This window comes from Ovis canadensis, chromosome X (assembly GCF_042477335.2).
Source record: "Ovis canadensis isolate MfBH-ARS-UI-01 breed Bighorn chromosome X, ARS-UI_OviCan_v2, whole genome shotgun sequence".
NCBI classification, from domain to species: domain Eukaryota; kingdom Metazoa; phylum Chordata; class Mammalia; order Artiodactyla; family Bovidae; genus Ovis; species Ovis canadensis.
Window position 1 is genome coordinate 60060968 of NC_091727.1, and position 144179 is coordinate 60205146.

A 144179-nucleotide genomic window follows, 5' to 3' on the forward strand; every position below is an offset into this window, starting at 1 on the left:
TCTTTCCTGAGTTATGTCTTAGAGAGGCAGCTGCGACATAGTGGGAAATGCTTGTGTCTCAGAGTCAGACAGACTTAGACTGGGATTCCAGCACATCATTTACTATTGCATCACCATAAAAAAAATCATTAAATATGGGAATTTGAGTTCCTTTCATAAAACGAAGGTTATAAAGAGTACCTACCACTTAGGGATATCATGAGCATTGAATGAGACAAAATATGAAAATGAGAGAGTACATGAGAGATAACCACTAAATATTGATTCTACTTTCCTCTTTTATTTCATTTTTGCACTATTCCTTAGAAAGGAGATGTGAAGGAAGGGAATATACTGGCACTAGAGACCACAAGGCAAACAAAAGCTTTGGAGATAATGATCATGTGACTAGGCAGCTGCTCTCACTGGAGATCTATTTTGTCCAGGCAGGCAGCATTTGAGACACACACACACACACACACACACACACGCACACACACATTAGAAGGTCTTAGAAAACTACCTGTTGGGTGTACAGAGACTTGCCAATCATGTTGTGAACATAAAGTGAAAGATCATGATATTAGTAGAAATATACAAGTGTTCCTAGTCCCTAATAAAAATCATCAAAGAATGCCTTATTTGAGAGTTTGATGACTTGCTTGCTGCTTTAATCCATCTGATTTCCCTATGTCCTTCTTGGGCAAGGAGTAGGAGTTCACGGCCCTATGACTTGTACAAGCATACACTGATATTGTCTACGACAAATAAATGCTAACCCTTCCTGTGCCTTAATCACCATCTATAAATTAGAGGGTTAAATATCTTCTCCTGTAGCAGAATTCAATTTTTTTGAGTAAGAATGGGGAAAATTTTTTTTGAGTCTGATTTGGGAAAAAGGTATTTTCTGACACAATAGCAGGACAGACTTAACAAAGGGCCTGGATTCTTACCTGCCAATTAATTCCCAGTTACTCTTCCTCATTCCATAGTGGTTCCCTCAAAAAACTGTAGCCTGTGACGGTATCTTCCAATATCTCTTTTCCTATACCCACCCTTGAAGCTATAGCAGTTTCCTTTGTTCTTTCTCCTTTGGTTTTGAATGATATTTCCTGTAAGTTTCTTCTTGATCATCCTTTCTCTTTCCTTCAGGCTAAGTAGAGAGCTCAAAATGAAGAGAAGCAAATAGGACTCTAGTTTTGTCTCTTTCTTTTGCCTTGAGTAATTGGGTCATGTTTGTGTGTGTGTGTGTGTGTGTGAGTGTGTCTGTCTGTCTACCTGAGAGAGGGTGAGGGAGAGAGAGGGAGAGAAAGGGAAAGAGAGAAATTGATATTATTTCTGTCAATGCAAGTATTTGGAAGGTAATCAAATTGTTAAATCAAACTCAAGTCTACTCAGATCAATGGTCACAGAATATTTTTAAAATGTATTATTGAAGGATATTTTACATATGACAAAATTCATCCATTTCAAGTGTGCTTTTCAGTAATTTTTATTAACTTTACTGAATGTTGCAGCAATCATCATAGCTCAATTTTAGAACATTTTCATCCCCAAATAAGATCCCTCATGCCTATTTACATTTATAGATTTTTCTTGACTTACAAGCAGGTTACATCCTGATAAATTCATCATAATTTGAAACTCAGTTCAGTTCAGTTCAGTTCAGTTGCTCAGTCGTGTCCGACTCTTTGCGGCCTCATGTATCGCAGCACGCCAAGTCCATCTAGTCAAGGCTATGGTTTTTCCAGTGGTCATGTATGGATGTGAGAGTTGGACTGTGAGGAAGGCTGAGAGCCAAAGAATTGATGCTTTTGAACTATGGTGTTGGAGAAGACTCTTGAGAGTCCCTTGGACTGCAAGGAGATCCAACCAGTCCATTCTGAAGGAGATCAGCCCTGGGATTTCTTTGGAAGGAATGATGCTAAAGCTGAAACTCCAGTACTTTGGCCACCACATGCGAAGAGTTGACTCTTTGGAAAAGACTTCGATGCTGGAAGGGATTGGGGGCAGGAGAAGAAGGGGACGACCGAGGATGAGATGGCTGGGTGGCATCACTGACTCGATGAATGCGAGTCTGAGTGAGCTCCAGGAGTTGGTGATGGACAGGGAGGCTTGGCGTGCTGCGATTCAATGCATTTAAAAAAATTTTGTTTTTACTTTATTTTGCTTTACAATACTGTATTGGTTTTGCCATACATTGACATGAATCAGCCACGGGTGTACATATGTTCCCAATCCTGAACCCCCCTCCCACCTTGCATTTAATACTCTTAACCTACCAATCATCACAGCTTAGTCCAGCCTGCCTTAAATGTGTTCAGAACAGTTATATTAGTCTACAGTTAGGAAAAATCATAAAACAAAGTTGATTTTTATAATAATGTCTTGAATATCTCATGTGATTTATTGAATAGTGCACTGAAAGTGAAAAACAGAATGGCTATATGGGTAGCGAATGGTTGTAAGTGCATCAATTGTTCACCTTTGTGATTTTATAGCTGACTAGGAGCTGTGACTCTCAGCATTGCAAAAGTAATTAGAGAGGGGTGGTCCTAAGATGGCAGAGGAATAGGATGGGGAGACCACTTTATCCCTTGCAAATTCATGGAAAGAACATTTGAATGCTGAGCAAATTCCACAAAACAACTTCTGAATGCTGGCAGAGGACATCAGGCACCCAGGAAGGCAGCCCATTGTCTTCAAAAGGAGGTAGGACAATAAAAGATAAAAAGAAAGACAAAAGAGGTAGGGACAGAGATCCATCCTGGGAAGGGAGTGTTAAAAGAGAAGTTTCCAAACACCAGGAAACACTCTCACCAGCAGGTCTGTGGGGAATCTTGGAATCTCAGAGGGCAACATAACCAGGAGGAAAAATAAATAAATAAATAAATAAATAAAACCCACAGATCACGTGCCAAACAGCAACTCCCAGCGCTTGCAGCTGCCATCAACAAGTGGAGGCTAAACAAGGAGGCACCAGCTGCATTGCTTAGGGTAAGGACCTGCTGGAGTGCCCTGAGGGCAATCTGAGGGAGCTAATGTGAGATAGCAACCTAAACTGTGGGATAGCCAGAGAGAGAGAGAGAGAGGAAAAAAAAAAGGAGGGGGGAGAGAGAAAACTATCCTGCAAAAAGCCCTAACCTGAGGCACTGCTAGGCACGCTCATAGAACAAAGGACTGAGGAGAGCTAGCAGGCTGTGAACTGGCCCATTCCCCACTGGAGACAAGCAGGCAGGGGAGTGGTGGGGATGCAGCCAGAGCTGGAAAGGGGCAATTGCGGCCCCAGAGAGGTATCCTCTAGCAAACTGCAAACAGGCTCTGTTGCTGATCAAGAGTGCTTGGGATTCTGGATGGTTGACATCCGCTGGGAGGGTTGCAGCCAGAGATCAGCTCCTCAGAAGAGACACACGGCACATCTGAGAAGGTGTGACCCTTGTACAGCAAGGAAATCAAGCGGCTGGAACGGGGGAGGCAATAAGATGCATCGCCCACCTGAGGAGAGTGCACTCACCAAGCACCTGGTCACCTGAGCTGCTCAGACCTGGGAAGGGCACAGGCTCAACCGAGTCTGCACCTTTGGGGAGTACTCGAGAACCTGAACCTGAGCAGCTTAGACCTGAGAAGTGCATGCAACCCAGGGCCTGCCTCAGACAGTTCCTGGCAGAGCAACCTGGAGCCTGAGCAGTATAGACTGGGAAACCACACATGCCGTGAGTGGGGGCAAACCCAGTGCGGTTGAAACACTGTGAGCACTCCCCACATATGCCAAGGATATTTGTTTGCAGTGTTCCTCCCTCCCCACAGAACAACTGAACAAGTGAGCATAAAAAAGTGACCACCTTCGCCCCCTTGTGTCAGGGCTGAAATTAAACACTGAAGAGACCAGCAAACAGAAGAAGCTAAAATAAACAGAGGGAACCACCTTGGAAGCGACAGGTGCAACAGATTAAAACCCTATAGTTAGCACTGACTACATGGAAGGGGCCTATAGATCTTGAGAAGTATAAGCTGGATCAAGGAACTATCTGAAACTGAACTAACCCCCCACTGTCCACAACAACTCCAGAGAAATCCCTAGATATATTTTTACTATTATCATTTTTTAAATTAAAAGTTTTTAAAATTTTTAAGTCCTCTATTACTCTTTTAATTTTCATTTTTATGATCAACTATTACCGTGCAAAAAAAGATCCTACTTTTAAAGCAAATTTCGTATATATATTTTATAATGTTTGTGACTCTGTTTTTTTTTTTAAATATTGTATTGTTGAGAGTCTAACCTCTACTCTAGATTTTTAAGCTTTGCTTTTTGGTATTTGTTATCAATTTTGTACAATTGATAATCCAGTCTTCAGTACCCATTTTTACTTGGGAGTGTGATTACTGGATTGATTGCTCTCTCCCTCCTTTTTCTCCACCAGGTCACCGCTATCTCCTCCCTCCCCCTTCTCTTCTCTATCCAACCATGTGAATCTCTTTGTGTGTTCCAGGCTGTGGAGAACACACAGGGAACTGATTATTGGCTGGATCTGTCACTCTCCTTTTGAGTCCCCATTTTATCCTTCTGGCCACTTCTGTCTCCTTCTTCCCTCTTCTCTTCTCTGTGTAACTCTGTGAACATCTCTGAGGGATCCAGACTGTGGAAAGCACATAGGGAAGTGATTACTGGTTAGCTTGCTCTCTCCCCTTTTGATGCCCCCTCTTCTTCTCCTGAACACATCTATCTCCCTCTTCCCTCTTCTCTTCTCCATGTAACTCTGTGAACCTCTCTGGGTGTCCCTCACGTGGAGAAACTTTTCATCATTAACCTAGATGTTTTATCATTGGTGTTGTATAGACGGAGAAGTTTGAGGCAATTGTAAGAATAAGACTGAAAACCAGAGGCAGGAGGCTTAAGTTCAAAACCTGAGAACATAAGAAAACTCCTGACTCCAGGGAACATTAATCAACGGGAGCTCATCCAAAAGCTTCCACACCTACACTGAAACCAAGCACCACCCAAGGGCCAACAAGTTCCAGAGAAAGACATACCATGCAAATTCTCCAGCAACACAGGAACATAGCCCTGAGCTTCAATATACAGGCTGCCCAAAGTCATACCAAACCCAGTGACATCTCAAAACTCATTACTGGACACTTCATTGCACTCCAGAGAGAAGAAATCCAGCTCCACCCATCAGAACACCAGCACAAGCTTCCCTAACTAGGAAACCTTGACAAGCCACCCGTCTAACCCTGCCCACAGTGAGGAAACTCCAAAATAAAGAGGAACCACAAACTGCCAGAACACAGAAAGGCCACCTCAAACACAGCAATACAAACAAGATGAAGAGACAGAGGAATACCCAGCAGGTAAAGGAACAGGATAAATGCCCACCAAACCAAACAAAAGAGAAAGAGATAGGGAATCTACCTGAAAAAAAAAAAATCAGAATACTGATAGTGAAAATCATCCAAAATCTTGAAAACAAAATGGAGTTACAGATAAATAGCCTGGAGACAAGGATTGAGAAGATGCAAGAAATGTTTAACAAGGGCCTCGAAGAAATAAAAAAGAGTCATATAATGAATAATGCAATAAATGAGATCAAAAACACTCTGGAGGGAACCAACAGTAGAATAATGGAGGCAGAAGATAGGATAAGTGAGGTAGAAGATAGAATGGCAGAAATCAGTGAAGCAGAGAGGAAAAAAGAAAAAAGAATGAAAAAAAATGAGGACAACCTCAGAGACTTCTGGGACAATGTTAATGCCTAAATATTCAAATCATAGGAGTCCCAGAAGAAGAAGACAAAAAGAAAGATGATGAGAAAATACTTGAGGAGATAATAGTTTAAAACTCCCCTAAAATGGGGAAGGAAATATTCACCCAAGTCCAAGAAACCCGGAGAGTCCCAAACAGGATAAACCCAAGGTGAAACACCAAAAGACACATATTAATCAAATTAACAAAGAGCAAACACAAAGAACAAATGTTAAAAGCAGCAAGGGAAGAACAACAAATAATACACAGGGGATTCCCATAAGGATAACAGCTGATCTTTCAATAGAAACTCTTCAGGCCAGAAGGGAATGGCAGGACATACTTAAAGTGATGAAAGAGAAAAACCTACAACCCAGATTACTGTACCCAGCAAGGATCTCATTCAAATATGAAGGAGAAATCAAAAGCTTTACAGACAAGCAAAAGCTGAGAGAATTCAGCACCAACAAACCAGCTCTCCAACAAATGCTAAAGGATCTTCTCTAGACAGGAAAGACAGAAAGGGTGTGTAAACTAGAATCTAAAACAACAAAGTAAGAGGCAATGGGATCATACTTATCAATAATTACCTTAAATGTACATGGGTTGAATGCCCCAACCAAAAGACAAAGACTGGCTGAATGAATACAAAAACAAGACCCCTGTATATGTTGTCTATAAGAGACCCACCTCGAAACAAGGGACACATACAGACTGAAAATGAAGGGCTGGAAAAAGATATTACATGCAAATAGAGACCTAAAGAAAGCAGGAGTGGCAATACTCATATCAGATAAAATAGACTTTGAAATAAAGGCAGTGAAAAGAGACAAAGTAGGACACTACATAATGATCAAAGGATCAATCCAAGAAGAAGATATAACAATTATAAATATATATGCACCCAACATAGGAGCACCACAATATGTAAGGCAAATACTAACAAGTATGGAACGGGAAATTAACAATAACATACCCCACTCACACCTATGGATGGATCAACTAAACAGAAAATTAACAAAGAAACACAAACTTTAAAGGGTACAATAGACCAGTTAGACCTAATTGATATCTATAGGATATTTCACCACAAAACAATGAATTTCACCTTTTTCTCAAGTGCACATGGATCTTTCTCCAGGATAGATCACATGCTGGGCCATAAATCTAGCCTTGGTAAATTCAAAAAAACTAAAATCATTCCAAGCATGTTCTCTGACCACAATGCAGTAAGATTATATGTCAATTACAGGAGAAAAAAGTATTAAAAATTCCAACATATGGAGGCTGAACAACACGCTGCTGAATAACCAACAAGTCACAGAAGAAATCAATAAAGAAATCAAAAAATGCATAGAAACAAGTGAAAATTAAAACACAACAACCCCAAACCTGTGGGACACTATAAAAGCAGTGCTAAGGGGAAGGTTCATAGCAATACAGGCTTACCTCAAGAAACAAGAAAAAAGTCAAATAAATAACCTAACTCTACACTTAAGGCAACTAGAAAAGGAAGAAATGAAGAACCCCAGGGCTAGAAGGAAAGAAATCTTAAAAATTAGGGAAGAAATAAATGCAGATAAAAGAGACCACAGCAAAAATCAACAAAGCGAAAAGTTAGTTCTTTGAGAAGATACATAAAATTGACAAACCATTAGCCATACTCATCAAGAAACAAAGGGAAAAGAATCAAACAAAATTAGAAATGAAAATGGAGAAATCACAACAGACAACACAGAAATACAAAGGATCATAAGAGACTACTATCAGCAACTATATGCCAATAAAATGGACAACTTGGAAGAAATGGACAAATTCTTAGAAAAGTACAACTTTCTAAAACTAAACCAGGAAAGATTAGAAAACCTTAACAGACCCATCACAAGCATGGAAACTGTAACTGTAATCAGAAATCTTCCAGCAAACAAAAGCCAAGAACCAGATGGCTTCACAGCTGAATTCTACCAAAAATTTAGACAAGAGCTAACATGTATCCTACTCAAACTCTTCCATAAAATTGCAGAGGAAGGTAAACTTCCAAACTCATTTTATGAGGCCACCATCACCCTAATACCAAAACCAGATAAATATGCTACAAAAAAGAAGACTACAGTCCAATATCACTGATGAACATAGATGCAAAAATCCTTAACAAAATTCTAGCAAACAGAATCCAGCAACATATTAAAATGATCATACATCATGACCAAATGGGCTTTATCCAAAGGAGTCAAGGATTCTTCAATATCTGCAAATCAATCAATGTAATATACCACATTAACAAATTGAAAGATAAAAACCATATGATTATCTCAATAGATGCAGAGAAAGCCTTTGATAAAATTCAACATTGATTTATGATAAGAAAGTGAGAATAGAAGGAACATACCTCAACATAATAAAAGCTTTATATGACAAACCCACAGCAAACATTATCCTCAATGGTGAAAAATTGAAAGCATGTCCCCTAAAGTCAGGAACAAGACAAGGTTGCCCACTCTCACCACTACTAAAAATATAGTTTTGGAAGTGTGGGCCACAACAATCAGAGCAGAAAAAGATATAAAAGTAATCCAGATTGAAAAAGAAGTAAAACTCTCACTGTTTGTGGATGACATGATGCTCTACATAGAAAACCCTAAAGACTCCACCAGAAAATCACTAGAGCTAATCAATGAATATAGTAAAGTTGCAGTATATAAAGTTAACACACAGAAATCCTTTGCATTCCTATACACTAACAATGAGAAAACAGAAAGAGAATATAAGGAAACAATTCCATTCACCATTGCAATGAAAAGAATAAAATACTTAGGAATATATCTACCGGTAGAAACAAAAGACCTATATGTAGAAAACTATAAAATACTGATGAAAGAAATCAAAGAGGACACAAATAGATGGAGAAATACACCAAGTTAATGGATTGGAAGAATCAATATAGTGAAAATGAGTATATTACCCAAAGCAATCTATACATTCAATGCAGTCCCTATCAAGTTACCACTGGTATTTTTCATAGAACTAGAAAAAACAATTTCACAATTTGTATGGAAATACAAAAAACCTCGAATAGCCAAAGCAATCTTGAGAAAGAAGAATGGAACTGGAGGAATCAACCTGCCTGACTTCAGGCTCTACTACAAAGCTACAGTCATCAAGACAGTATGGTACTGGCACAAAGACAGAAATATAGATCAATGGAACAAAATAGAAAGCCCAGAGATAAATCCATGCACCTATGGACACCTTATCTTTGACAAAGGAGGCAAGAATATACAATGGAAAAAAGACAATCTCTTTAATAAATGGTGCTGGGAAAACTGGTCAACCACTTGTAAAAGAAAGAAACTAGAACACTTTCTAACACCATACACAAAAATAAATTCAAAATGGATTAAATATATAAACGTAAGAGCAGGAACTATAAAACTCCTAGAGGAGAACACAGGCAAAACATTCTCTGACATAAATCACAGCAGGATCCTCTATGACCCACTTCCCAGAGTAATGGAAATAAAAGCAAAAATAAACAAATGGGACCTAATTAAACTTAAAAGCTTTTGCATAACAAAGGAAACTATAAGCAAGGTGAAAAGACAGCCTTTATAATGGGAGAAAATAATAGCAAACGAAGCAACTGACAAAGAATTAATCTCAAAAATATACAAGCAACTCCTAAAGCTCAATTCCAGAAAAATAAATGACCCAATCAAAAAATGAGCCAAAGAACTAAACAGACATTTCTCCAAAGAAGACATACAGATGGCTAACAAACACATGAAAAGATGCTCAATATCATTCATTATCAGAGAAGTGTAAATAAAAACCACAAGAGGTACCATTTCATGCCAGTCAGAATGGCTGCTATCCAAAAGTCTACAAACAGTAACTGCTGGAGAGGGTATGGAGAAAAGGGAGCCCTCTTACCATGTTGGTGGGAATGCAAACTAGTACAGCCACTATGGAGAACAGTGTGGAGATTCCTTAAAAAACTGGAAATAGAACTGCCATATGACCCAGCAATCCTACTGCTGGGCATACACACCGAGGAAACCAGAATTGAAAGAGACACATGTACCCCAATGTTCATCACAGCACTGTTTATAATAGCCAGGACACGGAAGCAACATAGATGTCCATCAGCAGACAAATGGATAAGAAAGCTGTGGTACATATACACAATGGAATATTACTCAGCCATTAAAAGGAATATTTGAATCAGTTCTAATAAGGTGGATGAAACTGGAGTGTATTATATACAGTGAAGTAAGCCAGAAAGAAAAACATCAAAACATCAGTATAGTATACAAACACATATATATGGAATTTAGAAAGATGGTAACAATGACCCTATATGCGAGACAGCAAAAGAGACAGCAATGTATAGAAGAGTCTTTTGGACTCTGTGGGAGAGGGTGAGGGTGGGATGATTTGGGACAATGGCATTGAAACATGTATATTATCATATGTGAATCGGATCGCCAGCCCAGGTTTGATGCACGGCCAGGGTGCTTGGGGCTGGTGCATTGGGATGACCCAGAGGGATGGGATGGGGAGGGAAGTAGGAGGGGGGTTCAGGATGGGGAACACATGTACACCCATCTCTGATTCATGGCAATGTATGGCAAAACCACTACAATATTGTAAAGTAATTAGCCTCCACTTTAAATGAATACATTTATAAAAAAAAGAAGTAAAAAAAAAGTAATTAGAGTACACACTGCTAGCTCAGGAAAATATCAAACCTCAAAATTTGAAGTATGGTTTCTATTGAATGTTTATCACTTTCACACCACCATAAAGTGAAAAGTTGTAAGTTGAACAACTTACTTATCATAAATTGGGGACTGATTATAATTCCTTTCCTCACTCCCAGCCACAGTCAACTTTAATCTAACTTCTGTCTCTATTAGCTTGCCTATGTGGACATTTTATACAAATGGATGCATACAATATTCAATCTCTTTTGTCTGGCTTTTTCACTTAGCTTGTTTGAGGTTCATTTATGACATATTATGTGTTAGTTCAATCTTCTTTATTACCGAACATTACATTATATGTATACTTGACAATTTGTTTATCTCACCAGTTGATAGACATTTAAGTTGTTTCTAATATTTGGATACTATAAATAATGTTTCTATGAATATTTGTGGAAAAGATTTTGTGCACATATATTTTTAATTATCTTGAGTTACATACATAGTGGAATTATTGGATCATATAGTAATTCTAACTTTAAATTTTGGAGGAATTGTTAGGCTGTTTTCAAAAGCTGGTGTACCATTTTACAATCCCAGTGACAACGTATGGGCTTTCCCATTTTCCACATCCTTGCCAACATGTGTTGTTAGCATATTAAATATGGGAGAAACTTAGATTACTCTAGGTCTTGAATAAGATTATAGTAAAACACAGAATTGAAAGTTAAATAGTATCTCTTTCAGTCAGTTCAGTTCAGTCTCTCAGTCGTGTCCAACTCTTTGCGAATCCATGAATCGCAGCATGCCAGGCCTCCCTGTCCATCACCAACTCCCGGAGTTCACTCAGACTCACGTCCATTGAGTCAGTGATGCCATCCAGCCATCTCATCCTCTGTTATCCCCTTCTCCTCCTGTTCCCAATCCCTCCCAGCATCAGAGTCTTTTTCAATGAGTCAACTCGTCTCATGAGGTGGAGTTTCAGCTTCAGCATCATTCCATTCAAAGAAATCCCAGGGCTGATCTCCTTCAGAATGGACTGGTTGGATCTCCTTTCAGTCCAAGGGACTCTCAACAGTCTTCTCCAACACCGCAGTTCAAAAGCATCAGTTCTTCAGTGCTCAGCCTTCTTCACAGTCCAACTCTCACATCCATACATGACCACAGGAAAAACCATAGCCTTGACTAGACGGATCTTAGTTGGCAAAGTAATGTATCTGCTTTTGAATATGCTATCTAGGTTGGTCATAACTTTCCTTCCAAGGAGTAAGTGTCTTTTAATTTCATGGCTGCAATCACCATCTGCAGTGATTTTGGAGCCCCCCAAAATAAAGTCTGATACTATTTCCACTGTTTCCCAATCTATTTCCCATGAAGTGATGGGACCAGATGCCATGATCTTCATTTTCTGAATGTTGAGCTTTAAGCCAACTTTTTCACTCATCTCTTTCACTTTCATCAAGAGGCTTTTTTAGTTCCTCTTCACTTTCTGCCATAAGGGTGGTGTCATCTGCGTATCTGAGATTATTGATATTTCTCATGGCAATCTTGATTCCAGCTTGTGCTTCTTCCAGCCCAGCATTTCTCATGATGTACTCTGCATATAAGTTAAATAAGCAGCATGACAATATACAGCCTTGATGTACTCCTTTTCTATTTGGAACCAGTCTGTTGTTCCATGTCCAGTTCTAACTGTTGCTTCCTGACCTGCATATAGGTGGTTATTTAAATTCATTGAGATTGTAAACAGACTCTAAAATTGCCAGGTAGTACTTCTAAGAGATAATAATCTGGATAGTCTAAAGATAATATGCTTCTATGCTTTAAAAAGTGCTATGATCAAAATGAAAAAAACATACAAACTCAGACATTTTGCAGACCTCACAAGACATGTGCATAGTCCTCTTAGAATGGAACCCTGTTTTAAGAAGTATTAGTTTAGCACACAAAAAATTTTAGTAGATCTGTAGCTTACAAAAAAGACAGATGCCATAAGCAATTCAGAAATATTGAAGGAAAACTTGGATTATCACCCAGATCTCTTGGGTGGCAACTCAGTGAATCCCACTACCCGTGATGCTGGATCCACTGATAAGAAATATGTTTCATTGCTATACTCACTGAGCAAAGACACACCAGCCAAGGTAGGCACCTTTGTTATTTGAAATTAGAGGAATAAACAAGGTTTTTGGATGCATTTTTCTTTATTGGCTAATATGAAATATCTCCAGAGCATCAGAAATAAAACATTCTGGCAATAGCTACCACATATATAAGGCTCAAGATTCAACAAAATGTCTCCAAATAACCAATTTAGGATAATAAAAGTAATTGAAATTTACCTACATTCAATGTAAAACACCAGAGACCTTGGTAGTGAGGTTAGCAGGGTGTTACATGCATAAAAAATTATCTTCCCAGTACAGTAGGGGTTTGTGTTTTGGAGAGGGTGCTACGGTATTGACACTCTTACTGAGCCTGAGTCTGAGAACTTGGAAGGAGAAAGCTGCTCTCCTAGGCTCCTCTCTGTCAAAATTCAAATCTAAGTATACAAAGAAGAAAATACTAAACCAAAAAAGTAAACTCATCCCCAGCAAATACCTCCCCTCCCTTACAAACAACAATTTTCTTTTGCTAGTTCAAATAGAGACAACTCAATTATTATCTAATCTTAGGGGCATGTTGAAAATGTTTCCGTCACATGTTTTTTGTGCTTCCGCTAACAAATATTACCCAAATAGAAAAGATATATGAAAGCAAGGCATTCAAAGATACCTGTACTTTAAGAGCAATGAAATCTTTAAAAGCACTCCCCAGGAACAAAAACTTGAGTGTGACATTTGCCATGGCCAAGCAGCAATTATGGAGAAGAAAATGGCAACCCCTTCCAGTATTCTTGCCTGGAAAACCCCATGGACTGGACGGAGGAGCCTGGTGTGCTGCAGTCCATGGGGTTGCAAGAAGTCAGACACGACTGAGTGACTTCACTATAAGCAGTAATTATAAAGAAGAAAAGCATCCTTCACCTCACCTCTACTCAAGATGTCTTAAAAAGCAAAGTAAAACATTTCCCTAGTTCAATTGCCAACTGCAAATTTTTAAAATTAACTTATTTAATTGGAGGATAATTACTTTATGATATTGTGATGTTTTTTGCCATACATCAACATGAATCAGCCACAGGCATACATGTGTCCTCATCCTGAACTCTCCTAGAACCAAGGTGATTCTGGGTATGACTTGGGATGATCACACAATGTTCATACCATGAGGACCTTACTCCTGATTGGCATACCCATGTACTGAGGTAAGCTTGGCAACAAAGGCTGGTGTCTTAATTGGTACAGAAAAGGCCATTGCTAAGAAGTTATTCTGGGTTGTGTATTCTAGCCAGAAAGTTTCTTGTATTGGATGGAGCTTACAATGAGCTTTGTAGTGGTTGTGTTTAAGGATATATCATTGGGCAATTTTGCTACATGGCTGCTGGTTTTTTTCCTGCAATGTTGCCCTCAGTGTCACTATGGTAACTGTACCATGTTAAAGCAATTGTTAAAGTGAAATTGTTAGGGGTAAACAGTGGAGAAAGCCCTGGTCTAGGGATCAAGAGACTTAGGTTAGACTGGCAAGCGACATATCTAATATAAGCTGTTTTTCTCTTCTTCAAAAGGAATATTATAACACCCTATTCATGGGATTGTGAGGATGAAATGAGATCATAAATATAAAAGAGCTTTGTCAATTATAGTCTAAAGCAGGCACAGTGAAGACAGCTGGCTGTAATATTTTATCATTATATTATTATTAATATAATTATGACACAATCACTACCTTTCCCATAGATGCAGCAATATTAGACTTGAACCATGGCAATACAAATGGTGACTTTTGAACACCTAAGACCTCCTCAAGCTGAATCATCTTCAATTTGGATACTGGTTCTTGCCTTGCCAGAAGTTCCAGACATGGCTAATTAGAGTCAGTGAGATAAGAATAAACTGTCCCAGAAAGAGAACAACAGAGAACTTAAAAGTCAAGACCTAAACCCTTGGCTCACACATATTTGCCAATACCTGTGCTAGGTCAGGCTGCTTGATGCAGGCTTGCAATTCAATTGCTTCTAATCCCCAGTGCAGTACAATGGGAACTTTTAATTTTTTCCTAGGTGCTTTTTAGAACCTTGACTAGTAGGTTGCCCTGGGAACCCTTAATCAGTGTTTGTAGATGAACTGTTCCCTACGATACATTTAATAAAACCTTGAAAGCAGAAGTCCTGTTGTAGAGAGCATTCATTTGCCAGTGCTAGGACCTATTGAAGTGCACATGCTGTTTAATGTATTTAATTAACCACCAAGTAATTGTGGGACAAGAATTAGCTGTACAGGACTCAAAACAAACAAACAAACAAACAAACATAATACAGAAGAATACAGCCTCCAAGTTACTTATTACATCATGGTCATGAGATATATAAGTTCAGTTCAGTTGCTCAGTCATGTCCTACTCTTTATGACCCCATGGACTGCAGCACACCAGGCTTTGCTGTCTATTACAAACTCCCAGAGCTTGCTCAAACTCATGTCTATCGAGTCGGTGATGCCATCCAACCATCTCATTCTCTGTCATCCCCTTCTCCTCCCACCTTCAATCTTTCTCAGGATCAGGGTCTTTTATAATGAGTCAGTTCTTCGCATCAGGTGGCCAAAGTATTGGAGCTTCAGCTTCAGCATCAGTCATTTCAATGAATATTCAGGATTGATTTCCCTCATAATTGAATGGTTTGATGTCCCTGATGCCCAAGGGACTCTCAAGAGTCTTCTCCAATACCACAGTTCAAAAGGATAAATTCTTTGGTGCTCAGCTTACTTTATGGTTCAACTCTCACATCCATACATAACTACTGGAAAAACCATAGCTTCGACTATAAGGACCTTTGTTGGCAAAGTAGTATCTCTGCTTTTTAATATGCTGTCTAAATTGGTCATAGTTTTTCTTCCAAGGAGCAAGCATCTCTTAATTTCATGGCTGCAGCCACCATCTGCAGTGATTTTTGAGCCCAAGAAAATAAAGTCTGTCATTGTTTCTATTGTTTCCCCATCAATTTTCCATGAAGTAATGGAACTGGATGCCATGATCTTCCTTTTTTGAATGTTGAGTTTTAAATCAGCTTTTTCACTCTCTTCTTTCACTTTCATCATGAGGCTCTTCAGTTTCTCTTTGCTTTCCACAATAAAGGTGGTGTCATCTGCATATCTGAGGTTATTGATATTTCTCCCATGAGATATATAGGTAGGAATTAAAGGAAAAGCATAATTCTGAAGGAATCAAACAGGAAGGAATGATGAGAAATCTGAGATCCAACTGACATGTCAATAAGAAGAGGCAGTAGGTCTTCTTTCCTCTCCCCACTCAGCTACCCCTAAGTATGTTGGAGGGTATCTTTGGAGGTCTGCTAGGGGGTACTTTGAGGAATTCAGGCCCAAGAGGGATGGTCACTTTGGCTCCTAAATGTTCTGTAAGGTTCCAAGAAGGCAAATTCCCACCATGCTCCCTGTTGGAGGCAGGGAGTTATAGGACTTCAAATAAAGGGTGAGGCTCGGGAGACTCACAAGGAAAATATTTGCCATGCCCTATGTTGCAACACAGGACCATCACTCTTCAAACATGCATAAGACAGTCCAGCTGACTCAAGGAGTGTGATGAGTCTAAAGTGACTTGGAAGAAGGGAGGGGAAAACTTGTAGGCCATAGGCGGTAAGAGCTATGCAGAGAGTAAAGCGAAAAAAAAAAAAAAAAAAAAGAAAGAAACCCTGTCCATCCTGGATGCAGATAAAGCCATGTGCTATTTTTCAATAGAAGACTATGCTGCTGCCTCCACAACTTAGATTATGGAGCCAGCTGCTTTTTCTGGTGGTGGAAATGAACTGCTTTACTCACCATCCAAAGTCTCTTCCCTATGGTCCTTAATGATCTTTTAAAGGTTATTTAGGCAATGTCTAGTGGATAGAAACAACCAGTGCCTTCCGACACCTCTGTCTGTCCTGCCATGGTGGTAGTGGTTTAGTCACTGAGTCATGTCTGACTCTTTGTGACCCCATGGCTTGCACCCCACCAGGCTCCTCTGTCCATGGGACTTCCCAGGCAAGAATACTGGAGTGCATTGCCATTTCCTTCTCCAGGATATCTTCCTGACCCAGGGATCAACCCTGGGTCTCCTGAATCTTAGGTGAATTCTTTATGGATTGAGCCACCAGGGAAGCCCTTCTGCCATAGTCAAGAGAAATTTCTGATTTACCTGACCTTCCCTGGGCTCTGTTCTCAGCCATGGAATCCATACTTTGGTCTGGGGATGGGAATGTGGAGCAGGCTGCCTTTCCCAAATATGAATTGCTTTGAGTAAGTTACTATTCCTGTCTTGAACTCAGGTTCCTCATCTTTAAGACAGGTATAATGTATGAAAGAACTTTTTTTCTTTTTTTACAATGTAAAGCACTAAAGCATTATAATAGACAGATTTTTTTTTCAAATATCTGCAATCTATCTGGGAGAGGCTTTTAAAGATGGGATATTTGCCCTCTCCCACCTTGAAATAAAGTTGAAGACTCAAGTCACTGCCAAAACTAAGATCTGAGACTCTTAAATTGAACACAGGACGGTAGGAAGGACAAGTAGGGTGTACGCTTCTACTGGTGTCAACCTTTCTCCTTTCTCTCTTATCCCCCAGGGGAAAATGAGGTAAGATAGACAGATGGAGTCTTGTCTGACCTTACAGCTCTTCTCACTTTTCAATCTCTTGAGAGATAGTGCTGATGGAAAGTCTCTTACCTTTCCACTGGCAGAGAATATACATCCAGGCTGGATATAGGGTGGGAGTAGGGGAGCTGATGGGAAGCAGAGAGAATAGGCCTAGTATTGTGGGCATGGATATTACCTTAATATATTCAGGCATAAGGGCCTTATTTGGCCCCCCACCCATTTTCCTTCCCCAAAGAGTTGTTTTCTGGAACAGATATGCCAGAAAACTACTACTGCAAACATTTCTACAAAATGAAAATTTCAAGATACTGGAGAGACCCCTGGCTTTAATAATTATGCTAAGGTCAGTCACCTTTCATCTCTGAGCCTCAGCTTCATCATATGCAAACTGGGGATGGTAATCTTGGCCTTCAGTTCAGTTCAGTCGCTCAGTCATGTCCAACTCTTTGAGACCCCATGAACTGCAGCACACCAGGCCTCCCTGTCCATAACCAACTTCTGGAGTTTACCCAAACTCATGTCCATTGAGTTGGTGATGCCATCCAATCATCTCATCCTCTGTCGTCCCCTTCTCTTCCTGCCCTCAATCTTCCCCATCATCAGGGTCTTTTCAAATGAGTCAACTCTTTGTATCAGGTGGCCAAAGTATTGGAGTCTCAGCTTCAACATCAGTCCTTCCAATGAACATCCAGGACTGATCTCCTTTAGGAAGGACTGGTTGGATCTCCTTGCAGTCCAAGGGACTCTCAAGAGTCTTCTCCAACACCACAGTTCAAAAGCATCCATTCTTCGGCGCTCAGCCTTCTTCACAGTCCAACTCTCACATCCATACATGACCAGTGGAAAAACCATAGCCTTGACTAGACGGACCTTTGCTGGCAAAGTAATGTCTCTGCTTTTTAATATGCTGTCTAAGTTGGTCATAACTTTCCTTCCAAGGAGTAAGTGTCTTTTAATTTCATGTCTGTGGTCACCATCTGCAGTGACTTTGAAGCCCCCCAAAATAAAGTCAGCCACTGTTTCCTGGCCTTGGGTCTGTATAAAGATCCAATGAGATGATTGCTCTGAATGCAAACTACAAAGTTTAGCGCATATATGTAGTAAATTCCAGCATTTGCATCCTAAGATAATTATGTCCAGTCTTGATTTTTACAAGTTAAATCACCTCCAACATTCTGGATTATGTTGATGTTCAGTCACCAAGTCATGTCCAACTCTTCACGACCCCATGGACTGCAGCATGCCAGGCTTCCTTGTCCCTCATCATCTCCTGGAGTTTTCTCAAGTTCATGTCCATTGCATTAGTGACACCATCCAAACATCTCATCCTCTGTCACCCTCTTCTCCTTCAATCTTTCCCAGCTTCATAGTCTTTTCTAATGAGTCGGCTATTTGCATCAGCTAGTCAAAGTATTGGAGCATCAGCTTCAGCATCAGTCCTTCCAATGAGTATTCAAGGTTAATCTGCCTTAAGGCTGACTGGTTTGATTTCCTTGCAGTACAAGGGACACTCAAGAGTCTTCCCTAGTACCACAGTTTCAAAGCATCAATTCTTCAGTGCTCTCCCTTCTTTATGATCCAGCTCTCACTACCATACATAACTACTGGAAAGACCATAGCCTTGACTCTATGGACCTTTGTCAGTAAAGTGAAGTCTTTGCTTTTTAACCCACTGTCTAGGTTTGTCATAGCTTTCCTGCCAAGAAGCAATCATCTTCTAATTTCATGGCTGTAGTCACCATCCACAGTGGTTTTAGACCCCAAGAAGAGGAAATCTGTCACTGCTTCCACCTTTTGCCCTTATATTTGCCATGAAGTGATGGAACTGGATGCCATGATCTTAGTTTTTTTAATATTGAATTTTAAGCTTTTTCACTCTCTTCCTTCACCCTCATCAAGAGGTTCTTTAGTTCCTCTTCACTTTTTGGCATCAGAGTGGTATCATCCACATACCTGAGGTTGTTGATATTTCTCCCAGAAATCTTGATTCCAGCTTATAACTCATCCAGCCTGGAATTTCGCATGATGTGCTCTGTGTATGAGTTAAATAAAAAGGATGACAATAAACAGCCTTGTTGTACTCCTTTCTTGTAATTCTGTGACCCTGAACCAGTCAGCTGTTCCATGTTGTTGTTGTCCAGTTACTCAGTCATGCCCGACTCTTTGCGACCCCATGGACTGCAGGACACCAGGCTTCCTTGTCCTTCACCATCTCCCGGAGCTTGCTCAAACTCATATCCATTGAGTCGGTGATGCCATCCAAAAATCTCATCCTCTATTGTACCCTTTTCCTCCTGCCTTCAATCTTTCCCAGCATCAGGGTCTTTTCCAGTGAGTCAGCTCTTTGCATCAGGTGGCCAAAGTATTGGAGCTTCAGCTTTAGCATCAGTCCTTCCAATGAATATTCAGTATTGATTTTCTTTAGTATTGATTGGTTTGATCTCCTTGTTGTCCAAAGGATTCTTAAGAGTCTTTTCCAACACCACAGTGCAGAAGCATCAAGTCTTTGGCTCTCAGCTTTCTTTACGGTCCAACTCTCACATTCATACATGATTAGGGGAAAAACCATAGCTTTGACTAGATGGCCCTTTGTTGGCAAAGTAATGTCTCTGCTTTTTAATATGCTGTCTAGGTTGGTCATAGCTATTCTTCAAAGGTGGAAGCATTTTTTAATGTCATGGCTACAGTCATCATCTGCAGGGATTTTGGAGTCCTAGAAAATAAAGTCTGTCACTGTTTTCATTGTTTCCCCATCTATTTGCCATGAAGTGCTGGGACCAGATGCCATGATCTTTGTTTTTTGAATGTTGAGTTTTAAGCTAGCCTTTTCACTCTCCTTTCGCCTTCATCAAGAGGCTCTTTAGTTTCTCTTTGTTTTCTGCCATAAGGATGGTGTTAAAGTGCTACACTCAATATCCCAGTAAATTTGGAAAACCCAGCAGTGGACACAGGACTGGAAAAGGTCAGTTTTCATTCCAATCCCAAAGAAAGGCAATGCGAAAGAATGTTCAAACTACTGCAAAATTGCACTCATTTCACATGCTAGCAGAGTAATGCTCAAAATTCTCTATGCTGGGCTTCAACAGTATGTGAACCAAGAACTCCCAGATGTTCAAGGTGGATTTAGAAAAGGCAGAAGAACCAGAGATCACATTGCCAACATCTGTTGGATCAAGAGAATTTCAGAAAAACATCTGCTTATGCTTCATTGACTACTCCAAAGCCTTTGTCTGTGTGAATCACAGGAAACTGTGGGGAATTCTTAAAGAAATGGGAATACCAGACCACATTACTTGCCTCCTAAGAAAGTCGTATGCAGGTCAAGAAGCAACAGTTAGAACTGAACATGGAACAATGGACTGATTCCAAATTGGGAAAAGAGTGCGTCAAGGTTGTATATTGTCATTCTGCTTATTTAACTTATATGCAGAGTACATCATGAGAAATGCCGGGCTGGATGAAGCACAAACTGGAATCAAGATTGCTGGGAAAAGTATCAATAACCTCAGATATGCAGATGACACCACCCTTATGGCAGTTGTTCCATATAAGGTTCTAACTGTTGCTTCTTAACTAGCATATACGTTTCTCAGAGACAGATAAGATCTCTCTAAGAGCTTTCCACAGTTTGTTATGCTCCACACAGTCAAAGGCTTTAGTGTAGTAGATGAAACAGAGGCAGATGTTTTTCTGGAATTACCTTGCTTTCTCTATGATCAGTGAATGTTGGCAATTTGGTCTCTGATTCCTCTGCCTTTTCTAAATGCAGCTTGGACATCTGGAAATTCTCAGTTAATGTAATGCTGAAGCCTAGCATGAAGGATTTTGAGCATAACCTTACTAGCATGGGAGATGAGTGCAACTGTCTGGTGGTTTTAACATTCTTTTGTACTGCCCTTCTTGAAAATTTGGATGAGGATTGACCTTTTCCAGTCCTGTGGCCACCGCTGGGTTTTCCAAATTTGCTGACGTATTGAGTGCAGCACTTTGATAGCATCAACTTTTAGGAATTTAAATAGCTCTGCTGGAATTCCATCACCTCCACTAGCTTTATTGACAGCAGTGTTTCCTAGGGCCCACTTAACTTCATACTCCATACTTCATACTGGCTCTGGGTGAGTGACCACACCATCGTGGTTATCCAGGTCACTAAGATATATTTTGTATAGCTCTCTTCTGGGTATGCTGGACTATATAGGCTGCTATTAATACCAAGCAAATAAAATAGTTTCTCTATTCATCTGGGCAATTTGACCTATGTGAGGGAGTAGATGTCAGCCTAATTGGCCTATTGTGGACATAAGGGAGACTTAAAAACAATACATGGTGCCTACACCTGAGCCTCGATGTTCCAACCTACCCTGTGGCATCAGCCATGAAGGGAGCAGTTTTGCTTTATTCTAAGAAGCATGTGAAACTGGTCGTAAAGGCTTAGAAATTGGTTGGTTTTCTCTAAACTAAGAAAGCACCAATGTTTCCTGAGAGGTCCTAGGGCAGGCTTTAATGAAAACCCAACATCTTAAGTGTCTCCCCTAGAGCTCAGGGACTTCACAGTCACCCTAAAGACCAATGCTCTGAGCTCTGAGTTTGGCCCTGGGAATGTAGAGACTCAGCCTTGGGCTTAAGAAGATCAGGCACCATGAAGGGACAAAAGAGGCAAGAAAAGAAGAGAAATAAGATAAAAGGAACTTTAGGAAGTACCATTTTAAAGGTAAAAAATAAACGGAGTTGGATCCCCACTAAAGAAGTTAAGAAACCTGTAGGTGGAAAGGAAAACCCCGGGGGGCAAAGGGATTAGCTCTGTGATTGTCACAGCCACAGCAGTCTAAGAGATGTGTGGGGAACTGAGGTTTCACACCCCTCCTAACATGTGTGTAGGTGTGTGTGTGTGTATGTGTGGGTGTGTGTGTGTGTACTGGGGAGGAGTGCAGTGCAGAGTAGCTGAAGAGGAAAAGTTTGATTTTGTCCCTAAAGTACAAGGCAAATGTATCAATAGGATACTGAGAGGCTCCTCCTTTAGGTTCACCTGACCAAAAAGGCAGGCAGTAAAACTCTACCCCATTCATTGCCATCTATTCTCCCCCTGTCTATAATCAAGATGAGCTAGGAACATGTCTGGTAGTCCCATGACTGGGTAATCTGGCTTTCTAGGCTACCTAGGATAGGAAAGCAAGAAATGCTGCTGGTCAGTCTTGGGAAAATGATGAAGAATCAATCCTTTGGTAGGATGAGATAGGATGTGCTCTGTCTGTAGAGTACAGGTTGTTGTAGATATCATATCCCATGCCCTTGCTGCTGTTGTGGTTTAAGAACAAGGCAGGAGAGTCCAGAGAGAATGATTGGGCCGCCAGGAGCCCAAGAGACCTAGGGAGGGAGTAGAGCAAGTTAGAAACCAATGGGGCAATCTCATTAGCTGCTTCTTCTCTCCATCCTTCAAAAAATAGTTTAGGCCAGTGGTTAGGGTACAATAGCAGAAAAATGTCACCTGTTTGAGGTGATGACTTGACAATTCTATCTTACTCTACATTGGTAAGACAATTTCACATGAAACTGGATTCAGTTTTAAGTACCCCATACTTTAAATGAATCAAAGTGGTACTTTCCAGACAGGAGAAGCTCTCTTTAGACTTCTTCAGGGCTATCTCATGACACAGGAAGCAGATGAAGTCTGTGTGGCCCAAGGAGAAGAGCAGGACCCAGGGTTGGCTACTGTAGAGAAAAAGAAAGTTTTTCTTTACATTGAGCTCAAATCCATCAGTCATAGCAACAATACACATTGATGAGTATAGCTTCCTGACATTGTAAGTATGTGAGCAAGGGTGACACCAACACTTTGTGAGGATATTATAAAAGGGACTCAAGCATGGATTGAAGGACTTGGAAGGGAGGTTGGACTATATGACCTTGAAGGTATCTAGACTGACCTTAGTAGCAGTCTTGGCTTTCACCTACATATTGTTTACATTTTCTTAGGTAAGATATAGGGAGGGGTAGTCAATGGGGAACCTGGACACCATCATAGCTTAGGAGAAATATTGAAATGGGTGGTGAAAGTAGTTGGTTAGTTGAAAAACAAGAGTCCACTCTCATGCTTCATATTGTCCCTTGTTACTTCCTTAAGCTTTTGAGAAAGCAACATTGGCCATGGAATAGTCACATTGATTGAATTGGACAAGCTCTGAATTGGAGCTTTAAAACCTAGGCTTCAGCTCAGTTCTGCCACTGAAATGCTCTGTGACTTTGAGCAAATCATTTCTCCTCTCTGTGTCTCAGGTCTTGCCTCTATAAAATGAGGCTAACAAACCTTGAACTGCTTACCACAAAGGGATGTTATGAAGACCAGGTGACTGTAGTGTATATGTAAGGATACATAAATTGTGACTGGGAGCAAGGAAGGGAAAGAAAAACTCACATGGTTTAAATACCTCTAATGAATTAGACACTGTAAAAGGCACTTGCACATGCCATTTCTCACTCACCTCTCACTATAAGGTGAATAGTATTTCTTATTTTTCACAGATTAAGGACCTGAGACTCAGAGAGGTGAAGGAATTTATACAAGGTTCACACAGCTATTAAAGAATAGAGGTAGATTTGAAATATAGGACTGACAGATACTGAGGTTTTTGTATTTTCCCACTGTACCTTGATGCTTGAACACATGATGGGAGATAACTGAATATAACTATTAGACAGTAGGGCCCCAAGAAAGCTTGCAAAAGGCCAGGATATCGAAATTGTTATTATGTCAATCTGGCCAGTTCCTTGAAAACTATAGGCCCAGATCTGTGATGTATGAATGACTGGCTCAAAATAATTAGCATTACCATTGTTGTCCCTCCATCCACCAGTGTTCTTAGCTTGCTGTTCCTCTACCCCTAGCCCTACTGAACTCCAGGGGATAATTCCTCTGGGGATGGTCCCCAGTTTCTGGCCTTTCTGTCTTACCTTTCCAGCTTACCTCAGTAGAGTTAAGGGCTGAGGACTTCAAAGAGCACAGTGAGCTCCGGCCTGTCTCCAGAGCTTTCAGCTGGATTTCCTTCTAAGGTCTCAGCTCTAGTATAGGAAGCAGAACTGGAAAACTTTCGCAGGTCCAGCTCTGTGCATTCAACGGGAGTGTGGACCCAGTGGGAGTGGCTCTCTGAGGCACAGGAGGCCAAGGTAAAAGATTCTTGTATGGGGAAGCCATGAGTTGAGCTGCCGTTGTCATCTAGGATGGAATTAAGTGGCTGGGTCTCAAATATGCTTTCACTCAGTGGGGACTCAGGGCTGGTCTTCTGGGCAGGTGGTATGGGGAAGAGAGATTCCTCCTCTGCTGTCTTGCCAGCCTCATACTGCAGTGAACCTCCTGCAACTTGAAACAGAAAGCCACTGGGTCAGAGGAAGCCAAAAGTAGGGGCTACCCTCAGTGGAGCAGCTGGTCCTGAGCACAAAATTGGGAAATATCTGGGAACTAGTGCACTCCTTCCCATCCCTGGGAATCAGAGCACATAGCACCAGGCTAAGATGACACAGTTGAGAAACACATTTACATTGGGGTATCAGATTGAGGCTACCTGGTGGTGGATCAGGGAAAAAGGAATTTCTCCAGAGAAAGAGAATCCTTTGTGGGAAGCAGGAGTTTAACAATCTCTGCTCTAGATCTGGCAATGAGCTTTATTTCCTGGTGCTATTGCTGTGTATATGTTGTGTTATACGGCAAAAGGCAATTTTCAGGTGGAATTAAGATTATGGACCTTAAACTAGGTAGATTATCCTGGATTTCCCAAGTGGGCCTAATGTAATCACATGTGTCCTTATGAAGGGAATATGTGAAATGAAAAGGACTTGACCACCATTGCTAGTTTTGAAAATGAGAAGGGGTCGTAAGCCAAAAAGCAGGTGGTATATAGAAACCAGGACTGGCCCTCAGCAAGGAAATGGGACCTCAGCCCTATAACTGCAAGGAACTGAATTTTTCTATCTTTCTGAATGATTCAGGAATTAGATTATCTTCTGAAGCCTCCAGAAAGGAATATAGCCTTGGCAACACCTTGATTTCAGCCTCGTTAGACTCTAAGTGGAGATCCAGCCAAGCTTACAAAGCTTCTGATCTATGGAAATGGTCAGATAATAAATTAAAAAAAAAATAAATGAGTGTTATTTTAAGCTATTAACTTTGCAATACTTTGGCCACCTCATGCGAAGAGGTGACTCATTGGAAAAGACTCTGATGCTGGGAGGGATTGGGGGCAGGAGGAGAAGGGGATGACAAAGGATGAGATGGCTGGATGGCATCACCGACTCGATGGACATGAGTTTGGGTAAACTCCGGGAGTAGGTGATGGACAGGGAGGCCTGGCGTGCTGTGACTCATGGGGTTGCAAACAGTCAGACAAGACCAAGCGACTAAACTGAACTGAATTTACTATAGAAGTGATAGAAAATTAATATGCCTTTCATGCATAAACCCGATTCAACATCAGGTTACCAACTAAGGGCCTATGGGATGTGTGTTTGTTTGACCCCTGCATTGTGGCTTTGGTTGCTTTTAATTACAACTCATTGCTAGAACTGAACACTGTTTCATACAAAAATTTAGATTCTTGGCTTCTCTTGAAAATTCAGGTTTTGAAACATTGAATATTCTTACATTGTAATAAACAGCTAAAGCTGGGTAGGTAGTAGATTCCCTTTAGACAGGGGATGAACTATTCAGTTTGTCACAATTCTTACTCCTCTCTATTGTACCTTATGTTGGATCCAATTCACATATTAATCTCACCTATACAAGTCCAGTATGCATAAAAGTCAGTGACTTCTTATAAGCACCTTCCCCAAATGAGAAAATGTCTTGCCCTATTTCCCCTATGGAGACCATGAAGGAGCTACCTGCCCTCATATTCTCAGAGAAGCATACTGCATTATTATTTTGAAGACAGAGAAGGTGCTGAGAAAGGTTATTTATTTCTCCTCTCCTAAGGCAGGGGGAGGGAAACAGGCAGCTCTCAAATGTTGCTTCATCTTCTTCCTTCTGGGCCCTGGAGCCAACATGTTTCATTGCCTATGCCCAGGGACTGGTCAACTGCTCTTATCTGAAAAACTGGCCCCCAAAGTCAGAGACAAGATGGTTCACCCTGAGCCACAATGTTCTGGGAGACATCAGAGAGTAGAGGTGAGGGAAGCAGAGTTTTAGAAGGGTCATAAAGGGATAATAAGGAAATGGCAACCCACTCCAGAATTGTTTCTTGGAGAATCCCATGGACAGAGGAATCTGGCAGGCTACAGTCCATGGGGTTGCAAGAGTTGGACACGACTTAGCGACTCAACCACAAAGGGATAATAGTGTTCCCCTTGTGCCCTGCATCCCTTGAAATTCTAGATTTATCTCCACTTAAATGGTAGAGTCAAACATATCTGCTAGTCTTTTTTAAAATCATGTAGCAGGCCCTAGATCTGAACCTGTTAAAGGCAGGTCTATATAAGCAGAATCTTTACACAGAGGTTGAAAAAAGTAGTGTTGCTTTGGATTCAATATCTAGTAGACTGATGAGGAGTCCTAAGCATCTGTATATCTATTAGAATATGTCTTCCCTTACTAAGTCAACTCCATTTACTAGCCTGGGTTCCTATTTTGGTGTTTCTGTTTAGCTCTCAGCTCCCTTGAGGGCACTGAAGATACACCAAGACTCAGTACTCTTGATTAAAAATTTAACCCCTTGTTTGGTTTTGGCCAGCCACCATCCCACCTCCCCCATATTTGCCCTCAGTGACCTGGACTTTCTGTCCCACATTCTTGGCTAATGGCTGGACTTGTGCTGAAAACAGATCATGATGTTATTCCTGACTTTAAATCTCCTATGGGCTGGGCCAGACCTCTTTGGGTATCATTAGTGTCTGAGAAAAAATGTCTAATTTTGTCAATTCCTCTGGACACTGAACTCTGTTACTCACATCTGGTATATCACTGTACTGACAACCATTGCCTGAGACCTCACTCACTTTAATTATAGTCACATCTCATTCCAGCCAGCCTTCCTCCTTTTCTGACATGCTGCAGAATCTGTACCTATTTGTATAAATGACTAGCTAGAAAAGAACTTAGAAATCAACTCTATCATTTTAAAGGTTAAGGAGAAAGATTTAAATATTAAGGAGAAAGAAGCTAGATGACTTATCTGGAATTACACAGTGATTCAGAGGTAGATTTAGAACCTAGGTCTCCAGATGCCTTTCTCAAGGGTTTTCCCATAATGTTGTAGTCCTTTATGAACTCCCGTACCTTAATGAACCAGGGCCCATAAACTCACAGGGTCACCTTCAATTATCTCTGAAGTCTTGTGCCCATTGCTACCCCCAGATAGTCTACCTTTGAGGCTTTTCATCACTGTAGGGAAAGTCTGTTAACTCTCAATCCCAGAAAATTCCTCTATTCAGCTAGTCAGAAACTTGCTCCTGATTCATGTAATATGTGAATCAGCTACCCTTACCACGCTGGCAATGTCTGTTGAAGAACTGCTTGCAGTAGAGGAAGAAGAGCCCCAGGAAGGCCAGGGTAAACACCACGAGCAGACTGCTCACCAGTGCAACAAGTGTGGCCTCCTTAGGGGATACTGTGGGTACATCTGCCTTCACTAAGCTCAGCTGGAAGGCACCTGTGAGACAAAAAAGTGGGGGAGGTCAGTCACAATAGGCAGTCAGTAGTCATCCTGACACTGGGTCTGGACATCCTCAAGCCAGCACCCTCTCCCTAGGGTCTTCCTCAATTAGGGCTGCTAAATTGGTTCTACTCCCTTGTAGAGCAAGGAAAAGTGTACAGAACAAAGTGGAGGAATTCAAATCTATTGCTGACATGGTATAAATTAGTATAGCTACTTGAAGATTCACATATCCTATGGTCTTTCCATGTCATATTTAGTTATATAACCTAGAAAAATAGAAACAAACTAAAATGTTCATCAGGGCACAGGATAAATAAATCATGATATAATTCTATAATGTAATATTATATAGCATTTGAAATAAAAGACCTATATGCTTCTGCTACTGCTGCTAAGTTGCTTAATAATCCAGAGAGGAAAAGTAAATTGGAGAGTATATAGTTTGATATCATTTATGCAAAATATTACAAAATTTTAAAAATAGCATATATTGGCTATGAATATATATATGTATTTACATGTATCAAAATATGGTTGGAGAGTATGGCAGAGTCATAATGCTCACCAGTTATCCACACGCTTCTCTACATATCCCATATACCCTTGTAGTAAGGCCATCAGAGTAATTTTGGCCAATGAACTGTGAGTGGGAGTAATATATGTTGCCTGCAGACTGAAACAGTTAACTGCTAATATGTCTGTCTCCTCTATCTTTTACCCTGTCCCACCAATCTGGAAGTCATATAATTTGATGGTATAGTCACAAGGTGGAAGAAGACCTTTGCATAGCAAAAAGCAAACTTTTATTATATTAAACCATTGAGATTTGGGAGTTTGTTACTGTAATATATCCTACCAACAAGATATATAAAATTCATGTTACTGGTTACTGGGGAGGTAAAGAGAGACTGAAACTCAGAAAGAACAGAAAAGTGAGCTCCGTTTAACCTGTGGAATCTTCGTTTTAAAACATATCTGAAGCAAATATGTATGATTTAAAGATTTATCAAAATAGACTGTGGAAAATTCTTAAAGAGATGGGAATACCAGACCACCTGACTTGTCTCTTGAGAAACCTGTGTGCAGGTCAGGAAGCAACAGTTAGAACTGGATATGGAACAACAGACTGGTTCCAAATAGGAAAAGGAGTACGTCAAGGCTGTATATTGTCACCCTGCCTATTTAACTTATATGCAGAGTAAGTCATGAATGCTGTGCTGGAGAAAGCACAAGCTGGAATCAAGATTGCCAGGAAAAATATCAATAACCTCAGATATGCAGATGACGCCACTCTTATGGCAGAAAGTGAAGAAGAACTAAAGAGCCTCTTGATGAAAGTGAAAGAGGAAAGCGAAAATGTTGGCTTAAAGCTCAACATTCAGATAACAAAGATCATGACATCTAGTCCCATCAGTTCATGGCAAATAGATGGGGAAACAGTGGCTACTTTATTTTTGGGGGCTCCAAAATCACTGCAGATGGTGATTGCAGCCATGAAATTAAAAGATGCTTTCTCCTTGGAAGGAAAATTATGACCAACCTAGCTAAGTCATTTCAGTCGTGTCCGACTCTGTGCGACCCTATAGACGGCAGCCCACCAGGCTCCCCTGTCCCTGGGATTCTCCAGGCAAGAACACTGGAGTGGGTTGCCATTTCCTTCTCCAATGCATGAAAGTGAAAAGTGAAAGTGAAGTTGCTCAGTCGTATCTGACTCTTAGCGACCCCATGAACTGCAGCCTACCAGGCTCCTCCATCCATGGGATTTTCCAGGCAAGTGTACTGGAGTGGGGTACCAACCTAGACAGCATATTAAAAAGCAGAGACATTACTTTGCCAACAAAGGTCTGTCTAGTCAAGGCTATGGTTTTTCCAGTGGTCATGTATGGATGTGAGAGTTGGACTATAAAGAAAGCTGACCATGGAAGAACTGATGCTTTTGAACTGTGGTGTTGGAGAAGACTCTTGAGAGTCCCTTGAACTGCAAGGAGATCCAACCAGTCCATCCTAAAGGAGATCAGTCCTGGGTGTTCATTGGAAGGACTGATGTTGAAGCTGAAACTCCAATACTTTGGCCACCTGATGCGAAGAGCTCACTCGTTGGAAAAGCCCCTGATACTGGGAAAGATTGAGGGCAGGAGAAGAAGGGGACGACAGAGGATGAGATGGTTGGATGGCATCACTAACTCGATGGACATGAATTTGGGTGGATCTGGAAGTTGGTGATGGACAGGGAGGCCTGGCATGCTGCAGTTCATGGGGTCTCAAAGAGTCGGACATGACTGAGTGACTGAACTGAACTGAACTGTATACTGATACTGTATAACTGAACATTTTTATTTTTTAGTATTTTTCTGCATTTAAAATATTTTTATTTTAAAATAAAATAACATTAAAATAGTTAATTCTTTAAAAAGATATCACTCAAAAAAATGTGAGTTGACATATAGACAGTAGATAGACACAAATGATAGACATATAAATGGATAGTGATATGGGTACAGACTAGATCCTAGTACTTCAGCCTGTTCCCATTCCTAATCATTAGGGACTTCTATAAACTTCAAATAAATAATCCACAAGTGTACAAATGTTATAATTTAAAAAGTGCTTCTAACCTATTATTTCATTAGAAATAGCATCCCACAAGGTATGAAGAACAACAGTTTTCATAACTTACATTTTTTTCAGATAAGGGAAATGAAGTTCAGTGAGTTCCAATGATTTTTAGAAGGTCACACAGAAAATATATTGTGAAACTATTATTCAAATGTAACAGATTCCCTTGACAATCTACCCTATAGGAAGGATTAGAAGAGGGTAGGGGAAGACTTTACTACCCCATTTTGCTGTCGTCCAATGGATTGGGGAAGAAAGGGGAGAAGAGAACTGGATACACACACTGAACTTCAGAGGTGGGTGTCTGTTTTGTGCACGGGATACATTCTTGATCTTGCAGGCCTCCAATACGTGTCTTTTGGTAGAATCTGTGGTCAGAACAATAAGAAATGGCAAGGTGATCAAACAAGCAATGTACTTGGATTGGTCTGTCTTGAACCATAGGCAGCTTCTAAGAGTCTCGTCTTCTAGGAAGCCATCTCTCATTCTGACTCCTCTTGAGTTCTCTGCCTCTGTGTCTATTTCTGACTTATAATTCTAGACTCCTCACCTCTTCCCCCATTCATCAAACCCTATAGCCAAAAGAGGAACTGGTCTCACAAGAGAAGGAAACATTGCTTTGATGCCAACTGTTCCTAATTTTTTAGATCTACAGTGAGATTTACCTTGAAACTTGGGTCTGAGCAAAGTATGCCAGCATGATAAAAAAAGCTGTTTACAACTCATCTATAACTGACTGTGTGCTAGGCACTTTATAGAAGGATCTTGAGAAGATACTGTTTTGCCCTCATGGGAGCTTAACCTCATCTTTATATGGACAGTTAGAATACTTCAACTAGGCTCTGAGAGGTAAGGGTCAGTGAGACCTCCAAGGGCTAGAGAAGGATCAGAGGAACTTGATCTCATACAGAAGGCTCACCTGGGCAGACAGTTCCCACAGATGGCATTAGAGGTGGCTGTACAATTGGCCTTCTGGATACGATTGATAACAGCACAGGTGATGCAAGTCTGACATCTATGGTGTCCCCAGCTGCTTTTGTATCTGCGGGGAGGGCAGGCTGTGCAGTATGCATCTCCACCCTCTCCATAACCACAATCCTGTAGAGAAATGTGAGTTACTAACATTACAGAAATTTTGAGAGAGGATTAGCTATGGGACTAGTGGACACTGCATAGAGCAACATTTTACAAACTGCAAGTTGCAACTCATTACTGAATCATGACATCAGTTTAAAGGTTTCAACCAGTATTGAAAGCTGAAATAAGATAAAATAAAATAATGACACCAAATATCAGAGTGAAGATCATGTATTAAGGCTAGGTATTTATATCAGTCATCATAAGCTAGGTCAGTTCAGTACAGTTCACTTGCTCAGTCATGTCCGACTCTTTGCCACCCCATGAACTGCAGCACGCCAGGTCTCCCTGTCCATCACCAACTCCCTGAGTTTACTCAAACTCATGTCCATTGAGTCTGTGGTGCCGTCCAACCATCTCTTCCTCTCTAGTTCCCTTCTCCTGCCTTCAATCTTTCCCAGCATCAGGGTCTTTTCCAATGAGTCAGCTCTTCACATCAGGTGGCCAAAGTATTGGAGCTTCAGCTTCAGCATCAGTCCTTCCAATGAATATTCAGGACTGATTTCCTTGAGGATGGACTGGTTGGATCTCCTTGCAGTCCAGGGGACTCTCAAGAGTCTTCTCCAACACCACAGTTCAAAAGCATCAATTCTTCTGCACTTAGCTTTTTTTATAGTCCAACTCTCACATTTATACATGACTATTGGAAAAACCATAGCTTTGACTAGATGGACCTTTGTTGGCAAAGTAATGTCTGCTTTTTAATATGCTGTCTAGGTTGGTCAAAACTTTTCTTCCAAGGAGTAAGCATCTTTTAATATCATGGCTGCAATCACCATCTGCAGTGATTTTGGAGCCCCAAAAAGATACAGTCTGTCACTGTTTCCACTGTTTCCCCATCTATTTGCCATGAAGTGATGGGACCAGATGCCATGATCTTCATTTTCTGAATGTTGAGCTTTAAGCCAACTTTTTCACTCATCTCTTTCACTTTCATCAAGAGGCTTTTTTAGTTCCTCTTCACTTTCTGCCATAAGGGTGGCATCATTTGCATATCAGAGGTTATTGATATTTCTCCCAGCAATCTTGATTCCAGCTTGTGCTTCATCCAGCCAGCGTTTCTCATGATGCACTCTGCATATCAGTTACAGAGTGAAGTAAGTCAGAAAGAAAAACATCCATACAGTATAGTAACACATACATATGGAATTTAGAAAGATGATAACAATGACCCTATATGTGAGACAGCAAAAGAGACACAGATGTATAGAAGAGTCTTTTGGACTCTGTGGGAGAAGGCGAGCATGGGATGATTTGAGAAAATAGCATTGAAACATGTATATTATCATATGTGAAACAGGCTGCCAGTCCAGGTTCGATGCATGAGACAGGGTGCTCAGGGCTGGTGCACTGGGATGACCCTGAGGGATGGGATGGGGAGGGAGGTGGGCAGGATGTTCAGGATGTGGAGCACATGTACACCCATGGCTGATTCATGTGAATATGTGGCAAAACCCACCACAATATTGTAAAATAATTAGCCTCCAATTAAAATACATAAATTTTAAAAAAGAACATTCTCAAACACAATACACAAAAAATAAACTCAAAATGGATTAAGGACTTAATTATAAGACTGCATGCCAGAAAACTCATAGAGGAAAACATAAGGAGAACACTCTATGATATAAATTACAGAAATATCCTTTTGGATTCACCTACAGAGTAATGAAAATAGAAATAACTATAAACAAATAGGACCTAATTAAACTTAAAAGGTTTTTCATGGCAGTAGAAACAATAAACAAATCAAAAAGGTAACCCATGGGATGGGATAAAATATTTCCAAACAATGCAACTGACAAAGGATTAATCTCCAAAATGTATAAACAGCTCAATATATATTAAAAAAGGCAAAGAACCTTGTCAAAAAAATGGGGAAATTATCTAAATAGATCTTTCTTCAAAGAGGAATAGCGGATGGCCAAAAAACACATGAAAAGGTGTTCAACATCACTTATTATTGGGCTTCCCAGGTGGCGCCAGCCATAAAGGATCCATCTGTCAATGCAGGAGACACAGGAAATGCGGGTTCAAACCCTGAGTCAAGTAGATCCTCTGGAGAAGGGAATGGCAACCCATTCCAGTGTTCTTGCCTGGAAAATCCTGTGGATAGAGGAGCCTGGTTGGCAACAGTCCATGGTGTCACAAAGAGCTGGACATGACTAAGTGACTGAGCATTTTTGGAATTAATAATAACTAATTATTAGAGAAATACAAATCAGAGCTGCAATGCAGTATCACCTTACACTGGTCAGAATGACCATCTTCAAAAAATCTATAGACAATAAATGCTGGAGAGGACGTGGAGAGAAAGGAACCCTTTTGCATTGTTGATGGGGATGTAAATTGATAAAGCTAATATAGAGAACAGTATGGAGGTTCTTTAGAAAATTAAAAATGAGTTACCAGAAGATCCAGCAATGCCACTCCTGGGCATATATATTGCAAAAACCATACTTCAGAAAGATACTTGAACTCAAATGTTCATTGAACACTATTTACAATAGTCAAGGCATGGAAATAACCTAAATGTCCATCTAAAGTGGAAGGTTAAAGAGATGTACATTTGCATAATGGAATATTATTTCGTCATAAAAATTGAGATAGTGCCCTTTGCCACAACACGAATGGAACTATAGATTATCATGCTAAGTGAAGTAAGTCAGACAGAAAAATACAAATACTATATCATTCATATGTGGAATCTAAAAAAATGATACAAATAAACTTATCAAGAAACAGAAAGGGACTCACAGACTTAGAAAATAAACTTATAGTTAACAAATGAAACGTTGAGTGGAGGGATAAATTAGGAGGTTGGTTTTAACAGATACACATTACTATATATAAAATAGATAATCAACAAGGATCTACTGTATAGCACAGAGAACTCGTCTCAGTATTCTCTGATAACCTATATGGAAAAAGGATTTGAAAAATAATATATTATGTATATATGTATAACAAAATCACTTTTCTGTATATCTGAAACAAACACAACATTGTAAAACAAGTATACATGTAAAATAAATATTAATAACAATGAAATGAATTTGGGTATATTATTATTAACTACAAGCTTACAGAAATTAAATAAAATTAGCAAAGAATATTTGAACAATTATATACCAACATATTAGATAATCTAGATGAAGGGGGTAAGTTCCTAGAAATCCACAAATTACCTAAGTTGAGTCAATAAGAAATAGATAATATCAACAGAGTTATAACAAGGAAAGAGCATGAATCAGTAATCATAAATCTCTCAATGTAGAAAAATCTAGGAAGAGATAGCTTCTCTACCGACTCTAACACACACTAAAGGAATTACTCCTAATCTTTTTCAAAATATACCAAAAAATTAAATGAAATTTAATACCTAACATATTATGAGGCCAGCAATAACCTGATAAAATACCAGATAAAAACACACCATAAAAAAAGAATATTATACACCAATATTCATCATGTATATTCACTTAAAAATTTCAAAAAATATAAGCATAATGAATCCTATGGCATATTAAAAGGATTACACACCAAGAGAATTTTATCATAAGCATACATGGATGATAAGAAAATCAGTGTTAACATCATTCACTAATAGAATAAAGAGGAAAAAAAAGACATGATCATCTCAATTGCTAAATTAAACTAGAAATAAAAGGAAACTTCCCCATTATGGTAAAAAACATACATGAAAAATCCAAAGTTTATATCAAACTCAATAGTAAAATACTGACACCTTCCCCCTATGACAAACCAAAAGAACGGCCACTTTTACTACTACAAGTCAGCATCTTAATAGAAGTTCTAGCCAAAGTTATTATAGAAGGAAAATATATAGAATGGATACAAATTGGAAATAAAGAAGTCCCTGGACCACTAGGGACTCCCCAGAGGTCCAGTGGTTAAGACTCTGCACTTACAATGTAGGGGGTGAAGGTTCAATCCCTGATTGTGGAATTAAGATCCCATGTGCTGTGCAGCATGGCCAAGGGAAAAAAAAAGTAAAACTATATTTGTAGATCACAAGATCCTATGTGTAGAAGAATCCAATTATTCCACACAAATACCTACTAGTAAATTTTTATAGGCTAAATTATGTGCTGTGCTATGCTTATTCACTTAGTCATGTCCAACTCTTTGTGACCCCATGTACTGTAGCCTGCCAGTCTCCTCTGTCCATGGAATTCTCCAGGCAAGAATACTAGAGTGAATAGCTGTTCCGTTCTCCAGGGGATCTTCCCAACCCAGGAATCGAACCCAGGTCTCCTGCATTGCAGATGGATTCTCTAACAGTTGAGCCACCAGGGAACCCCAAGAATACTGGAGTGGGTAGCCTATCCCTTCTCCAGTGGATCTTCCCAACCAAGGAATCAAACTATGGTCTCCTGCATTGCAGGTGGATTCTTCACCAGCTGAGCTAGCAGAGAAGACCACAGAATTACCTCCCACCCAACAAATCATATGTTGAAGCCATAACTGTTTTAAGAATGTGACTGTATTTCCAAGCTGGAACATTTACAGAGATAATTCAATCAAAATGGGATGGTAGGGTGTATCCTAATGCAATATGACTAATATCCTTACAAGAAGAGATTTTTTTTTGGGGGGGGGCAGTCCCAAGATGGAGGAGGAATATGATAGGAGGTTCACTTTCTCCTCCCAAAATACAACAAAAGATCATCTGCATGTGGAGCAACTCCCACAGAACAACTTCTGAACACTGGTGAAGGACACCAAATGCCCAGAAATGCAAACCAATCTCCTCAGAATGAGGATAAAGATGAAAAGAGAGACAAAGGGTTTTGGGACAGGGACTCTCTTTGGGGAGGGAGTCATGAAGGAGAAGAAGTTCACACACAATAGGAAACATTCTCAAAGGTAGGGTCAGTGGGAGCTTAGGAAACTCAGAGGGAAGAGCGAGAAAATTTCACCACAGAAATAGTACTGAGAAGAGGCTTACATGCTTGCATCCACAGACAGCGAGTGGGATCTGGGTGCAGAGGCATGGGCTGTGTCATTGGTTCTCAGGGAAAGGACCTGGGTTGAATGCTGTGAGGACACTCTGAGGGGGCTAATGTGACATAGCACAGACAGAATGGGGAAAACATGGGATTGCCAGAGAAACAAAGGACCATTCCCATGGGACAGCTCTAACGCCTCATTTTAATTCCTGGTGTGCTTGTACAATCAGAATATCAAAATAGGGTGAGCTTGCTGCCATTTACAGCCCAGGAAGCAGAGAGGCAGGTGTGCATCAGCCAGAGGCAAAAGGCAAAGGGCCGCTGCAATCTCAGCCCAAGACCACATCTGCTGCCAAGCTGTGAGCAGCCAGCCAGCCACTACCCATGTCTTCCTGGGATCCTGGAAAGCTCAGATCTACTGGAAGTGTCACAGCTTGAGACCAGCTCCTCTGAGGAGACTCATGGTACACCTGGGACTGTGACCTCACAACGCACCTGGGAGCCCAAATGGATTGGAGGTACACACCCATCGTGAGCTTTGGTAATCCCTGTGTGGTCCATCCATTCATACATGCCAGCAATATTCCTCCCTCTCCACAGCACAACTGAGCAACTGAGCCCAAATAAGTGGCCACTCTTGCCCCCTCGTGTCAGGGTGGAGATCAGACACTGAAGAGAGACTTGCAAGCAGAGGCAGCCAGCGAGAGCAAAGAAAGAAGGAGGAACCACACAGAAATGGCAGGTGCAACAGATTAAAATCCTGTAGGCCTTCCTAGATATATCAGAAGGCCTTCTGAGTGAGCAACTCAGCTGGAGCAGGAAAAGAAAACATTCATTTCAGTACCACCGGATACATACTTTCCATCTCCTATACATTTTTTATTATAATTTTATTTTAATTTTTTATTTTGTTATTTTAAAATTTTAATTCTTTTTTCTTTTTCCTCATTTTCCCCGTTTCTTTGCCCCCCTTTTTAATTTTTTCCCTTGTACTGTCCTATATGTTTCTTTATTATTCCTTTAACTTTCATTTTTACTCTTTTATTTTTCTAAAAAAACTTATTTTAAAATAAATTCTTTAAAAATGTGCTTGATTTTGTTTTTTATATTGTACTTTTGAGAGTCTAATTTTTATTCTAGGTTTTCAATTTTTGCATTTTGATCTTTTGTTATTAATTTTGTATCTTAAATTTCTAACTTTTTAGTATTCATTTTCACTTAGGGATTTGATTATTGGCTTGATTGCTCTCTTCCCTTTTGACCCTCCCTTTTTCTCCTCTTTGTCACCTCTTTCCCCCTCCTCCTTCTTCTCGATATAACTCTGTGAATCTCCTAGGATGTTCCTGGCTGTGGAGAGTTGTTTCAGCATTAACCTATGGGTTTTATCTTCAGTTCGGTGTGGACTGAGAAGTGAAAACCTGAGGCAAGAGGCTCAACTCCAGAACTTTGGGCCATCATAGAAATCCTGACCCCAGGAAACTTTAAGAGATGAGAGTCCGCCCAAAAGCCTCTATACCTCTACTGAAACCAAGCACCACCCAAGAGCCAAAGTTCCAGTGCAAGACTCCCCATGCTCATCCTTCAGCAAAGCAGGAAAATAACCCTGAACATTAACAGACAGGCCGTCCAAAGCCATGCCAAACCCAGAGACACACCAAAACTCACTACTGGACACTGTACTGGCCTTCAGAGAGATGAGATTCAGCTCCACCCACCAGAACACAGACAGAAGTTACCCCACCCAAGAAACCATCACAAGGTACTAGTCCAACCCAACCCAGAAGGAGCAGACTCCACAATTAAGAGAAACTACAACCTTCCAGTCTGCAGAAAGGAGACCCCAAACACAGAAAACTAAACAAAATGAAAAGATAGAGAAGTATCCAGCAGGTGAAGGAACAGGATAAAACCCTACCAAACCAAACAAAAGAGGAGGAGATAGTCTACCTGAAAAAGAATTCAGAATAATAATAGCAAAGATAATTCAAAATTTTGAAAACAAAAGGGAGATACAGATAACTAGACTAGAGACACGGATTGAGAAGGTGCAAGAAATGTTTAACAAGGGCCTAGAAGAATTAAAGAACAGCCAGTCAACAATAAAAAACACAATAACTGAGATTAAGAACACTCTAGAGGAAACCAAAAGTAGAATAACTGGTGGAAGAATGGATAAAAGCAGATGGTGGAAATAAATGAAGCAGAGTAGAATAAAGAAAAAAAGAATAAAAGGAAATGAGGACATCCTCAGAGAGTCTAACAGAGGCGACAATGTTAGGCACCCCAACTTTTGAATCATAGGTGTCCTAGAAGAAGAAGACAAAAGGAAAGTGTAAGAGAAAATACTTGAGAGATAATAGTCAAAAACTTCCCTAAAATGGGGAAGGGAATAGCCACCCAACTCCAAGAAGCTCAGAGAGTCCCATACAGGATTATCCCAAGGAGAAACACACCAAGATACATATTAATCAAACTAACAAAAATTAACCACAAAGAGCAAATATTAAATGCAGCAAGGAAAAAGCAACAAATAACATACAGGGTGATCCCCAAAAGGCTAACAACTGAACTTTACACTCTGCTGGCCATAAGGAAATGGCAGGATATACTTAAAGTGATGAAAGGGAAAAACCTACAAGCAAGATCACTCTATCCAGCAAGGGTCTCATTCAGATGTGAAGGAGAAATAAAAAACTTTACAGATAAGCAAAAACAAAGATGATTCAGCACCTCAAAGCTGGCTCTTCAACAAATGCTGAAGGGAAACACAGACAAAGTCAATAAAAGGGAATCCAAAACAATGAAGTAAATGGTAATGAGATCATACTTCTCGCTAGTTACATTAAAAGTAAATAGGTTAAGTGCTCCAAACGAAAGACACAAATTGGCTGAATAGATATAAAAATAAGACCCTATATATGCTGTCTACAAGAGACTCACTTCAAACTTAGGGGCACATACAGATTGAAAGTGAGGGGCTGGAAAATACTATTTCATGCAAACAGAGATGAAAAGAAAGTGGGAGTATCAATGCTCATATCAAATAAAATAGACTTTAAAATAAAGACTCTTATGAGAGACAATGAAGGACACTACATAATGCAGGGACCATTCCAAGAAGAAGACATAACAATTATTATTATATATGCACCCAACATAGTAGAACCAAAATACATAAGGTAAATGTTAAGAACTATTAAAGGGAAGTTCATCTTTTAGTATCATATCTTTTTGCCTTTTCATACTGTTCATGGGATTCTCAAGGAAAGAATACTGAAGTGGTTTGCCATTCCCTTCTCCAGTGGACCACATTTTGTCTGAACTCTCCACCATGACCCGTCCATCCTGGGTGACCCTACATGGCATGGCTCATATCTTCATTGAGTTAGACAAGGCTGTGATCCATGTGATCAGTTTGGTTAGTTTCCTGTGATTGTGGTTTTCATTCTGTCTCCCCTCTGATGGATGAGGATAACAGGCTTGTGGAAGCTTCCTGATGGGAGGGACTGGTTGTGGGGAGAACTGGGTCTTGCTCTAGTGGGCAAGGCTATGCTCAGTAAATATTTAATAAAATTTTCTGCTGATGGGTGGGGCTGTGTTCCCTCCCTGTAGTTTGGCGTAAGGCCAAACTATGGTAGGGGTAATGGTGACCTCCTCCAAAAGACTTATGCCATTATGATGCAAACAGTTGATCCATTGGAAAAGACTCTGATGATGGGAAAGATAGAAGGCAGAAGGGGGAGAGGACAACAGAGGACCAGATGGTTGGATGGCATCACTGACTCAATAGACATGAGTTTGAGCAAGCTCTGGGAGATGGTGAAGGATAGGCAAGCCTAGAGTGCTGCAGTCCATGGGGTTACAAAGAATCAGGCACAACTGAGTGACTGAACAACAACAAAAATAAAGGGGAAATTGACACTAATACAATAATGGGGGGTGAGGGGCTTTAATACTCCAGTCACACAATGAACATATCATCCAGACAGAACGTTAATAAGAAAACACAAGCTTTAAATGATACATTGGAACAGTTGGATATAATTGATATCTATAGGGCATTTCACACAAAAACAATGGATTTTACCTTTTTATCTCAAGTGCACATGGAATATTCTCTAGGCCAAATCATATCCTGGGCCACAAATCAAGTCTTGGTAAGTTTTTAAAAAACTGAAATCTTTTCAAACATTTTTTCGGATCACAGTGCTATAAGATTAGATATCAACAGTACAAAAATAACAAACACATGGAATTGTGTTCACTATTCAGAAAAACCACCCTTCTGAATAACCAACAGATCAGTGAAGAAATCAAAAAGGAAATCAATATCTGCATAGAAACAAATGAAAAAGAAAAAAAAAAAAAGACAAGTCAAACCTATGGGATCAGTAAAAGCAGTGCCAAGAGGGAAGTTTATAGTAATACAGTCTACCTCAAGAAACAAGAAAAACTTCAAATAAATAACCTGACATTATACATCAAGCAACTATAAAGAGAAGGAAAAAAAAAACCCACTACAGTTTAGTAGAAGGAAAGAAATCATAAAGATCAGAGCAGAAATAAATGAAAAGGAAATGAAGGAAAATATAGCAAAAAACAATAAAAGAAAAAATTGGTTCTTTGAGAAGATAAAATAGAAAAAACATTAGGCTAATTCATCAATAAAGAAGGGAGAAGACTAAAATCAATAAAATTACGAATGAAAAAGAAATTACAACAGACAGCACAGAAACAGAATCATTAGAAACTACTATGAGCAATGATATGCCAACAAAATGGACAACTTGGAAGAAATGGAAAATCCTTAGTAAAGTATAACCTTTCAAAACCGAATCAGGAAGAAATAGAAAACATGGACCAATCAATCACAAGCATGGAAATTGAAACTATGATAATAAGTTTATAAACAAAAGCCCAGGACTACATGGCTTCACAGGAGAGTTCTACCAAAAATTTAGAGAAGAGCTATCCTGCTCAAACTTTTCCAGAAAATTATAGAGGAAGGAAAACTCAAAAAATCATTTTACAAAGCCACCATCACCCTGATAGCAAAACCCAACAAAGATACCACAAAAAGAGAAAATTACAGGCCAATATTACTGATAAACACAGATGCAAAAATCATCAACCAAATCCCAGCAAACAGAAACCAACAACATATTAAAAACTTCAAGCATCATGATCAAGTGGGCTTTATCCCAGGGATGAAAGAATTCTTCAATATATGAAAATCAATCAATGTGATATACCATACTAAAAAACTGAAAGATAAAAGTCATACAATTATTTCAATAGATGCAGAGAAAGTCTTTGACAAAATTCAAAGCCCATTCATGATAAAAAAAAAAAAAACTCTCAAGAAAGTAGGTACTGAAAGGACAAACTCAATATAATAAAAGCCATATATACAAACCCACAGCAAACATTATCCTCAATGGTAAAAATTTGAAAGCATTTCCTCTAAAATCAAGAACACGACAAGGGTGCTTTCTCTCATCACCACTATTCACCATAGTTTTGGAAGTCCTAGCCATAGCAATCAGAGTAGAAAAAGAAATAAAAATAATTCAGATTGGAAAAGAAGTAAAACTCTCACTGTTTCCAGGTGACATGATTCTTTATGTAGAAAACCCTAAAGATGTCACCAGAAAATCACTAGAGGTAACCAATGAGTATACTAAATCACAGGGTATAAAATTAATACCAAGAAATCCTCTGCATTCCTATACACTAATAATGAAAAATCAGAAAGAAAAATTAAGAATCTCATTCACCACTGCAACAAAAAGAATAAAATACTTACAAATAAATTTAGCTAAAGAGAGAAAAGACCTGTATACAGAAAACTACAAAATGCTGATGAATGAAATAAAAGATGAGACAAATAGAAGGAGAAATATATCATGTTCTTGCATTGGAAGAATCAATATAGTGAAAATGACTATATTACCCAAAGCAATCTATAAATTGAATGCAATCCCTATCAAACTACCAATGGTACTGTTCCCAGAACTAGAACAAATCATTTCACAATTTGTATGGAAACACAAAAGATCTTGAATAACCAAAGCAATCGAGAAAGAATGGAAATGGATGAATCTATCTTCCTGACTTCAGACTATAGTACAAAGCAACAGTCATCAAGAGAGTATGGTACTGCCACAGAAACAAAAATATAGATCTGTGGAACAATGTAGAAAGCCCAGATATAAATCCAAACACCTATTGAAAACTTATCTTTGACCAAGGAGGCAGAAATATGCAAGAGAGTAAAGACAGTCTCTTCAACAAGTGGTGCTGGGAAAACTGGTCAATTATATATAAAAGAATGAAACTACAGCACTTTCTAACACCATACACAAAAATAAACTCAAAATGGATTAAATGCCTAAGTGTAAGACCAGAAACCATAAAACTCTTAGAGGAAAACATAGGCAGAGCACACTATTGACATAAATCACAGTAAGATTTTCTATGACCCACCTCCCAAAGTTATAGAATTAAAACCAAAAATAAACAGATAGAACTTAATTAAACTTAAAATCTTTTGCACAACGAAGGAAAGTATAAGCATGTGAAAAGACAACCCTCAGAATGGGAGAAAACTATAACAAATGAAACAGCTCACAGAGAATTAATCTCCAAAAAATAAAAGCAGCTCATGCAGCTCAATGCCAGAAAAACAGATAACCCAATCAAAAAGTAGCTGAAGACCTAAACAGACATTTCTCCAAAGAAGACATTCAGCTCAGTCACTCAGTCGTGTCCGACTCTTTGCGACTCCATGAACTGCAGCACGCCAGGCCTCCCTGTCCATCACCAACTCCTGGAGTCCACCCACCCAAACCCATGTCCATTGAGTTAGTGATGCCATCCAGCCATCTCATTCTCTGTCGTTCCCTTCTCCTCTTGCCCTGAATCTTTCCCAATATCAGGGTCTTTTCCAATGAATCAGCTCTTCGCATCAGGTGGTCAAAGTATTGGAATTTCAGCTTCAACATCAGTCCTTCCAATGAACACCCAGGACTGATCTCCTTTAGGATGGACTGGTTGGATCTCCATGCAGTTTAAGAGACTCTCAAGAGTCTTCTCCAATATCATAGTTGAAAAACATCAATTTTTCAGTGCTCAGCTTTCTTTATAGTCCAACTCTCACATCCATACATGACTACTGGAAAAACCACAGCCTTGACTAGATGGACCTTTGTTGGCAAAGTAATGTCTCTGCTTTTTAATATGCTGTCTAGGTTGGTCATAACTTTTCTTCCAAGGAGTAAGCGTCTTTTAATTTTATGGCTGTAATCACCATCTGCGGTGATTTTGGAGCCCCCCAAAATAAAGTCAGCCACTGTTTCCACTGTTTCCCCATTTATTTTCCATGAAGTGATGGGACCGGATGCCATTTTCTTAGTTTTCTAAATGTTGAGCTTTAAGCCAACTTTTTCACTCTCCTCTTTCACTTTCATCAAGAGGCTCTTTAGTTCTTCTTCACTTTCTGCCATAAGGGTGGTGTCATCTGCATATCTGAGGTTATTGATATTTCTCCCAGCAATCTTGATTCCAGCTTGTGTTTCTTCCACTCCAGCGTTTCTCATGATGTACTCTGCATAGAAGTTAAAGAAGCAGGGTGACAATATACAACCTTGACATACTCCTTTTCCTATTTGGAACCAGTCTGTTGTTCCATGCCCAGTTCTAACTGTTGCTTCCTGGCCTGCATATAGGTTTCTCAAGAGGCAGGTCAGGTGGTCTGGTATTCCCATCTCTTTCAGAATTTTCCACAGTTTATTGTGATCCACACAGTCAAAGGTGTTGGCATAGTCAATAAAGCAGAAATAGATGTTTTTCTGGAACTCTCTTGCTTTTTCCATGATCCAGCAGATGTTGGTAATTTGATCTCTGGTTCCTCTGCCTCTTCTAAAACCAGCTTGAACATCAGGAAGTTCATGGTTCACGTGTTGCTGAAGCCTGGCTTGGAGAATTTCAAGCATTGCTTTACTAGTGTGTGAGAGATGAGTGCAATTGTGTGATAGTTTGAGCATTCTTTGGCATTGCCTTTCTTTGGGATTGAAATGAACACTGACCTTTCCCAGTCCTGTGGCCACTGCTGAGTTTTCCAAATTTGCTGGCATATTGAGTGCAGCACTTTCACAGCATATTCTTTCAGGATTTGAAATTGCTCAACTGGTATTCCATCACCTCCACTAGCTTTGTTTATAGTAATGCTTTCTAAGGTCCATTTGACTTCACATTCCATGATGTCTGGCTATAAGTGAATGATCACACCATCGTGATACAGATGGCTAATAAGCCCATGCTCAGCATCACTCATATTACAGAAATTCAAATCTAAACTACAATGAGGTATCATCTCACACTGGTCAGCATGGTCATCGTCAAAATGTCTACAAACAATAAATGCTACACAGGGTGTGGAGAAAAGGGAATCCTCTTATGCTGTTCATGTGAATGCAAACTGATGCAAGTAGTATGGAAAACAATACGAAGATTCCTTAAAAAAATAGGAATAAAACTATCACATAACCCAGTAATACCACTATTGGGCATTGAAAAAGACACATGTACCCAGTATTCATTACAGCACTGTTGACAATTGCTAGGACTTAGAAGCAACCTAGATTTCCATCTATAGATAAATGGATAAGGAAGTTTTAGTATATATACATGATGGAATATTACTCAGCTATAAAAGCGAAAGCATCTGAGTCAGTTCTAATGAGGTGGAGAAACCTAGAGTCTATAATAGAATGAAGTAAGTCAGAAAGAGAAAGACAAATACCATATATTAACACATATATATGAAATCTAGAAAGATGGCATCAATGATCCTATGTATAGGGCAACAAAGGAGACACAGACATAAGGAACATATTTTGAACTCAGTGTGGAGGGGAAGGGTGGGACAGTTTGAGATATTAGCATTGAAATGTATACATTCAGTTCAGTTCAGTTCAGTCGCTCAGTCGTGTCCGACTGTTTGTGACCCCATGAATCGCAGCACGCCAGGCCTTCCTGTCCATCACCAACACAGACTCACGTCCATTGAGTCAGTGATGCAATCCAGCCATCTCATCCTCTGTCGTCCTCTTCTCCTCCTGCCCCCAGTCACTCCCAGCATCAGAGTCTTTTCCAATGAGTCAACTCTTTTCATGAGGTGGCCAAAGTACTGGAGTTTCAGCTTTAGCATCATTCCTTCCAAAGAAATCCCAGTGCTGATTTCCTTCAGAATGGACTGGTTGAATCTCCTTGCAGTCCAAGGGACTCTCAAGAGTCTTCTCCAACACCACAGTTCAAAAGCATCAATTCTTTGGTGCTCAGCTTTTTTCACAGTCCAACTCTCACATCCATACATGACCACTGGAAAACCCATAGCCTTGACTAGACGGACCTTAGTTGGCAATGTAATGTCTGCTTTTCAATATGCTATCTAGGTTGATCATAACTTTTCTTCCAAGGAGTAAGCGTCTTTTAATTTCATGGCTGCAATCGCCATCTGCAGTGATTTTGGAGCCCGAAAGAATAAAGTCTGACACTGTTTCCACTGTTTTCCCACCTATTTCCCATGAAGTGATGGGACCAGATGCCATGATCTTCGTTTTCTGAATGTTGAGATTTAAGCCAATTTTTTCAGTATCCTCTTTCACTTTCATCAAGAGGCTCTTTAGTTCCTCTTCACTTTCTGCCATAAGGGTGGTGTCATCTGCATTACCACATGTAAAATAGATAACCAGTCCAAGTTTGATTTATGAAGCAGGGCACCCAAAACAGGTGCTTTGTGACAACCTGGAGGAATACGGTGGGGAGTGTTGTGGGAGGGGATTCAGGAAAGAGGGGACACATGTATGCTTATGGCTGATTTGTACTGATGTATGGAAAAACTGTCACAATATTGGAAAGTAATTATCCTCCAAATAAATAGATAAATTAATTAGAAATAAGAAAGAGATTAGGGCATAGAGAAAGGGAGAAACCAAATTCTCACATATACATGCATAGAGGGGAAATAATGAAAACAAAGAGCAAGAAGAGAGATGTAAGCAAGGAGGGCCTCAGAATGAACAAAAACTAGTCCACACTTTGATTTCAGCATTCTAACCTCAAGAACTATGAGAAGTAAAACTTCACTGCATACACACACACACACACACACACACACACACATAATCAGTTCAGTTCAGTCACTCAGTCACGTCCTACTCTTTGTGACCCCATGAACCACAGCATGCCAGGCCTCCCTGTCCATCACCAGCTCCCAGAGTTTGCCCAAATTCATGTCCATTGAGAAGGTGATGCCATCCAACCATCTCCAGAAGTGGGTGTTGTTTTTTCTTTGGCTCCATCCCTTCATTCTTTCTGGAGTTATTTCTCCACTGATCTCCAGTAGCATATCGGGCACCTACCGACCTGGGGAGTTCATCTTTCAGTGTCCTATCTTTTTGCTTTTTCGTACTGTTCATGGGGTTCTCAAGGCAAGAATACTGAAGTGGTTTGCCATTCCCTTCTCCAGTGGATCACATTCTGTCAGACCTCTCCACCATGACCCGGCCATCTTGGGTGGCCCCACACGGCATGGCTTAGTTTCATTGAGTTATACATCTATACATACACACACACACACACATATTTATAACAACTGTTGATGTTGTTCAGTCACTAAGGCTTGTCTGACTCTTTGTGACCTCATGGACTGCAGCACACCAGAGTGCCTTGTCCTTCACCATCTCCTGGAGTTTGCTCAAACTCATATTCATTTAGTTGGTGATGCCCTGCAACCATCTCATCTTCTGTCGCCCACTTCTCCTGCCCTCAATCATTCCCAGCGTCAGGGTCTTTTCCAGTGAATCAGCTTTTTGCATTAGGTGGCCAAAGTAGTAGAGCTTCAGATTCAACATCAGTCCTTTCAATGAATATTCAGGGTTGATTTCCTTTCTGATTGACTGGTTTGATCTCCTTGCAGTCCAAGAGACTCTAAAGAGTCTTCTCAAGCAGCACAATTCAAAAGTGCTCAGCCTTCTTTAAGGCTCAACTACATGACAACTGGAAAAACGATTTTTCTTTGCCAATGGACCTTTGTCAGCAAAGTGATGTCTCTGCATTTTTGCTGTCTAGGTTTGTTATAGCTTTTCTTCCAAGTAACAGGCAACTTTCAGTTTCATGGCTGCAGTCACCATCTGCAGTGATTTTGGAACTCAAGAAAATGTCTGTCACTGTTTCCATGTTTTTCCCATCTTGAAATGATGGGACCAGATGCCATCTTTAGTTGGCATCTTAGTTTTTTGAATGTTGAATTTTAAGCCAAATTTTTCACTCTCTTTATTTATCTTAATCAAGAGACTCTTTAATTTCTCCTCACTTTCTGTCATTAGGGTGGTATTGCCTGCATATCTGAAGTTATTGATATTTCTCCTGGCAATCTTGATTCCAGCTTGTGATTCATTAAGCCCAGCATTTCCCATGATGTACTCTGCATAAAATTTAAATAAGCTGAGTGAAAATATACAGCCTTGACATACTCTTTTCACAATTTTCAACCAGTCCATTGTTCCATGTATGGTTGTAACTGTTGCTTCTTGTCCTGCATACAGGTTTCTCAGGAGGCAGGTAAGGTCGTCTGGTATTCCCAACTCTTTAATTGTTTTCCACAGTTTTTTGTGATACACATGGACAAAGGATTTAGAATAGTCAGTGAAACAGAAGTAGATGTTTTTCTGGACTTCTCTTGAAGTTTCTATGATACACGATTGTTGGCAATTTGATTTCAGGTTCCTCTGCCTTTTCTAAGTACAGCTTGTACGTCTTGAAGTTCTCAGTTCATGTACTGTTGAAGCCTAGCTTGAAGAATTTTGAGCATTACCTTGCTATTATGTGAAATTCAGACAATTGTACAGTAGTTTGTACAGTCTTAGGCATTGCTGTTCCTTAGGATTGGAATGAAAACTGACCTTTTCCAGTCCCATGTTCACTGCTGAGTTTTCCATTTTTGTTGGCAGATTGAGTGCAGAACTTTAATAGTATTATCGTTTAAGATTTTAAATGGCTCAGCTAGAATTCCATTATCCACACTAGCTTTGATTTTAGTAATACTTCCTAAAGCCCACTTGACTTCCCACTGTAGGATCTGTCTCTAGGTGAGTTATCACGCCATTGTGGTTTTCTGGGTCACTAAGGCCTTTTTTTGTGCAGTTCTTCTGTGTATTCTTGCCACCTCTTCTTAATCTCTTCTGCTTCTGTTAGGTCCTTGCCATCTTTGTCCTTATTTTGCCTATCTTTGCATGAAATTTCCCCTTGGTATCTCTAATTTTCTTACCTCTAGTCTTTCACATTCTATTGTTTTCCTCTATTTCTTTGCATTATTCATTTAACAAATTATATATACATAGATTCTAGACACATATATAGTTATAGTTCTATAGTTATAGTAGCCCAACAAAGTAATACATATATGAACTCAGAAAAGTAGCAGTATGTAACATAAACACACAAAAATGTGGTGTATTTCAATACCCCACAAGAAACAATCCAAAGAGGAAATTAAAAAGTAGTTACACTTCATGATATCTAAATAAGTAAAATATCTGGAAGTAAATTTAACTGAAGAGAGGAGTGTCCAAAATGGCACGATAGGAATATTCTGAGCTAATCCTCTGCCATCGGCATACAATTGCAATTATTTACAGAGGGACTATTGATAACAAAGCTTGGAAGATTAAAAAAAAGATCTTCCATAGCTCAAGGTAAAGAAAGAACTACAACAAAAATGTAGGAGGGACAAAAGTACGATATATTCAAGACCTACATCCCAATGTGGGTGATCCATAAGTGGAGGAAAACTACAATGGCAGAAGTTCTCCCCTAAGGAGTAAGGGGGAAGAGACCCACATTAGGGTCTACAGTCCAGAAGTCCTGAACTGGGAACACAAGTCCTCAGGATATTTGGCCATTTGGGTTTACTTACAGGAGAGCCAGAGGGTTGTGGGAAACAGAGACTCCATTCTTATTTTTTTTAATTTTATTTTAAAATTTATTTGGCTGCACAGGTCTTAGTTTTGTCATGGAAAATCCTCTAGGTACACCATATGAACTCTTAGTTGTGGCATGCTGGATCTAGTTCTCTGACCAGGGATCAAGCCCCAGGACCCTTGCTTTGGGAGTGTGGAATCTTAGCCACTGGAACACCAGGGAAGTCCCATAGAGACTCCATTCTTAGAGGATGGAGAAACTGGAGAGCAATTGTACCAAACAAAATTTCACACACTCCAGAACCCAGATCAGAAGCGGTAATCATATAGGATGCTGGGTCAGACCCACCTGTTGGTCTTGGATCGCCTCCTGGAGAGACAAGATGCAACTGGAGACAGCTCACCCTGGGGACATAGATACTTATTGCACTGATTTGTTTTTGTGAGCTGGTTCTACCATGAAGATGCTGGTGCTGGTAATTGCCTTCTAGTTTATTAGTGCAGGTAACCAGCCCTGCCTGAGTCAGCAACACCTACAGCCAAACAACTAGTCACCAAGCAAGGATGAAGACCCACTGATGAGAAGGAATGCTGCCTTAAGATCCCTTGAGCCTACAGCCAACCAGGAACACAACTCAGTCCACCAGAAGGCCTAAGACTTTGGCCTGCAACAAACCAGTTCACCAGCACTAGAGCTGGGAACACAAGGGCCTTGCAGCCACAGATGCTGAAATCTGACTATGTTCACTATTGGACCAGCATTAGCTGAGATCAGCTTCACCCACCAGTTGACAGAAACTATCTCCAGCTCCCAGTGAGTCCAATTCTGCTCACCAGTGACCTGAAACACCAACATTGGGATCCCCATGGTCCCATGACCCGGTTCTGCCAGCAATGATCTGGTACTAGCCCTGAGAAATCCTAGGCCTCAGTCCTACCCTCCAGTGGGCCAATACTAGCTCTGGGATGACCCAGTCCTGCAGCCAGAGGCCTCAAAACATAGTTCTGTCTACAAGTATGCCAGCACTAGCCCCAGGACATGGCTTCATTCACCAATAGGTGGAAAACTGCCCAGAGATACCTTGGACCCTAGCCAGGTGACCCATGATGTAGATCCATTCACCAAAAGGCCAGCGTCTATTTGAGACACCCTAGACCCAGTACCTAGTTATGTCAGGAAATGACCAAGCCCAGCAGCAGAACAAAAACAGATCTAGGAATACCAACCCTCAGCCGCCCAATGCAGAACATGGCTCCTCCCACCAGAGGGCCAGGACTAGCCCTGGGAAAACATGGGGTTCTGCAGCCAGCTACCTTGTGATCTGGCCCTGCCAATCTGTGGCAGATAGCCTCTTCACAATGAAGGGCCTAGCAACGAGCTTGACTGGGAGTGAGATACAACCTCCAGACCACACACAGTAGTTAGCCTGCCACTATAGGAGGACCCACACAACTCACATGGGGGATAACCCTATCCCTGATGACCAAAAAGGAGTGCAATGCCAAAGTGCATAGGACATTTCCCCCAAAAGGCCACTTATACAATGTAATCAATATACCAAATGCTCAGAAATGAAACGAGAATTAAGCAAAATTAGACAAAATCAATATGTTCCAAATGAAGGAATAAGATAAAACTACAGAAGAAATAGTGAAGTGGAGATAGACAACCTACCTGATAAAGAGTTCAAAGTTATGTTCATAAAGATGCTCAAAGAACTCATGAGAAGATGATATAAACAGAGCGAAATGTTTAAAGTTTTAAATAAACAATTAGAAACTATAAAGAACAATAAAAGAGCTAGGAAATGAAGTAAGCAAAATGAAACATACAATAAAAGGAATCAATAGTAGATTATATGACAATGATACAGAGGACCAGATCAGTGACTTGAAAAATAAAGTAGTGGAAATCACTGAAGTGGAACAGAAAAACAAAAACAAAAACAAAAACAAAACATAAAAAGTGAGGAAAGAAGCATAAGTTCAAGATGGCAGATTTAAAGGAAATGGGTTTAACCCTTTCTACAGAAACACCAAAATCACAACTAACTGCTGAAAAATCATTGACAGATAAACATTGGAACCTGCCAGAAAAGATACCCTAAAATCAAAGACAAAGAAGCCACAATGAGATGGTAGGAGGGGTGAAACTGATAAGATCAAATTCCATACCTGCTGGAAGTCTGACCCACAGACTAGAGAGCAATTGTATCACAGAGGCCCTCCCACAGGAATGAAAGTCCTGAGCTCATGTCAGGCTTCCCAGTTGGGGTTCTGGTAACGTGAGGTGGAGCTTGCAAAGAATCTGGCTTTAAAGCCAATGGTGTTAGATCACAGGAAATCAATGGACTGGAGGAAACAGAGACTCCACACTTGGAGGGTGCAACAAGGTCCAGTATGCACCAGATCTAAGGGGAAAAAAGCAGTGAATTTATAAGAAACTGAAACAGACATACCTGCTAGTACTGAACACTCTTCTGTAGAGCCAGGGTGGCTGCGGCTCACTGTAGAGACAAAGACAGTGGTGGTAGCAGCTCTGGGGAGTACTCATTAACATGAGCCTTCTGAGATGCTGCTATTAACCACACCCAACATCCTGTTGGCTCCAGAGCTGGGATGTCTTTGGCCAAAAGACCAACAAGGGGGGAAGACAGCCGCATCCATCAGCATAAGCTGGTTAAAGGTTTTCTGAGCATGGCCCTGCCCACCAGAGGGACAAGATCCAGCTCCACCTACCAGTAGAGTCCTTCCATCATGAAGCATGCACAAGCCTCTTAGACATCTTCATTCACCAGATGGCAGATAGCAAAAGCAAGAAGAACTACAATCTTGCAGCCTGCAGAACAGAAACTGCAATCACAGAAAGTTAGACAAGATGATATGGCAGAGCAATATGTTCTAGATGAACTAACTAGATAAATCCCAGAAGAACAATGAAGTGAAGTGAAAATAGACAACCTGCCAGAAAAAGAATTTAGAAAAATGTTAGTAAAAATGATCCAAGATCTTGGAAAAAGAATGTAGGCAAGGATTGAGAAGATGCAAGAGATGTTTAAGAAAGACCTAGAAGAAGTAAAGAACAAACAAACAGAAAAGAACAATACAATAACTGAAATAGAAAATATACTAGAAGGAATCAATAGCAGAATAACTGAGGCAGAAGGTGGAAATCACTGCCATGGAACAGAATTAAGAAAAAAGAATGAAAAAAAAATGAGGTCAGTTTAAGAGATCTCTAGGACAACATTAAACACACCAACATCCACATTATAAGGGTTTCAGAAGGAGAAGAGAAAAAGAGAAGGGACCTAAGAAAATATTTGAAGAGATAATATTAATAGCAGAAAACTTCCCTAACATGGGAAAGGAAATAGTCACCCATGTCCAGGAAGGGCAGAGAGTCCTAGGAAGGATAAACCCAACAAGGAACATACTGAGACACATAGTTATCAAATTATCAAATTGACAAAAATTAAAGATAAAGAAAAAATATTAAAAGCAACAATGTAAAAAAGGACAAATAACATAATTGGGAACTCTCAGAAGGTTATCAGCTGATTTCTCAGCAAAAACTCTGCAGGCCAGAGGGAGTGGCATGATATATTAAAGTGATGAAAGGAAGAACCTACAACCAAGAATACTCAGCAAGGCTCTCATTCAGAATCAATGGGGAAATCAAAATGTTTGTTGTTCAGTCACTCAATTGTGTCCAACTCTTTCAACCCAATGGACTGCAGCACACCAGGCTTCCCTGTCCTTCACCATCTCCTGGAGCTTGCTCAAACTCATGTCCATTGAGTTGGTGATGCCATTCAACCATTTGTTCTCTCGTCCCCTTCTCCTCCTGCCTTCAGTCTTTCACAGCATAAGGGTATTTTCGCATCAGGTGGCCAAAGTATTGGAGCTTCAGCCTCAGCATCAGTCCCTCCAATCAATATACAGAATTGATTTCCTTTAGGATTGACTGAGTTGATCTCCTTGGAGTCTAAGGGACTCAAGAGTCTTGAGACTCAAAAGATTTACAGACAAGCAAAAGCTAAGAGAATTTAGCACCACCAGTCTAGCTTTGCAACCAATGTTAAAGGAACTTCTATGGGTGGAAAAAGGAAAGGACATGTTAAAAACAAGAAAATTACAAATAGAAAAACTCACCAATTAAGGGAAAACATACAATAAATGTAGCAAATCATCTGTACACAAATATGATCTCAAAACCAGCAATTGTGAAGAGAGCACAAATGCAGGATATTGGAAATGCACTTGAAATCAAAAGACCAGCAACTTAAAACAATCTTTCATATATAGTCTGCTATATCAAAATCTCATAGTAATTGCAAACATACACAATAAAAGAGGGAAATCGACAGTAACACAGTAAGAGTAGGCCATGTTAACACACAACAAACATATATAGACTTATCATCCAGATAGAAAATCAATAGGATACACTGGCCTTAAATGACACATTGCACCAAATGAATGTAATAGATACATATAGAACATTCCATCCAAAAGCAGCAGAATATGCATTCATTTCAAGTACACATGGAACATTCTCCAGGGTTGATTGTATGCTAGGCCAGCAAACAAGCCTTGATGCTCATATCAAGCATCCTTTTCAACTATAACTATGAGACTAGAAATCAACTGCAAGGAAAAATTCCACAAAAACCATAAACACATGGAGGCTAAACAATATGCTACTATAAACCAATGGGTAACTGAAGAAATCAGAGGAAATAAAAAATACTTGGAGACAAATGTAAACAAAAACATGATCCAAAATCTAAAATTTATAGTGATAAAAGCTTGTTTCAGCAAACAAGAAAAATCTCAAGTAAACAATCTAATCTTATACTTAAAGGAACTAGAAAAAGAACAAACAAAACCCAATGTTAGTAGAAAAAATCATAAAAATCAGAGCAGAAATAAAAAAATGTAGAGACTAAAAAATAGACAAGATCAATGAAACTAAGATATAGTTATTTAAAAGATAAATAAAATTGATAAGCCTTTAGCCAGATTCATTAAGAATAAAAGAGAATGGACCCAAATTTTAAAAAAAATCAGAAATGAAAAAGGAGAAGTTCCAACAGACATTATAGAAATATAAAGACTCATAAGAGACTACTATGAAGAACTATATCTCGGTAAAATGGATGGCTTAGAATGGAAAAATTCTTGGAAATTTACAATTTCTCAAGAATGCATCAGAAAGAAATAGAAAATATGAGCAGATCACTTACCAGTAATGAAATGTAATCAAAAGTAAAAGGGAAAAATCCCAACAATCAAAAGTACAGAACCAGAAGCCTTCACAGGTAAATTCTACCAAACATTTAGAGTTAACACATATCTTTTTTTTCCTTTTTTTTTCAGTTTTTTATTTTTTAAATTTTAAAATCTTTAATTCTTACATGAGTTCCCAAACATGAACCCCCCTCCCACCTCCCTCCCCATAACATCTCTCTGGGTCATCCCCATGCACCAGCCCCAAGCATGCTGCATCCTGCGTCAGACATCCACTGGCGATTCAATTCACATGATAGTGGTAATTGCTTTAAAATTTTGTGTTAATTTCTGCTTTTCAACAATGTGAATTAACTGCAGAGAAAGGAATGCTGCCAAACTCACCCTGATACAAAAACCTGACAAAGATATCACACACAAAAAGGGAAATTACAGGTCAATATCACTAATGAACATAGATACAAAAATAAACAACAAAATATTAGCAAGCTGAATCCAATAATACATTCAAGAGATCATACGCCATGATAAAGTGGAATTTGTTCCAGGCTGCAAAGATTGTTCAATATCCATAAATCAATCAATGTGGTACAGCAATGTAATAAATTGAAGAATATAGATAATATGAACATTTCAACAGATACAGAAAAACCTTTTGACAAATTAAACATCCATTTATGGAAAAAGTTCAGTAAGGTGGATAGAGAGGGATCATATCTCAACACAACTGAGGTGATATATGATGAGCCCACAGCAAACATCATACTCAATGGTGAAAATGGAAAACTTTTCTACTAAGAGCAGGAACAACACAAGGATGCTCATTCTTTCTCCTTTTGTTCAACATAGTTTTGGAAGTCCTACACACAGCAATTAGAAAAAAAAAAAGTATCCAAACTAGGAAGGAAGAAGCAAAAATGTCACTGTATACAAATGACCTGTTAATATACATAGAACAAAAATTGTAAATATGCTACAAAAAAAACTACTAAAGCTCATCAACAAATTCAGTAAAGTGGCAGGATACAAAATTAATATACAAAAATATTTCTTGAAAGCTTTGATTTGTCTGTTAAGGACTTTGACCTTTCTGTTAGTACTTGTTGGGCACTTCAGCCTGACTCTGAAATGAGGCTGTCCCTACTGGAACTGTGCTAGCCTTTGCTCTAATTCCTTTTTGAAACTGGACTGTTCCTACTAGAACCATGTTGTTTAGGACTTTCCCCCTTTTACTCCAGAGAAAATATCTCTAGGAAATGGGATCCCAATTATATAAATGCTCTCAGTATGCCCCTACTTCAGGGATTCTGGCTAGTTTAATGTTTCAAAACTGCAGTTCCTCCTCACATGCCTTTTTAACTAAATGAATCAACTTAATTTAGAATACCAATGGCAATTATGGGGAATTTTTGAACTCTCCAAACATACTTTTCTTAAAACAGAATTGAATAGTCATGGCTCTAAAATTTTCAAAACTGAATAGCACACCTATTATAATTGGTATTTTGCAAGTTCCAAATGTGATCACACAAGTCTAAAATTGCCTCACTGTAAAATACAACTTTTAAAATAACAAAAGCAAACTATTGAAGAAAGACAAAATGTCTCCTGAGGCCTTTCCCCATCTCCATCTTCCATCTCTGGATGTGCAGCAGCCATGTTAATGCTAAGCTGTGCCTCTAGTGCTATCTTTTTTCCTTTCCTTATGGACTGCCTCTACATCTCAGATTCTCCTTTCTAATTCTCACATTGAACTTCCCATTTTTCTTAAATCTCTCCCTGCTCCTTCTTCCTCTGAACCTTTTAGAACCTGCTTCTTTAAAGTTAAGACCTATATAGAGAAAACTATAAAACACTGGTGAAAGAAATCAAAGAGGACACTAATAGATGGAGAAATATACCATGTTCATGGATCGGAAGAATCAATAAAGTGAAAATGAGTACACTACCCAAAGCAATCTACAGATTCAATGCAACCCCTATCAAGCTACCAATGGTATTTTTCACAGAGCTAGAACAAATAATTTCACAATTTGTATGGAAATATAAAAAACCTCGAATAGCCAAAGCAATCTTGAGAAAGAAGAATGGAATTGGAGGAATCAACCTGCCTGACTTCAGACTCTACTATAAAGCCACAGTCAACAGAGAGCCATACTTGAGAGCCATACTCAAGAGAGTATGGTACTGGCACAAAGACAGAAATATAGATCAATGGAACAAAATAGAAAGCCCAGAGATAAATCCACACACCTATGGACACCTTATCTTCGACAAAGGAGGCAAGAATATACAATGGATTAAAGACAATCTCTTTAAAAAGTGGTGCTGGGAAAACTGGTCAACCTCTTGTAAAAGAATGAAACTAGAACACTTTCTAACACCATTCACAAAAATAAACTCAAAATGGATTAAATGTCTAAACGTAAGACCAGAAACTATAAAACTCCTAGAGGAGAACATAGGCAAAAGACACTCTGATATAAATCTCAACAGGATCCTCTATGATCCACCTCCCAGAATACTGGAAATAAAAGCAAAAATAAAAAAATGGGATCTAATTAAACTTAAAAGCTTCTGCACAACAAAGGAAACTATAAGCAAGGTGAATAGACAGCCTTCAGAATGGGAGAAAATAATAGCAAATGAAGCAACTGACAAACAACTAATCTCAAAAATATACAAGCAACTCAATTCCAGAAAAATAAATGACCCAATCAAAAAATGGGCCAGAGAACTAAATAGACATTTGTCCAAAGAAGACATACAGATGGCTAACAAACACATGAAAAGATGCTCAACATCACTCATTCTCAGAGAAATGGGAATTGAAACCAAAATAAGGTACCATTTCACACCAGTCAGAATGGCTGTGATCCAAAAGTCTACAAGCAATAAATGCTGGAGAGGGTGTGGAGAAAAGGGAACCCTCTTACACTGTTGATGGGAATGCAAACTAGTACAGCCACTATGGAGAACAGTGTGGAGATTCCTTAAAAAATTGCAAATAGAACTGCCTTATGACCCAGCAATCCCACTGCTGGACATACACACCAAGGAAACGAGAATTGAAAGAGACACGTGTACCCCAATGTTCATCGCAGCACTGCTTATAATAGCCAGGACATGGAAGCAACCTAGATGTCCATCAGCAGATGAATGGATAAGAAAGCTGTGGTACATATACACAATGGAGTATTACTTGGCCATTAAAAAGAATACACTTGAATCAGTTCTAATGAGGTGCATGAAACTGGAACCAATTACACAGAGTTAAGTAAGCCAGAAAGAAAAAACACCAATACAGTATACTAACGCATATATATGGAATTTAGAAAGATGGTAATGATAACCCTTTATGTGAGATGGCAAAAGAGACACAGATGTATAGAACAGAATTTTGGGCTCTGTGGGAGAGGGAGAGGGTGGGGTGATTTGGGAGAATGGTATTGAAACATGTATAATATCATGTAAGAAATGAATCCCCAGTCTAGGTTTGATGCAGGATACAGGATGCTTGGGGCTGGTACACTGGGATGACCCAGGAGGATGGTGTAGGGAGGGAGGTGGGAGGGGGGTTCAGGATTGGGAACTCGTGTACACCCGTGGAGGATTCATGCTGATGTATGGCAAAACCAATACAGTATTGTAAAGTAAAATTAAAAAAAAAATAAAGTTAAGTCTTCTGAGGATCCAAACAAATTCCCAAGTTCATTTTGTTCCCTGGGCTAAGGACAAATTGTGAGCCATAGTTGAAGAATTTTATAAAGTAACTAAGGACCAGCCACCCAGGTTTGCTGATTAATTGAACATAGTTATTCAAACTTATTAACCTGGGTTTTCAGATCTGTATCAGTTAGTCCACATGCTTATTGGTGAGGGTCAAGTGAAACACAGGATAAACTTGCCCAATGGGAAAATCTTGAAAGAGATTTAGAAAAACAAATGCTAACTTTTGGCAAGAGGCTAAAACACTTGCTGGAGAACTCCAATGAGTAATTACAGTAGCTTTCCCTAAGCCTATTGATTGAAACAAAATTCAGGCTTGCACACAAAATCTAGTGTACCTATTAATGACTATTATAAGTTGTGTGTGTGTTAGTTGCTCATTTATGTCTGACTCTTTGTGACCTCATGGACTGTATCCCGCCAGGCTCCTCTGCCCATGAAATTCTCCAGGCAAGAATACTGGACTGTAGAAGATTCCCTTCTCCAGGGGATCTTCCCAATCCAGAGATCAAACCTGGGTCTCCTGCATTGCAGGCAGATTCTTTACCATCTGTGTCACCAAGGTTTACTTAAAACTATTTTCAAAGGGAATTCTTGGTTTCCTTCAGATGTTAAATACAACTGCTGCTGCTGCTGCTGCTAAGTTGCTTCAGTTGTGTTTGACTCTGTGTGACCCCATAGACAGCAGCCTACCAGGCTCCCTCATCCCTGGGATTCTTCAGGCAAGAACACAACTGGGTAGCCTTTAACTCTGTGTTTATGAATGGACTGAAACAGGATATTACTCTTTTAGTTAAAGGGGCCCAGATGGAATGGTAAACTATGTCCACCCTGGATTTAGTTAATTTGGCAAATCAGCTTGCCTGCACCATAGATTAGCCACCAAAGAGAAAAATGCTAAAATTCTTAATTTTCAACTCTGAAAACTGGAGGTCCCTAAACAAAACAACCTCTTAGTTTCAGCTATTACTGCAAAGAGCCAAGACACTGGAAAAAAAAAAAAAAAAGACTACACAACTTAAACACTTTAGGTGTCTTCAACCTTCTAATCAGATGTTTGAATTCCCTCCCATTTCTCAAAAACTGGGGCTCCAAGGATCTATGGGGACTCCTCCCAATCCTTCCTCTTAATCATCTCAGATAAATAACTCCCCACGTTGGCAATGAATATCTTACTGTCCTTATTGACACTGGAATCACACTGTCAGTGTTCAGCTCCACGGTTATAAAGCAACTCCTGTCTCAGGATCCTAGAATAGTTCAAATAATGGAGATTTCTAGTGAACCATAAAATGTTCCTGTCTCTGAACCTATGCCATCTTGATTTGGCCCTTTGAGAGATACCCAGTCTTTTCTTCTGATTTCCTCTACCCCTATCCACTTGGCTGAGACTTCTTGGATAAGTATCATGCCAGAATTTCTTTCTTCCGGAAGGGGGAAATAATTTTAGAATTTGACAGCAGCAATGAAAATAGCCAACCAGATTAAATAAATGATGCTTCAACATCTTTCCTTATCTCTGGTTGTACTTGAGCTGATTCTGGAGACACTGACCATTTGTCCTTATTGAGCCAACTCCCACCTGTCTTATGGGAAAAAGCTCCAACTGATATTGCCAAAATTCACAGTGAACCTCCCATCAATACTCAGATAGATCCTCAAAACCTCTCCCCAGAATTAACCAATGCCCTAAAAGTAAAGACGCCCTTCAAGGTATAAAGCCCATAAAAGAAGATTGCAAGGCACAGGGTCTCATTATCCCTTGCAGTAGTATCTGTAATACTCCTATTTTACCTTTGATAAAAACCCAAGGAGGTGTGTCCAGGATCTCTGAGCAATAAACAGTATTGTTTTCTCTCAATACCGTGTTGTTCCTAACCCCATACATTACTAACATCCATTCCTATAGAAAGTAAAAATTTCGCCATAACTGATCTATGCAGTACATTCTTCAGTATTCCAGTTGATAAGGGTAGCCAATATATGTTTGCTTTCACTTGGAAAGGACAGCAATACATCAAGACAGTAGTGCTGCAGTGTTTCCCAGAAAGCTCCCCCCCCCCTTTTTTTGGCTGTGTCACACAGCTTGTGAGATCTCAGTCCTCTGACCAGGGATAGAACCTCTGCAGTAAAAGTGCAGTTCTAACCATTGGATCACCATGGAACTTCCAGAAAGCCCCTCTTAACTTTCACAAATCTTTTTTTTTTTTAATTGGAAGATAATTTCTTTGCAATGTTGTGCTGGATTTCTGCTGTACAACAATGCGAATCAGCAACAAGTATACATATACCCCTTCCCACTTGAACGTCCCTCCCACCTGCCCCCATCCCACCCCTCTAGGTCATCACAGAGCATCAAGATGAGCTTCCTGTGCTTTATAGAAGCTTCCCACTAGCTGTCTATTTTTTACATGGTAGTGTATATATATATCAATGCTAATCTCTCAACTCGTCCCACCCTCTCTTACTCCCGCTGTGTCCACAACTCTGTTCTCTACATCTGCATCTATATTCCTTCCCAGAAAATAGGTTCAGCAGTGCCATTTTCTAGATTCCATATATATGTGATATTTTTTTTTCTCCCTCTGACTTACTTCACTGTATAACAGGGTCTAGGTTCATCCACCTAATTTCAACTGACTCAAATTTGTTCCTTTTTATGGCTGAGTAATATTCTATTGTGTATATGTACAACACTTTTTATCCATTCCTCTGTTGAACAATCTTACCACTGGGCATATACCCTGAGAAAGTGAGTGAGTGAAGTCTCTCAGTCGTGTCCGACTCTTTGCGACTCCATGGACTGTGGCCTACCAGGATTCTCCCTCCATGGGATTTTCCAGGCAAGAGTACTGGAGTGGGCTGCCATTTCCTTCTCCAGGGGATCTTCCCAACCCAGGGATCGAACCCAGGTCTCCCGCATTGTAGGCAGATGCTTTACCGTCTGAGCCACAAGAGAAAACCATAATTCAAAAAGACACATGTACCCCAATGTTCATAGCAACACTATGATATGGAATTTACACAAAACTTGAAAGCTGATTTGAACAATTTGAAGTTTTCTACTGGTTCAAAGTTGTTACAATATACACATAATTTGTTTCTATGCTCTCTTGCTCAAACCTCTTCACACAAAGACAGCATCCATGTGTTAAAACTTTTGGCCTTAAAGGACCATAAAGTCTCCGAAGAAAAATTGCTGTTTGCTCAAACTCACGTTGGATATTTAGGGCACCTGATCTCTGAACAAGGGACTACATTTGGATCTATGTAGGCTTCATGGAATTCTGAGCTTCTCCAAACCTAAAACTAAGTGTCAATTTATGGTGGCTCAGATGTTAAAGAATCTGCCTATGATGCAGCAGACCTTGCTTCAGTCCCTGGGTCTGGAAGTTCCCCTGGGGAAGGAAATGGTAACCGACACCAGTATTCTTGCTTGGAGAATTCCATGGACGTAAGAGTCTGGCGGGCTACATTCCATGGGGTTGCAAAAGAGTTGGACATGACTGAGCAGCTACACATTTTATGAGGTTTTACTGGGCTAGCTGGCTACTGACAATATTGGATTCCAAATTTGTTTCTTATCTCCCAGCCCTTATTTTTTTATGAATAAGAGCTAACCTGACCACATTACTGGGGGAGATGAAGATAACATAGCTTTTGGAACCTTAAAGAAAGCTTTATGACACTACCTGCACTTGGATACCCTGTCAGCTTCCCCTTTACTTCTTTGCAAGGAAGAATGGAATGCACTTGGAATATTCATCCAAAAACAGGGACTGTCATCGGCTCTTACTGTATCATAGAAAACAGCTGGACCCTGTGGCAAGGGATATGGGATATTTCCCTTGCCTCACAGCCATTCCTGCCATTGCCCTTCTAGTTAAATTTGCTGTAAAAATAATCGTGGTACTCCATGCATAGACACCCTCCTGAATTCTCATCACATTCAATACTTTTCAGTCAATCACCTCACCTCTTATGAAATTAACTGCAAAAGGATTCTCAAAATCCTGCAAGTGAACTCTTCACACAACTCTTTCACATTGTCATAACTCCAAACCTGCTATTTGTCTCTGCTTCTTCACTGACAAAACCCTTTAGGGCTGCTTATCACTGACAGATCACCTTTTGACTCCTTGTAATGATTTATAGGACACTCCTCTATCCAATGTACATTTTTCATGGTTTACTGATGGTTCCAATTTAAAAGATGAAAAAAGTCAACATCAATGTTGAGTATGCTATTACAACTCCTCATGAAGTTGTTGAGGCAGCATCTTTGCCTTTGGTGGCTATTCTAGCCCATTAGGCTGAATTTTACACTCTCCTTGGGCTTGTACTCAAGTCAAGGGAAAAACTGCAGATATTTATACTGCTAGCTGATATGCCTTTGGGGTGGTGTGGAAACACTGAGATTTTATCTCTAATGCATAAGTAATTAAAATGTCTCTTACATGCAAAACCTATTGGATGCCATACTCTTGCCAGCTGCCTTGGCTATTATTATGATCCCTGGGCACTCCAAACTTGACTCCCTAGAGGCTTAAAGAAACCATCTAAGTGATATTTCTACCAAAACACTACTATCAAAAGAATGGACTAACCTCTGTCATGGTCCAAAGGCATGCTCCCCGGGATGACAGTCTAGAAAAAAATGACTAGAATTTCCCAACCACTGGCCTTCAAAAGGGGGAAAAATAATGGGCATCTAGTAACTGTTGGTTAAATAAAGACAGAACTCTGGTTTCAGTCAAATAACAAATCAGTCCTAGCAGAAATTTTAAGATTCCCACTCCTTACCATTGTACATGCATTAAATCATTGGTCCACTGAAAAAATAATAGCATCCCTGAACCAATACTGTTGGGGAAATATTAATAATGCCACAAAAATTACCTGCCTTGCTTGACCCACCTTTTCAAAACATGCAATCCAGGAAAATCTGTTCACACTCTTCCTGGACATTTTGAGTTGCTTAATGGGCCATTTGAGATTTGGTAAATGGACTTAACACAGCCACCCTCATCTCATGTATATAAATGTTTTAGTCATGGTCTATATGTTTTCTCACTGACTGAAGCTTTCCCTTTTAGACAGGCCACTGTTTCTTCTGTGGATAAAATTTTGTTAGTCAAGATTATTCCTACCTGGGGAACCCCTCTCACTTTTTACAGTGATCATAAAGCCCATCTTACTGGTCAGATGCTTCAACAAATCTGTGTTACTTGACCAGTTTTACACTTTCATGATGCTTACCATGTTCAGTTCTCAGGATTAGTCAAATGCACTAATGGTGCTATTAAAACAAACTTATGGTTACAAAAGGAGAAAAGGAGGGATAAATTAGTGGGAATCTGGGATGAAACTACTACTATATATAAAATAATCAACACGGACCTACTGTATAGCACAGGGAACTATACTAAAAATCTTATAATTACCTATAATGGAAGACAATTGTGAAAAATAATATATATGTATATTATATTTAAAACTGAATCACTTTGATTTGCATCTGAGACTAACACAACATTGAAAATCAACTATATTTCAACACAATTGTTTTTTTAAAGATTCAATCGGCAAAATTGGTAGAGGTTCCCCAAGCATAAAGAATTGCCATTGATCTTTCTAAATCTCAGATCTACCCAACTTGGAACTCATAAATTCATCCTTTGAAATAGTCACAGGACACTCAAAGCACCTGGCCCCCATCTCTTTTTATCTTGATAAAAGGAGACATACTTCAATATTATGAAGGCCTAATTGCTTCTATTAAAAATAACCATGCCCCGGTACAGCAATCTTTTTACAATGTTATTCTTAAGAATCACACCTTGCAACCTGGAGATGTCATGTATTGGAAAAAACACCTTCTAAAAAACCTTTTCAATCCCGCTGGAAGTCCCCTGTCAAGTACTGCTAACAAACCCCTGTGCTGCCAAAATCCAGGAAATTCACATGCCACAAGTAAAGAAAGCATTAAACCCTGATTGGACCTGCACATCATCTGGTAACCTGAATGTAAGAACTTCCGAGAATTGAAGCAGATGACACCTGATGAGACAGCTATCCCAAGATGCCTGGACTAAGCCTATTAGAAGATTTAGAATTCATATAAGTCTCCTTCTTTCATCTGGGCTACTAACCGATTCTGAATTGTTATCCAAATTCATGACCTCAAAATTTGCAACCTAGAGGCTGTATTATTCATAAAACATTTGATTACAAATAGTCATTTTGAGATAACACTATTGTCTAAAGTTGCCAAAAGTTCATCAGCTATTGCTTCATATTTATTCCTGGACTGTGTCTTCCCAAAGTACTTGTTTAATTCAGTATTGAATGTGATCTTGCTGTATTCACTATTCTAAGATACAGACTTTAGATTGAAAACATCTGCAAATCTCCCTCCTACCCCTCCTTGTTAATAGAACGTGACCTCAATAGGTTTCCAATCTGTGTACTTTCCCTCTAATATGGGATATGACATCCAGGAAAGGTCCTTCCTGATATCAAGGGACAAAATGTCACTGAATCCAGAAAAACAAACAAACAAAAAAATGACTCCTGATTAGTGACGTTTCCAGAGAAATTTCTCTTTTTAAAATAATTTTTGGAGTATAGTTGATTTACAGTGTTGGGTTAGTTTCAGGTGTATAGAAAGGTTATTTAGTTATACATGTATTAATTTTCAGATTCTTTACCCATATAGGTTACTACAGATTGCTGAGTAGAGTTCTCTGTGTTATATAGTAGATCTTTGTTACTTAACCTATTTTATATGTAGTAGTGTGTGTATGTTAAGTCCCAAGCTCCTAATTTATCCCTCCTCCCCATGTTTCCCCTTTGGCAGCCATAAATTTGTTTTTGAAATCTGTGAGTTTTTTCTCTTTTATACATAAGTTCATTTGTATCATATTAAAATTAGATTCCACATATGAGTGATAAAATATGATATTTGTCTTTCTCTGTCTGGCTTACATTTCATTTTTTTTATGGCTAAGTAATATCCTGCTGTATATATGCACCACATCTACTTTATGGATTACTCTGTCAATGAACATTTAGGCTGCTTTTGTTTCAGCTATTGCAAATAGTGCTGCAGTGAACATTGGGGTACATGTATCTTTTCGAATTATTGCTTTTTCCAGATTATATGCCCAGGAGTGGGATTGCCGGATCATATGGTAGGTTGATCTTTAGTATTTTAAAGAACTTCACACTGTTCTCCATAGTGGCTGTACCAATTTACATACCTACCAATACTGTAGGAGGGTTCCCTTTTCTCCACACAATCTTCAGCATTTATTGCTTGTAGACATTTTGATGATGATCATTCTGACCAGTGTGAGGTGATACCTCATTGTAATTTTAATTTGAATTTCCCTGATAATTATTAATGTTAAGCATCTTTTGAAATTTCTTAATCAAAAGGGGAAAGTGAAAATTGGTAAGCAGAAATATAATTTAAAATAGAGTTGGAAGGCCAGAAAGGAGAGCTCTTATGCCCTACTGTTCAGTGTGAATTGCAGGAAGAGATATATGTTTGCAACTTAAACAGGAAAAAGGTTAATACTTTGTTAACTAGAAGGAAGAAGGAATAATTTTACTTTGCCTGACATTAGCCTAGCTAATGAGAGACTATCACAACTCAGGCAATAAAAAATCACCACATTTTGAACTTCCAGTTTTCTCCAATGGACATTCTGTTTATATCAGTCCTTCACAACTGGCCTTTCTCCTCTATGAAAGAATATTACTTTCTTTTATTCTCCAGGCTTGTCTGTGTTTGACCCATCATAGCATGCATATCTGAATTGATTTTTTTTGCTGTTCCTAAGTAAACCAACTTTTTTTTTTATAAAAATAACAGGCTGTCTTAGATTAACAGACTTTAGCTAATGCCTTATAGACTAACTTGGAAAAATCCATTTCACCAAATCCAGCTCCCTGCTGGATACTAGGAATCTGATAGGCTCCATGGAGGGAACATCTGTTATCAGTGTTCACCATTTTATTTACAATCTGGAATTAAGGGGAAGGCAAGGGGCTTATTAATAGAAATTGTTACCTTATATGAAGCGTTGGAATAGTGATGGATGTCACATCTGTTTGACAGGGTGAACTAAAGGTCAAAGTAATACAAGATACATGCAATGATATAATGCCCTGTTTCCAGGGTCAAGAAGAATGAGTTTTAACTCCCATCCGTATCAATGACCAAGTCATGTAACAACAACAAAATCTCTGGGCCTGAATGGTATTGTCAACTAAATCAGAGGTAATGTTACCTACCTCATAAGTTTATTAAGATTAAATGAATTGAGAAAATAAAGAATGAAAGCAGCTCAAATCACTGAGTAGAAGTTGGCCTTTTTAATTTTTCATGTCGAATAACTGGATAGCCACATGATAAAATTTGATCCATATTTCACACTATATACTAGAATAAATTCCAAATGGATCAATGACTTTAAATATAAGAATGAAAACTTGCAAGTATTGAAACAAAATATGAATGAATTCCTTGCTTTTTAAATTTATTTTTTTATTGAAGGATAACTGCTTTACAGAACTTTGTTGTTTGCTATCAAACCTCACATGAATCAGCCATAGGTATAAATATATCCCCTTCCTTTTGAACCTCCTTCCCATCTCCCTCCACATCCCACCCCTCTAGGTTGATAAAGAGCCCCTGTTTGACTTTCTTAAGCCATATAAAAAATTCTCATTGGCTATCTATTTTACATATGGTAATGTAAGTTTCCACATTACTTTTTCCATACATCTCACCCACTCCTCCCCTCTTTAATCTAGGAATAGAGTAATATTTCTTAACTATAGTTCAAAGTCCAGAAGCAATAATAGAAAGAGAGAAAAATTCAATTTACCTACATAAAATTTCAAATATTTTCAGGGCAAAAGATTCATAACTACAATTTTAAAAAGTGAAAAACTAGGAAAAACATTACATAATTATTTTTATATTTTAATTAAATTAAATCTATTTAATTAACATAAATATGTTACATAACAAAAAGCTTACATAACAGAATGAATATTAATATCCTTAATATGTGTGCTTAGTTGCTCAGTCTTGTCCAGCTCTTTGTGACCCCATGGACTGTAGCAAGCCAATATTTCCTGTCCATCACCAAATCCTGGAGCTTGCTCAAACTCATGTCCAACGAGTCAGTGATGCCATCCAACCATCTAATCCTCTGTTGTACATTTCTGCTCCTGCCTTCAATCTTTCCCAGCATCAGGGTCTTTTCCAGTGAGTCTGTTCTTCAAATCAGGTGGCCAAAGTATTGGAGCTTCAGTTTCAGCGTCATTCCTTTCAGTGAATATTCAGGACTGATTTCCTTTAGGGTTGACTTGTTCGATCTACTTGCAGTCCAAGGGACTCTCAAGAGTCTTCTCCAACACCACAGTTCAAAAGCATCAATTCCTTGGCGCCCAGCTTTCTTTATGGTCCAACTTTCACATCTATACATGACTACTGGAAAAACCATAGCTTTGACTAGATGGACCTTTGTTGGCAAAATAATGCCTCTACTTTTTAATATGCTGTCTAGGTTGGTCATAGCTTTTCTTCAAAGGAACAAGCGTCTTTAAATTTCATTGCTGCAATCACCATCTGCAGTGATTTTGGACCCAAAGATGATAAAGTCTCTCACAGTTTCTATTTTTTTCTCATCTATTTTCCATGCAGTGATGGAACCAGAAGCCATGATTTTCGTTTTTTGAATGTTGAGTTTTAAGCCAGCTTTTTCACTGTCCTCTTTCACTTTCATCGAGAGGCTCTTCAGTTCCTCTTCACTTTCTCCTATAAAGGTGGTGTCATCTGCATATCTGAGGTTATTGATATTTCTCCAAGCAATCTTGATTCCAGCTTATGCTTCATCGATCCCGGTATTTGGCATGATGTAATGTGTATAGAAGTTAAATACACAGGGTGACAATATACAGCCTTGAGGTATTCCTTTCCCAATTTGGAACTAGTTTGTTAGTCCATTTCCGGTTCTAATTGTTGCTTCTTGACCTGCATACAGAATTCTCAGGAAGCAGATAAGGTGGTATAGTATTCCCATCTCTTGAAGACTTTTCCAGTTTGTTGTGATCCACAAAGTCAAAGCTTTAGTGTAGTCAATAAAGCAGAAGTAGATGTTTTTCTGGAACTCTCTTGCTTTTTCAATGATCCAACTGATGTTGGCAAGGTGATCTCTGGTTCCTCTGCCTTTTCTAAATCCAGCTTGAAGATCTGGAAGTTCTTGGTTTACATGCTGTTGAAGCCTCACCTGGGGAATTTTGAACATTACTTTACTAGCATGTGAGATTAATGCAATTGTGTGATAGTTTGAACATTCCTTGGCATTGTCTTTCTTTGGGATTGGAATGAAAAACAACATTTTTCCAGTCCTGTGACCACTGCTGAGTTTTCAAATTTGCTGGCATATTGACTGCAACACTTTAACAGCATCTTCTTTTAGGATTTGAAATATCTCCACTGGAGTTCCATCACCTTCACTAGCTTTGTTCATAATAATGCTTCCTAAGCCTCACTTGACTTCACACTTCAGGATATCTGGCTCTAGATGAGTGATCACATCATCGTGGTTATCTGGGTCATTAAGATCTTTTTTGGATAGTTCTTCTGTGTATTATTACCACCTCTTCTTAATATCTTCTGCTTCTGTCAGGTCCATAACTTTTCTGTCCTTTATTGTGGCCATCTTTGCATGAATGGTACCTTTGTTTCTGTGATTTTCTTAAAGAAGCCTCTAGTCTTGCCCATTCTATTCTTTTCCTCTATTTCTTTGCATTGATCACTGATAAACACATTCTTGTCTCTCCTTGCTATTGTTTGGAACTCTGCTTTCAAATTGGTATATCTTTCCTTTTCTCCTCTGCCTTTAGCTTCTCTTCTTTTCTCAGCTATTCGTAAGGCCTCCTCAGACAACCATTTTGTCTTTTTGAATTTCTTTTTCTTGGGAATGGTCTTGATCACTGCCTCCCGTACAATGTCATGAACTTCCATCCACAGTTCTTCAGGCAATCTGTCTATCAAATCTACTCCATTGAATCTATTTGTCACTTCCACTGTATAATCATAAGGGATTTGATTTAGGTCATACCTGAATGTGTTCAAGTTGGATTTAGAAAAAAAGAAAAAAAAAGGCAGAGCAACCAGAGATCAAATTGCCAACATCCACTGGATCATCAAAAAAGCAAGAGAGTTCCAGAAAAAATATCCTTCTGCTTTATTGACTATGCCAAAGGCTTTGATTGTGTGGATCACAACAAACTGTGGAAAATTCTTCAAGATATGGGAATATCAGACCACCTTATCTGCCTCCGAGAAATCTGTATGCAGGTCAAGAAGCAACAGTTAGAACTGGATGTGGAACAACAGTCTGTTCCCAAATTGGAAAAGGAGTACATCAGGCTGTTTATTCTCACCCTGCTTATTTAACTTATATGCAGAGTACATCATGTGAAATGCTGGGCTCGATGAAGCACAAGCTGGAATCACAATTTCTGGGAGAAATATCAATAACCTCAGATATGCAGACGACACCACCCTTATGGCAGAAAGTGAATAAGATCTAAACAGCCTCCTGATGAAAGTGAAAAAAGGAGAGTGAAAAAGTTGGCTTAAAATTCAACATTCAGAAAACTAAGGTCATGGCATCTGGTCCTATCACTTCATGGCAAATAGATGGGGAAACAATGGAAACAGTGAGAGACTTTATATTTTCAGGTTCCAAAATCACTGCAGATGGTAAGTGAAGCCATGAAATTAAAAGATACTTGCTCCTTGGGAGAAAAGATGACCAACAGCATATTAAAAAGCAGAGGTATTACTTTGGCAACAAAGGTCCATCTAGTCAAAGCTATGGTTTTTCTAGTAGTCATGTATCGATGTGAGAGTTGGAATATAAAGAAAGCTGAGCACCGAAGAACTGATGCTTTTGAATGGTGGTGTTGGAGAAGACTCTTGAGAGTCCCTTGGATTGCAAGGAGATCAAATCAGTCAATCCTAAAGGAAATCAGTCCTGAATATTTATTGGAAGGACTAATGCTGAAGCTGAAGCTCCAATATTTTGACCACCTGATGTGAGGAACTGACTCACTAGAAAAGACCCTGATGCTGGGAAAGATTGAAGGTGGGATGAGAAGGGGAAGAAAGAGGATGAGATGGTTGGATGGCATCACTAACTCAATGGACATGCATTTGGGTAAGCTCTGGGAGTTGGTGATGGACAGGGAAGCCTGGTGTGCTGCAGTCCTTGGGGTTGCAATGAGTCGGACACAACTGAGCGACTGAACCGAACTGAACTGAATGGTTTAGTGATTTTCCTTACTTTCTTCAATTTAAGTCTGAATTTGGCAATAAGGAGTTTATGATCTGAGCCACATTCACTTCCCAGTCTTTCCTTTGCTGACTGTGTAGAGCTTATCCATCTTTGGTTGCAAAGAATATAATTAATCTGATTTCAGTATTGACCATCTGGTGATATCCATGTGTAGAGTCATCTCTTGTGTTGTTGGAAGAAGGTCTTTGCTATGACCAGTGCATTCTCTTGGCAAAACTCTGTTAGACTTTACCCTGCTTCATTCTGTACTCCAAGGCCAAACTTGCCTGTTACTCCAGCTATCTGTTGACTTTTACTTTTGCATTCCAGTCCCTTATGATGAAAAGGACAGCTTTTTGGGTCTTAGTTCTAGAAGGTCTTGTAGGTTTCCATAGAACCGTTCAGCTTTAGTTTCTTCAGCATTACTGGTCAGAGCATAGACCCAGATGACTGTGATATTGAATGGTTTGCCTTGGAAACGAACAGAGATCATTCTGTCATTTTTGAGATTGCACACAAGTGCTGCATTTCGAACTCTTCTGTTGACTATGAGGGCTACTCCATTTGTTCTAAGGCATTCTTGCCCACAGTAGTAGATATAATGGTTATCTGAATTAAATTCTCCCGTTCCAGTCCATTTTAGTTCACTGATTGCTAAAATGTCAATGTTCACTCTTGCCATCTCCTGTTTGACCACTTCCAATTTACCTTGATTCATGGACCTACCATTCCATGTTCCTATGCAATGTTGTTCCTTACAGCATTGAACTTTACTTCCATCACTAGTCACATCCACAACTGGGCGTTGTTTTCATTTTGGCTCTGTCTCTTCATTCTTTCTGGAGCTATTTCTCCACTATTCTCCAGTAGCATATTGGGCACCTAGTGATCTGGGGACTTCATCTTTCAGTGCCATATCTTTTTGCCTTTTCATACTGTTCATGGGGTTCTCAAGGCAAGAATACTGAAGTGGTTTGCCAGTCCCTTCTCCAGTGGATCATGTTTTATCAGAACTCTCCACCATAACCCATCCATCTTGGGTGGCCCTACACAGCATGGCTCATTAGTTTCATTGAGTTAGACAAGGCCATGGTCCATGTGATCAGTTTGGTTAGTTAGGTCTGATTGTGTTTTTCATTCTGTTTGCCCTCTGATAGATAAGGATAAGAGGATTTTGGGAGTTTCCTGATGGGAGAGACTGACTGTGGGGGGAAACTGGGTCTTGTTCTGATGGTTGGGGCCATGGTCAGGAAATCTTTAATCAAATATTCTATTGATGGGCGAGGCTGTGTTCCCTCCGTGTTGTTTGGCCTGAGGTCAAACTATGGTAGGTTATTGAAGGTAATGGCACCTTCTTTTAAAAAGTCTATTTTCCCAGTTCTGTGGAAGTTCTATAAACAAATCCTACTAGCCTTCAAAGTCACATTCCCTGGGGGTTCTCAGTCCCTCTCCCAGATTCACAGGTTGGGAAATCTGTTGTGGGTCCTAGAACTTTCTTAACAGTGCAAGAATTTCTTTGGTATAATTTTAAATATGTATAGATATATGTATATCAGTTCAGTTCAATTCAGTCGCTCAGTCATCTCCAAATCCCTGCAACCCCATGAATCGCAGCATGCCAGGCCTCCCTGTCCATCACCAACTCCGAGTCCACCTAAACCCATGTCACACATTTAGAAACCTATTTCACAGAGACAATGACATTTGTAAAAAGTGGAAAAATGGTTCATGTGTGAAGCTACTCATTATAGTACTATTTGTAATAGAAAAAAATTCCATCAGGAGGAGACTGGTTGAATAAACTATGGAAGGTAAACAACAGAGTATCTTGCAGGTATAGAAAGGAATGAGGATAATCTATATAGAGTGCAATGGAATGACCTTCTAGGCATATTGTCAAATGAAAAAGAAAATCAAGGTGGAGAAAAGCAAGCTACCATTTATCTAAATATGAAAGAGTAAGGTTGGTCCAAGCACACACACATACATATCTGCTTATATTACAAAAAGAAACAATAGACGGATAAACCATAAAACAAAAATTAAAACAATAATGAGGAGGAGGGAACATACCTAAAAGAAGAAGGAAGGAATAAGTTGGATGGGACAAGGATAGAAATGAGAATTTGGGAATATGCATTGTTTTATAGATTAGGCTTTGAAAGAATGCAATAACTTACATAATGATACAACAAGATTAAATTAAAAATAAACCAATTCTTTAAAATTTAAAATCAACCTAAAATGAAAGAGAGAGAAAGAAGAATATGATGAAGAAGAAAAAGTAAAACTGAAGGAGAAGAAGAAAGGGGAGGGGAGGATGAGAAGAAAGAAGGGAAAGGAGAGAGAAGAGGAAGGGAGAGGAAGGAGGATGTGTGTGTGCATAATGCTATCATCATGCCTGAAACATAGTAAGTCTTTAATATGCATTAGGTATTGTTCTTATCAGAGGCATTTCTTTATCATGAGCACTGGAATAAAAAGACCTGGACCTCACTCCTCCGTTGTTCACTTACTATCCAAGGGAATGATGAGATCTAGCTAGCTAGTATTTATTGGGAATATTTTATTCATAAATTCAAACAATATTTAATGAGCAGCTATTCTGTGTAATGATGCTATTCTAGATGTTGTGATTAATTTAATCAATCAGACAAATTCCTGTATAACAATCCCAAGTTGTACACTCTCATCTATGTTTCACAAATAAGCAGGGTTGAGGTACAGTGGTATATCACAAGTGACTCATCCTGGGAAAACTTCCATAATCAGAGATTAGTGGAAATGGCAACCCACTTCAGTGTTCTTGCCTGGAGAATCCCAGGGACAGGGAAGCCTGGTGGGCTGCAGTCTATGGGGACACAGAGTCGGACACGACTGAAGCGACTTAGCAGCAGTGCCACCTGGGATGCAAGGGGGATTCCAAAGCAACATGTATCCAGTCCGAAAAGACTCTCTGTCCTGTGAGTCTGAAACTTCTCCCCAACCTAGAGACCAGTGGCAATGGTGTATTGGTGCAATGTGATGGTATCCTACCACAAAAAGTGGCCTGGGAAGTGTCCTTTCCTTTCTTCTACAACACAGAGACTTCTTTCCTCTAATCTAGATGCATCAGAGACCTGGATCAACCCCTTACATCCCCTAGGCAGGATCAGCTAAGAGTATTGAGAGCCAGAGAAGAACTAGATAACTCACACAGACCAAAATAACAACCACCAAGCCTATGAAATTTAAATTATTAGAACCAGACTCACAAAAGTAAACTAGGATCTCTGTGATAAACACAAACAGGTGACTGTCTGCTAAAATAAAATATTTAAATAGAACCCTGAATCTCCTAATATAATTGACAAAATGTCCAAAATGTGAAAGAAAAATCTCTTGTCAAAACAAGAGTCAGGGAAATGCAATGTGAATAAGAAATGGCAATCAACTGACACCAATACTTAGATGAAACAGATGTTGGAATAATCTGACAAGGATTTTAAGGCAGGCATCAACAAGCAATCACAAATTATATTGAGACAAAAGAAAAATTAGAAAATCACAGCAAAGAAATAGGAATTATAAAAATATGTAATTTTACATAGAAATTATAAAAATAAAAACAGAAATAAATCTCACTATATGAATTCAATAGTAGTGAGGAGATGGCAGATAATAGAATCACTGAACTTGAGGACAGAAAAAAAGAATGTATGCAATCATGGACCTGTGGGACAACAATGAAAGATCAAACAATTATATTATCAGAGTTTCATGAAAATAAAAATAAAATATGTGACTGAAAATATTTTCAAAGAAATAAATGTCAATACTTCACAAATTTGGCAAAACAGCTACTGATGTAAGAGGATGAGAAATTCCTAAATAGAGTAGGTTTCAGTTCAGTTCAGTCGCTCAGTCGTGTCTGACTCTTTGTGACCCAATGAATCGCAGCACGCCAGGCCTCCCTGTCCATCACCAACTCCCGGAGTTCACTCAGACTCACATCCATCGAGTCAGTGATGCCATCCAGCCATCTCATCCTCTGTGGTCCCCTTCTCCTCCTGCCCCCAATCCCTCCCAGCATCAGAGTCTTTTCCAATGAGTCAACTTTTCACATGAAGTGGCCAAAGTAGAGTAAGTTTAGAGAAATACAAACCAAAACATATTGTAATGAAATTTCTAAAGACTAAGAAAAAATCTTAGAAGTATCTAGAAATAAATGACACCAACTAAAGACAATACCAATAGAAATGACAGGGGTTTTCTACTTGAAGTTATGCAGGCTGGAATGAAGAGGTCAATGTTTTTCAAGTGCTGAAAGAAAAAAAAAAACTGTCATAGTGTAAATTCTATATTCAGTGAAAGTATCCTTCAGGAATTAAGAGGAAATAAAGATATTCTGAGGCAAAGGAAAACTAAAAGAATGTGTTGCTAGTAGATCTATTCTTAAAAAATGGGTAAATGGAGTTCTTCAAAGAGAAATAAAAATTTAAACAGAAAATAAATGATTAAATTATAGAAGAAGAAATTCTGGAGCATCAAGAAGAAAATAAGAAACATTGAAAGAGCAAAAATAGATTGGCAGGTGAATTCTTTAACACTGAGTCACATTGGAAGCCCATTTATGATGTAACTGTAAAAATATTTTAGAGGCGGTCCTAAGATGGCAGAGGAATAGGACGGGGAGACCACTTTCTCCCCCACAAATTCATCAAAAGAACATTTAAACGCTGAGTAAATTTTACAAAACAACTTCTGAATGCCAGCAGAGGACATCAGGCACACAGAAAAGCAGCCCATTGTCTTTGAAAGGAGGTAGGAAAAAATAGACCAAAAAAGAGACAAAAGAGGTAGGGACTAGCTCTATCCAAGGAAGGGAGTCTTAAGAGAGAAGTTTCCAAACACCAGGAAAAACTCTCACTGCAGAGTCTGTGGCAAGCCTTGGAACCACAGAGGGCAACATAACAGGGAGGAAAAATAAATAAATAACTAAACCCCACAGATTATGAGCCCAACGGTGACTTCCCCAGTGGAGAAGCAGCTCAGACTCCTGTACCCGCCACTAGCAAGCAGGGGCTGGGCAGGGAGGCCCGGGCTGCATTGCTTAGAGTAAAGATGGAGCCTGAATACCCCAAGGGCAATCTGAGTGGACTAACTTGGGCTAGCAAACCAGACTGTGGGATAGCTACCACGTGAAAAACCCTAACATAAGACACAGCCAGGCCTGCACACAGAACAAAGGACTGAACAGAGATAGCCTGCTGCAGACCATCCCCCTGCGGTGACAGGAAGCCAGAGCCGGAAGGGGGCAATCGTAGCCCCAGAGAGACATTATCTACCAAACTGCAAGCAGGCTTCTTTGCTAACTAAGATTTCTTGGGGTTCTTGAATGGTTAACATCCTCCTGAGAAGATGTGCCTGTTGTACACCCAGAAAACCAAGCGGCAGGGACGGAGAAGGCGATAAGTCACAGCAACCGTGCTCACCAAACAACTCATCACCTGAGCTGCTCGGACCTGGAAAGGGCACAAAATGCAGGCCCAACGGAGTCTGAGCCTCTGAAGGCTGCCCGAGTGCCTGAACCTGAGCGGCTTAGACCTGGGAGGTGCAAGCAGCCCACGGCCGGCCTTGGACGGTTCCCAGTGGAGCAACCTAGAGCCTGAGCAGTGTGGGCAGGGAAGGCACACATGCTGTGAGCAGGGGCAGGCTCAGTGTGGCTGAGACACTGTGAGCACACGCCAGTGTTGTTTGCAGCGTCCCTCCCTCACCACAGAGCGACTGAACAAGTGAGCCTAAAAAAGTGTCCACCACCGCCCACTTGTGTCAGGGTGGAAATCAGACACTGAAGAGACCAGCAAACAGAAGAAGCTAAAACTGAGGGAACCACCTTGGAAGTGACAGGTGCAATAGATTAAAACCCTGTAGTTACGACTGACTATATAGGAAGGGGCTTATAGATCTTGAGAAATATAAGCTGGATCAAAAACTATCTGAAAATGAACTGACCCCACACAGCCCACAACAACACCAGAGAAAGTCTTAGATATATTTTTACTATTTGCACAATCATTCCTTTTTTTTCTTTTAATATTTTTAAATTTTTAAGTCCTCTATTATTCCTTTAATTTTCATTTTTATAACCTACTATTACTTTTCATAAAGACCCTATTTTTAAAAGAAAACTTCATATATATATATTTTAAATATAATTTTTGTGACTTTTCCCCCTTCTTTTCTTTAATATTGTATTTTTGAAAATCAAACCTCTACTCTAGATTTTTAATCTTTGCTTTTTGGTATTTGTTATCAATTTTGTACCTTTAAGAACCCAATCATCAGTACCCATTTTTACTTGGGAACAAGATTACTGGCTTGACTGCTCTCTCCCCCTTTAGACCTTCCTTTTTCTCCACCAGGTCGTCTGTGTCTCCTCCCTCTCCTTTCTCTTCTCTACCCAACTCTGTGAATCTCTGTGTGTTCCAGAAGATGGAGATAACTTAGGGAACTGATTAGTGGCTGGATCTGTCTCTCTCCTTTTGATTCCCCTGTTTTATCCTCCTGGCCACTTCTGTCTCCTTCCTCCCTCTTGTCTTCTCTGTATAACTCCATGAACATCTCTGAGTGGTCCAGACTGTGGAGTGCACATAAGGAAGTGATTACTGGCTAGCTTGCTCTCTCCTCTTTTTATTCCACCTAATCTCATTCGGGTCACCTCTAACTCCCTCCTTCCTCTCTCTTCTCCATGTAACTCTGTGAACTTTTCTGGGTGTCCCTCACTGTGGAGAAACTTTTCATCTTTAACCTAGATATTTTATCAAAGGTGCTGTATAGAAGGAGAAGTGTTGAGACTACTATAAAAATAAGACTGAAAACCAGAGGCAGGAGGCTTAAGTCCAAATCCTGAGAACACCAGAGAACTCCTGACTCCAGGGAACATTAATCAATGGGAGCTCATCAAATGCCTCCATACCTACACTGAAACCAAGCACCACCCAAGGGCCAACAAGTTCCAGAGCAAGACATACCATGCAAATTCTCCAGCAACACAGGAACACAGGCCTGAGCTTCAATATACAGACTGCCCAAAGTTACTCCAAACCCACTGACATCTCATAACTCATTACTGGACACTTCATTGCACTCCAGAGAGAAGAAATACAGCTCCACCCACCAGAACACTGACACAAGCTTTCCTAATCAAGAAACCTTGACAAGCCACCCGTACAACCCCACCCTCAGTGAGGAAACTCCACAAACTGCCAGAATACAGAAAGGCCACCCCAAACTCAGCAATATAAACACAATGAAGAGACAGAGGAATACCCAGCAGGTAAAGGAAGAGGATAAATGCCCAACAAACTAAACAAAAGAGGAAGAGATAGGGAATCTACCTGATAAAGAATTCCAAATAATGATAGTGAAAATGATTCAAAATCTTAAAGTCAAAATGGAATCACAGATAAATAGCCTAGAGACAAGGATTGAGAAGGTGCAAGAAAGGTTTAACAAGGACCTAGAAGAAATGAATAATGCAATAAATGAGATCAAAAACACTCTGGAGGCAACAAATAGTAGAATAATGGAGGGAGAAGATAGGATTAGTGAACTAGAAGATAGAATGGTAGAAATAAATGAATCAGAGAGGAAAAAAGAAAAACGAATGAAAAGAAATGAGGACAAACTCAGAGACCTCTAGGGCAATATTAAACACCTTAACATTCGAATCATAGGAGTCCCAGAAGAAGAAGACAAAAAGAAAGACCATGAGAAAATACTTGAGGAGATAATAGTTGAAAACTTCCCTAAAATGGGGAAGGAAATAATCACCCAAGTCCAAGAAACCCAGAGAGTCCCAAACAGGATACACCCAAGGTGAAACACCAACAGACACATATTAATCAAATTAACAAAGATCAAACACAAAAAACAAATGTTAAAAGCAGCAAGGGAAAAACAACAAATAACACAAGGGGATTCCCATAAGGATAACAGCTGATCTTTCAATAGAAACTCTCCAGGCCAGGAGGGAATGGCAGGACATACTTAAAGTGATGAAAGAAAATAACCTACAGCCCAGATTACTGTACCCAGCAAGGATCTCATTGAAATATGAAGGATAAATCAAAAGCTTTACAGACAAGCAAAAGCTGAGAGAATTCAGCACCACCAAACCAGCTCTCCAACAAATGCTAAAGGATCTTCTCTAGACAGGAAACACAAAAAGGGTGTATAAACCCGAACCCCAAACAATAAAGTAAATGGCAATGGGATCATACTTATCAATAATTACCTTAAACGTAAATGGGTTGAATGCCCCAACCAAAAGACAAAGACTGGCTGAATGGATACAAAAAAAAGAACCCTATATATGTTGTCTACAAGAGACCCACCTCGAAACAGGGAACACATACAGACTGAAAGTGAAGGGCTGGAAAAAGGTATTCCATGCAAATAGAGACCAAAAGAAAACAGGAGTAGCAATACTCATATCAGATAAAATAGACTTTAAAACAAAGGCCGTGAAAAGAGACAAAGAAGGACACTACATAATGATCAAAGGATCAATCCAAGAAGTAGATATAACAATTATTAATATATATGCACCCAACATAGGAGCACCACAATATGTAAGACAAATGCTAACAAGTATGAAAGGAGAAATTAACAATAACACAATAATAATGGGAGACTTTAATACTCCACTCACACCTATGGATAGATCAACTAAACAGAAAATTAACTAGGAAACAAAAACTTAAAATGACACAATAGATCAGTTGGACCTAATTGATATCTGTAGAACATTTCACCCCAAAACAATGAATTTCACTTTTTTCTCAAGTACACATGGAACTTTCTCCAGGATAGATCACATCCTGGGCCATAAATCTAGCCTTGGTAAATTCAAAAAAATTGAAATCATTCCAAGTATCTTTTCTGACCAAAATGCAGTAAGATTAGATCTCAATTACAGGAGAAAAACTATTAAAAATTCTAACATATGGAAGCTGAACAACATGCTGCTGAATAACCAACAAATCACAGAAGAAATTTAAAAAAAATATGCATAGAAACGAACGAAAATGAAAACACAACAACCCAAAACCTGTGGGACACTGTAAAAGCAGTGCTAAGGGGAAAGTGCATAGCAATACAAGCATACCTCAAGAAACAAGAAAAAAGTCAAATAAATAACCTAACTCTACACCTAAAGCAACTAGAAAAGGAAGAAATGGAGAACCCCAGGGTTAGTAGAAGGAAAAAAATCTTAAAAATTAGGGTAGAAATAAATGCAAAAGAAACAAAAGAGACCATAGCAAAAATCAACAAAACCAAAAGCTAATTCTTTGAAAGGATAAATAAAATTGACAAACCATTAGCCAGACTCATCAAGAAACAAAGGGAGAAAAATCAAATCAATAAAATTAGAAAGGAAAATGGAGAGATCACAACAGACAACATGAAATACAGAGGATCATAGGAGACTACTATCAGCAATTATATGCCTATAAAATGGACAACGTAGAAGAAATGGACAAATTCTTAGAAAAGTACAACTTTCCAAAACTGAACCAGGAAGAAATAGAAAATCTTAACAGACCCATCACAAGCACGGAAATTGAAACTGTAATCAGAAATCTTCCAGCAAACAAAAGCCTAGGTCCAGATGGTTTCACAGCTGAATTCTACCAAAAATTTAGAGAAGAGCTAACACCTATCCTACTCAAACCCTTCCAGAAAATTGCAGAGGAAGGTAAACTTCCAAACTCATTCTATGAGGCCACCATCACCCTAATACCAAAACCTGACAAAGATGCCACAGAAAAAGAAAACTACAGGCCAATATCACTGATGAACATAGATGCAAAAATCCTTAACAAAATTTTAGCCATCAGAATCCAACAACGCATTAAAAAGATCATACACCATGACCAAATGGGTTTTATCAGAGGGATGCAAGGCTTCTTCAATATCTGCAAATCAATCAATGTAATACACCACATTAACAAATTAAAAAATAAAAGCCATATGATTATCTCAATAGATGCAGAGAAAGCCTTTGACAAAATTCAACATCCATTTATGATAAAAACTCTCCAGAAAGCAGGAAGAGAAGGAACATACCTCAACATAATAAAAGCTATATAAGACAAACCCACAGCAAACATTATCCTCAATGGTGAAAAATTGAAAGCATTTCCCTAAAAGTCAGGAACAAGACAAGGGTGTCCACTCGCACCACTACCATTCAACACAGTTCTGGAAGTTTGGCCACAGCAAACGGAGCAGAAAAAGAAATAAAAGGAATCCAAATTGGAAAAGAAGAAGTAAAACTCTTACTATTTGTGGATGACATGATCCTCTACATAGAAAACCCTAAAGACTCCACCAGAAAATTACTAGACCTAATCAATGAATATAGTAAATTTGCATGATATAAAATCAACACACAGAAGTCTCTTGCATTCCTATACAATAATAATGAGAAAATAGAAAGAGAAATTAAGGAAACAATTCCATTCACCATTGTAACGAAAAGAATAAAATACTTAAGTATATATCTACCTAAAGAAACTAAAGACCTATATATAGAAAACTATGAAACACTGGTGAAAGAAATCAAAGAGGACACTAATAGATGGAGAAATATACCATGTTCATGGATCAGAATAATCAATATAGTGAAAATGAGTATAATACCCAAAGCAATCTACAGATTCAATGCAATCTCTATCAAGTTACCAGCGGTATTTTTCACAGAGCTAGAACAAATAATTTCACAATTTGTATGGAAATACAAAAAACCTTGAATAGCAAAAACAATCTAGAGGAACAAGAATGGAACTGGAAGAATCAACCTGCCTGACTTTACACTCTACTACAAAGCCACAGTCATCAAGACAGGATGGTACTGGCACAAAGACAGAAATAGAGATCAATGGAACAAACAGTAAGCCCAGAGATAAATGCACACACCTATGGACACCTTTGACAAAGGAGGCAAGAATATACAGTGGAGAAAAGACAATTTCTTTAAAAAGTGGTGCTGGAAAAACTGGTCAACCACTTGTAAAAGAATGAAACTAGACCACTTTCTAACAGCATACACAAAAACAAACTCAAAATGGATTAAAGATCTAAACGTAAGACCAGAAACTATAAAACTCCTAGAAGAAAACATAGGCAAAACACTCTCCGACATAAATCACAGCAGGATCCTCTGTGAACCACCTCCCAAAATACTGGAAATAAAAGTAAAAATAAACAGTTCAGTTTAGTTCAGTAGCTAAGTTGTGTCTGACTCAATGCGACCCCATGAATCGCAGCACGCCAGGCCTCCCTGTCCATCACCAACTCCCGGAGTTCACTCAGACTCACATCCATCGAGTCAGTGATTCCATCCAGCCATCTCATCCTCTGTTGTCCCCTTCTCCTCCTGCCCCCAATCCCTCCCAGAATCAGAGTCTTTTCCAATGAGTCAACTCTTTGCATGAGGTGGCCAAAGTACTGGAGTTTCAGCTTTGGCATCATTCCTTCCAAAGAAATCCCAGGGCTGATCTGATTCAGAATGGATTGGTTGGATCTCCTTGCAGTCCAAGGGACTCTCAAGAGTCTTTTGCAACACCACAGTTCAAACGCGTCACTTCTTTGGCACTCAGCTTTCTTCACAGTCCAACTCTCACATCCATACATGATCACAGGAAAAACCATAGCCTTGATTAGACTGACCTTAGTCGGCAAAGTAATGTCTCTGTTTTTGAATATGCTATCTATGTTGGTCATAACTTTTCTTCCAAGGAGTAAGGGTCTTTTAGTTTCATGGGTGCAATCACCATCTGCAGTGATTTTGGAGCCCAAAAAAATAAAGTCTGACACTGTTTCCCCATCTATTTCCCATGAACTGATGGGACTGGATGCCATGATCTTCGTTTTCTGAAAGTTGAGCTTTAAGCCAACTTTTTCACTCTCCTCTTTCACTTTCATCAAGAGGCTTTTTAGTTCCTCTTCACTTTCTGCCATAAGAGTGGTGTCATCTGCATATCTGAGGTTATTGATATTTCTCCCGGCAATCTTGATTCCAGCTTGTGTTTCTTCCAGTCTAGCATTTCTCATGATGTACTCTGCATATAAGTTAAATAAGCAGGGTGACAATATACAGCCTTGACGTACTCCTTTTCCTATTTGGAACCAGTCTGTTGTTCCATGTCCAGTTCTAACTGTTGCTTCCTGGCCTGCATACAGATTTCTCAAGAGGCAGGTCAGGTGGTCTGGTATTCTCATCTCTTTCAGAATTTTCCACAGTTTATTGTGATCCACAGAGTCAAAGGCTTTGACATAGTCAACAAAGCAGAAATAGATGTTTTTCTGGAACTCTCTTGCTTTTTCGATGATCCAGCAGATGTTGATAATTTGATCTCTGGTTCCCCTGCCTTTTCTAAAACCAGCTTAAACATCAGGGAGTTCACAGTTCACGTATTGCTGAAGCCTGGCTTGGAGCATTTTGAGCATTACTTTACTAGCGTGTGAGATGAGTGCAATTGTGCCATAGTTTGAGCATTCTTTGGCATTGCCTTTCTTTGGGATTGGAATGAAAACTGACCTTTTCCAGTCCTGTGGGCAGTGCTGAGTTCTGCAAATGTGCTGGCATATTGAGTGCAGCACTTTCACAGCATCATCTTTCAGGATTTGAAATAGCTCAACTGGAATTCCATCCCCTCCACTAGCTTTGTTCTTAGTGATGCTTTCTTAGGCCCACTTGACTTCACATTCCAGAATGTCTGGCTCTAGATGAGTGCACCATCGTGATCATCCGGGTCATGAAGATCTTTTTTGTACAGTTCTTCTGTGTATTCTTGCCATCTTCTGCTTCTGTTAGGTCCATACCATTTCTGTCCTTTATTGAGCCCATCTTTGCATGAAATATTCCCTTGGTATCTCTAATTTTCTTGAAGAGATCTCTAGTCTTTCCCATTCTGCTGTTTGCCTCTATTTCTTTGTGGGACCTAATTAAACTTAAAGCTTCAGCACAACAAAGGAAACTATAAGCAAGGTGAATAGACAGCCTTCAGAATGGGAGAAAATAATAGCAAATGAAGCAACTGACAAACAACTAATCTCAAAAATATACAAGCAACTCCTGAAGCTCAATTCCATAAAAATAAATGACCCAATCAAAAATGGGCTCAAGAAATAAACAGAGAGTTCTCCAAAGAAGACATACAGATGGATAACAAACACATGAAAAGATGCTCAGCATTAGTCAGTATCAGAGAAATGCAAATCAAAACTACAATGAGGTACCATTTCACTCCAGTCAGAATGGCTGCCTTCCAAAAGTCTACAAGCAATAAATGCTGGACAGGGTGTGGAGAAAAGGGAACCCTCTTACACTGTTGGTGGGAATGCAAACTAGTATAGCCACTATAGAGAACAGTGTGGAGATTCCTTTAAAAACTGGAAATAGAACTCCCTTATGACCCAGCAATCCCACTGCTGGGCATATACACCGAGGAAACCAGAATTGAAAGAGACACGTGTATCCCATGTTCATTGCAGCACTGTTTATAATAGCCAGGACATGGAAGCAACCTAGATGTCCATCAGCAGATGAATGGATAAGAAAGCTGTAGTACATATACACAATGGAGTATTACTCAGCCTTTAAAAAGAATACCTTTGAATCAGTTCTAATGAGGTGGATGAAACTGGGGCCTATTATAAAGTGAATTAAGCCAGAAAGAAAAACACCAATGAAGTATACTAATGCATATATATGTATATGTATATATATCTATATATCTATATATCTATATATATATATGGAATTTAGAAAGATGGTAACGATAACCCTGTATGTGAGAGAGCAAAATAGACACAGATGTATAAAACAGTCTCTTGGACTCCGTGGGAGAGGGAGAGGCTGGGAGGATTTGGGGGAATGGCATTGAAACCTGTATTATATCATATAAGAAATGAATCTCCAGTCCAGGTTCAATGCATGATACAGGATGCTTGGGGCTGGTGCACTGGGATGACCCAGAGGGATGGTACGGGGAGGGAGGTGGGAGTGAAGTTCAGGATGGGGAACACCTGTACACCCGTGGTGGATTCATGTTAATGTATTGCAAAACCAATACAATATTGTAAAATAATTAGCCTCCAATTAAAATAAATGAATTTTAGTTATAATAATAATAATATTAATAAATAAATGATAAATGTTTTTAAAAAAGAATATTTTATGGTGCTTGAGATATGGCATAACGTTGTTGCTAGTTAATGGCTATATTGCATGGTAATAGGTATAATTTTAAGTTCTCATTTTTACTTTAACTATACTATTTTGGTTAAAAGTATTTTCCTAAAAAAAAAGAAAAAGAAGAAAAATATGGGTATATACAATCAACTGTCCTCATGAGTTTTATAAAGTGTGTTTACTGTTTAAAAGAAAAATCTTAAAATTATGTGATACTCATAGCAATGACATTTGTCAGTGAGAAAGTAAAGGAACCTAAGTAGAATTAATGTTTCCATACTGTACTCAAAAAATGATGAAATGTTGATACCAGTGGAGAATGTTAATTCACATGTGTATAATACAGTTAATCCACTCTAAGTCCACTATATACCAATGAGTTCCATTCTGAGAGCATGTTCATTAAGTCCAATTTGTCTGTAAGTCCAACAAAGTTAGCATAGGTACCCAGTTGGCTATACAGTACTGTACTGTCATAGGTTTATAATACTTTTCACACAAATACATAAAAACAAAAAAAAAAGAAAACATTTTAAATCTTACTGTATATCACCTTGAAAAGTATAGTAGTACAGTACAACAGCTGGCACACAGGGGTTGCTATCTATTGAATGGGCAAGATTTAATGACTGGACAGGGAGAGGAGGTGTGAGATGGTAGAGATAAAGGATTGTCAGCAATAAGAGATGGAGGGCAAGCTGCAATTTCACTCACATCTGACACTGATGGAACACATACTTGCATCTTTGAAAATTCACAACTTGAAGGTTCATATGTAGGGGACTTAGCATACCCAGAATGATGTCAAAGAAAGCTATACAAAATTATTACAAATAAATCAAGATGGAATCCTAAAAATTTGTTCAAGAAATCCACAGGGAGGCAAGGAATGACACATGGAAGAACAAGAAACAGAAAAAAAATGGATAAAATGGCAGATTTAGGGTCTAACATATCAACAGTTACTATAAATATAAAAAATTTAGTACACCAATTAAGAGCTGAGATTGGCACAGTGTATAAAATAAACACTATCAAATTGCCCTCAGTAAGAATCTCAGGGATGGCTTCAAGATGATGGAGGAATAGAATGGGGAGAGTACCTTTTCCCCTACAAAAGATCACCTCTACCACATCAAAAGATCATCTCCATGTGGAACAATTCCACCAAACAACTTCTGAACATTGGCAGAGGACCCCAAATGTCCAGAATGGCAAAACAATCTCCTCAGAATTAGGGGTTATGTCTTCTGTGCTGTGTAGCCTGAGAAGTCTTGATGCTACTGTAAGAGGTTGGGCCTGAACCCCAGAGGAAGTAGACTCAACTCCAGTTCTTTGAACCATCAGAGAACTCCCAAAGCCATGGAACATTAATAGATGAGAGCCCACCCAAAGGCCTCCATACCTAGACTGAGACCAAACTCCACCAAGAGCCAGCAAGCTCCCAGTGCAGCATGCCCCATGCCAATCCTCCAGCAAAACAGGAACACAATGCTGAATATTAGCAGACAGGGTGCCCAAAGCCATAGCAAACCCATAAACACCCCAAAACTCACTCCTGGACACTGCAAAGCCCTCCAGAGAGAAGAGAACTAGTTCTATCCAACAGAACACCGGCACAAGTCCCCCCACCCATGAAACTTTCACAAGGCACTGGTCCAACCCCACCCATGGGCAGCAGACTCCACAATTAGGGGGAACTACCACCCTCCAGCCTGCAGAAAGTAGACCCTAAACACAGCAAACTAAACAAAATGAAAAGACAGAAAAATTCACAGCAGTTGAAGGAACATGGTAAAAATGCAAATGATCAAACAAATGAGGAGGAGATAAGGAATCTACCTGAAAAATAATTTAGAATAATGATAGGAAAGATGATCCAAAATCTTGACAACAAAATAGAGTCATGGATAAATAGATTGGAAGCATGGATTGAGAAGATACAAAAAGTGTTTAACAAGGACCTAGAAGAATTAATGAATAAACAGTCAACAATGCAATAACTAAGAGTAAAAATATGGTGGAGGAAACCAACAGTAGCGTAACGGAGGCAGAAGAATAGATAAGAGAACTGGAAGACAGAATGGTGCAAATAAATGAAGCAGAGAGGAATAAAGAAAAAAGAATAAAAGAAATGAAGATAGCATGAGACCACTGAAACACCATTAAGCATCCCATCTTTTGAATCATAGGTGTCCCAGAAGAAGATAAAAGGAAAGGGCATAAGAAAATATATGAGATTATAGCTGAAAACTTCCCTAAAATAGGGAAGGAAATAACCATCCCCAAAGCCCAGAGAGTCCCAGGCAGGATAAGCTCAAGGAGAAACATGTCAAGACACATATTAATCAAACTAATAAAAATTAAACACAAATATTAAAAGCAGTGAGGGAACAGCAACAAATAGCACACAAGGGGATCCCCATAAGGTGAATGACTGAATTTCAACACCAGCTCTGCATGCCAGGAAGGAATGGCAGGAATACTTAAAGTAATGAAAGGGAAAAATCTACAGCCAGGATAATTCTATTCAGCAAGGATCTCATTCAGATGTGAAGGAGCAATCAAAAGCTTTACATACAAGCAAAAGCTAAGAGAATTCAGCACCACCAAACCAGTGCTTCAACAAATGATAAAGGAACTTCTCTAGATAGTAAACACAGAAAAGGCCCATAAAAACAAATCCAAAACAGAATAACAAAAAATAAACACAGTATTAAACTCAAAACAATAAAGTAAATGGTAATGGGGTCATACTTATCAATAACTACCTTAAATGTAAATGGGCTAAATGCTCCAAGAAAAAGACATAGATTGGCCATATAGATACAGAAACAAGTCTCCCATATATGGTGTCTACAAGAGATTCACCTCAAACCTAGGGACACACATAGACTGAAAGTGAGGGGCTGGAAAAAGATATTCTATACAAAAAGAGATCAAAAAGAAGCAGAAGTAGTAATACTCATATCAGATAACATAGACTTTAAAATAAAGCCTGTTTTAAGAGATAAAGAGGGACATTGCATAATGATCAAGATATCAATCCAAGAAGAAGACAATTATAAATATATATGCATCCAATGTAGGGGTACTTCAATCCATAAGGCAAATGATAACAACTATTAAAGGGGAAATTGACAGCAACACAGTATAATGGAGGCCTTTAATAAATACTCCACCCACACCAATGGACAGATCATCTAGACAGAAAATTAATAAGGAAATACAAGCTTTAAATGACACATTGGAGCAGTTGGGCCTAACATATCTACAGGGCATTTAATCCAAAACCGATAGATTTCACTTTTTTTCTCAAGTGCACATGGAACATTCTTCAGGATAGATCACATCCTGGACCATAAACAAGCCCCGTTAATTAAAAAAAAACTGAGATAATTTCAAACATCTTTCCTGATCATTATGCAGTAAGATTAGATATCAACTACAGGAAAAAAAGACTATAAAAAGCACAAACACATGGAAGATAAACAACACAGTTTTGAATAACCAATAGATCACTGAAGATATGAGAAAGTAAATCAAAATATGCATATAAACAAGTGAAAGTGAAAACACGACTACTCAAAACCTACAAGACGCAGTAAAAGCAGTGCTAACAAGGAAGTTCTTAGCAATACAAGCTTACCTCAAGAAACAAGGGATACATCAAATAAATAACCTAACATTACACCTAAAGCAACTAGAAAAAGAAAAACTAAAAACCCCCAAAGTTACTAGAATGAAAGAAATCAGAAATATCAGAGCAGAAATAACTGAAAAAGAAATGAAGGCAGCTATAGCAAAGATCCGGAGAAGGCAATGACAACCCACTCCAGTACTCTTGCCTGGAAAATCCCATGGACAGATGAGCCTGGTAGGCTGCAGTCCATGGGGTCGCTAAGAGTTGGGCACGACTGAGCGACTTCACTTTCAGTTTTCACTTTCATGCATTGGAGAAAGAAATGTCAACCCACTCCAATGTTCTTGCCTGGAGAATCCCAGGGACGAGGGAGCCTGGTGCACTGCCGTCTATGGGGTTGCACAGAGTCAGACACGACTGAAGCAACTTAGCAGTAGCAGCAGTATAGCAAAGATATATAAAACTAAAAGCTGGTTCTTTATGAAGATAAACAAAATGGACAAACTCATCAAGAAAACACAGGGAGAAGACCCAAATCAATAAAATTAGAAATGAAAACAGAGAAGTTACCACAGACAAATCAGAAACACAAAGGATCATAAAAGACTGCTACAAGCAACTATATGCCAATAAAATGGACAACTTGGAAGAAATGGGAAAATTCTTAGAAAAATATAGCCCTCTAAAACTGAACCAGGAAGAAATAGAAAATATGAACAGACCAATCACAAGCATGGAACTCAAAACTGTAAACAAAAATCTTCCTAACAAACAAAAGCCCAGGACCAGATGGCTTCACAGTTAATTTATACCAAAAATTTAGAGAAGAGCTAACACTTATCCTACTCAAACTCTTTCAGAAAGTTTCAGGGTAAGGAAAACTGCAAAACTCATTCTATGAGGCCACTATCACCCTAATACCAAAACCAGACAAAGATCACACACACACACACACACACACAAATTACAGGCTAATGTCACTGTTGAACATAGATGAAAAAATCATCAACTAAATTCTAGCAAACAGAATTCAATAACATATTAAAAAGATCATACATCATGATCAGGTGGGCTTTACTGCAGGGATGCATGGATTCTTCTATATATGCAAATCAAACACTGTGATATGCCATGCTAATAAACTGAAAGATAAAACCAAGATGATCATCTTAGTAGAGGAAGACTTTGACAAAATTCAATACCCATTATGATAAATACTCTCCAGAAAGTAGGCACGGAAGAAACATACCTCAACATATTAGAGACCATATACAACAAACACATAGCAAACACTATCCTCAATGGTGAAAAACTGAAAGCATTTCCTCTAAAATCAAGATGAAGGAGCCACTCTCACCACGACTATTCAACATAGTTTTGGAAGCCATAGCCACAGCAGTCAGAGAATTAAAGAAATAAAAGGAGTTCAGATTGGAAAAGAAGCAAAACTTCCATTGTTTGCAGATTACATGATTCTCTACACAGAAAACCTTAACGACACCACCAGACGATTACTAGAGCTAATTAATGAACGTAGTAAGGTCATAGAATATAAAATTAATACACAGAAATCTCTTGCATTCCTATATACTGACAATGAAAAATCAGAAAGAGAAATTAAGGAAACAATCTCATTCACCATTGCAACAAAATGAATAAAATACTTAGGAATAAATTTACCTAAAGAGAACACCTATATGCAGAAAACTATAAGACACTGATAAAAAAAATCAAAGATGACACAAACAAATAGAGAGACACACCATGTTCTTGGACTGGAAGTATCAATATAATGAAAATGACTATACTACCCAAAGCAATCCATAGACTCAATGCAACCCCTATCAAACTATGCCTGTACTTCTCACAGAACTAGAACAAATAATTTCACAATTTGTATGGAAATGCAAAACACCTTGAATAGCCAAAGCAATTTGAGAAAGAAGAACTGAGCTAGAGCAATCAACCTTCCTGATTTCAGACTATACTACAAAGCTAAAATCATCAAGATAGTATAGTACTGGCAAAACCCAGAAACATGCACCAGTGGAACAAGATAGAAAACCCAAAGATAAATCCATACACCTATGGACACCTTACCTTTGACAAATGAGGCAAAAAAAAAAAATACACTGGAGAAAATAGTGTCTTCAACAAGTGTTGCTGGGAAAATTGGTCAACGATGTATAAAAGAATGAAATTAGAACATTTCCTAACATCATACACAAAAATAAACTCAAAATGGATTAAACATCTAAATGTAAGACCAAAAACTATACAGGCAGAACACTCTCTGACATAAATCAACACAAGATCCTATATGACCCACCTCTTAGAGTAATGGAAATAAAAACAAAAATAAACAAATGGAACCTAATTAAAAGCTTTTGCAAAATGAATGAAAACTGTAAGCACAGTGAAAAGACAACCCTCAGAATGGGAGAAAATAATAGCAAATAAAACAAGTGACAAAGAGTTAATCTCCAAAATGTACAAACAGCTCATGTACCTCAATACCAGAAAAACAAACAATCCAATCAAAAAGAGGGCAGAGGATCTAAACGGACATGTCTCCAAAGAAGACATACACATGAAAAGATGCTCAACAGCACTCATTATTAGAGAAATGCAAATCAAAACTACAATGCGTTATCATTTCCCAAATGCCAACAGAGGTCCCTATAGTCAAATTATGTTTTTTTTTTTTTTCCAGTAGTCATGTATGTATGTGAGAACTGGATCATAAAGAAGGTTCAGCACTGAAAAACTGATGCTTTCAAACTGTGGGGCTTGAGAAGACTCTTGAAAATCACTTGGACTGCAAGGAGATCAAACCAGTCAACCCTAAAGGAAATCAACCCAGAATATTCATTGGAAGGAGTGATGCTAAAGCTGAAACTCCAAAATTCTGGCCACCTGATGTGAAGAGCCGACTCATTGGAAAAGACCCTGATGCTGGAAAGCCTGAGGGCAGGAGGAAAAAGGGGCGACAGAGAATGAGATGATTGGATAGCACCACCGACTCAATGGACTTGAGTTTGAGCATAGTCTGGGAGTTGAAGGACAGGGAAGCCCGGTGTGCTGCAATTCATGGGATCACAGAGTCAGACACGACTTAACAAACAACAATATCATCTCATACTGGGCAGAATGCCACCATCAGAAAATCTACAAACAATAAATGTTGAGAGGGAGTGGAGAAAAGGGAACACTCTTACACTGTAGGTGGAAATGAAAATTGATACAACCACTATGGAGTACAGTATGGAGATTCCTTGAAAAACTAGGAATAAAACTACCATGTGCCCAGCAATCCCAGTACTGGGCATATACCTTGAGGAAACCATAACTGAAAAAGACACATGTATCCCAATGTTCATATGGAAGCAACCTAGATGTCCATCATCAAATGAATGGATAATGAAGTTATGGTGCATATACACAAAGGAGTATTCAGTTCAGTTCAGTTCAGTCACTCGGTTGTGTCCAACTCTTTGCAATCCCGTGAATTGCAGCATGCCAGGCCTCACTGTCCATCACCAACTCCCGGAGTTCACTCAGACACATGTCCATCGAGTCAGTGATGCTATCCAGCCATCTCATCCTCTGTCGTCCCCTTCTCCTCCTGCCCCCAATCCCTCCCAGCATCACAGTCTTTTCCAATGAGTCAACTCTTTGCATGAGGTGGCCAAAGTACTGGAGTTTCAGCTTTAGCATCATTCCTTCCAAAGAACTAGTCAACTATAAAAAAGAACACATTTGAGTCAGTTCTAATGAGGTGGAAGAACATAGAGACTATTATACAGAGTGAAGTAAGGCAGAAAGAGAAAGACAAATATCATATATTAACGCACATATATGAAATCTTGAAAGATGGTACTGACAATCCTATGTGCAGCGCAACAAAGGAGACATAACATAAAGATGACACTTTTGGACACAATGGGAGGCGAGGTGGGATGATTTGAGAAAATAGCACTCAAATATACACATTCAGTTCAGTTCAGTTCAGTCGCTCAGTCGTGTCCGACTCTTTGCAACCCCATGAATCACAGCACGCCAGGCCTCCCTGTCCATCACCAACTCCTGGAGTTCACTCAGATTCACGTCCATGAAGTCAGTGATGCCATCCAGCCATCTCATCCTCTGTCGTCCCCTTCTTCTCCTGCCCCCAATCCCTCCCAGCATCAGAGTCTTTTCCAATGAGTCAACTCTGCACATGAGGTGGCCAAAGTACTGGAGTTTAAGCTTTAGCATCAGTCCTTCCAAAGAAGTCCTAGGGTTGATCTCCTTCAGAATGGACTGGTTGAATCTCCTTGCAGTCCAAGGGACTCTCAAGAGTCTTCTCCAACACCACAGTTCAAAAGCATCAGTTCTTCGGTGCTCAGCCTTCTTCACAGTCCAACTCTCACATCCATACATGACTACTGGAAAAATCATAGCCTTGACTAGACAGACCTTAGTCGGCAAAGTAATGTCTCTGCTTTTGAATGTGCTATCTAGGTTGGTCATAACTTTTCTTCCAAGGAGTAAGTGTCTTTTAGTTTCATGGCTGCAATCACCATCTGCAGTGATTTTGGAGCCCCCAAAAATAAAGTCTGACACTTTACCAAATGTGAAATAGATAGCCAGGGGGAGTTTCATCTATGATGCAGGGGATCCAAAGCTGGTGCTCTGTAACAACCTGAAGGCGGGTGGGTAAGGAAGCAGTTGGAAGGGAGGTTTAGGAGGGCAACGATACACATATGCCTATGGCCAATTCATGCTGATGTATGACAGAGGCCATTACAACATTGTAAATTAATTATCCTACAATTAAAATAAATTAATTAATTTGAAAAAGAATTTCTTAAATAGAAGTTTCATTTATTAAGAAATTAAAAGGGAAGAAAGTATCATGAAAAATTTATATTGAAAATTTTGTTTTCTAATGGGGAAACAAAGAAAACATGTTCAAATGATCATGTCCTCCCAAATTCTTTTCCTGCTAACTAGTTTTATAACAAGAAAAATATTGATCTTCTTAATTAATTTTACTAAGCTAGCACAGTTCTGATATAAATTTTGAGGCACAAGGGCTTCCCTGGTGCCTCAGACTATAAAGAATCTGTCTGCAATGCAGGAGTCCTGGGTTCGATCCCTGGGTTGGGAAGATCCCCTGGAGAAGAGACTAGCTAACCACTCCAGTATTCTTACCTGGAGAATTCCATGGATAGTGGGGCCTGGCAGGCTACCATCCATGGGGTCACAAAGAGTCATACACGACTGAGCAAGTAACACTTTTACTTCATTTTCAGCATAGTTCTGATATCAATTTTGATGCTGATAGTGTGCTTATTTATTATGCTGCTACTGCTAAGTCGCTTCAGTCATGTCCAACTCTGTGCGACCCAAAGACAGCAGCCCACCAGGCTCCCCCGTCCCTGGGATTCTCCAGGCAAGAACACTGGGGTGGGTTGCCATTTCCTTCTCCAATGCATGAAAGTGAAAAGTGAAAGTGAAGTCACTCAATCGTGTCCGACTCTTCAAGACCCCATGGACTGCAGCCTACCAGGCTCCTCCATCCATGGGATTTTCCAGGCAAGAGTACTAGAGTGGGTTGCCATTGCCTTCTCCAACTTATTTATTATACTTATTTATAAATAAGAGTGCTGCTGCTGCTGCTGCTGCTAAGTCGCTTTAGTTGTGTCTGACTCTGTGCAACCCCAGAGATGGCAGCTCACCAGGCTCCGCCATCCCTGCGATTCTCCAGGCAAGAACACTAGAGTGGGTTGTCATTTCCTTCTCCAATGCATGAAAGTGAAAAGTGAAAGAAGTCGCTCAGTCGTGTCCAACTCTTAGCGACTCCATGAACTGCAGCCTACCAGGCTCCTCCGTCCATGGGATTTTCCAATACTTATTTATTATAAATAAAATATTAACTTCTAAAACATAAGAGGGCATTTAACCCAAAATCACAATAAAAAATGCCTTATCCTGGGGATGGAAGATATTTTAATTTTGGAATTTATTAATATAGGTTATCAAATTAATATATCAATGATATATTCATTAAATAGTCAAGAGATAATGACAAAATGAAATAAAATTAAAACCAATTTTGATTTTTAAAAATATTATACATTATATAAAAGAGTTTTAAAATACTCCATATTCTGCTATATGAATTTCTAGTCAGGTGCCCTACTTGAATGAAGAATGAATGATAAACAGTGAGTAGAATAAGAAAACAAAAATTCAGAAACAGTTTACAACACTGCAAATAAACAAACACCAAAAGATGATATTTTCTCCTATCAAATAAAAAAAGGAAAAACAAACAAACAAAGTCCTCTCATGTTAGTAATTTAATGTGACAAAGGAAGACATAAAATAGATGATAGCCACATACATTATTTATGCTTGGTTAGGTTTCTGGGATATAAGAACTCCATTCACTATTGAAAATAATTGTAATTATAGTGGAAATTAGTAAAATAAAGAAAAAAAGTGTTATCTGCTAATGTATTACAAGAATCTTAAAACTGAATGCATTATTTAGCTTGATCATTTTACTTCTAAAAATGTCCTGCTGGAAGAGTGTTGCTCTTCTCTAAAGATTTATTTACAATGATGTTTACAGTTCATCCTGAAGAAGGAAATGGCAACCAATTCTAGTATTCTTACATGGAGAAGTCCATGGACAGAGGAGCTTGGTGGGTTACAGACCATGGGGTCACAAAGAGTTGGACACGACAGAGTGACTAACACTTTACAGTTCATATGAGTGAACTTAAAAACTAAATAAAATAAATTATAAAAATAAGATTGTGTCAGATGCTGTTAGCTTCTTATCCAAAATTCATTGCTCATTTTCTTCCTTATTAACATAACATTTATTTCATTCTGGGTGGTAAAGTGACCAGTCTCAAGAACTGATTCTTAATTGGTCTTATTCTGTTGTGGCAATCTCATTTTTGTTTGCCAAGTACTCATGTCCTAGCATCAGATGCAATTTTGAGATACTTATAATGCCCAACTCTGGTTAATATGATACAAAAGATTCAAAAGGAAACCTGTTGGGGAGTTTCTAGGAAAATGTGTGTGTGTGCTAAGTCTCTTCAGTCGTGTCCAACTTTTTGTGATCCTATGGACTATAGCTCACCAGGCTCCTCTCTGTCCATGGTGTTCTCCAGGCAAGAATACTGGAGTGGGTTGCGATGCTCTTCTCCAGGGGATCTTCTCAACCCAGGGATCAAACCTGTGTCTCTTCTGTCTCCTGCATTAGGCAAGAACGTTCTTTACCACTAGTGCCACCTTCTCCCCTTACAATATTAAGCTGCTTTTTCCCCTGCCCCTTCTTCCTAACTTTGACTATGATGTAAGGATGTAATGCTTTCAGTTATGGTAACAACCAAAGGACCACAAGAATGAGGAAAAATTAGCAAGGTGCTTAGGATGTTGACAACATTCTGCCCAACCAACACCAAGTTTTCTTGCTTTCAGATTTCATTACGTAAGTAAACGTGTTTATGGTTCAAGTCAGTGTTAAGTTTTATGTTATTTTTTTTTGTCTTCTCATAAAAGACTTTTATTTTATTTTTTTGGTTTTTTTAAAAATTTATTTATTTTTCTAATTTTAAAATCTTTAATTCTTACATGCGTTCCCAAACATGACCCCCCCTCCCACCTCCCTCCCCACAACACCTCTCTGGGTCATCCCCATGCACCAGTTTTATGTTATTTTTAACTTAGTACATCCTAACTGAATAAAAGATTAATTTGCCCACAGCAAAGCTGGGACTCAAATCCATGTGCATCTGCCTCATGTTTATTTTTACCGAACCATTGTGACTTTAAGCAAGACACATATCCTCTTTGAGTCTTAGTTTCATCATCTAAAATGGGGTTTATAATACCTTCTTGGTGGGAATGACAGCCAAATGAGATAATGCACATGAAAGCTCTTTACAAAGCACAGGCTGCTATACAAGCACAAGCTATTTATATGTAAAGTTGTTGGAAGAACACAGTATTGCCGTTAATTCATTTTTTTTTTCTGAGCTTTATAGTAGTGCTAAACAAATTACAACCAAAGAGATGCTTAGACAAATATACATTTCATCATGGGCTACTTTTAGAGAGTTTGGTAACAAATAACAGTTTGACAGAAAGACCTGTTTTTTTCCCCTTGAAGAAGTTGAGGTTTTGTAAATATGGGTGACTTTAAAGGTAATGGCCATGTACATGACAGGAATACATCTAATACCTTGTTCTTATAAAAGTGCTGAGACTTTTGATTATGAAGATCAATGTGATATTTAAAATAGATTTTTGTCAAACCAAGTAGCTTATTCCATTGGGTCCATCCTAATGTCCAGCATGACCGAACTCTTGGTGATCATTCCTTGGTCTTGGGATCCCTTATAAACCATGTGGGTACCCCACTGTGGTATAGAATGTTATGTGTAGAGGAGTTAAAATTAGAATTAGTGCTTTTTTCTTGATATCACTGGGCCTTAGTCTTTATTTGCAAAATAGGTAGAAAAGAGGCAGGCTAAATAATTACTACATTTTGTTTCAGTCAGGGGATCATGCCACTCTCCAACCTGTGAAGTGAAGTGATAGTTGCTCAGTTGTGTCCGACTCTTTCGTGACTCTTGGACTGTAGTCTGCCAGGCTTTTTGTCCACGAAATTCTTCAGGCAAGATTACTAAAGTGGGTTGCCTTTCCCTTTTCCATAGGATCTTCCTGATCCAAGGATCAAACCGGGGCCTCATGCATTGCAGGCAGATTATATACCATCTGAGCTACCAGGGACGCTCAAACCTAAAGCTCTCTGAAGGATTCCTGGTGCACTTAAAAAAAAGTTTCTCATCATAAACTTGAAGAGTCCCCATGATTTGGCCAATATCTCTCTCCAAGACCTCATTATGTACTACTCTGTCTCTCACCCAACAATCATCAGCTGTACTTATATTCTTCCTCTTCTTTGAACATTCCTAGTTCACTCTCATCTTGGAACTCTGCACTAGTTCTATCCTCTTCCCAGAAGGCACCTCCTTAAAAAGGCATTCCTGTACTACATGATAGGAGCTAAACATAGGAGTCACTCTGTATAAGATCACTGTAATTTAATTCTTATCATACTTCCATATCTATGTATGTATCTTATTCACTGTTTCACTAATTGACCTATGACTGATTCATGTGGAGGTTTGACAGAAAACAGCAAAATTCTGTAAAGCAATTATCCTTCAATAAAAAATAAATAAATTTAGAAAAAAAAAGGTAAGGTTGGTGAAGGCAAAAAAAAATTGTTTTGCCACATCCACAGTGCCTAAAACCATGCCTGCCAGTTTATAGGTGTTTAAACTATTCCCCCCCCCGCCGGCAAAAAATGCAAACAGGCAAAATGGTTGTTTGAGGAGGCCTTACAATCACTGAGAAAGGAAGAGAAGCACAAAGCAAAGAATAAAGAGAAAAATATGCCCAACTGAATGCAGAGTTTCAGAAAATGGCAAGGAGAGATAAAAAAGACTTTTTAAGTGAACAATGCAAAGAAACAGAGAAAACAACAGAATTGGAAAGAGTAGAGATCTCTTCAAGAAAATTAGAGATACCAAGGGAATATTTAATGCAAGTGTTAGTCACTCAGTCATGTCTGGCTCTTTGCAACCCCATGGACTGTAGCCTACCAGATTCTTCTGTCCATGAGATTCTTCAGGCAAGAATACTGGAGTGGGTTGCCATTCCCTTCTCCAAAGATGGACACAATAAAGGACAGAAATGGTATGGACCTCAGAGCAGCAGAAGAGATTAAGAAGAGGTGGCAAGAAAACACAGAAGAACTATACAGAAAAGGTCTTAATGACTTGGATAACCGCAATGGTGTGACCACTCACCTACAGCCAGAGATCCTAGATTGTGAAGTCAAGTAGGCCTTAGGAAGCATTAGTAGAAACAAATCTAGTGGAGGTGATGGAATTCCAGTGGAGCTATTTCAAATCCTGAAAGATGATGCCATTAAAGTGCTACACTTAATATGCCAGCAACTTGGGAAAACCCAGCACTGTCCGCTGGACTGGAAAAGGTCAGTTTTCATTCCAATCACAAAGAAGGGCGATGTGAAAGAATGTTCAAACTACCACACAATTGCACTCGTTTCACATGCTAGCATGGTGATGCTCAAAATAATTCAAGCTAGGCCCCAACAATACAACTGATAACTCCCAAATGTACAAGATGGATTTAGAAAAGCCAGAGGAACCAGAGACCAAATTGCCAACCTCTGTTGGATCATGGAAAGAGCAAGGAAATCTAGAAAAACATCTACTTCTGCTTCATTGACTATACTAAAGCCTTTGACTGTGTGGATCACAACAAACTGTGGAAAATTCTTAAAGAGATGAGAGTACCACACCACCTTACTTGCCTCCTGAAAAACCTGTATGCAGACCAAAAAGCAACAGCTAGAACCGGACATGGAACAATGAACTCGTTCCAAATAGGGAAAGAACTATGTCAAGGCTGTATATTGTCACCCAGCTTATTTAACTTATATACGGTCAGTTCAGTTCAGTCACTTAGTCATGTTGAACTCTTTGCAACCTCATGGAATGCAGCATGCCAGGGTTTCCTGTCCATCATCAACTTCCAGAGCTTGCTCAAACTCATGTCCACTGAGTCAGTGATGCCATCCAACCATCTCATCCTCTGTTGCCCCCTTCTCCTCCTGCCTTCAATCTTTCCTAGCATCACAGTCTTTGCTAATGAGTTAGTCCTTCCCATTAGGTGCCCAAAGTACATCATGTGTACAGATATACAGAGTGCATCATGTGAAATGTTGGGCTGGATGAAGCTCAAGCTGGAATCAAAATTACCAAGAGAAATACCAATACCCTCAGATATGCAGATGACACAACCCTAATGGCAGAAAGCAGAGAGGAACTAAATAGCCTCTTGATGAAAATGAAAGAGGACAGTGAAAACGCTGGCTTAAAACTCAGCATTCAAAAAACTAAGATCATACCATCCAGTCCCACTCAGTTCAGTTCAGTTCAGTTCAGTCGCTCAGTAGTGTCCGACTCTTTGCGACCCCATGAATCGCAGCACGCCAGGCCTCCCTGTCCATCACCAACTTGCGGAGTTCACTCAGACTCACATCCATCGAGTCGGTGGTGCCATCCAGCCATCCCATCATCCGCCATCCCCTTTTCCTCCTGCTCCCAATCCCTCCCAGCATCAAAGTCTTTTCCAATGAGTCAACTCTTCGCATGAGGTGGCCAAAGTACTGGAGTTTCAGCTTTAGCATCAGGCCTTCCAGAGAACACCCAGGACTGATCTCCTTTAGAATGGACTCGTTGGGTCTCCTTGCAGTCCAAGGGACTCTCAAGAGTCTTCTCCAAAATCACAGTTCAAAAGCATCAATTCTTTGGTGCTCAGCTTTCTTCACAGTCCAACTCTCACATCCATACATGACTACTAGAAAAATCATAGCCTTGACTAGACGGACCTTAGTCGGCAAAGTAATGTCTCTGCTTTTGAATATGCTATCTAGGTTGGTCATAACTTTTCTTCCAAGGAGTAAGCATCTTTTAATTTCATGGCTGCAATCACCATCTGCAGTGATTTTGGAGCCCAGAAAAATAAAGTCTGATACTGTTTCCACTGTTTCTCCATACATTTCCCATGAAGTGATGGGACCATATGTCATAATCTTCATTTTCTGAATGTTGAGCTTTAAGCCAACTTTTTCACTCTCCTCTTTCACTTTCATCAAGAGGCTTTTTAGTTCTTCTTCACTCCAGTCCTATTACTTCATGTCAAATAGATGGAGAAACAATGAAAACAGTGACATACTTTATATTCTTGGGTTCCAAAATCACTGTGGACAGTGACTGCAGAAATTAAAAGACGTTTGCTCCTTGGAAGAAAAGCTATGACAAACCTAGCCAGCATATTATAAAGCAGAGATGCCACTTTGCTGATTAGGTTCATATAGTCAAATCTGTTTTTTTTTTTTTCCCCAGTAGTCATGTATGGATGTGAGCATTGGACCATAAAGAAGCCTGAGCACTGAAGACTTGATGCTTCTGCACTGTGGTGTTGGCAAAGACTCATGAGAGTCCCTTGGACAGCAAGGAGATCAAACCAGTCAACCTTAAAGGAAATCAACCCTGAATATTCACTGGAAGGACTGATGCTGAAGCTCCAATAATTTGGCCACCTGATGTGAAGAGTCCACTCATTGTAAAAGACCTTGATGCTGGGAAAGATTGAGGGTAGGAGAAGAATGGGGTGACAGAGGATGAGATGTTTGGATGGCATCATTGGCTCAATGGGTATGAGTTTGAGCAAACTCAGGAGATAGTGAAGGATAGGGATATGGAAGCTTGGTGTGCTGTAGTCTATGGGGTCGCAAAGAGTAGGACATGACCTAGCAACTGAATAACAATGAACAAAACCAGTGATTGCTAAATTAACAGACAACTGCAGAAAATATGTGATTGTGAAAAAAAATTGCTGGCTGTCTGCTCCCAAACTTTGTGTCCCAAACTTCAGTCTCAATTTAATACCAACCTCAGTTTCTGGGACTAACAGGGACCTGAAGCAGAAACAATTAAGCAGCTCTACAAATCAGGATTGAATATAAAATTCCTGCCTTGTGGGTTGTTTTGTTACCAACTGGGATTCTAGTCCCTTCCTAGTTCCCCCATCTTTCAGTTTCCTCAGTGGCCCAGTCTCTCTATACAGAGGCCACATTTCAGCCTACTCAGTTCTTCTCTCTTTTCCATTCCCAAGACTTGATAGCTGGCCCCTGAACCCCAAATGAGTGGATCTTGCTTTAGTTGACATATATCCATAATACTTAACAGCCTTCTTAAGCTTTTGCATTATATATCTCTTGAGATACTCCATTATCTCATGGAATCCTCCCCTGCCTCTGATGCTGCCAGGTTGAATTCTTAATGGAACTGTGACTGCTATTATCATAATCTTTGGATTTCATATGCTTTATATGCTAAACCTATTAGCCACAGATAGGGTCGACTCTCCTAATCTTGGACTTTCTTGGTTGCCAGTCTGCTTTTCTAGGATGTAACAGAAATAAGTATCCTGACCAGGGGTACTTACCTTGGAGAGCTCTTGTCCAGGTCCACACAGTTGGCAAGTGACACACCGTCCCCATTGGTCCCAGTACTCATTTTCTTGGCAATCCATGGTGGGAAGGCTGTGGGCACAGAATACAATTATGGGACAAATGGAAAGGATCTCAAGGCAAGTAGTGGCTTCAATCTCAATTTGTTTATGGACTTCTTGTCTATGGACCTGGGTTAGAAGGTTTGAGGAAGCCAACTCAAAACAGCTAATACCTATATAGCACTAACCATGTGCCAAGAATTCTTAAAAATGGTTTAAATGTAATAATTCAAGCTTTAAAACAACCATATCATGAATTATTATTAGCCTAATTTTGAATGTGTGAAAAATGAGGCATAAAGACCAAGGAATTCACCAATGTTCATACAGTTAGTGGCTGTAACACTTGCTGAACTGGAAAGAAAATGATAAGACAAGAAGCTGGTATCTGCCTAGGAATGAGTATAGCCAAAATCTCTCATATGTTACCAGCTATTAACAGTTTTGAAAGCACTTTCATACTCATTATATTTGATCCACACAACACCCATGTTGTAAGCAATATTATCCCTTTGTGGATGAGAAAGCTAAAGGATGGTTCTCTTTTGCCAAAACTGTCTCAAGTACCTTTGAAGACAACTAGCTGTTATTGCTTCTGTCCTTGGAAGCATGGGAGGGGAGAATGATCCAGCATGAAGAAATGTCCTGGTACATTAAAGTGCAGAGAAAAGGGAACACTACTGAGATAACAGTTCTCAGAATACAAATGGTATAAGGCACTGGCATTAACATTGGTCAAAGAGTTGGGAGATATTGGTTCTATCCTGATACAGGTTTGTTTAGGACTAATAAGTTTCCTCAGGATATGGGACTTCCAGGGTTGAACCTAGGACAGTCTCAGGTAAACTGGGATGGTTGGTCAACTTACTTGGATCTTCTTTCAATCTATGATTCTGTATGAGTCCCTTTACTTTTTCTGGCTTCAGTTACTTAATCTGAAGAAAGGGGTTGGTACATTCCTTGCCTACCTTATATAGTCCTTGGAATGATTAAAGGAACTAAGGTCCATCAAAGCATTCTGAAGGATTTGGGAAGTTATACAAAATAAGATAGAGTTGAGTATACAGAGAGGTAATTTTCTACAAAGATGAATTTTAATGTAAGTAACTGATACATTGTTCGAAGAGAAAGGTGGGGTGAGGTTCTTTTGTTCACTCCTTAACCTCATACCACGGTGAACTTCAGGTGGTTTCTCAAAGTATATAAAATTCTAAATGTGTACTTCCAGTCAGAAGAGAGGGGAGTGTGTATGTATACCTTGTGCTAGATACCATCATTCCTCCCTTCAAAAGTCCCCAGTAGCAATGGAGTAAGTTTTCCTGTCTGGCATTCTTGCTTGAATGTACCTTTTCCCACGATCAACTGGGCCATTTTTTCCCATTTCTTCATTAAGAAGAAAGTAGGCTACAAAACCCATTTTTTACATAAGCTTAAGATGCTCCCGTCTGTTGTTTTTATTACTGACCCATAGTGTCAGCCTCAGTAGGCACACTCCCCTCCCTACCCCACATCGTGTCATTAGGAACAAGAACTATCAGTGGTCTCACAGCTATCATGACAAAAGAATTAAGTGTCATGGGCACAGGGCCAGAATACTGGTCTGGGCAACTCCCCTGTATCCTCTTCTTGCCCACAAAAACAGAAAATCATTGGCAGGAGCCAAAGAGCCCTTAAGATAAGCTCCCAATATAGGCATCTGAAATCTCCATAGCATCTGTTTCTGCCCTTTGGGTGTCTGAGACACTCTATTATATTTGGTATCCAGAGCCCCTTCCATCTAATAAATGTCATGTGGAATGAATCTTAACATGTCCCTCTAACCTTGGCTTTGAGACCTGTGAATAGGCAAGTTAGGTGTATGGCCAAATCCCCATATCAGGCTCCAGGGAATGAACATAGGCCTTTTTTTTCCTTCTATTTTGTCAAACTGTTTATCCCAAGCAAGCAAATTAAACTGTCTTTCACAATAAGTTTAACAAATTACCTTTTTTAAAGGGAAGCCGCAATGACTGATCTGTTCTGAAGAAGTCATGGTTATGAGTAACATTGTCTAGTAATGGTTAAATTATTACCAAGGGACAAACTCAGGCCTATGTCAAGTTCTTCCCTGTGGTCAGCAGTGTCCTGTTGTAGATGTACTGCCTTTTTATTTTAAGAGAAGGTAAGAGAGAATAATTAAGTTTTGAGAAAATCAGAGCTACTCTGATGTGTCCTATAACTGCAGCTAGACACTCTTCCAAAGTATCCCAGAAGATACATCTGAATCCTCCAAACTGCTGTATAAGTCAGCAACATAGATGGATCTATAAAATTTTGACATATGTATGGATGTGTGCTAAGTCACTTCAGTCGTCACTGACTCTTTGCAATCCCATGGACTATAGCCCACCAGGCCCCTCTGTCTCTGGTATTCTCCAGACAATAATACTGGAGTGGGTTGCCATGTCCTCCTTCAGGGGATTGTCATGAACCAGGAATATAACCCGCAGCTCCTGTGTCTCCTGCATCGCAGGCAGATTCTTTACCATTGAGCCACCGGGGAATATACACATACAAATGCTTTCAGATAAAGATACAAAACCTTTTCATTACCTCAGCAGACTCTCTCATCCCCCTTCCCAGTCAATGCCATTTCCTTCTCTGAAGTAATTTCTATTCTGACTTCTATCACCATTATTAGTTTAACCTGTCCTTGAATGTCATGTAAATTTGATTCATATGAGAGCCCTCTTTTGTTTCTGGCTTTCTTTATTCAATACAACATCTGTGAGATTTACCCATAACATGTATAGCAACATTTATTCCTTCTTTTATTATTATTATTTTTATTATTTTTAATTTTACTTTATTTTACTTAACAATACTGTATTGGCTTTGCCATACATCAACATGAATCTTCCATGGGTGTACACATGTTCCCAATCCTGTACTCTCCTCCCACCTCCCTCCCCATACCATCTCTCTGGGTCATCCCAGCGCAACAGCCCCAAGCACCCTGTATCCTGCATCAAACCTAGACTGGGGATTCGTTTCTTATATGATATTATACATGTTTCAATGCCATTCTCCCAAATCATCCCACCCTCTCCCTCTCCCACAGAATCCAAAAGACTGTTCTACACATCTGTGTCTCTTTTGCTGTCTCGCATACAGGGTTATCATTACCATCTTTCTAAATTCCATATATATGTGTTAGTATACTGTATCGGTGTTTTTCTTTCTGGCTTACTTCACTCTGTATAATAAGCTCCAGTTTCATCCACCTCATTAGAACTGATTCAAATGTATTCTTTTTAATGGCTGAGTAATACTCCGAACATTTATTCCTTACCACTGCCGTGTTTGAATGAACTCCGGGTGTTGGTGATGGACAGGGAGGCCTGGTGTGCTGCGATTCATTGGGTTGCAAAGAGTCAGACATGACTGAGTGATTGAACTGAACTGAACTGAACTGAACTGAGGGAAGGAGAGAATGTGAAATAACTACTTAATGGGTACTGTCTGGAACTAGATAGTAGTGATGGTTGTGTGATTTGGTGAACATGTTAAAAAAAACAGTGAACTGTACACTTTCAGTTCAGTTCAGTTCAGTCGCTCAGTCGTGTCTGACTCTGCGACCCCATGAATCGCAGCACGCCAGGCCTCCCTGTCCATCACCAACTCTCGGAGTTCACTCAGATTCACATCCATCGAGTCAGTGATTCCATCCAGCCATCTCATCCTCTGTTGTCCCCTTCTCGTTCTGCCCACAATCCCTCCCAGCATCAGATTCTTTTCCAGTGAGTCAACTCTTTGCATGAGGTGGCCAATGTACAGAATGGACTGGTTGGATCTTCTTGCAGTCCAAGGGACTCTAAAGAGTCTTCTCCAAGTGAAGTTTATGACATGAGAATTATATTGCATAAACAAACCTAGTTCTTCAGCATTTCCTTTAATACCTTGAACTACCCTATATTATTCTATTAGACAATGCTTGTTATTCCCCAAATTAAAATTTAAAAACTTATTATGAATATTCTTATATATGCCTCCAAATGACTTTTTAATGCAAATTTATCTATTAAGTGCTGTTTGGGTTATTGATTGAGTTTAACCAGAGGGGCTGACAAGTGGTAAGATGACTAGAGTATTTCCTTATTTTGTCTGTCTCTGTCATGTGACTGTTCACCCTGTCTATCCTTTTGTCCTGATCCTGTTCCATTTGAAAAAAATAACCTAGAAAAATAAGAATGCAAGTTGACAGGGAAAAGGGTAAGCAATGAGGCTGACATTAATAGTAATTCCCACATGAGCTCATGGTGCCCTGAAAAATTGATGTTGCCAAGTTTCTGCTGATATTAGGTACTTAAACTACTGCCAGTGCAGCTGCCTTTGGCCACAGCTTGTGACTGCTGTTCTTCTCAACTTGCACATGCCTGTGGGATGAAACGTGCTTTCTCTATCTAGGACGGGTGGGCAAAACAGGATGACAGGTCTAAATTAAGAACTCAGGACTTCATGGAAGATATTTGCCTTGCCTGGGCTGTGCAGGAGATGTGAGATTAAAGAGGATGAGGAAGACAGCAGGTGGTCCATGCCCTGCCCATTCCTCTCCTTGTGAGCCTACCCAGGCACCCACATGCAGGGGACTGGCAAAAATCAAAGTAGTTGCTCAGTGTGGGCTTGAGAATAGTAATTTCTTTGAAAATCAAGCTTCTAATCTATGCAATGCCTTCATTATTTCCAGATGTTTGGCCTATAATCCAGATGTTGTTTCATCACTTGGTGCTGGCTCTCAGCCCTCTCTTTCTTGGCATGGCTCAGGGCCACTTCTATCCCAGCTTTCTCTTGCCCATAATCTGCTTCCAAACTATCAAACCTCTTATCTTCTTTCTGCCCACATATTTGTGAATTCTGCATTCCTCAGAATGGTGAGTGCTCCCAGGTCTAGCTCTGCTGTCAAAAGTGTATTCTTCCCCACTGCTGGACTCAAGGTCCCCAATCATACCATGAGGATTTGGTCAAATCTTTTACTAGTGATTCTCACCTAGTGCATCTTGGGAACTCCAAAAAACACATATATTTGGTTTGCATTTCTGAGATTCTGATGTATTTGGAATTTTTAAAAGTTCAGGAGGTGATTCTCACGTACAGCCAACTTTTTTTTTTATTTTTTTTTTACTTTATTTTGCTTTACAATACTGTATTGGTTTTGCCATACATTGACATGAATCCACCACGGGTGTACATGCGATCCCAAACACGAATCCCCCTCCCACCTCCCTCCCCACAACATCCCTCTGGGTCATCCTCGTGCACCAGCCCCAAGCATGCTGTATCCTGCATTGGACATAGACTGGTGATTCAATTCTTACATGATAGTATACATGTTTCAATACCATTCTCCCCAATCATCCCACCCTCTCTCTCTCCCTCTGAGTCCAAAAGTCCGCTATACACATCTGTGTCTTTTTTGCTGTCTTGCATACAGGGTCACCATTGCCATCTTTCTAAATTCCATATATATGTGTTAATATACTGTATTGGTGTTTTTCTTTCTGGCTTACTTCACTCTGTATAATTGGCCAACTTTGAAAGTCATTGTTTGTTTTTTTCTGTTTTGGTTCCTTAACTCACCTTGTGCAATCTGAGTTCCCCAACCAGGGATCAAACCCAGGCCTCCAGCAGTGGAAGTTCAGAATCCTAACCACTGGATAGTCAAGGAATTCCCTGAAAATCATTATTTTAAGGCTCTTTTTGGCTCTTGTACATTTTGCCTGAATATTAGATGCAGTCATAAAAAGGACTTTATGTTCCATCACATTTAGAGGGAAGTTGATGAGGGAGTAACTTGAGGCCTACTCATTTTTTACTGGAAAGAATAAGTGATAGTGTGACATTGGCTGAGGGTGGAATGATTCTTTTAAAACACGTTAAACCATGTCACTTCCAACCTCAAAATGCATTGATGGCTTTCCCTACTCAATAAAACTAAAGTCCTCATAATGGCCAATGAGGCTTTAGGTGATCTTCCTACCTCCTCATCACCTCTTTGATCCCATAATCTACTCTTCTTCCTAATATTCTCTTAACTCAAACCATGCCAATCTCCTTGCTCTTCCTGAAACTAACCTGAAAATACTCCCACCTTAAGGCCTTTCACACTCACTGTTCCCTTAGTCAGGATTGTGTTCCCCTAGATATCTACATTGCTACTTTCCTCACCTTCTTCAGTTCTTTGATCTTATAATATCTTCTTAGGGAGGCTTTTCTAACCACCCTATTAAAACTTCAACTTCCCATCATATTCCCTATGTCCTTCTCCTGTTTCATTCTGCTCAATTGCACTTATGACCATCTAACACATTTTATATCTTATTTATTTGTTTATTTATTGCTTATTTTTAACCCAACTAAAATGTAAGCACCATGAGATCATGGTCGTTGTGTTTAGTACTTCATCCCCTATGCCTAGAACATGCCTGGCATACAGTAGGGACTAAATAAATATTTGCTGGATGAGTGAATGGTAAAATATTTACAAAAAATGTTAACAATCTTCTGGCCTAGTGAACGGTTTCACAATTGGAAAGGGTTTCATACCAGTTAGCTCAATAGTTTCTTCCAATAACTCTGAGAATAAGCCATGCATTGTTATCACCAATTAATGGATTTTTAAAACAGAGGCTTAAAGAGAAAAAAAGTACCTCAAATACACCAAGAACCATACAAAAAAGATCTTCATGACCCAGATGACCAAGATGGTGTGATCACTCACCTAGAGCCAGACATCCTGGAATGTGAAGTCATGTGGGCCTTAGGAAACATCACTATGAACAAAGCTAGTAGAAGTGATGGAATTCCAGTTGAGCTATTTCAAATCCTAAAAGATGATGCTGTGAAAGTTCTGCACTCAGTATGCCAGCAATTTTGGAAAACTCAGCAGTGGTCATAGGACTGGAAAAGGTCAGTTTTCATTTCAAACACAAAGAAGAGCAATGCCAAAGAATGTTCAAACACAATTGTACTCATCTCACATGCTAGCAAAGTAATGTTCAAAATTCTCCAAGCCAGGCTTCTAGGGTATGTGAACTGTGAACTTCCAGATTTTCAAGCTGGATTTAGAAAAGGCAGAGGAACCAGAGATCAAATTGCCAACAAATCGTTGGCAATTGTTGATCCATCAAATTGTTGAATCATTGAAAAAGCAAGAGAGTTCCAAAAAAAATATATCTACTTCTGCTTTATTAACTACACCGAAGACTTTGATTGTGTGGATCATAAGAAATTGTGGAAAATTCCTAAAGAGATGGGAATACCAGACCACCTTACCTGCCTCCTGAGAAATCTGTATGCAGGTCAAGAAGCAACAGTTAGAAATGGACATGGAACAACAGACTGGTTCCAAATCAGGAAAGGAATATGTCAAGGCTGTATATTGTCACCCTGCTTATTTAACTTATATGTATTATTTAACTTATTTAACTTATAAGGAGAGTATATGATGCAAAATGCCGGGCTGGATGAAGTACAAGCTGGAATCAAGATTGCTGGGAGAAATATCAATAACCTCAGATATGTAAATGATACCACCCTTAAGGCAGAAAGTGAAGAACTAGAGAGTCTCTTGATGAGAGTGAAAGAGGAGAGTGAAAACGTTGGTTTAGAACTCAACATTTAGAAAACTAAGATCATGGCATTCGGTCCCATCACTTCATGGCAAGTAGATTGAGAAACACTGGAAACAGTGAGAGACTTTATTTTGGGGGGCTCCAAAATCACTAAAGATGGTGAGTGCAGCCATGAAATTAAAAGACACTTGCTCCTTGGAAGAAAAGTTATGATCAACCGAGATAGCATATTAAAAAGCAGAGACATTACTTTGCCAACAAATTCTGTCTAATCAAAGCTATGGTTTTTCCAGTAGTCATGTATGGATGTGACTATAAAGAAAGCTGAACACTGAAGAATAGATGCTTTTGAACTGTGGTGTTGGAGAAGACTCTTGAGAGTCCCTTGGACTGCAAGGAGGTCAAACTAGTTAATCCTAAAGGAAATCAGTCCTGAGCATTCATTGGAAGGACTGATGCTGAATCTGAAACTCCAATACTTTGGCCACCTGATGGGAAGAACTGACTCATTGGAAAAGACTCTGATGCTGGGAAAGATTGAAGGCGGGAGGAGAAGGGGACGACAGAGGATGAGATGGTTGGGTGGTATCACCGACTCAATGGATATGAGTTTGAACAAGCTCTGGGAGTTGGTGATGGACAGGGAAGCTTGGCCTGCTGCAGTCCTTGAGGTTGCAAAGAGTCAGACATGACTGAGCACCTTAACTGAATTGAAATTTCTTTAACTAGCATTAAACAAAGCCAGGATTCACAGGTAATGGTTTTTTCAGGTATATAACATTGTGGTTTTCTTTTTTTATTCTTTTTAAAATATAAATTTATTTATTTTAATTGGAGGTTAATTACTTCACAATATTGTATTGGTTTTGCCATACATCAACATGAATCCACCACAGGTATACATGAATTCCCCATCCTGAACCCCCCTCCCTCCTCCCTCCCCGTACCACCCCTCTGGGTCGTCCCATTGCACCAGCCCCAAGTATCCAGTATCATGCATCGAACCCGGACTGGTGATTCGTTTCACAGGTAATTTAAGACTTATGATTATGACATGCTTTCCAAGGCAGTATTGAACTCTAAAATAGGGAATGGAGGTCCTCCCAGGCTGTCACTTAAATTTACTATTTCCTCAGTAATCTTATAGGGACAAAAATATTTTCTGAACATTCATCTGTTCTTTAAAGAATGACTAGATAGGTTTTCTGCTCAATCCCTAGTAGATAAGGGCCAGGATAAAGATGGTAGCAATAGGAGCAAAAAGGAAGTGATGATGGGAGATACGGATCTTACAAGGAAAGTCCATAGGACCCTACAATTACATGGACGTGAGAATCGGGAGAAAGACATAAGTCAGAGAAGATTCTAAAGGTTTCTGCCTGGGAAGCCAGGATATCCTCGGGACCACAAAGAGTGTGAAAGGGGAGTTCCTTTTTAGTTACACAAACAAACAAACAAACAACAACATACTTAATATTGAGTTGTTTTAAGTTTGGAAAGTTGGAGTGAACAAAGGAAAATGTTAGTGGTGGTGCCCAACAGGCAATTAACATATGTAGAACATAAGTTAGGGCTAGAAATAAGTCAAATGCATAAAAATACCAGCTCAGTTCATGGATGCACATCAGAATTATCTGGGGTACTTTAAAACATAGGGCTTCTCTGTTGGCTCAGATGGTAAAGAGTCTGCCTGCAATGCAGGAAACCTAGGTTTGATCCCTGGGTCAGGAAGATTCCCTGGGGAAGGGAATGGCTATATGCTCTAGTGTTCTTACCTGGAGAATTCCACAGACAGAGGAGCCTGGCAGACAACAGTCCATGGGTCAGAAAGAGTCGGACACAACTGAGCAACTAACACTTTCACTTTTAAAACATACTTAAACCTTAGATGAATTAAATAAAAAAACAAACTTTTGGAGGGTTAAGCAACATTGGCCTAAGTAAATCACAACAGAGGCTTGATGAGCTAAGAAAAATGTTAAGAACGAAACACTAATGGACATCTGTATTTGAAGCTGGAAGAAGAAGAATAGCCAGCAGCAACCAAGAAGGGGAATCCAGGGAAGAAAGAATAGAACCTGGATGGGATATTACAAGACAAAGTTTTAAGAAGTAATAGATAAGCAATAGTGTCAGCTGTTGGTACAGGTAGGTGAAGGAGCATCAGTATGTGACAAAAGTAGATTGTCTTTTAATATTCAAATATATCACAATATGTGCATGGAATAGAAATAATTCAGAGACCACAGGTGGTTGTTACAGTTTTTATCAAGCTTCTCTTTTCATTTACAAAGTGGTTGAAGTATTTCAACTGTTAGTGATAGCAATGTTTGGTCCAGTACTGTTGATTAGTATATCAACAGAGGAGAATAAAAAGAGCTAACAAAGTTCAAGATGTCACAAATATTTACCTTGTTTTTTATTCCAGTGTACAGAGCAACAGATAATGACTCAGCAAGAATAAAGATGTTGGGGTAGAAAAATAAAAGAAAATTTTATTAAAAACAATTGTCACTGTACAGATAGAATTAATATCCAATGGGGCAATTCTAATTCAGCCAAAAGCAAATGTTAACCATGTGAGTTAAAATCTTTCTCTTTCAAAACATGTGAAAATACAAAAATAAACTCAAAATGGATTAAAGATCTAAATGTAAGATCAGAAACTATAAAACTCCTAGAGGAGAATATAGGCAAAACACTCTCAGAAATAAATCACAGCAGGATCCTCTATGATCCACCTCCCAGAATTCTGGAAATAAAAGCAAAAATAAACAAATGGGATCTAATTAAAATTAAAAGCTTCTGCACAACAAAGGAAAATATAAGCAAGGTGAAAAGACAGCCTTCTGAATGGGAGAAAATAATAGCAAATGAAGCAACTGACAAACAACTAATCTCAAAAATATACAACCAACTTATGCAGCTCAACTCCAGAAAAATAAACGACCCAATCAAAAAATGGGCCAAAGAACTAAATAGACATTTCTCCAAAGAAGACATACGGATGGCTAACAAACACATGAAAAGATGCTCAACATCACTCATTATTAGAGAAATGCAAATCAAAACCACAATGAGGTACCACTTCACACCAGTCAGAATGGCTGCGATCCAAAAATCTGCAAGCAATAAATGCTGGAGAGGGTGTGGAGAAAAGGGAACCCTCCTACACTGTTGGTGGGAATGCAAACTAGTACAGCCACTATGGAGAACAGTGTGGAGATTCCTTAAAAAATTGCAAATAGAACTCCCTTATGACCCAGCAATCCCACTTCTGGGCATACACACCGAGGAAACCAGAATTGAAAGAGACACATGTACCCCAATGTTCATCGCAGCACTGTTTATAATAGCCAGGACATGGAAACAACCTAGATGTCCATCAGCAGATGAATGGATAAGAAAGCTGTGGTACATATACACAATGGAGTATTACTCAGCCGTTAAAAAGAATTCATTTGAATCAGTTCTGATGAGATGGATGAAACTGGAGCCGATTATACAGAGTGAAGTAAGCCAGAAAGAAAAACACCAATACAGTATACTAACACATATATATGGAATTTAGGAAGATGGCAATGACGACCCTGTATGCAAGTCAGGAAAAAAGACACAGATGGGTATAACGGACTTTTGGTCTCAGAGGGAGAGGGAGAGGGTGGGATGATTTGGGAGAATGGGAATTCTAACATGTATACTATCATGTAAGAATTGAATCGCCAGTCCATGTCTGACGTAGGGTGCAGCATGCTTGGGGCTGGTACATGGGGATGACCCAGAGAGATGTTGTGGGGAGGGAGGTGGGAGGGGGGGTCATGTTTGGGAACGCATGTAAGAATTAAAGATTTTAAAATTTAAAAAAAAAAAATAAAATTAATCAAAACATGTGAAAATACACACATCCACAATAGAAAAGCACAAATCTAAAAAAGACAAACATAACTTAAAAGACTCTAAATTGAGGGGAGGGATGCTTAAAAGTATATAAATATATGATTAGTGTCTGGGAACTGCTGAAAAAATTGTTAAAGGGAGTGGGGAAGAGAACAGTGTAGCTAAGAATATGGTGATATAATTAAGACCAGCCATCTTTGGGTTGATTATGAAACATATCCAGTTCAGTTCAGTTCAGTTGCTCAGTCATGTCTGACTCTTTGCGACCCCATGAATCGCAGCACACCAGGCCTCCCTGTCCATCACCAACTCCTGGTGTTCACCCAAATTCATGTCCATTGAGTCGGTGATGCCATCCAACCATCTCATCCTCCGTCATCCCCTACTCCTTCTGTCCTCAATCTTTCCCAGCATATTAGGAAAACATTAATGATTGCTAAAACAGTTTTCCCAAGTATGCGCAAGGGTACAAAAACTAACCTGGATGATATTCAAGGGATAAATGAGATAATGTATGTGAAAGTGCTCTGGAAACTCCAAATTGTGCTACACATATGAGGGTTGCTATGAGTGTTGTTTCTATTCCACCCAGAGGTTGGGAGCAAAGGTCATTGAAGAGAGGCCACAGGCCAGACAAACAACCAATACCCCAAACCACTGCTTTTGTTCCCCGGTGTCCCTAGCCAAAGGGAGTCACATTCACATAATGACCAACACAAGATACTATGAAATTCTGGTATCATTAAAAGCTACTTACATCACCAGCAGTAGGCTTCCCAGGTGGTGCTAGTGATAAAACAAACAAACAAACAAAAAACCCCACCTGCCAATGCAGGAGACTTAAGAGACATGGGTTTGATCCCTGGGTCAGGAAGATCCCCTGGAGGAGGGTGTGGCAACTCACTCCAGTATTCTTACCTGGAGAATCCCCATGGACAGAGAAGCCTAGCAGGCTACAGTCCATAGGGTTGCAAAGAATCAGACACAGCTGAATTGACTGAGCATGCACATGCATGTACGCACACACACACCCCACCAGCAGTACTATGTGACTTCCCAAAGAGGATATACTCTTGACTGAGTTCTCCCAGCGAAAACTGGATTTGTGGTATGATTTTTTTACAGGGTTAGGAACTCGATAAAACTCATTCAAGTGCTCTCATTTCTGATTTTTATTAATGTTCTTTGGTCTTGCCCCATATTCTCACCACCCTGTCCAATTTACCAGACTATCTGGAATAGCTGTATCTCTCTGAAGATGTCAACAAGAACAGTGCTTTTTCTCACAAAGCAATATAAATTCTATCATATGCACTATCTCTTCCTCACAGGTCAGAAATATCCTAAGGAAACAGACATACAAACTGATAAACATTTGCAAGCACAGCTCAGGGCTATTTATCCTCACAATATGAATGGGAGAATCAGTCCATACAGTGAAGCCTGTCTGTACAGGATGAGATATTGATGCCAAAATATTACTTGACTTTTATTTTTTAGGCTGCCTAAGGAAAAGATAGGTGGTGGGATAGTGGGGAAAAGGTGAAACTGATATAACAAGAAGTTCATGATCTCATATGTAAATGCACATCCTATCAAACAATGTTTAGTATCATACAATCTTAGAGTTAGATGGAAATTCAAAAGTCATCTTATTCCCAAATGTCTGTTGCTCAATAAAGAAATGCCATCCATATCTACTTGAACTCCTTTAGTAATAGGCAGGCACGTCAGTTCATCATGGTTTTTTTTTTTCCTCTCATCTTTGGTAACTGGCTAAAACTTCAAACCATCAAATAATTGAAAACATTGTCATGGAATCTCAAAAGGATTCTTTAAGACAACCTAACCTCATTCCCTTGATGATCCAGACAGGGAGACTGAGGCTTATCTAGAAAGTATAGAATTTCTCCTCATTTACATAGCCAGTCAGTGGCAGAGCCAGGACTAGAATTTGAAGCCTCCAAATTTAGGATCTAGTGTCAAAATTAAAACAAAACAAAGCAAAACTGACCTTGGAGTAAGAAAAATCTGGTTTCCAGTTTTTGCTCAGACACTTACTAACTCGATTTCTAGCAAGTTTCATTTTCTTTGGGCCTATTTGGCCACCTGTACAATTAAGACCAGAAAACCTGGACTTTCCCTAGGGGTAAGTAGTCAGCGGTATTATGTATTTGAAAGTATGTGGCACATAGTGGGAATTTAAGAAATAATAAATTACAAAGGAACTTGTCACATTCATCCATCATGTTCCTTTTAGTGTTTCCCATCACTTTGAAGGTACCACCACCACCCCAACTTATATAGCTTAAAATCCCAGAGACTAATTTGACTTGACAGCATGCTATAAGAGTAAGGATGGAAGAGTTTTTGACCTGCGAATGAAAGATGAATGAGAATCTTGTCTTTGGTTTTCAGATCTTTGAGGAACTATCCTGAAGAGACTGAGCAGACTTCTCTGAGTGGCCCCAGAGAGAATGACTAGAACCTCTGGAAGCCACAGGAAGCCTGAGTTTAGCTTAACAAAAGGAAGAACTTTTGCAGAGTCAGGGCTTCCTATGAAGGGAATGGACTCTCTCAGAGATTAGTAAGTACATTCCCTCTGAAAATATTCAGGCAGAAACTAGCAAAGATTTTATAAGGTGTAATAAATTGGAGTGAAAGAAAATTATGATTCATAAAAACCTACTATGCATCAGATATCATGCTAGACATTTTACAAGGGTTACTTCTTTTAATCCTTTCAACAAACCTATGATACGGACACTATTCTCCCTCTAAACAGTTTTGGAGAAATTCATATTTCTCAGTGGGCTTGCTACCTCATAATAAGTGGGTAGTAGGAAAAACGCTTTGCTGTATCAAACTAGTTGGCATTAAATACAGTAGTACTTCATTCCTTGTGTACAAAAATCACACTCCCAGGACCTATTTCTAAATGTCCTATGAGTACTGTTTTGATCCTGGTTGGAAATAAGGAATAATAGATATGCTTAGGATCACAAACAGCAGGTAAGTAGCAGACCCAGAACTTTAATAAGCTGTGTTTAACTCAGAAAGTGGATACCCTTTCTGTTTGTACCATCCACAAAAATGGATGGAATTAGTGGAATACACAACCTTTTAAAGTCTAAACCAACCCCAAAAGATATTGATTCTCTCATTCTTCTTTTTTCAATCTCATGTAATTTGTCAACTTCCAAATTCTGCAGATTCATCTTCTGTGATGTCTTGTTAAATTCATTGCCCCCTTTCCATTCCCATAGTCACCACCTCCAGGGTCTCATTCCCTTTCTGCATCTGGTTTATCTACTTCTCACGTTTTCCTATTCCAGTTAAGGTAGCTCATGTTTACCAGATTATTCTTCCTGAAACACAGATTTGTCTTTTTTCTTTAGCTCAGAAACTTTCAATGATTTTCCAAAGTATGATGAATTAAAGAGAAAATCTAGCCTTCAAAAGTCTTCCATGGTTTGTCATCAATCTACCATGGCAACTTTAACTTCCATTTTCCACCTAATTGTAATCTAAAATCCAGTTCAGCTGGTGTTCTTTTCACAAGCCCAGAGCTTCCCTGACTCCAAACAGTTGTTCTTGTTTTTTTCTCTGCTTGGACTGCTGTCTGTCCTGTTTCCACCTGTTGAAATCCTATCTGTGTTTCATGGCTCATCATAAATAATAATAGTTAACGTTTATAAAGTGCTTATTTTGGTCCAGCCACTGTGCTAAGTGCATGCAATTATTTCACACGGATTATCTAATTTAATCCTCACAGACATTTAATAAAGTAAGCTCTATTATTATCTATGGCTTTAGCCTAGATTAAAACAGAATTCAGAGAGGGTGTAGTAATTATGCTTGATCAATGTCACACAAGTTAATAAATGGTAGGGATGGGATTTGAGTTCAAGTAGTCTGGCTTTGCAGCTCTGAAAGGTGCTAAAAAGTTAAAAAAAAAATCCAAAAACCTTTTCTGATTTTCTCTGGCTCAACTAGATGTGATCCTTATCTGACAATATCAAAACATTCTGACAGGATCTTTAAAGCTTATCTTATTTAATTGCTCTTATACCCATGACGAGGTGCTAGTGGGCACAGACTATGTCTTTAGGCATATGTCTGTCTCATACAGTGTGGCACAGAGTAGGTGCTCAGTGAGTCTGTTATGTTGAATTGGAGGTATGATGGGGTGAAGGAAGGGACTGAATAATTGTGTAGGGGAAGATAACCCAAACTTTCCTGCCTTAGCCACCCTGCATCGTGTGATATTGGTCAAAACTGCCAACATCTATCTAAATCAGATCTTGCAGTCTCTGCTTCCCCAGCGTAGTTTCCTGGCAGGTCTTTTCTTGTCCCCCAGTTCTCACAGCTGCCTTAGCCTTGGCCAATGTTTGAGATAAGGCAGGATCAAAATATCACTGCCCTGGGCTCAGTTTCCAGGAATGAAGGATCAAGTGAAACCCAGCCTGGTGGGTGAGGGTGAAAACTGAAAGCCCCCAAATAGAGCCTACAAGCTCTTTACACAAGCCCCGACTTGCCCAGGGGCCACGTGGGTAGGCCAGCAGCTCAACTTCCTTCGGGATGCTTTACAAATATGATCCGACTCCTCCCTCCCTTCCCTAAGCTCCTAGACTCTTTCTCTTCCTTATCTCCCAACTGCAGATAGGGTGGTTGGATGGTCCAGGCATGTTTCCAAAGGACATAGGGGTGCAGTAAAAGCCTACCCAGGGGAACTGGCTCACCAAGGTCATCAGGGTATTAGTGCAGGTCCCTGGCATCTTACACAGCACTTTCTGAATACAGATGGGTGGGTAGACAGACTGCCACAGGACACCTTCCCAGTAATTCTGACTTGGTAGCATCTTAGCAGGACCATCCTAACATGATCCTGAACTCCCATATCTATGCTCCACAAATCTCAACCACCTTGCCATGCCAGAGAGTGTTCCACACTTACCCTGTAAATGAATGGATGGATGGATCTTGCTCCAGCAACAGAATTCTTGGACAAATGTACCTCAGCACGGGCCAAATATCCCACCAAGCCCCCACTTCTCAGCCCCCAGCATCCATACCACACACTCAGTAGATGAAATCCATGACAGTCAAAGCTCTGCTCTGACTCATTTCATATGTGCAGCAACAACAGCCAGATCTTATTCTCTTTCCTTTCAGGCTACTGCCTACTTCCCCGCCCCCATGAAGCAGCTATTGGATCACTGCAGTGTCTAGGCGTGGCTACACAAAGAAGTTTCACCCCTGACAGGGAGAGTAGGGGAGGAGTTGGGGAAGGGTGGGTGAATAGTGAAAAAGCCCCGCCTTTGGCAAGAACTGGAAAGCTCCAGGGACTAAAGCAGGGAGAAAGGGAATAGAAGCAGGAGAGGTTGTGGAGCTGGTTAAGATCTGTGGTTTCTCTGGAGGACCTGAGTCTTTGTGGCAGAGTGTCACTTCTGTACATAAGCCTCACTCATTCAAGTCGTCCCTTTGCCCACTGCATTATGCTTATTTCCTTACTGTCACTGGATTGTAATCTGTAATAATTTAGTTGATAAATTTGCTTGGTTGTTTAATGTCTGTCATTTCCCTTCCACTAATCAGCAAGCATTATGAGCTAACACTCAATAACAACACTTATGCAACACTTGATATCTTCCAGGCACTCTTCTTAATGTTTTACATATATTAACTAATTTAATCCTCATAATTACTCTAGTTTGGTTGACAATTTAGAGATAAGAAAACTGAGGCATAGTCTGATTGCCCAATGTCAAACAGCTAGTAAGTGACAGAGCTGGGAAGGAGACTGGTATATAGAAGAAGGAATAAATAAATTAACTAGAGAACCAGGGGTAAAGGACAGAATGGAAGAGGTCAGAAAGACTTTGAATATGTTTAAGTTGAGTAGCCACAGAGCCCCACAGGATGAAGAAATGTGAGTTGGCAGCAAGAGGACCTTTAGCCTGGGGGCACTCTCCCACAGACACATCTTTGCTGTCTTTTAGCTTTTAAACACAAGTCCTTTCCAGCTAAGATGGGAACATTCTTCAAGGTCAGAGTTAGGGGACTTTCAACAACCCTAGCCTCAAGAGCTCAAGATCCTCCCTTCCTCCCTTCCCTATAAACCATGCCTCATTTTTTTGTACTTTGTTTTTTATTATTTTTTTAAATTATTGGAGTATAGTTAATTTACAATGTTGTGTTAGTTTCTGCTGTACAGCAAAGTGAATCAGTTATACATATACATATATCCACTCTTTTTTAGTCTTTTCCCATGTAGGCCATTACAGAGTACTGAATAGCATTCCCTGTGGAACTCTAATAAGTAGGTCCTTATTAGTTATCTATTTTATATATAATAGTGTATATATGTCAGTCTCAATCACCCAGTTTATCCCTCCCTCCTCTTACACTCTGATAGCCATAAATTTGTTTTCTACATGTGTAATTTTACTTCTGTTTTGTAGATAAATTAGTTTGTTCCCATTTTTAGATTCTGCATATAAGTAATATCATATGACATTTGTCTTTCTCTATCTCTGACTTAGACTTCACTCAGTAGAACCAAGACTCCATTAAAAACTACTGCCTCACTGGTATCATTATTATTTACCTTCCTCTTTGTGCTCAACCTTTCTACTCACAAAACATACTCTTCTTCTCACTAAAAAGTAAAATCTTCTACCACACTGCCTCCCCCTCAAATAATAGCTTCATCTCTCTTTCTTTCTCAGCCAAATTTCTGACTAAAGGAGTCTTCACTCACTGTTTCCATGTCTTCACTTTCCATTAGCTTCCCAATTTATTGTAATCTGGCTTCTAGCCCAATGCTCTTTCCCTGAGGTCACAAATGACCTTTATACTTTCACATTTTAGAAAACATTTTCACTCATTTTCTTATTTATTTATTTATTTATTTTTTCAGTATCAGCCACCCTTTTCTTTGGGAAACATTACTTCTTGTGTTGGAAAACATGGTCATCTCCTGGTTTCCTCTGTTTCTTTAGCCCTTCTCAGATTATGTCACTGGATATTCTCCAGTGATATAATATTGGCAGTGCTGGGACTCTGACAACACTTTATACATACAATCTCATATATCCCACAGAACAACTCTTTGAAGTATTATTTTCCTTATTTTATGCATGTGGAAACTCAAGATAGACAATTTAACTGAATAGTCCAAGGGCGCACAGCAAGTACAAGCTTAATCCAGAATTATAACCAGAACCTGACTCTAAGCATGCTACATCATGCTGTCTTGCTCCAATGAGTAAGGACAGGGCACAATATAATGTCTCTGGAATCTAAATTGGGATTCCCAGAACTGCCACTTAAAATTTGCATGCTGTGTCATCTTAGGCAAGTACTTCAATCTCTCAGAGATTCTGTTTCCCTATCTATAAAATATGGAAAGAAACAAGGTTAGAAGATTTGAGAATATTTATAGACTTTCTAATCCAGTTCCAGACACAGGAACTCAATAACTGGAACCTGTTAGAATGACAGTGATAATACTATGTCTATAATTATTAATCTTTTCCCTCTATTTTTTTTCTACCTTTTATTATTATTTTAACCTTATTAGTCTACTCTCTTGTCACTAGTTTCTAACTTTATTTGTTTTTTTTTCCTGATTCAATCCTCCTCTGACAGAATGTAATTTCAACTGAGGAAATTAGTCAAACCCCTGTGTTTTCCCTACACACTACCTTCTTAGGCCTAGGACTGGAAGTTCAGCACACAGTGACCAGAAGGCTGTATAACTCTATTTTACACATGTATTTGCTAATAATATTACTTTAAAACAACAGGTAGCATAGTCCTCTAGAATTCTTTATAAATGTATTTCCTTTAATTCTTATAACTATGGGAAGGTGCCATTATTATTATTATGCCAATTTATTAATTGGAACCTGGAAAAGGAAATGGCAATCCACTCCAGTATCCTTGCCTGGAAAATCCCATGGACAGAGGAGCCTGGCAGGCTATAGTACATGAGGTCACAAAAGATTCGGATACAACTTGGTAACTAAACAACAGCAACACTAATTGGAAACGCAAGAAATGCCATCTCTTGCATGTGTACTATATGCAGGGACTGAGATAGGCAGTTTATATGTTATCTCACTAACCCTTCTAGAGCACATCCAAGATCTGAGGATTATTATCTCTATCTTAAAAATGAAAAAAAAAAAAAGGAATATATAAAACATTAAGTGACATCCAAATGAGCACAGAATTGCTAAGCAGAGGTGTTGAGATTTGAACTCTTTTTACTATACCATGCAACTTCTCACCTACTGTCAGCCTTGTGGGGATAGAAAACTGTCACTGGAAATGGGAAAATAAAAAAGATTTAGATATTTCATTCTAAAGCTCTACTTATAGGATGAGGGCCATAGTAATTTGAAGCAGCATTTCTGCAAAATATTAGGATTGCTTAGCTCAGCTCAGTTTCAAAATGAATCCACAGCATGATATGCTTGTCACATAAATAAACACATAAGAAAACAATAAATAAATGCATAAATAGGAAAAAGAATGACGCTATTGTGACAACACTAAGGGATACACAATCATAAAAGATTAATAATCATATAAGGGATTTATTTTCTGCTTCTGTTAGGTCCATACCATTTCTGTCCTTTATCGAGCCCATCTTTGCATGAAATGTTCCCTTGGTTTCTCTAATTTTCTTGAAGAGATCTCTAGTCTTTCCCATTTTGTTGTTTTCCTCTATTTTTTTTTTTTGCATGGAACAACAGACTGGTTTCAAATAGGAAAAGGAGTATGTCAAGGCTGTATATTGTCACCTTGCTTACTTAAATTATATGCAGAGTACATCATGAGAAATGCTGGGCTAGAAGAAGCACAAGCTGGAATCAATATTGCTGGGAGAAATATCAATAACCTCAGATATGCAGATGATACAACCCTTATGGCAGAAAGTGAAGAGGAACTAAAAAGCCTCTTGATGAAAGTGAAAGAGGAGAGTGAAAAAGTTGGCTTAAAGCTCAACATTCAGAAAATGTAGATCATGGCATCCAGTCCCATCATTTCATGGGAAATAGATGGGGAAACAGTGGAAACAGTATCAGACTTTATTTTTTTGGGCTCCAAAATCACTGCAGATGGTGACTGCAGCCATGAAATTAAAAGACACTTACTCCTTGGAAGAAAAGTTATGATCAACCTAGATATCATATTCAAAAGCAGAGACATTACTTTGCCAACTAAGGTCTATCTAGTCAAGGCTACGGTTTTTCCAGTAGTCATGTATGGATGTGAGAGTTGGACTGTGAAGAAGGCTGAGCACCGAAGAATGATGCTTTCGAACTGTGATGTTGGAGAAGACTCTTGAGAGTCCCTTGGACTGCAAGGAGATTCAACCAGTCCATTCTGAAGGAGATCAACCCTGGGATTTCTTTGGAAGGAATGATGCTAAAGCTGAAACTCCAGTACTTTGGCCACCTCATGTGAAGAGTTGACCCATTGGAAAAGACTTTGATGCTGGGAGAGATTGGGGGCAGGAGGAGAAGAGGACGACAGAGGATGAGATGGCTGGATGGCATCACTGACTCGATGGACATGAGTTTGAGTGAACTCTGGGTGTTGGTGATGGACAGGGAGGCCTGGCGTGCTGTGATTCATGGGGTCACAATGAGTCGGACACAACTGAGCGACTGAACTGAACTGAAGGGATTTATCTAGTATCCGGAGAGCAGGTTCTAAAATTCTTATTCTTAGCATTGGTGAGACATCCAGATACCCAGGCATTGCTACATCCCACACCCCACTATGTTTGGTTTGAGAAGACTCAAGACTTGGTCACTTTCAATATCTGAAGGGAAAGGCTGTCACAGGGTAGAAGGTTTACATGAGGTTTGTATCTTAAGAGGGCAAAGTGAGGACCTATGGGTATAATGTACAGGCAGACAGATTTATACTCAGTATAAAGTATGGTTTTCTAATAATCACAATGAAGGATCAAGTCAGTCTTCAGGGCTCCAGATAACAGTCTCTCCCATTTATCTTCACTAATATAATGTTACCAGCCTGGAGCTGAGCAGCTATGGTTATTTTCTTTAGTGTCTGCCTCCTGTCTGGATTTGGAGTGATTCCACCAGGGGAGAGTTTAGACCCAAGATTGCCCTCCATCCAACCACCTCTCAAGACTCTCCCTAGTAGGATCTTGTGAACTTTGGCTGTGTTTGCATTCAGTGAGGTGCAAGTTGGCCCCTTATGAGAAAGTTCAATGCTAACCAGGCAGGCTGGAGGAGGAAGTGGATGCAAGCTTAGCTATAGAATCTATAGGCAGTGTTACTACTAATTCTCAGGGAGTAGGTCTCTCCAGAAATATCCCTAGAAACCATTCAGCACCTAAGAATGAGGTGAAGGCAGTTAGAGGGCCTGGACTTAGAGATAGGGGTAGGGCAAAGAGAAGAAGTTACCAGAAAAAATAAGGATTCTTAAGTTCTCCATATTGCTCCTAAGCTACTATCAGGCCCTGTTCTAAGTGCTTTATGTGTCTTAACTAATTTATAACAGCTGTATGAGATAGGTATCATGATTATCATCCTTAATTTTCAGATGAGAAAACAATATATAGAGAGGCCAAGGAACTTGTTCATGGTAATGCAGCCAGAAAACAGCAATGGATTCCAGAACTCTCACTCAGGTCTCTGGCAGCAGAATCATTACATGGAAAATTTTTTGTGTTCTTTTTTTTAAAATGGAAATTCTCTAACCCTAACCCAGATCTAATGAATCAGAAGTTTCCAGGGATAGGGCCAGAAATCTGTGTTTTAACAAGCTGTCCAAGGTAATTCTGATGCCCACTTAAGTTTGAACACCACTGTTCTAATGCACTAAATGAAATAACTTCTCTCCTTCCCAATTAGAAGCTCTTCCTCTCTTCCCTGCACAACTATTCTAAATTTATACAGTTTCCCTAAAGTCCCTACTTTGGCATCTTATTATCAGTCCAGAAAAATGGACCCCTACCCTTATCATCAAGAAAACAGATGCTATTAGGTATGAACCCTTCCATCACTTTCCCTTATGCCAGTAAGTTTTTTCTCCACCTACCCTGGCTTTTCCTCTTGGTGGAGAGGAGAGAGAATGAGCCTAAACTCTCCTGTTCCCTATGCACCCTGCTTTTTTAACCTCTTTTCCACAGGTACTTTTATTGTTCACCTTTCCTCTTGTGGCCAGTCACTCTACCCACAAACATATTTGTACCACAGCTTTCTTATCCATTCATCTGCTGATAGAAATCTAGGTTGCTTCCATGTCCTGGCTATTATAAACAGTGCTGTGATGAACATTGGGGTACATGTGTCTCTTTCAATTTTGGTTTGCTTGGTGTGTATGCCCAACAGAGGGATTGCTGGGTCATAAAGCAGTTTTATTTCCAGTTTTTTTAAGGAATCTCCACACTGTTCTCCATAGTGGCTGTACTAGTTTGCATTCCCACCAACAGTGTAAGAGGGAGTATTACTCAGCCATTAAAAAGAAGACATTTGAATCAGTTCTAATGAGGTGGATGAAACTGGAGCCGATTATACGGAGTGAAGTAAGCCAGAAAGAAAAACACCAGTACAGTATACTAACACATATATATGGAATTTAGAAAGATGGTAACAATAACCCTGTATGTGAGACAGCAAAAGAGACACAGTTGTATAGAACAGACTTTTGGACTCTGTGGGAAAGGGAGAGGGTGGGATGATTTGGGAGAATAGTATTGAAACATGTATAATATCATGTAAGAAACGAATCGCCAGTCTAGGTTTGATGCAGGATACAGGATGCTTGGGGCTGGTGCACTGGGATGACCCAGAGAGATGGTATGAGGAGGGAGGAGGGAGGAGGGAGGGGGGTTCAGGATTGGGAACTCATGTACACCTGTGGGAGATTCATGTTGATGTATGGCAAAACCAATACAGTATTGTAAAGTAAAATAAAGTGTAAAAATGAAAAAACATATTTGAATTCCTCCCATTGGTGGGGGGCAGGAATCCTTTTCTCTTGATTTCTTCATGATTTACTATGCCTCTGGGTTTATTTCAAGAGACTTCAAGGTTCTCCAGCAATAACCCCATGCCTACTTTCACTCAACCACTTCCCTCAACTTCCCTTTAATAACCTTTTTCTCCTTAATCCCCAGCCCTCCATCTATGGAGAAGCAGTTTCACTAAGCTAAGAGGTTCATCCACCTGATCCACCTAGAAATCAATCTTCAGCCCCAGAACATCATTAGTTATCACATCACCCCCTGCTGGGGAGGCTCCACACTTAAGAAATGAGAAGATTCCACCCACTTCTATCACTCAGTTCAGTTCAGTCGCTCAGTCATGTCTGACTCTTTGCGACCCCATGAACTTCAGCACGCCAGGCCTCCCTGTCCATCACCAACTCCCAGAGTCCACCCAAACCCATGTCCATTGAGTCAGTGATGCCATCCAACCATCTCATCCTCTGTCATCCCCTTCTTCTCCTGCCCTCAATCTTTCCCAGCATCAGGGGCTTTGCAAATGAGTCAGCTCTCCGCATCAGGTGGCCAAAGTATTGGAATTTCAGCTTCAACATCAGTCCTTGCAAAGAACACCCAGGACTGATCTCCTTTAGGATGAACTGGTTGGATCTCCTTGCAGTTCCAAAAATCTACATGACAGCGTCCCACTGCATATGGCATAAAATTTGAATCTTTTAATGTATAATGTTGGTTTGGACTTGGATGAAACTGTTAAGAAATAGTTGGATTTTGTATTTACTTTAAAGGTAAGATTTAGATTATTTTCTATTGAAGTGGGTATGGGCAGTGTGCAAAGAAAAGTAGGATTTGATGGATTCCTAGGTTCTAGGCTGAACAACTGGATGCATATTGACAACACTTATTTAGTTGAGAAGACTGGCAGAGAAGCAGTTTTATGGAGGTAGAGAATCAAGTATGTGGTTTTGGGCATATTAAATCTATATTTTTCAAAATAGTGATAATTGCAATTGATAATTTTGCCTTTTTAAAATTAATTTTAATGGAGTATAGTTGATATATAATGTTGCATTAGTTTCTGCTGTACAGCAAAGTGAATCAGCTATGTATATACATATATCCACTATTTCAAAAATTCTTTTCCCGTATAAGATATTACAGAGTATTAAGTAGAGTCCCCTCTACTGTTCAGTAGGTTCTTATTAGTTATCTACTATATATATAGTAGTGTACATATGTCAATCACAATCTCCCAGTTTATCTATCCCTCCCCTCCCCCAACCTCATTAAACCCTGGTAACCATAAGTTCATTTTAAAATCTGTAACTCTATTTTGATTTTGTAAATAAGTTAATTTGTTCCCTTTGTTTAGATTCCACATATAAGCAATATCATATGATATTTATCTGTCTGAATATGTCACTCAGAATGACAATCTCTAGGTCCATCCATGTAATTGTAAACAATGTTATTTCATTCTTTTTATCACTGATATTACAACATCTTCTTTTATCCATTCCTCTGTTGATGTACATTTAGATTGCTTTCATGTCCTGGCTATTGTAAATAGTGCTGCAATGAACTTTCAGGTGCATATATATTTTTGAATTATGGTTTTCTGCAGATATATGCCGAGGAGTGGGATCACCAAAGAATATGGTAGTTCAATTTTTAATTTTTTAAGGTACCTCCATCAATTCAGTTCAGTTGCTCAGTCGTGTCCAACTCTTTGTGACCCCATGAATTGCAGCACACCAGGCCTCCCTGTCCATCACCACCACCCAGAGTTCACTCAAACTCATGCCCATCGAGTGGATGATGCCATCAGGCCATCTCATTCTCTGTCGTCCCCTTCTCCTCCTGCCCCCAATCCCTCCCAGCATCAGAGTCTTTTCCAATGAGTCAACTCTTCTCATCAGGTGGCCAAAGTATTGGGTTTTAGCTTTAGCATCATTCCTTCCAAAGAAATCCCAGGGCTGATCTCCTTCAGAATGGACTGGTTGAATCTCCTTGCAGTCCAAAGGACTCTCAAGAGTCTTCTCCAACACCACAGTTCAAAAGCATCAATTCTTCTGCACTCAGCTTTCTTCACAGTCCAACTCTCACATCCATACATGACTACTGGAAAAACCATAGCCTTGACTAGATGGACCTTTGTTGGCAAGGTAATGTCTCTGCTTTTTAATATGCTATCTAGGTTGGTCTACTGTTCCCCATAGTGGTTGTACCAGTTTACATTCCCACCAACAGTGTAGGAAGGTTCCCTTTATTCCACACTCACTTCAGCATTTACTGTTTGTAGAGTTTTTGATAATGGGCATTCTGACTGGTGTGAGGTGATACCTTAATGAGGTATTGATTTGCATTCCTATAATAATTAGTGATGTTGAGCTTTTCTTTTTCATGTACTTTTTAGCCATCTGCATGCCTTCCTTGGAGAAATGGATCCTTTGTTCATTTTTTGACTGAGTTGTTTGTTTTTTTTAGATATTGAGTTTTGTGAGCTGCCTTTATATTTTGGAGACTAATCCCTTGTTGGTTGCTTCATTTGTAATATTTTCTCCCATTCTGAGGGTTGTTTGTTGTTTTGTTTATGGTTGCTTTTACTGTGTAAAAGCTTTTAGGTTTAATTATATTCCATATGTTTATTCTTAGTTTTTAATTTTAATTACTATAGGAGAAAGATCAAAAAAAGACCTTGCTGCAATTCATGTCAAAGCATGTTCTGCCTGTTTTTCTTTAAGAGTTTTATAGTGTCAGACCTTACATTTATGTCTTTAATCCATTTTGAGTTTGTTTTGTGTGTGGTATTAGAGACTGTTGTGTTTTCATTCCTTTACATATAGCTGTCCAGTTTTCTCAGCACTGCTTATTGAAGAGACTGTCTTTTCTCCACTGCAGATTGATGCCACCTTCGTCAAAGATTAGGTGACCATTGATGCATAGGATTATTTCTCAGCTTTCTATCCTGTTCCATTGATCAATATTTCTGTTTTTGTGTCAGAAATACTGTTTGTGCCATACTGTTTTGATTACTGTAGCTTTGTAGTATAGTTTGAAGTCAGGGAGTCTGATTCCGTCAGCTCCATTTTTCTTTCTCAAAATTGTTTTGGCTATTTGAGGTCTTTTGTGTTTCCATACAAATTGTCAAATATTTTATTCTAATTCTGTGGAAAATGTCACTGGTAATTTGATAGGGATAGCATTGAACCTGTGGATTGCTTTGGGTAGTGAAAGGTTGTTGTTGAATCATGACACCAGGATTCTTGGCCCCCAGAGGAGAAGAATTCAATCTGGGGCCAGAGATGAGGCTTGATGACTCAGAGCTTTTGTGTAATAAAGTTTTATTAAAGTATAAAGGAGATAGCGAAAGCTTCTGACACAGGTATCAGAAGGGGGCAGAAAGAGTGCCCCCCTGCTAGTCTTCAGCTTGATGTTATATAGTCACTAGCAGTCTGTTAATGAAAGAAAGGAATGTCTTAAACTCAGAATGGCACCAGGCCCCTCACCCATAAGATGCATTTTGGGATAATCTTGGCACCAAATGGTTCATCTGGGGCCATAAAATGATTAACTTGAATCTTGAAGAAGGGCTGATCACCATACAAATAGTTTCATTTATATAGATTAGAGGAACAATATCTGAGCATAACACACTGGTTTATCAAGTAGGTTCTGAGCCAAAAGGCAAAATCGACTTGAAGACAGAGTTTGGGTTAAATGCATAGTACATTAGCATTCAGGCTGGTTTTAGAAAAGGCAGAGGAACCAGAGATCAAATTGCCAACATCCGCTGGATCATGGAAAAAGCAAGAAAGTTCCAGAAAAACATCTATTTCTGCTTTATTGACTATGCCAAAGCCTTTGACTGTGTGGATCACAAGAAACTATGGAAAATTCTGAAATAGATGGGCATACCATATCACCTAACCTGCCTCTTGAGAAATCTGTATGCAGGTAAGGAAGAAACAATTAGAACTGGACATGGAACAACACACTGGTTCCAAATAGGAAAAGGAGCATGTCAAGGCTGTATATTGTCACCCTGCTTATTTAACTTATATGCAGAGTACATCATGAGAAACGCTGGGCTGGAAGAAACACAAGCTGGAATCAAGATTGCTGGGAGAAATATCAATAACCTCAGATATGCAGATGACACTGCCCTTATGGCAGAAAGTGAAGAGAAGCAAAAAAGCCTCTTGATGAAAGTGAAAGAGGAGAGTGAAAAAGTTGGCTTAAAGCTCAACATTCAGAAAACGAAGATCATGGCATCCGGTCCCATCACTTCATGGGAAATAGATGGGGAAACGGTGGAAACAGCATCAGACATTATTTTTTGGGGCTCCAAAATCACTGCAGATGGTGACTGCAGCCATGAAATTAAAAGACGCTTACTCCTTGGAAGAAAAGTTATGACCAACCTAGATAGTATATTCAAAAGCAGAGACATTACTTTACCGACTAAGGTCCATCTAGTCAAGGCTATGGTTTTTCCTGTGGTCATGTATGGATGTGAGAGTTGGACTGTGAAGAAGGCAAGGCACTGAAGAATTGATGCTTTTGAACTGTGGTGTTGGAGAAGAGTCTTGAGAATCCCTTGGACTGCAAGGAGATCCAACCAGTCCATTCTGAAGGAGATCAGTCCTGGGATTTCTTTGGAAGGAATGATGCTAAAGCTGAAACTTTGGCCACCTCATGTGAAGAGTTGACTCATTGGAAAAGACCCTGATGCTGGGAGGGATTGGGGGCAGGAGGAGAAGGAGACGACTGAGGATGAGATGGCTGGATGGTATCACGGACTTGATGGATGTGAGTCTGAGTGAACTCCGGGAGATGGTGATGAACAGGGAGGCCTGGCGTGCTGTGATTCATGGGGTCGCAAAGAGTCGGACACGACTGAGCGACTGAACTGAACTGAAGATAAACATTTCCATAAAAAAAAAGACATTGGTTATCTCTAGGTTTGAGAATAGTTAACTTTAGGTGAAACCAGGTGTCATGGCAACACAGAATTTTAAGAGGAACCTCCTTTTAAATTTATATGGAGAAGGAAAAAATATTGCTAGTTTGTTTCCTCTTGCCTCTTAAGAGAGATAAAAATGTCTGACACTTGCAGGCTATTTCCTCCATTTGGAGACGCCTGGCCTTCCTTCCTGTAACCCTGTCAGTAGTATAGATATTTTTTACAATATTTACTCTTCCAATCTGAGAATATAATATATCTGTCCATCTGACTGTGTCATCTTTGATTTCTTTCATCAGTATCTTACAGTTTTCTGAGTATGTCTTTTACTTCTTTAGGTGTATTCCTAGCTATTTTATTATTTTTGTTGCAGTGGTAAATGGAGTTATTTCCTTAATTTCTCTTTTATTTTCAGTGTATTGGAATGCAAGTGGTATTTATGTATTAACTTTGTATCCTGAAGCTTTACCAAATTCATTGATTATCTCTAGTAATTTTCTGCTAGCAAATTTAAGGTTTTCTAGGAGATGGCAAGAGTAAACATCGACATTCTAGGAATCAGGAAACTAAAATAGACTGGAATGGGTGAATTTAACTCAGATGACCATTATATCTACTACTGCGGGCAGGAATCCCTTAGAAGAAATGGAGTAGCCATCATGGTCAACAAAAGAGTCCGAAATGCAGTACTTGGATGCAATCTCAAAAACAACAGAATGATCTGTTTGTCTCCAAGGCAAACGATTCAATATCACAGTAATCTAAGTCTATGCCCCAACCAGTAATGCTGAAGAAACTGAAGTTGAACGGTTCTATGAAGACCTACAAGACCTTTTAGAATTAACACCCTCAAAAAATGTCCTTTTCATTCTAGGGGACTGGAATGCAAAAGTAGGAAGTCAAGAAACACCTGGAGTCACAGGCAAATTTGGCCTTGGAATGCAGAATGAAGCAGGGCAAAAACTAATAGAGTTTTGCCAAGAAAATGCACTGGTCATAGCAAACACCCTCTTCCAACAACCCAAGAGAAGCCTCTATACATGGACATCAGCAGATGGTCAACACTGAAATAAGATTGATTATATTCTCTTCAGCAAAAGATGGAGAAGCTCTATACAGTCAACAAAAACAAGACCAGGAGCTGACTGTGACTCAGATCATGAACTCCTTATTACCAAATTCAGACTTAAATTGAAGAAAGCAGGGAAAACCGCTAGACCATTCAGATATGACCTAAATCAAATCCCTTATGATTATACAGTGGAAGTAAGAAATAGATTTAAGGGCCTAGATCTGATAGATAGAATGCCTGATGAACTATGGAATGAGGTTTGTGACATTGTACAGGAGACAGGGATCAAGACCATTCCCATGGAAAAGAAATGCAAAAAGGCAAAATGCCTGCCTGGGGAGGCCTTACAAATAGCTGTGAAAAGAATAGAAGTGAAAAGCCAAGGAGAAAAGGAAAGATATAAGCATCTGAATGCAGAGTTTCAAAGAATAGCAAGAAGAGATAAGAAAGCCTTCTTCAGCAATCAATGCAAAGAAACAGAGGAAAAGAACAGAATGGGAAAGACTAGAGATCTCTTCAATAAAATTACAGATACCAAGGGAACATTTCATGCAAAGATGGGCCCGATAAAGGACAAAAATGGTATGGACTTAACAGAAGTAGAAGATATTAAGAAGAGATGGCAAGAATACATGGAAGAACTGTCCAAAAAAATTTTCATGACCCAGATAATGCCAGACATCCTGGAATGTGAAGTCAAGTGGGCCTTAGGAAGCTTCACTATGAACAAAGCTAACAGAGGGGATGGAATTCCAGTTGAGCTGTTTCAAATCCTGAAAAATGATGCTGTGAAAGTGCTGCATTCAATATGCCAGCACATTCGGAGAACTCAGCCGTGGCCACAGGACTGGAAAAGGTCAGTCTTCATTCCAACCCCAAAGAAAGGTAATGCCAAAGAATGCTCAAACTACCAAACAATTGCACTCATCTCACATGCTAGTAAAGTAATGCTCACAATTCTCCAAGCCAGGCTTCAGCAATACATGAGCCATGAACTTCCAGATGTTCAAGCTGGTTTCAGAAAAGGCAGAGGAACCAGAGATCAAATTGCCAACATCCGCTAGATCATGGAAAAAGCAAGAGAGTTCCAGAAAAACATCTATTTCTGCTTTATTGACTATGCCAAAGCCATTGACTGTGTGGATCACAATAAACTGTGGAAAATTCTGAAAGATATGGGACTAACAAACCACCTGATCTGCCTGTTTAGAAATCTGTATGCAGGTCAGGAAGCAACAGTTAGAACTGGACATGGAACAACAGACTGGTTCCAAATAGGAAAAGGAGTACGTCAAGGCTGTATATTATCACCCTGCTTATTTAATTTATATGCAGAGTACATAATGAGAAACGCTGGACTGGAAGAAACACAAGCTGGAATCAAGATTTCTGGGAGAAATATCAATAAACTCAGATATGCAGATGACACCACCGTTATGGCAGAAAGTGAAGAGGAACTAAAAAGCCTCTTGATGAAAGTAAAAGAGGATAGTGAAAAAGTTGGCTTAAAGCTCAGCATTCAGAAAACATAGATCATGGCATCCGGTCCCATCACTTCATGGGAAATAGATGGGGAAACAGTGCAAACAGTGTCAGACTTTATTTTTTTGGGCTCCAAAATCACTGCAGATGGTGATTGCAGCCATGAAATTAAAAGACGCTTACTCCTTGGAAGAAAAGTTATGACCAACCTAGATAGCATTTTCAAAAGCAGAGACATTACTTTGCCAACTAAGGTCCGTCTAGTTAAGGCTATGGTTTTTCCTGTGGTCATGTATGGAAGTGAGAGTTGGACTATGAAGAAGGCTGAGCACCGAAGAATGATGCTTTTGAACTGTGGTGTTGGAGAAGATTCTTGCGCGTCCCTTGGACTGCAAGGAGATCCAACCAGTCCATTCTGAAGCAGATCAACCCTGAGATTTCTTTGGAAGGAATGATGCTGAAGCTGAAACTCCAGTATTTTGGCCACCTCATGTGAAGAGTTGACTCATTGGAAAAGACTGTGATGCTGGGAGGGATTGGGGGCAGGAGGAGAAGGGGACGACAGAGGATGAGATGGATGGATGGCATCACCGACTCGATGGACATGGGTTTGGATGGACTCCGGGAGTTGGTGATGGACAGGGAGCCCTGTCGTGCTGTGATTCATGGGGTTGCAAAGAGTTGGACAAGACTTAGTGACTGAACTAATTAACTAACTAACTATTAGCCTAAAGTGTCTTACCTACTAAGGCTATTTCTTTATTGCATCCTTCAAATCTTAGTCCTTATATTCTCTCCATTCATCACTGCCATCAAGTAAGAAATCTTGCTTGATTCCTCTCCTCTGGAGGGAGAAGTCCATGCAAAACAAACCAGAGCTACATATATTCCAAAATTTTCATTCTTTAGAGACAATGATGATGATAAAGCTGAATAAGTTGTTTTTTTTTTATAGTTACTTGTATTACAGAGACAGTTTTATAAAAGTGATTATTCTTGCAGATTAAAAGATTAATGGTAATTAGTAGAGGAAGGACACTTTGAACACCAGGTGGTACAGTTGTTACATCTTAGTGTTATATTTCCTCGTGGACATTTGTTATTTTTGCATTCTGTTTTGAATTCCTGTAGTTCTGTCAATGTTATTTAGGGTAAAATTAGGCCAGAGAATATTTCTGAATTGATAAAAGGTTATTATATTGGAGTGAAGAAAACAGTCAAAGGGCTCAAGACTTTTATTGAAATAGGGGCTAGTAGAACATTTCAACTTTGTTTGCAGACAGGATTTTTTTTTACAGAAATGAATTTGGATGCCAGAAGCAATCATGTCCCTGCATGATTTCTTGAGGTGGTGGAGGATACTGCTCCTTCACATCTCATCAGTCAACTTAATGCAGGTGTGAGTGAAATATAGCTTTAATGGTGACAATGAAATAGATGTGGTGTCTTATGTTACTCATACTAAAATAGCAGATAACATCATGAATACTTCCTTAAAAGACACAAATGAAACCTTCCTGTAATACTATTTCCAATTTGTAAAGCACTTGCATTTATCAAAGCACTTGCATTAAATCACCTACTCTTGTGGGGTATGCATTGTAAACATTGTACAGATGAAAACTGAAGTTCAGAGAGGAGCATGGGACTAATCAAGGATCATATGGCCAAGCAGTTGAGCTGGGATAAAAACGGAAAACTTTTGACTTCCAATTTAGTGGTCTTTTCATTATACTACTTTTCATCTGATATTGGTAGCAATATTTTAAAAGAAGAAATTGTCACATTGTAGGCAACTGTTTTGGCTGTTGATTTACTCATTAGGTTTAACAAAAAACAATCATGTTACCTTGTCTTGGAGTGGACACTTAACCACACCTTCCTCATTTCACTGCTAGAGAAGAAAGCAAAATATAAAAAAGGAAACAAGTAATATACTTCAGACTTATTATCTGATAGGTGCTGTGTGTGACACATACACAACTATATGTACATCTTTGGCTCTGTATCACACAATTCACTAGTATTCTTATAGATGGTCTTCAGTTTATTATGAAAATAAAATTACACCATGTATTTCAACACACTAAAGCCAAGAAATTTAAAATGATTTTCATTAAAAACATTAAAATAGAGAGAGGCTGGCAGTTGACAGTGTCAAGCACATGCAGGGTCCGCTGGGGACTGGCCCAGGCTGCGCTTGCCAGTGCAGCAGCCCTGAGGCGATGGAAGAGCAGGCGCGTGAACCCAGGCCTGTGGCGCCTAGTGCTCTAACGCGGAAGCCTCTGAGACCAGACTCGCTGGTCATCTATTGTGAGAAATGCGAGTTTGCCCGAGGGTGGGTCGGGAGCCAACGACCCCAGGGGAAGTCTGATAAAGAAGCTCTTCCAGGCGCCAAGCAAAGACAAGACACTGGAGCCTCCCAGCACCACTCGGGTGGGAGAGTAGTTGGGAGCCAGGGCCCAGGAGGCCGCCGGGACTGAGCCTGGACCCTCCGAGCCCCCTGGAGGGGGGCTGCCCTCCTGCCCAGTCTGTCAGGGCACCCTCCATGGTTCCGGCTGTGTCCCAGAGCTCGGAGCTGCTCCAGGCCAGGAGCTAGGGGCTGCAGCACTGTAGTCTGATTTCAGCTCACGCTACTTCCTGTTCTTGGCCAAATTTGACCCTTTCTTCCAATACTCCGGCCTGGATGCTGACGTGGTGGACAGAGGAAGCAAGCCAATGATGGGGACTCCTTGAGGTATGTTTGGATGATTGGGACCCCAGGTCCATCCTCACTGCCAGATTTTGTGCAGAATACCCAAGTGTCCATGTGATTGTTCTTTTCCTGGGAATAAAATACACCTTTGAAGAAGCTTGTCATTTCAGAAGGTTTGAAATGCTGTGGAGAAGGTGGGAACACAGAACTTGGAAATAAGCTGAGTTCTTTTTTTTTTTTTAAATAAGCTGAGTTTTAACTGTTATGACACAGCTGAAGCTCTGGAAGATATTTTCTTGTGTTAGGTGGATCTATTTTTGCTTCCAGAGGGCAACAGAAGAAGGAAAGGCTGCTTGGAAATATTTTCAATGGCATCTTTTTGAATGGCTTGCTGACAAAGTGGTACCATGATACATTTTAATGTATCTTAATTAATTTTGAAAAGAAAAAAGGCAAAGAGCATGGATATCAAACATAATGCCATGGTGTTTACTGCTTTCAATCATATTGGACAGATTGGCACCATTTAAATTAAAGTTCTGTGATCATAAGATCTTAAGAAGATCACACAAATACTATGGTTAACAAAGAGCAAACACATACTCACACTTACACATTCACACACATACCTCCCTTTCTAAGCACCACTGCATCATAAACTACAGTGAATTCCCAGCTGTGCAATTGATCATCTTATGAAGTGAATCAGAAAGCACGTTTAAAACCACTTGAGAGCTGTAAGGTCACCCTATAAATGCCACTCCTGTTGGGCTGTAGACGCACAGTGTTAACATAAAAAGATAAAGAGTCAAAATACTGCTAGGAAACCTTTTCATGTACTTGGACAGTTTCTTTCAAGTTGACAGAAGAATACTGGAGCTTTCTTCCTTCAAATCTGTATCAATGTTCCTCTTCTGTAGCACTGTGTAGAATGTGCTTCCATGGTTCTCTTATCCCCAATTTCCGAAAAGGATAAAACCCCTCTATTTAGACAGAACATGGACTCATGACATGTGAAATGCCCTACCTTTTGGTCTAATTCTCACCCCCATCTATCATGTAATCATTCCTAATTTGGCAGCAGTTCACTATCTCTGAATAGGGTGTTTGAGACAAGTGGCAGCCCCTGGGTGGCTGGGAGACAGTAGAATCAGAGTGTTGGTAAGGAGTTACTGTGACCCTAAATCTGTCCCAGCTCATGACACTAAGAGTAAATTGATTTCAAATTCAGAACCGTCTGAGAGAAATTTTGGAGAAGGCAATGACACCCTACTCCAGTATTTTTACCTGGAAAATCCCATGGACAGAGGAGCCTGGTAGGCTGCAGTCTATGGGGTAGCTAGAGTCAGACACGACTGAACGACTTCACTTTCACTTTTCACTTTCATGCATTGGAGAAGGAAATGGCAACCCACTCCAGTGTTCTTGCCTGGAGAATCCCAGGGTCTATGGGGTTGCACAGAGTCGGACACGACTGAAATGACTTAGCAGCAGCAGCAGCAGAGAGAATTTTGTATCCATGAAAACAACCCAAAGAATTTTTCACCCAGTCAAATCTTACAATGTTTTATCAAAATATGTCTAAGAATATAATTATTAGAAAAGGGAGGGAAGAGAAATAGGTTTCTCAAGAGTAAAATATTTTATAAATCAATTTTGATATATTCATTTAATTCTTTATTCACTTAATACTGTATTCTATTTTTGTAACTTTTACTATGAGAATAGGTCCTAGAGTTAAATATTTATTTTTACATAATTATTGGTCTTCAAATAGTTTTCCTACACTTCATATGGTTTTAGTTTTATCAGTATAATTTTAAGTCATTCTGTCCTTGGTTATCTATTTATATGTTGTTTAATTGAATTTTCAATTTGACTGTCAGCAGCATGTTCAGTATTCTGTACTGTGCTTGGTACTGTAGGGATTTGTTTGTAAATAAGTTATGGATGTGCATTTGAGGAGGGTACTTCTCTCCATATAGACTCTGTAAAGACAAAGATTCCCTGCTCTAAGAAATTTTCCTTTTTAACTGCTGCTATTTTGCTATTTACTGGATTATACTTAGTTTAAAAGATAATGTCAAAGATGAGAGATTTCTTTAAAGGATCTTTTTGTATTTGCAGTTCCCCTATTTGCAGGTTCCATTAATTTTATATGTGAATGCTTTAAGTCAAATTGTTATGTGCCTTTCTACTGTCAGAATAGGATAAAATATATCCTAGATCAGATTTATCTGAGATTGAAATGATGTGAACTCTGCCTTCCATGTGGACTTCCCTGGTGACCCAGTAGTAAAGAGTGCCTGCAGTGAAGGAGATGCAGGAGACGCGGGTTTAATCCCTGGGTGTAGAAGATCCCCTAGAGGAAGGCATGGCAACCCACTCCAGTACTCTTGCCTAGAGAATCCCATGAACAGAGAAACCTGGCAGGCTGCAGTCCATAGGGTCGTACAGAATCGGATGTGACTGAAGTGACTAGGCAGCTACCACCCATGTAATAGATGAAAAGCAGAAAAACAAATTGGTTACTGTTTAAAAGCACTGAGATCTTCCAGAATCATTTGCATATCAGTGAAGGTGACTCCAGGAAGTAGATGTCAGAGGTGGTTATGAGGCAAGAACAGGTTGTCCCAGGCCCCAGAAGGATCAGCTTAACACTCCCTCTTGTCTGTCTGGATTCATGCCTCAGCTCAGGGCCTGAGTGTGTGGTTGGAGCCAGGAAGTCCTTTTCTAACTCTGAATTAACCCAATTCACTGAGTGACTCTGAGCAAATCAAACTTTGTATCTCAGTCTGAATAAAAAAAATTTATAATTGCTTTTCACAAGAATGAACAATAGCTATTACTGAAAAATAGTTTCATTTGTTCAGGAAAGAATAGCATATGAGATAATATGATTAGGCACAATGGAGAAGAAAAGTCATTGGAAAATTATTGATAAAGCCTGGAGAATAGCTTGACAAATAGCTTATCAAATTCTTTAATATATGGGTACAGATCACCAGTGCCTCAGACTGAAAGGTAGTTATGTGGTGGAAAGGTAGTTATGTGGTGGAAAGGTAGTTATGTGATGGAGAGGTAGTTATGTGATGGAAAGACTGAAAGGTAGTTATGTGGTGGAAAGGTAGTTATGTGGTGGAAAGTTAGTTATGTGGTGGAAAGTTAGTTATGTGATGTGATAGTTATATAACTGAAAAGTTTCCTCACTATGCATATAGTTTTTAAACTTCTGGTCACTGACACTGGAAAAAAAGAGAAGGCTTTATCAAGCATTGCCCTTTTCAGTGGGTTAAAGGTGCAGTGCTGTAGTTATAGATGGTGACGCCATAAAATATCAGGCCCAGACAATAGTTATGGCAGTCTAAATAGAGTTATTTTTTACACACTACTTGCAACATGAGTGCAATATTGTATATTCTGTATCAAAGAAAATATTTTTTATAATTTTTAATATAACTGAATTTGTACAATATGAAAAAATTGAAGCAAGAGTATGGTTATCATAACTACTCATCTTTTTCTCCCTTCTTCCTAAATATCACCATACCAGATTATCAGTCAAAATGAAGTGTATATTCTAAAACCTGAACTAGGAGAATCATGTGGCATCTAAAATCTCCAGTTCTCTCTGGAGATAGAATATAATAAAATCAGTTGGAATATTTTAAAAAATTTAAAATGCAACTTAGCATTTAAATGCTTAAATCTTTCAAATAACTTACCAGGATATTTCTCTTTCTGGACATACAGAAGCAGTGTATTACTACTTGATTAAGACTCTTTTAAGCCCATCAGAAATCTATAACTAGTAATTCAACAAATATTTACAGAGTCCTTAGCGTCTGCCTATGATGCAGGAGATCCGGGTTCAATCCCTGGGTCGGGAATATCTCCTGGAGAAGGAAATGGCAACCCACTCCAGTATTCTTGCCTAAAAATCCCATGGATGGAGGAGCCTGGCAGGCTACAGTCCATGGTGTCGCAAAGAGTTAGACATGACTGAGCTACTTCACTTATCACAAGTCAGGCACTGAGATATGCTATGGGGTACACTGTGTCTTTATAAGAAATAGATATTGCTATGAATATGTTCAGTTTTTAAATCCCTTTTATTGTGAAATACTTTTTTTTTTACCAGGTTATTGTGTGGGGCTGGGTCTTGGTGGCAAAAGGTGGACTTAAAGAGAGCTCACACTGATCAATATTCCCTGGGGCTTCGAACTTCCAGTGTCCTTGCCTCCATGGTAAGACACAATAGACCTTCACTTCCCCATGAGACCCTCCAAGACCGCTTGATAGGTGTATCCAAGATTCCTATGGAAATACTGCTTTGTGATGAGACCCAGTGCACATGAGGCCTTGTGTGCATCCTCCAAGAGTGGAATGTTTCTTCCCCTAGCCCTGTGGAGCTCCTGCACTCAAGCCCCACTGGCCTTCAAGGCTAAAAGCTCTGAGGGGTTCTTCCTCTGGATGTTAGACTCTCAGACTGTTTGTAAGGCTATTTAATTCTTTTTTTTTTTTTTTGCAGTATAATTGATTTACAATGTTGTGTTAGGTTCTACTGTACAGCAAAGTGAGTCAGTTATACATATACATATATCCACACTTCAAGATTTTATTCCCATATAAGTCATTACAAAGTACTGAATAGAGTTCTCTGTGTGTAAAGGATGTTCTTATTAGTTATACATTTTATATATAGTAGTGTGTATATGTCAGTCCCAGTCTCCCAATTTATCCCTCTCCCCTTTCCTTCATGGTAACTATAACTTTGTTTAAAAACATCTGTGACTCTCTGTTTTGTAAAAAGATGCATTTGTATTATATTTTAAGATTTCACATATAAGTAATATCATATGATATTTGTCTTTCTGTGTTTGACTTCCATCAGTATGACAAAATCTAGGTCCATCCATATCACTGTAAATGACATTACTCTTTCTTTTTTATAGATGATTAAAACCTAGATAGCATATTGAAAAAGCAGAGACATTACTTTGCCAACAAAGGTCCATCTAGTCAAGGCTATGTTTTTCCAGTACTCATGTATGGATGTGAGAGTTGGACTGTGAAGAAAGCTGAGTGCAGAAGAATTGATGGTTTTGAACTGTGGTGTTGGAGAAGACTCTTGAGGGTCCCTTGGACTGCAAGGAGATCCAACCAGTTCATTCTGAAGGAGATAAGCCCTGGGATTTCTTTGGAAGGAGTAATGCTAAAGCTGAAACTCCAGTACTTTGGCCACCTCATGCGAAGAGTTGACTCATTGGAAAAGACTGTGATGCTGGGAGGGATTGGGGGCAGGAGGAGAAGGGGACGACAGAGGATGAGATGGCTGGATGGCATCACTGACTTGATGGACATGAGTCTGAGTGAACTCCGGGAGTTGGTGATGGACAGGGAGGCCTGGCATGCTGCGATTCATGGGGTCGCAAAGAGTTGGACACGACTGAGCAACTGAAGTGAACTGAACTGAACTGAATATTCCATTATATATACATGTATCACATCTTCTTTATTTTATTTTATGTATTTTAGTTGGAGGCTAATTACTTTGCAATATTGTAGTGGTTTTTGCCATACATTGATATGAATCAGCCATGGGTTTACATGTGTTCCCCATCCTGAACCCCCCTCACACCTCCCTTCCCATCCCATCCCTCTGGATCATCCCAGTGCACCATCCCTGGGCACCCTGTCTCATGCATTGAACTGGTGATCTGTTTCATATATGATAATATACGTGTTTCAATGCTGTTCTCTCAGATGTTCCCACCCTCACCTTTTCCACAGAGTCCAGAAGACTTATATACTTCTGTGTATCTTTTGCTGTCTCGCATATAGGGTTATTGTTACCATCTTTCTAAATTCCATGTATATATGTGTTAGTATACTGTATTGGTGTTTTCCTTTCTGGCTTACTTCATTCTGTATAATAGGCTCCAGTTTCATCCACCTCATTAGAACTGATTCAAATATATTCCTTCTAATGGCTGAGTAATATTCCATTGTGCATATGTACCAAAGTTTTCTTATCCATTCATCTGCTGATGGACATCTAGGTTGCTTCCATGTCCTGGCTATTATAAACAGTGCTGCAATGAACATTGGGGTATATGTGTCTCTTTCAATTCTGGTTTCCTCGGTGTGTATGCCCAGCAGTGGGATTGCTGGGTCATAAGGCAGTTCTATTTGCAATTTTTTAAGGAATCTCCACACTGTTCTCCATAGTGGCTGTACTAGTTTGCATTCCCACCAACAGTGTAAGAGGGTTCCCTTTTCTCCACAACCTCTCCAGCATTTATTGCTTGTAGACTTTTGGATCGCAGCCATTCTGACTGGTGTGAAATGGTACCTCGTGGTTTTGATTTGCATTTCTCTGAGAATGAGTGATGTTGAGCATCTTTTCATGAGTTTGTTAGCCATCTGTATGTCTTCTTTGGAGAAATGTCTGTTTAGTTCTTGAGCCCGTTTTTTGATTGGGTCATTTATTGTTCTGGACTTGAGCTTCAGGAGTTGCTTGTATATTTTTGAGACTAATTCTTTGTCAGTTATTTCATTTGCTATTATTTTCCCCCATTCAGGAGGCTGTCTTTTCACCTTGCTTATAGTTTCCTTCATTGTGCAAAAGCTTTTGAGTTTAATTAGGTCCCATTTGTTTATTTTTGCTTTTATTTCCACTACTCTGGGAGGTGGGTCATAGAGTATACTGCTGTAATTTATGCTGGAGAGTATTTTGCCTGTTTTCTCCTCTAGGAGTTTTGTAGTTTCTGGTCTTACGTTTAGATCTGTAATCCATTTTGAGTTTATTTTTGTGTATGGTGTTAGAAAGTGTTGTAGTTTCATTCTTTTACAAGTGGTTGACCAGTTTTCCCAGCACCACTTGTTAAAGAGATTGTTTTTTCTCCATTGTATATTCTTGCCTCCTTTGTCAAAGATAAGGTGTCCATAGGTGTGTGGATTTATCTCTGGGCTTTCTATTTTGTTCCATTGATCTATAATTCTGTCTTTGTGCCAGTACCATACTTTCTTGATGACTGTGGCTTTGTAGTAGAGCCTGAAGTCAGGCAGGTTGATTCCTCCAGTTCCATCCTTCTTTCTCAAGATTGCTTTGGCTATTCAAGGTTTTTTGTACTTCCATACAAATTGTGAAATTATTTGTTCTGGTTCTGTGAAAAATACTGTTGGTAGCTTGATAGGGGTTGCATTGAATCTGTAGATTGCTTTCGGTAGTATACTCATTTTCACTATATTGATCTTTCCAATCCATGAACATGGTATATTTCTCCATCTATTTGTGTCCTCTTTGATTTCTTTCACCAGTGTTTTATAGTTCTCTCTCTATATATAGGTCTTTTGTTTCTTTAAGTAGATATATTCCTAAATATTTTATTCTTTTTCTTGCAATGGTGAATGGAATTGCTTGCTTAATTTCTCTCTTTTTTTTTTCTCATTTTTAGTGTATAGGAATGCATTACATGTACTACATCTTCTTTATCCATTCTTCTGTCAATGGACATTTAGGCTGCTTCTATAGCCTAACGATTGTCAATGAACATTGGGGGTTCATGTAGCTTCTCAAATTTTGGTTTTCTCTGTATACATGGCCAGGAATGAGATTATTGGCTCATTTGTTGTTGTTTAGTCACTAAGTAATATCCGAGTCTTTGTGCCCCATGAACTGAAGCATGCCAGGTTACTCTGTCCTCCACTGTCTCCCAGAGTTTGCTCAAATTCATGTCCACTGAGTTAGTGACATTATCTAACCATTTCATCCTCTGCTGCTCTCTTTTCCCTTTGCCTTTGATCTTTACCAGCATAAAGGGTCTTTTCCAATGAGTCTGTTCTTCCCATCAGGTGGCTAAAGTATTGGAGCTTCAGCTTCAGCATCAGTCCTTCCAATATTCAGGGTTGAACTGCAGTGTGCTGAGATAGGCAGGATTGAAGCCTGGCTTCCCTGGGAGGGAAGTCACCGAGTATTTTTCCTCTAGAGCTTTTCACCTATGAGTGTGCTCTGCTGTGTCACTTTTCACCCACTGTGTGAGTTTTCAGATTCCACGGTTTTTGGCACTGCTCTTGGGCCCACCTTAACCATATGTATGCCCACAGTTGGCCCTAGTGTTTCCCAGATGCTATTGTTACCAGGCTACCAGTGAATATCCACTGAAGCCAGATCCCAACATTGCAGTAATTATGGATCTGGACCGACTGTGGGTGCTATGGGGGCAACTCAGACTCTGGCCTTGCTCAACCTGTGCATACATGTGCCCAAAAAAATCTACAGCTGATAAAGGTAGACCTGTTTTGTCTGCAAGAGCATTTGTTATCGATTCAGATATTTTGTAGGCACTGAGTTTACAAAGCTGGTTGTGAGGGTGTCAATTTACTATTCACACAACTACAAGGAGTGAGTCCAGCTTTTTATTTTTAAGGTTTCACAGCTCTTGAAGCTAAACTGTGGTTTCAGCCCCACCTCTAACGTTGGGCCAATCACAGGGGTCTGCCCTCAAGGCTGC

The 144179-nt window shown here is 39.4% G+C and overlaps 1 protein-coding gene across 3 annotated transcripts; it reads right to left on the reverse strand.

Moving 5' to 3' along the window:
• Window positions 1-19972: 19972 nt before the first annotated feature.
• Window positions 19973-118615, reverse strand: EDA2R (ectodysplasin A2 receptor). Of its 3 annotated transcripts, none has more exons than XR_011446147.1 (8): window positions 118411-118615; window positions 101881-101977; window positions 31356-31534; window positions 30719-30804; window positions 27650-27814; window positions 24142-24528; window positions 21176-22889; window positions 19973-20083 (listed from the first exon to the last, which is right to left on the reverse strand). XR_011446147.1 is itself a non-coding variant. In XM_070290267.1 (7 exons), exons 2-6 carry the CDS (start codon window positions 101965-101967, stop codon window positions 24152-24154), a joined length of 900 nt encoding a protein of 299 aa, XP_070146368.1. In that variant the 5' UTR covers window positions 101968-101977; window positions 118411-118615; the 3' UTR covers window positions 22835-22889; window positions 24129-24151. The 3 variants fall into 3 exon arrangements, 1 of the variants encoding a protein (XP_070146368.1); XR_011446146.1 differs by having other exon boundaries at window positions 24142-24534; XM_070290267.1 differs by lacking the exon at window positions 19973-20083 and having other exon boundaries at window positions 22835-22889; window positions 24129-24534.
• Between the last annotated feature and the right edge of the window lie 25564 nt (window positions 118616-144179).

Excerpts from the sequence above, each read along its gene's own strand:
- EDA2R (XM_070290267.1), bottom strand. The coding sequence starts at position 101,967 with ATGGATTGCCAAGAAAATGAGTACTGGGACCAATGGGGACGGTGTGTC. Across the intron at positions 30,805-31,355 it reads TGTGGGAACTGTCTGCCCAG|ATTCTACCAAAAGACACGTA; the intron begins GTGAGCCTTCTG and ends TTCTGACCACAG. Across the intron at positions 24,535-27,649 it reads CAACAGACATTGCCAGCGTG|TTGCAGGAGGTTCACTGCAG; the intron begins GTAAGGGTAGCT and ends TTCTGTTTCAAG.